The sequence below is a fragment of the Pelophylax lessonae genome, assembly GCF_965119305.1.
Source record: "Pelophylax lessonae genome assembly, chromosome: 1".
Taxonomy (NCBI): Eukaryota; Metazoa; Chordata; class Amphibia; order Anura; family Ranidae; genus Pelophylax; species Pelophylax lessonae.
In genome coordinates this window covers 278,283,083-278,404,978 of record NC_138768.1, presented here as the reverse complement: position 1 = coordinate 278,404,978, position 121,896 = coordinate 278,283,083, and the positions used below count along the sequence as shown (strand labels likewise).

The window sequence follows — 121,896 nt, the reverse complement described above, 5'->3', positions numbered from 1 at the left end:
TACTAGAAGTGGCACGTCCATATACATGAGGATTGCAGAGTGTGTACCTAAGCCTCGCAGCAGATTGGAGATTGATCCAGAGGTTCCATAGGGTGATTCATTATACCCAAAACGCTCTATTGAGTGTTAATGGAGGTGAGCGGCTATTACACTTGATTGTAGATTCCAAGCTCACGAAAGATCGCACCGTGTTGTCACCGGAAGTGTCCTGTGTCACTCTTCACTTATGAGCTTTTCATCATCGTCTATTTTTACATTTCTGCACTTTTTGCACTTTTTTGGGACTTTGCGATTTTAATGTGATTAATTTTCATTAGTGTTTTACACTGTGTTCATCCAGTTCTTATTGGATATTATTAGACACTTGAAGTGCATGTCACCTTCACCTGATTCTTTTTGATATTTTCACCTGCACTTGATTCAGTTATCCAGATAACCACTGTGCAACCTGGGGTTGCAGTTGTTCACCCCTTCACAACACAGCAACTTGGAAGCTGTACTTCATCATTCTTCCCCTCATTAATTTTCTCTTAATTTTTATATTATATGGATCACTTTATTTCACTACCACTTTAAGAGTCTATATTGTGACAAAAGGATCATCACTTCTAGTATTATTCATATTTATTCTTATTCAGCACATGAGCACTTGATATATCACCTTGGCACTTTACACATTATTTATTGTACAACTTTTCATAGAAGATTATTATCATTCTTATCCATTTTGTGTATGTTTTTATTTATTCATCAGTGTTTTATGGTCCACCAATTCTAGGCATCTTGCGCTGATTCTTTCCTTTCTTAAAGTCCTATAATACGTGTACATTTTAGTTGTTTATCACAGCAGTGTTAAAAAAAAGTTTCCAGAACATCAGGGAAGTACGCCACACAGGATAGACAGCAATAGCTCTGTCCAAGATGAAACTGGTCTGCACTTGGCATCAAATAGCAATACCAGGTTTTAAGAGACAAGTCTAGAGATCTGCATTTCACTTCTCAGGAGTCACTATATGCAAGTCTTTGTTTCTGCCTTCTTTCACTAGCACCCTGGCTGCTGCTCCGTTGCTGATCAGGCATCAGCCGAGATGAGATCACTTCTCACTTGAATCCCAACTTGGGTTTCATAGCCGCCCCTCAGCCTCAAAGAAGACAGCTGAACCTTTCTGGATAGACCCCTTTCTGTGTACTGAATTTTCCATGTCTCAAACTCTTTCCAGTCCAGAAATCAAAAGGGCTTTAGAGGAGAGCCCAGGGACTAACATTGACAATGAATCCACGCCACCTCCCATGCCCAGCAGTTACCTGATCTTATCGATATTCGCCTGTTTCTGCCCTGCATATCCTGTAAACATTGTTGCATTCGTGTTCTCTATAATGGTAAGTACTAAACATTTACTTTCTTGATAATGGATGGTGTAGCAATTAAACGTACCGGACTTGATAATGGATGGTGTAGCAATTAAACGCACCGGACTGTTTGCTAAGGAGCGAATAGAGCGGTGATGATGTGCAAAGTGCAGTAACTCCTAGCAACCAATTAGATGCCACCTTCCATAAATTTAGGGCTGAAAAATAATTGCTTAATGGGTGATACGGATTGCGACAATTTGAACACTGCATTCATTTTAAAAATGTATATTTTATATATATATATATATATATATATATATATATATATATAATTTTATTTAGACAGTTTATATAAACTATTTGTTAAATAGGATTTAAAAACCAATACACTTGTAATTTAAAGCGATTTGTGATTTATGTCCTGTCCATTGACTCATTTTACAAATATAGAAGGTCCAGTATGTGACAGTAGAGAGTCCAAGCCAAAGCTAGCAGTAACACAGTGGAATATCAGTGTGCATAAATCATTGACTGGTATCACTATTTATTAGCTGATATACATACATTTTGTAGCTGCAGAATTTATGTGGATTTGATAATGGTATTCATGTAGCTGTAATATAATGAAATAATGCTAATATGATAACGCTTTGCTAATGACTTTCATATCCAATTCATGTGAATGGGAGTTAAAGCGCTTCTCAATATGCTTTATACTGATTGTAAAAATATTAAGTGGTGGCCATAAAATGAAGGCAAAGTGTCCTTGATATTAAAGTTATTAAAACCATCAATCTCCAGAAGAACATGTGTCCATTAGACAGGGCATGAGTCTTGGTGGTAAAGTAATGGGTAATCTTAAAGCCATTTACAATTCTACAAATGATTGTATATTATCTCTTTTCTGAAATACCAATTATACATTAAAAGTACATAATCTTGTGAGCAGCGGCTGTCATTAAGAAAATGACTGACCTGCAGTAACAACCGCTAGGTACTTTAATGAAAACTAAGGCAGAGGAAACATAAGATGGTTGCCGATAATAATTAGATGTATCCTTAAAGCCTATTTAAACCCAAACCCAAAAATGTAGCATTTTGCAGCTTACCAATCCCTAGATGTGGTGGCTGCATTAGTTTTCTGTTTTTATTTATTTTTTCCCTTTAATTTTACCTGGTGATCCAGCCAGTAAAACACTTCTTGTCTTTAGCTGGCCTTACAACTGCAGACTTTTGTTAGAAAATTGTTGTTTTCAGAACATTTGTTTGATTAACTAGGAGTTAAAATCTATTAAAAAGTAAAAGAATTGAAAGGCAAGGATAGAAAATTCTTATCCAATCTAATGGGAAGTTCTATTAGGAAATTCTAATCATTGATTTCCCTCCTGGCTGAGAAAAAAAACGTAACTATTCTTATCTGCATGCACTTGTCAAAGTTAATCCAGAAGTTGATAGTTCATTTTACAAAAATCAAGAAATTGACATGGTACTTGAATAAAAATTCATTTAAATTCAGTTGAGATCAGGAAGACAACATTAAATGGTTAACTTTTATAACATAATATATAACGTGATTACTTTCTCATCTGAATATTCAAACAAAATTCTACAGGTGTAGGCAACATTAGGATGTCTCCTTTATCTATGAAATAACACCCTTAGACAGCAGCATTGTCTGGAGAGGGTAGTGTTAGGTTGGCCATAGATGGTTTGAATCCTGGACAGTTCAGCAGGGACTGGCTGGTAATCGAACCATGTATGGGAATTCTGATTTTACTCAAGTTAATCGATCGATCAACTTAGGTACAACCAGCCCATCAGGGTTTTTCCTGTGATGATTGCCAGTGGTTATAGCCGCTGGCACTAATCACTGTGTGTTCTCCTGGCCAGAATGGGACAAGCTGCTGACTACTACTAGGCCCGTTCTTTGAATTCACACAGGAAGGAATGCCATTGAAGGTCCAGTTCACTTCTAATTTGTTTACTTTGTTGCCGGTCAAGCCCTGATGAAGGGGGCACTTAGACCCCCAAAATGCATTGACTACTTTTCTAATTGTGCCCCTAACCTTTAATGGAATAAAGTTGTATCTGGACCTCTTAGCAATGGTGTGGCGCTTCAATTTCAACTCTTTTTAAATCACCTTATCTGAAAAAGATAAGGAAAGTGGAAAGATGGCGCTGGACCCGCAGATTTATTTTACTGGTAATGTTATCTTAAGGTATTACTGTTGGTATAAATGATCTGGTTCCTGGGCAGGCGGCTTCTACACCCCAGAAGATTGTGGAGATCCTCTGGGATGTAGAAGCCGCCTGCCCAGGAACCAGATCATTTATACCAACAGTAATACCTTAAGATAACATTACCAGTAAAATAAATCTGCGGGTCCAGCGCCATCTTTCCACTTTCCTTATCTTTTTCAGTTTCACCCTAAGCCTTTATGTATCTAGCAGTGCAGAGGTGTGGGTGCATTGGCTTTCCTAATAATGCAGTTACACTAATGATTGGGATATTTTTCTTTATATTGATGTCCTGCTGTATGGTTCTGGAATAGGGTTGAACTTTACAACACACTAAATTACTTTTTAGCAAATCATCTTCACTGCTTAGATGGGAGAGGGAACTCCAAACTTCATTTATTGATGTATAATGGTAGAAGGACATTCTTTATAGCCACATATATATTCAAAATGTCTAAAAACAAATACACTTGAGATGGTATATAACCCCCTATACAGTGGCCAAATTGACAACACCACCGGACAACTCTTGTTGGAAGGGATGTGGCTTTTGTTATGGTCCTGTCCTTATGCACACAGCTTTTGGGGGGGCGGTATTAATACTGCTTTCATCAATTACAGGGCTGATCTTAAAACCTATTCCAGAACTTGCCCTTCTTAGTATTGGAGTAGAAAAAATACCCGCTGACCTAAGGCCTATTACTATGCGTGTCTTATTTGCTGCTAGGCTCTCAATAACTAAACGATGGAAAACTTATCAGACTCCAAGTATCATGGAAGTGAAAAGACAAATAGCTTTGAGCTATTAATATGAAGAACATATACAGTAGTATATATACTTTTTCAAGCTGATATGTTTTACAAATCTTGGGCCATGTGGGAAACATATTTAAACTGAACATAGCTAATGGGAGAGTTTCATAGCTCTTGTTAACATTGCTGAATATACTGTATTTACCTCTATGCAGTACAGTTTTACTGTTTTTGATGATTTGTCTTTGTTGTTTTTAAGGTTTTTTTTTTTTTTTTGTTAGTCCTATTTCATGTCATGATGACTTATCAGTGCTTGTGTTAGAAGAAGTATGCCAATTGTTGTTAAAAAGGCATATAGCCTACATTAACCGGTTGCCGACCGCCGCACGACTACATACTGCGGCGGTCAGCCCCGGCCAGGCAGAGTGACGTATGGATACGTCACTCGCTTGTCACTGACTTGGGAGCCAATTGCGGGCGGGCGCGGCTCGTTCACTGACAAGTCAGTGCGTGTGACCGGCGGACCCGATGTATTGATGCATGATCAAAAAATCGCACAGGTGATCAAATACCACCAAAAGAAAGCTCTGTTTGTGGGAAAAAAAGGACGTCAAATTCGTTTAGGTACAGCATCGCACGATTAACGCAATTGTCCGTTAAAATCACGCAGTAAAAAATCGCAAAAAAACCCCTGGTCTTTTAGCAGCCAAATCCTCCGGGGCTTAAGTGGTTAATAACAATATTAGTGCAACGCTAAAAGGTTTATAGCAAGATATAATACTGAGAGAGATAATATATCGCAGTCCCAAAAAGTGGTGGGTGGTGCTTCTAAATAACATTCCCAGGTGAAAGTAATGTGCAAGGGATCCTCCACCTAGCCAATAGCCCACATTGCTGTATTGCAAATAGTTATATTTACATTGTGCAATCAACTCAATTGTAAAATGAGCATTGCAACCTTTAGAATATACACTGTTATGAGTCATGCAACTATGTTACCTCTGTGCCTTAATGAAAACCAATACAAATCTATTGAATTTAGAATGGGGTTGAACTGTAGCTTGGTAGTACCAGTCTACATATGTGATCATTACCAAAGACTGGTGGAGGGAAAATATTTATCAAGCACAGGTAAGAAAAATACAATTCCTTATTCCCAAACTTCAATTAAATTTGTCTTTACTTTAATATGCCTTTTGGGTTTTTTTTCCAAAGTGTAGAGTTTAGGCCAACCAAGTTTTTTTTTTTTTTACAAAAGTCCAAAACGATAGAAAATTATATTTTGCATTGAATAAATACTACCCTAATTCTTCAAGGCCAATTACATATAAAGAGTCTAAACAGACAAGAGCAGTTCATATTAGTCCCTTGACTGTCAGGGACAATATACATGCCAGACTCCTGTCTGTAACCTCTCCATATGTCTTACACATCATGGCAACCAAAGGGTTAAACAAGCTCATAAATGCAGTGGCAACCGTGATCTTTTTTTAATCCATGGCATGGCCCTTACACTAAAGGTAGAAGCGATCTGAGCCATTGATTACTACTACCAACTAGAAGTCCTTCGCAGACTTTCACGTCTGTAATGTACATGCAGAAAATAGCAACGTTGGGTTTATAGTGCAAAACAGGAAGCAGTGCCCAACAGAGCAAGGGTTAAAGTAAATTCTAGTTTAAGCAGTTTTTCATCATATGCTCTGTCTAGGCTTGTAATAGGTTTAAAGGTATTATAGCAGATATAAAGGACTCAAACCAATGCAACACATCAATAAATTTATTTTTTAAAAGTTAGCAGTGTAAGTACCTGAATGATACAGCACACCCCATTCTGGGGGAAGCGGGGAATAACACACACACAGACAGTGGTGCTGAAATAGTTATATGCTAACAAGGAGCATACTGACAGGGAGAGAAAGCAGAGTGACAGTAAGATGAGCTCCTAATTGTGCTGCTTTTTCTTTTACTGTCCAAAAGTAGGGTGAGGGGGGACCTGAAAGTGTTACCTAACTGCAGCAAAGATATATCATGTCTCCTGCTGGACAGGAATGTGCTGTGTGGCAGAGCTATGTACATTTCGGAACTGGATGGATCGGCCTGAACACTGAACATGGGTCATGGATGGATCTTTCAGTATGACAATGACCCAAAACATACCGCAAAGACAATAAAGGAGTGGTTCGAAAAGAAGCACATTAAGGTCATGGAGTGGCTTAGCCATTCTTCAGACCTTAATCCTTTAGAAAATGTATGAAGGGAGCTGAAACTTTGAGTTGGCAAGCGACAGCCAAGAAACCTTAAGGATTTAGAGAAGATCTGTAAAGAAGAGTTGACCAAAATCCCAACTACAAGAAAGGTCTTACCTCTGTGCTTGCCAACAAGGGTTTCTCCACCAAGTACTCAGTTATGTTTTGCTTGGGGATCAAATACTTTTTTACTCGCTGAACTGCAACTCAATTTATAACATTTGTATCATGTGTTTTTTCTGTATTTTTGGTTGATATTCTGTTTCTATCATTTAAAAAATACACCTATGATAAAAAATGATAGACCCTTCATTTATTTTTAAGTGGGCAGACATACAAAATCTTCAGGGGATCAAATAATTATTTTCCCCACTGTAAGTGCTGTTTTCCTCCAGTTAAGCTTTATTTAAAGAATTACAGCTCCAGAAAATACCAGAAATAAATGGCTGCCAACCAAGGTTTCTGGTGTATAAAATCCTGTGTCTTCTTCATACTTACTGCCACTCCTCAGGTTAAATAAAGATTTCCCACAGCTGTAAAAAAAAAAAAAAATATGTATATATATATATATATATATATATATATATATATATATATATCTGTAGCACCCCCTAGCATTGCTAGAGTGGTATAATAGGATGTTTTTGTGTTAGTATAGGCAAAGTTTCAGGCTTGAATATCAAAGCAAATTCTTAAATACATGTGCACATAAATCCAGAAACATTTTTGAAAGTGAGAAGTCCATATGAAAAGTCCATGAATAGGAGAAAATCCAAATGGTAAAAAAAAAAACTTTGGGCTGTATAGAAGAACCACAAGTCCCAGCATGCAGGTGGAGACGGCGCTCCTCTCACGACAGAGAAAACAAATAGAAGCCCCCAGTGAAGCAAAGAGACAAATGGCTTCTTACCAGATGATGTTGGCTTCCAAACTAATGGGCTTGTTTTTTATTTATTTACATATTTTTGATTCACCACTTTGTTCATTTCATCAGTAATAGTGCATAATTTTCTCTGTTTATGTAAATTTTCAGGCTTAGCTGGCAGCCAAGCCTATGTGTTTTTTTTCTGGGTCAGGTGGGTGACTCAGCGGCAGCCTCTCTGGCAACTCCTCCCTTCTTGCTGCAAACTTGGAGAAGGTTTCAGAAGCAGTAAGGAAGAGTCTAGGAAGAGTTTGATGGAGTATTCTGAGGGTCCTGACCAATCGCCAACAGATGGGGTGGCAGGAGGCAGGCCCCTTCAAATACTCAGGGTCACCCCAGCGGGGCAGTGTGAGTTCTGGTGGGAGATGGAGATGGATTGTTAGGCTGTTGGAGGCCTTTGAGGGTAGCCCCCTACACTGGGGGAGTGAACTCAGGCCTGGGCTCGGGTGCGGAAGGAACCCCTCTTCATGACACACAGAGGGATCCTGACCAGGAGGCACAGGAGCAAGGAGGGGACAGCAGGAGAACACTGCCTGGCAAATCTCTAGGGAGGAAGACAGCCACGTGGGCTGGTGGGTGATGCAGTCAGAAGACTGGGAGGCATGCCCTAAGGGACTGGGTGCAAGCAGTCTGGGATAGATGTAGAGTCAGTCTGGGAAGTCAGGAGGGCTAGTAAAAGGGGTATCTGCAGCCAGGCGGGCTGGCAGTGCCTGATGAGGTGGTACTGGAAGCAGTAGCCACAGGAAAAGGACAGCCAGCACCAAAGACCTCTATTTTTGCTGCACTGCTAAAGGGGTCAGCGGTCCCGGCCTGCAAAGGGCTTTCACAGGGCTCTAACTGAGTGCGTTTTGGATCAAATAATCAGTGCTAGCTGGTCCTGGGAGTTGTAATTCTACAAGAAAGTCTGTGCTTGAGGTAGAAGAGGAGAAGTGTGTATATACCGGGTGTATTGGTTCAGGTTGTGTCCCTGAAGAGTTTGTTGCTGATCAAGTGGGCAACCCATAAGAACCCCTACCCCATCCAAGTTGAATCCCCCTAAATTAAAAAAAAAGCTGTAAGGGCAGATTCTTGTCTCACGTGTGAAGGGAAAATTCATGTGCTTGGCTGTGCAGGGTGGGATATACCCATATTCACCTCTACAGGGGTAGCGCTATATATATATATATATATATACGCTATATATATATATATATATATATATATATATATATATATATATATATATATATATATATGATGGCCTGGCAATTATACTGTACAATGTATGACTGTGGCTAGCACTGTGAAGTTCATACATTATAATTAATGTAAAGAACTTTACAACTGAGCAATATCATTAAGCCACTAGGTAATTAAAAATTTCCTGTGTGGCAGGTCAACAAGATTTCATTTTTAAGATTAATATCCTAATAATGTGCAATTAAAACTCACTCTCATTACCACAAGTCAAACAGAATTCCCCTCCTCTCCTGTTTCAGTGACTTTTTTTCTATTGGTGGGCATAGACTTGCATTCTATATGAACTTTAACAAATGGTTCATCCATCAAAATATTAATTTATCCAACAAGCAAAAGCTATTTTGTGTAATAGAGAGTCCCTTGTACTGAAAAAAATGTGCTGCACCCATATACCATTTAATTTATCTCTGTTACATAATATCATTCAACCAGAAAACAAACTCCCTTTGCATTCAAACCCAACCGGACAGAATTCTCTCTTACAATGACCTATTGGAGCGCTTACTGTTCACTTTACTAGAGAGTTTTTCACTGAAATGGGTTTTGCTAAGCTGCATTATCATTGCAATACCCAATACACATAGTTAGGCACATATTAAACCTTTTGATCTCCTCTAGATGTTAACAGTGACAGTTAACAGTTAACAGTGACAGTTTTAAGTACTATCACCGATCACTGTATTAATGTCACTGATGATGTCAGTGGCAGTCCCCCCCCCCCCCTTCCAGCGCCAGTTAGTGTCAGATTGCCGCTGCAGTATAGCTGTTATAAGTCACTGATCGCTGCCATTAGTAGTATAAAAACAATTAATTCCAGTATATATATATATATATATATATATATATATATATATATATATATATATATATATATACCATCGTTTGTATAACTTCCATTCAAATCAATTATTAAACACTTATTGGGATTTTTTTTATTCAAACACATGTAGCAGAATACATTTTGGCCAAAGTTTATGAAGACATTTTTTTTTTATGCATATGTTTTTTAGCAAAAAGTAACAAAATATTTATTTTTCCAAAATTGTAGGTCTTTTTTCGTTACATAGTTACATAGTTACACAGTAGTTGAGGTTGAATAAAGACAATAGTCCATCCAGTTCAACCTGTGTAGGTGTGTGTGGCCGTAATAATTTCTGAATGATCTGAAGGTTTTGATCCTTGAAATGTACGTTCAAGAGTCTCTTAAACGTAGCCATACTCCCCCCAGTTACTACCATTTGTGGCAGAGAATTCCACAGTCTTGTAGCCCTTACTGTGAAGAACCCCCTGCGTAGCCTGAGGTTAAAATTCTTCTCCTCTAATCTCATTGTATGGCCTCGTGTACTCATGCATTCCTTGCGACTGAATCATTTTTTTTCTATGCTGAGATCACCATTGAGGTATTTGTAAATTGCTATCAGGTGTCTCTTCTCTAAGGAAAATAAATCAAGTGCTTGTAAACGCTCCTCATAATTTAGGTCCTCCAATCCCCTAATTAGTTTAGTAGCCCTTCTCTGGACTCTCTCCAGCTCCATCACATCCCTTCTGAGGACTGGTGACCAGAACTGGACAGAATACTCTACAAACCCAATTCCAAAAAAGTTGGGACACTGTACAAATTGTGAATAAAAACAAAATGCAATGATGTGGAAGTTTCCAATTTCAATATTTTATTCAGAATACAACATAGATGACATATCAAATGTTTAAACTGAGAAAATGTATCATTTTAAGGGAAAAATAAGTTGATTTTAAATTTCATGGCATCAACACATCTCAAAAAAGTTGGGACAAGGCCATGTTTACCACTGTGTGGCATCCCCTCTTCTTTTTATAACAGTCTGCAAATGTCTGGGGACTGAGGAAACAAGTTGCTCGAGTTTAGGAATAGGAATGTTGTCCCATTCTTGTCTAATTCAGGCTTCTAGTTGCTCAACTGTCTTAGGTCTTCTTTGTCGCATCTTCCTCTTTATGATGCGCCAAATGTTTTCTATGGGTGAAAGATCTGGCCTGCAGGCTGGCCATTTCAGTACCCGGATCCTTCTTCTACGCAGCCATGATGTTGTAATTGATGGAGTATGTGGTCTGGCATTGTCATGTTGGAAAATGCAAGGTCTTTCCTGAAAGAAATGACGTCTGGATGAGAGCATATGTTGTTCTAGAACTTGGATATACCTTTCAGCATTGATGGTGCCTTTCCAGATGTGTAAGCTGCCCATGCCATACGCACTCATGCAACCCCATACCATCAGAGATGCAGGCTTCTGAATTGAGCGCTGATAACAACTTGGGTTGTCCTTGTCCTCTTTAGTCCGGATGACATGGCATTCCAGTTTTCCAAAAAGAACTTCAAATTTTGATTTGTCTGACCACAGAACAGTTTTCCACTTTGCCACAGTCAATTTTAAATGTGCCTTGGCCCAGAGAAAACGCCTGCTCTTCTGGATTATGTTTAGATATGGCTTCTTTTTTGGCCTATAGAGTTTTAGCTGGCAGCGGCAAATGGCACGGTGGATTGTGTTCACCGACAATGTTTTCTGGAAGTATTCCTGAGCCCATGTTGTGATTTCCATTACAGTAGCATTCCTGTATGTGATGCAGTGCCGTCTAAGGGCCTGAAGATCACCACCATCCAGTATGGTTTTCTGGCCTTGACCCTTACGCGCAGAGATTGTTCCAGATTCTCTGAATCTTTGGATGATATTATGCACTGTAGATGATGAGAACTTAAAACTTTTTGTAATTTTTCTCTGAGAAACTCCTTTCTGATATTGCTCCACTATTTTTCGCCGCAGCATTGGGGGAATTGTTGATCCTCTGCCCATCTTGACTTCTGAGAGACACTGTCACTCTGAGAGGCTCTTTTTTATACCCAATCGTGTTGCCAATTGACCTAATAAGTTGCAAATTGGTCCTCCAGCTGTTCCTTATATGTACATTTAACTTTTCCGGCCTCTTATTGCTACCTATCCCAACTTTTTTGGAATGTGTAGCTCTCATGAAATCCAAAATGAGCCAATATATGGCATGACATTTCAAAATGTCTCAAGGCCCGTACACACGTACCGATCGTCGGCATACAAACGTCGGTGGACGAAGGATCTGCCGATTGTACGCGTGTTAGTATGGTGCCTCCGACAGATGTCTGCGCACAATCCGCGGACAAAAGTCTTTCGTGCAAACATGAAAATATTTGTATGCCGACACCAGAACGGACGATTGTTCGCCTGTCAGTACACAATTCGGCCGACAGACCGCAGATTTGCAAGACTGGGCATGCTCAGAAAATAGAAAACACAGGGAAAGTTAACCATTACATGACATCACTTCTGCAGTCGGCGGACAAAATTCTTGTGCTGTCCTTGTGCTGTCTTTGCACTTTTCAGCAGACACCGACATCCCGGGGAGAAAAGAGGAACATTTGTAAGCCGACCATCGGTACGTGTGTACGGGGCTTTACTTTCAACATTTGATATGTTATCTATATTATATTGTGAATAAAATATAAGTTTATGAGATTTGTAAATTAGTCCATTCCTTTTTTACTCACAATTTGTACAGTGTCCCAACTTTTTTGGATTTGGGTTTGTAGATGCGGTCAGACCAGTGTTTTTTAAAGTGGTAGGATTATATTTTTATTTCTGGAATACATCCCCTTCCTTATGCATGCTAATATTCTGCCAGCCTTGGCAGCTGCAGCTTGACATTGCATGCTATTGCTAAGTCTATCTTCTACTAAGACTCCCAGATCTTTCTCCATTTTTTATTCCCCCAGAGGTCCCCCCCCCCCTAAAGTGTATTGGGCGTTTATGTTTTTAGTCCCCAAGTGCAATACCTTATACTTCTCCACATTAAACCTCATTTGCCATGTATTTGCCCACTCTGTTATTTTGTTCAGGTCATTCTGTAATATTTCTGCCTCACGATGTGAAGTTATTGCCCTGCCCAATTTTGTGTCATCTGTAAAAACTGATATAGAACTAATGATCCTGTCCTCAGTGCTATTTATGAATAAATTGAACAGGGTTGGTCCCAGGACTGAGCCTTGGGGGACCCCACTTACCACCCCACCCCAGAGTATGCGCCATTCACCATCACCCTTTGGACATGCCCTTTTACCAGTTCCATATCCAAGAGCAAACCTTGTGGTTGATGCCTGCATACCTTGTTTTATAAATTATGCGTTTATGGGGAGCTGGATCAAAAGCCTTAGAAAAATCCAGGTATACCACATCCACAGGTTTCCCCCTGTCTAGCTCACAGCTCACCCCCTCATAGAATGTTAACAGGTTGGTTTGACGAGAACGCCTTTTTGTAAACCTGTGCTGATTACTGCTGATGATGTTGTTGTCTTTAGCAAACTCTACGATATAGTCCATTATCATCCCTTCCAGAAGTTTACATGCTATTGACGTCAGGCTGACCGGCCAATAATTTCCCGGGATATGCCTCTGCCCTTTTTTGAATATCGGTATCACGTTAGCTTTCTTCCAGTCACCTGGTACATTTCCTGTCATAATACTGTCAGCAAAGATCAGGAACAGTGGTCTAGATATAACATTACTGAGTTCTTTGAGTATTCTCATTTATATTGCAAAAAATAAAAAAATCAGCGTTGATCAAATACCACCAAAAGAAAGCTCTACACCTCATGTAACCACTTGCCGACCGGCCACCATGATATTACTGTGGCAGGGCGGTTTGGCTGCGGTCAGTCACATAGTACTACGTGACTGGAGTGCATGTTGTTTCGGTGGTGCGCATGCGCCGCCAGAGCCGCGCTCCCACTGTGTTTAGGCACAGCGGGAGGAGCGTCGGCGATTGCCGCTGCTCTACCGCGATCACCCGGGAAACCGAAAGAAGACCTGCCTGCTTATGTAAACAAAGCAGGTGGATCTTGTCTCAGACACGCAGGGACAGATCAGCAGTTTCAGCTAAGCTAAAACTGCGATCTGTCTGTGCCTGTCACAGAACCCATCCCCCCCCCCCCCCCCCCACACACACACACACACACAGTCAGTAAGCATACAGGCATACATTTAACCCTTTTGATCAACCCCAGTATTAACCCCTTCTCTACCAGTGTCATATATACAGTAACAGTGCATATTATTTAGCACTGATTACTGTATTAGTGTCACTGGTCCCCAAAAAGTGTCAAAAATGTCAGTTAGGGGTCCGATCTGTCCGCCGCAATTTCGCAGTCCCGCTAAAAATCGCAGATCGTCGCCATTAATAACTAAAAAATAAATAAATAAAAAGTCCAAAAATCTATCCCGTAGTTTGTAAACTCTATAACTGTTGTGCAAACCAATTAAAATACGCTTTTTGGGATTTTTGTTTTACCAAAAATATGTAGCAGAATACAAATTGACCTAAACTGATATATAGCGCAAAATCTAAAAACCGCAGAGGTGACATCAGTTGTATTTGGGTACAGCATCGCACGACAGTGCAATTTTCCGTTAAAGTAACGCAGTGCCGAATCGCAAAAAATGGCCTGGTCATTAAGGGAATAAAATCTTCCGGGGCTGAAGTGGTTAATTGTCTTTCCTTCCAAACATAATGTTTCAGGGCTCGTTTACACTATGTGGGGAGACCTACATTTTTCTGCACTTGAAAAGCACAGGTCTCCGCAGAAAATATGCGCAAACAGCAAAACATATGCATCCCATTCACACTACGATGAAGAGGGTTGCCGAGTGGAAAGGTGCAGGAAAATGCAGAATGTCTGCATTTTTACACCTCGCATTGGAACTTCTCTGAAGTCTCCATCCTTTCATGCTTTTATTTGCCAATTTGTGAAACTTCAAAGTAAACCTTATAGTAAAAAAAAACAAAAAACATAGAGAAAAAAAAGGTAAACATTGCTTTGCACTGTAAAATGCAGGGCACCCAATCCCCCCACCCCACTGCTTGTACAGTATGGATACCATCAAGCACAGGAAAATGGTTCATTTTTCTTTGCAGGTAGGTATCAACAAGTCCTAATCTACAGGTGGAGTCTAGTGGTCAGTTGCTGTTATGATTCATTTTGCTTCCTACATTAGATTCTCTGTCCTCTGGGTTGTGCAGCAGGAGAAGTGTGAACACTTAAGTGTCTATTTAAAAATGTTTCCACACACAAATCACAAAACTTTCAGCTAGGATTTACATCAGAAATCTTAAAAGGAAGTTGTGTGAATCTTGGGCAAAACATTTATAAATAAACCCTTAAAGCGGTAGTAAATCACAAAAAAAGAAAACAAAAAATCTCCCTGCAAGATAAGAGCAAAATGTGCTAGTATGCATTGCATACTAGCACATTATGAAAGGCTTACCTAATAACAAAGCCCTCCAGCAGAGCGCTGTCACAGATTCCCCAGGTTTCCATCTTCATCCATTCTTCCTTCCAGGTTCGTGGGCTAGCATCACCAGCACTGCTAAAGTAAATATCTTCTAAACGATGTACCTTATTATAGGCTTGTATATTAAAAAAGAATAGCGCGCAAATGCAAAAGAAATAACTACCAAATCTGAAGACAATCCATAAATAAAAATGGGGGTTTGGTCCCACCATATGGCCATATCGTGCTCAAGCCCACTACTGCGTCAAAGTACCCCATTATCAGTGGGTCCTACACTATCCATGAAAAAGAGATGAATCCAGCCTTTCTAACCCTTGGAGATAATACTCCTTGCTGGGAAGGATGTGCAAATGCACTACAGGGGACTCCTCCTATATCCAATTGATGGTGGACACTGATTGAGTACAGGTGTGTATGGGGGGGTGGGGAGGGTTGCTCAACCTCGACAGTCTGGTCAGACCGAATACATAATAAACAGGCAAAAAATTTGGGGGAGCATACCCATGTATTTCTAAAGCTGCTGCAGCTATGAACCAAAAGACATGTATATTAAAAAAGAATAGCGCGCAAATGCAAAAGAAATAACTACCAAATCTGAAGACACTCCATAAATAAAAATGGGGGTTTGGTCCCACCATATGGCCATATCGTGCTCAAGCCCACTTTTTTGCCTTATTATAGGCTTACCTGTAGGTATAAATCAGATAAAGGTCTATACTACCACTTTAAGTGTTCTCAATTCTCCTGCGACATAATCCATTATATATAATCCAACAGGAAGGGTCATTTCCTCGTATTCCCCTATTCCAATGGCATGTGTGCAATACTCAAACACACCTATCACAAGTCCATTTACACCCACTTGTCCATAGGTAAGTGTAGCACCCTCTAGTGTGTGCTAGAAGTAAAACAGGCAAACTATACTCTGATTCATGCTGCAAATTTGTATGTCTGCAAATGGGTAAGGGTTATTAGAGTTTAGGGCTGGATGATTCATCTCAGCAGCTCTCAAGTGCCTCCCCCTGTTTCCAGAGTGTTGGAGAACTTTCTGGAAGATAGTGGGTGGAGACTAGGTGGGGCTGCTCAGCATATTTGGAGGTCTTTGGCCAATCCCCGGGAGTGGGCCTGGCAGGGAGCTATTAAATAACGATGAGTCATGCCAGCAGGGGCAGTCGGGTGGAAGATGGAGATGCTGTGTTGAGGAGGCTGTCTGGGGGGGTGTCCTGCCTTGGGCCAGGGCTTGGGCTTGGGCACTGGAAAGATTCTGCCAAAAACACAAGGGAGGAGGCTTTTCTGGAGGCACAGGAGCAAGAGAGGACAGAGTGAGTAATTCAACACTGATGGGGACTAACAAAGGCGGGAGACTGCCACATGTAGCCAGTCTCCCTTAAAGACTACAGTGGCCTTAGGTCTTCTACCTTTTCCCTGGAAGATCTCCAAAGAGTTAGTCAGGTGGGCTGGTGGAGAGTCACCAGGTGAGCTGGGGCAGAGGCAGCTGCAGCTAGGTGGGCTAGCACTACCTGAAGAAGTGGTGCTGGGATCAGTGACCACAGAGGAAGCAGAAGGATGTGCTACTTTAAGGGACTGTTAGTTCCTGCCTGTAAATGGCTGTTACTGAACTGACAAGGGATATGTCAGTTCCATCAGAAGAGAATAAGCAGAAGTTGTGCAAGAGAGGAAAAAAGTGTGTGCAGGAGGAAAGCTGAAGAGAAGTCTGTATATAGGAAGTTGTCTCTGAAGTTTTGGTTAAAGTTTAGTGGGCATCCCATAAATTCCCTATCCCCATTTAGGGTGATATACCCCTGATAAAACAACAAAATCAAAAGCTATGGACTGTTTTCTGACTTTGTGTGCATGTGAAGATTTGGTATGCCAGGCCTGCAGGAGAGGGTGATCCCTGTTCATCTGCAGATCCTACGTTGGGTGTGCTACATATGCATTGACCTTCCCATCAGGTCTGCCTGAAAAACTGATAGGTGGACCTGATCGGAATGTACTGTGTGAAAGGGGCCTTACTGTTACTGTATCAGAAGCCACATGACCTAGAACATTTCATAATAGAAATGCTAACGTTGTACAATCAACCATAATTAAGGCTTGCCTCTTCTGCACCACACTACTGGTCAGTGGTGAAACGGTTGAACACAAATTTAGCTTCAAGACCTAAGATCGGTATTTGCATAAAAAAATGGATTTCAGGGCTTCTGAGGTGCTCCTTAGATAATTAAAGGCATGTGCAGGCACCTCAAGATGTCTGGAACTAAATATTGGTGTCAATTTAGTCATTTTAAAATGATTCTGTGTCAAGGCTGTGAGCATTTAAGTTTTTACATATTCTTAATGTAGCACTGTCCCTGTAGGGCTTGGTGTGTAATGACTTCTTAGGCCTCCCTTTGATTACCTGCAGACAGTTGCTGGGGATTTTTTACACATCCCTCCTTACTCCCGTTTGATCGTTACTCAATAAACTGTCCAGGGTATTTGGCTTTGTATTTATTGTGGAACTTGGATGGCAGAAGAGAATATTGGGATACTCCAATTGAACTTTTCACTGTAGATAAGGACAACTCTCACTTGGCCTCACCAGATTACTTTTTGAAGCAGACACACTGCTTTAACCTTACTGTCACTTATATGGAAGAATTAATTATTCTTGTTCTCTCTAGCAGCAGACTTGATGCACTACTTTATCTTCAGGACACTCTCTAGCATCCCCTTGACTCACACCCATCCACTTACTCTTATACCTAAAGGGATGGCCCTCACAGGACAGGCCCCATGACACATATATGTACTCACAGTAGGCAGAATCAGATGCTTCCTGGTGTCTCCCTTCTAGACGGCTCTGCAGGACCTCTAGGTTCAGCTTCTCTATGACTTTCAGGCCCTCAGGTTGACTACCCAAGGCTGCATGGCAACTTCTACAGAGAAGGGGCAGCCACCCCCTCCCTCCAGGCCCCCGCTCTCCAGCCAAAGCCCCAAGTACATGTCCCCCTGGCATTTATGCAGACACCCAGCATGCATTGAGGCATTTTCCTATGCCAATCGCCGGGGGTGTAACAATGCCTGTGCCCTCACTTGTCAGGTTTCCTCCCACTGTCCAATATGTCTCCATATTGGACCAGTGTGAAACATTCAGACAAGCTGAGCTGCACCTGAGCATCATAAGCAGACCCCACAAATAGATAATGGTCCCTAGTAGGCAAAGAGCACTCTAAATTTACCTGGCAATCTTCCTGTTAAGCAGAATCACCCAAAACCTATACTCTCTTTTAGGGTCCTACATCCACCCCCCTCCACCAAACAAGCCATGTCCTCACTGGCTTCGGGCATCTGCCTCTATAAAAATGCCTATACAAAACTTTACAAGGAGTATCCCACAAACTTTGAAAAGGGGGAAAACGGAAGTAACATATGTACAAGGCCGTGGGGCATACTCCATATGTGGCCAGTAGGCACAATAATTTAAGTGAAATAAATATAGACATCTGCTGTACAAGAAATTTACAAGTCTTCAAAGGAGTATCCACCATGTGCACTATATCAGTGCATCCCTCCCTCCCCCCCCCCCCCTCCTTGACAAACAAAACCTGCTTGACAGGGAAAATGGTTAAACACCCTGACTAACTATATTACAAATAACATTTTTACACATATACAAATGTGGGTTATGGACAACCTCCACCGGGGCATGAAGACTCCTTGCTGGCCTGCAAAGAAAAACACAAAATAGCAACTATACATTCCATATACTTACAGTGAGACTGTCCTCTCCACAGAGGTAACCTTCCCACCTGAACAATCCCTATCACTAGCATTCATGTAGAGATAGCTGATGCATCCAGCCTTCTAAGGGCAACTCTTGACTCGTCGTCCTGTTGTGTTCCTGTAATAGATAAACAAAACAACCTACCATTCTGACTGACTAAATATACTCTATACTTGTTCTGTTCGGGAACCACATGACTAGTAATGGGCAAAGTCCCTTTCAATTACCAGGGTACTGACTCTTTCCTATTCTAGCCAGACCCACAAGTTGGGATAAAGAGGTGCGGAGTCCATCCAACTGATGCTTGCAGTGTCCTTTCCTCTGCAGCACCCAGGCAACACATCTTCTCCTGGTGGCGTGCTGTCATTGCTGGAGCCTTAGCAATAGCTGGCCTACTTGTTAATGTTGGTAAGAACTCTTTAAGGGAGCCCTTTCTCCCTGGCACCCCCGTCTTTGAAGAGACAATGAGCCACTACCTTTTTCTCACAAGGCAGCAACTCACACAAATTTTCCTTCAACAATACACTGGCCCAAAGGAATCTCTTGCAAAGTGTCCCTAAATTAAGTATCTTCGCAAAGTGTCTTTAATAAAGTATCTTCGCAAAGTGTCCTTAATGAAGTATCTTCGCAAAGTGTCTTTGACAAAGTGTCTCTGTGAACTAGGGGTTTACCCCCTACAGGTAGCAGCCCCTGGCTTTACCAGGAGAAGTCCTCCATGGCAGAAGTTCTTTTCTCCCAGGTGATGAAACAATATTAGTTTCAGTGATACACTCCTCTTCATTTACAAGGATAGAAAGGAAGGGGATTTGGGAAAAGGCCCTTCAGCGCCCTAATAGCAACATATCAACAGTGGTAATACTTCGGGCTCAACAGCCACTTTGTAACATGCAGCCCTCTGAACAGACCAAGAACTTGGTGTACTTCAGTATTAATGGTCAGGATGAGTTAGTATACGAACCATCTTGCCTTCGGGACTCAACATGCTGATGGCCCAAGCTTGGCCTTTTCTGTCTGGACAGTTGACTTTTCCTCGATCAATATATATTGACCGCCCCAGATTCCTATTTTATTTAATAGAGGAAGGACAAAGAAACTTTTAAGACTGTAGATGCAGTCATTGGCCAAAGAAACTTAATGCAGCAGTTGAAAGACACATCATGCTTACTTTTTTCTACATCAGACGATGATCAGCAGTGCCATCAGCACAGAACTGTCGGAAACCAGTAGGACCCAGGAACAACCATCTACTGTCCGAGAAGTCTGATGATGAGTGGCCTACTTGCAAGAATTGCAGCCAAAAACCTCAGACGTGGAAATAAGGCTTAGTGACTCAACTATGCACTAAAACATAGGAACTGGGGTGCAACGGCAGCAGGTGCTCTAAACTGATGATTAAAAATTTGAAATATTTGGCTGTAGCAGGAAGCAGTTTGTTTGCCGAAGGGATAGAGAGCCATACAATGATGAGTGTCTGCAGGCAACAAGGAAGCATGGTGGAGGTTCCTTACAAGTTTGTGGCTGCCTTTCTACAAATGGAGTTGGAGATTTGGTCAGGATCAATGGTTTCCTCAAAGCGGAGAAGTACAGGCAGTTACTTATCTATCATGCCATACCATCAGGGAGGTGTGTGATTGGCCCCAAATTTATTCTGTAGCAGGACAACAACCCCAAACATACAGCCAATGTCATTAAGAATTATCTTCAGCGTAAAGAGGAACAAGGAGTCCTGGAAGTGATGGTTTGGCTCTCACAGAGCCCTGATCTCAACATCATCAAGCCTGTCTGGTATTACATGAAGACAGAGAAGGATTTGAGGAAGCCTACATCCACAGAAGATCTGTGGTTAGTTCTTCAAGATATGTGTAATTGTGTAAAACCTTCCACGCTTATCAAAAATGTCCACACCACCTCACTAATAATCAGAAAAAAGAACTGCTATGCTAAAAATGTACAAACCCTCAAACAACAGAAAGCAGCTGACAAAAAAAAATGCAAACACCCACCTGTGCAAAATGCTAATTTAAATAAAACTCTAATAGTGAAGCGCTATTCTTCAAAGACATATATCTTACATATATGTATATATAAACTGATCAGTGCATAAATAATATGTGGTAAAAAAACACTTGTGAAAATTAATAAATCTCATAAAAATCAATACATAGGTAGAAATGAGTGAAATGTAGTAAAATCAAATATATCACAAGTCCATATTTCATAAAAATCCATCCAAAAAAAGTCCAACTTCCAGTGAATGTCTGTTCCCACACCATAGATTCTTCACTTATCCACCTTAGTGCCCTCTGGCAAGATCAAAATGAGCATTTTCTGTGCCCGCTAAAAATCGTATTCACCGGAAAAAGAAAAGTGACACAACTGCCACATCTGAGAACCAGTAGGCTGCAATATATTGCAATTCTTGGATTTAGTTACCCTTCAAGTTTAATACATGTTTACTTTATGGTTTTGTGAACCAATTTTCTCCAATTTTGTAAACCAATTTTTCTCCCATTTTCTATTATTATATTTTTTTAATAAAGTAAAGGTAAACTGTATACTACCTGATCTAATCTAATCACTTGAAATTTATTTAGCTCTGACAATTTGAGATATTTTCCAACTGTGCACATCACCATGCTACTAGGCAATTTTTTTTCTCTACTGCACAGCTTAAAGCAGTATTAAATCCAAAACCAAAAATGTAATATATTACAGCTTACCAGTCATTAGAAGTGGTGACCGCATAAGTGTTTTTTAGGCTCTTTCACCTCTGTTTTCCCCTTGTGATCCGGCCAGTAACACATCTCCTGTAGAGGCTACTCCACTCTGGATGAAGGAGCACAGGGCCACCTTTGGACAGCAGCATTGCCACACTGGGGGAAGGGGAGTGTTAGATGTACTAGTAGAGTGACATACAAATTGAAGCCAAACTTTAGCTCACACTGCAGTTACAGAAGCAGTTACAGCAACATTTTTTTTCTCTTTCGTAATAAAAGGGTTTACAGAAATAAAAAATGGTGATAATTTTAAACATTCCTGTCAATGGAAATTGGTTTGTCTCCACACTCTAACTGATACATTTGCAGGAGAGCGTATTCTTTTAAAAACAACAGACTTACTGGCCAGATCACTAGATGAAAATAGGAAAAAAGGAAAGGAAGCTTAACCACTTGCCGACCGCTCACATGGGCACTACTGCGGCAAAGTGGTTTGTTATCTTCCAGCGACGTAGACCTATGTCGCTGGACTCCTCCCCTTGTGGGCAGCACGCTCGCCGCCGGAGGCTCGCTCCCGCTGTATTCAGTTACAGTGGGAGTCGGGCCAGGGGAGGAGCGGCGGTAATCACCGCCGCTCTTTCCCGATCGTCGGGATCGAGTGTGGAGATCCGCCCGCTTGTGTAAACAAAGCGGGCGGATCTCCTATGTGACAGACAGTCACAGATTACAGGATTCAGCATAGCTGAACCTGCGATCTGTGCCTGTGTCACATAGTCCCCTCCCCCCACACAAGTTAGTAAGCACCAGGCATACATTAACCCCTTGATCACCAATAAAAGTTAACCCCTTTCCTGCCAGTGTCATTTTTACAGTAACAGTGCATATTTATAGCACTGATTACTGTAGTAATGTCACTGGTACCCCAAAATTGTCAAAAATGTCAGTCAAGGGTCCGATCTGTCTGCCGCAATGTTGCAGTCCCGCAAAAAAAAACGCAGATCGCCGCCAGATCGCCACCATTACTAGTAAAAAAAAAACAATAAAACTGACATAAATTTCCCATAGTTAGTAGCTGCGATAACTTTTGCGCAAACCAATCAAAATACGCTTATTGCGATTTTTTTTTTTACCAAAAATATGTAGCAGAAAACAAATTGGCCTAAGATGTTAAAAAATTTAGATTTTTACATTTTTTGGGGGGGGGGGGATTTCATATAAAAAAATTTGAAAAATATTGTTATTTTTTCAAAATTGTCGCTTTTTTTTGTTTATAGCGCAAAAAGTAAAAATCCCACCAAAGAAAGCTCTATTTGTAGGATAAAAAGGACATAAATGTAATTTGGGTACAGCATCGCACGACCGTGCAATTTTCCGTTAAAATAACGCAGTGCCGAATCGCAAAATATGGCCTGGTCAGGAATGGGGTAAAATCTTCCGGTCTTAAAGTGTTTAAAAATACGCTCATTGAGAATTTTTTTGTCAACGACATGTAGCTTAATACATTTGGCCTAAATATATGACAAAAATTGAATATATTGGATATTTTTTAACTGTCAAAGTAGAAAAATATTGTTATTTTTTCAAAATTGTCGCTTTTTTTTATTAATATCGCAAAAAATGAAAATCGCACAGGTGATCAAATACCACCAAAAGAAAGCTCTGTTTGTGGGAAAAAAAGGACGTAAATTTAGTTTGGGTACAGCGCAATTGTCAGTTAAAGTCGCACAGTGCCGAATCGCAAAAAGTGGCCTGGACGTAAGACAGCAAAATCCTCCGGTGGTAAAGTGGTTAAACAAAATAATACAGCCATCACATCTAAGAATTAGTAAGCTGCAATATATGATAAATGTTATCTTTAGGGTTTATTACCGCTTTAATTTACAACCTCATAACTCTGGTTTTTCAAATGGCAGATCAGTGCTCCATTAACAGTTCTTATGAATACCTTCCATGCCTGTTCTAGGTGTCATGAGCACCTTTGACCTCTTCTTCAAGCCCCATATCCAATTGCTAATTGTGGTTTGAGACCCGGTTCACACTTCTGCGTGTGCCGGGTTCGCATGTCATGTCGGAGCGCACTGCTCCGACATGACATGCGATCAGCTGTGCGGTGCGAGTTTAGCCATACAGTTTGTATGGCTAAATTCGCACCGCACCCGCAGCAAAGACGCACAGGAGGCATTTTTGCTGCCGCATCAGGATCGGATCGCACAGCGGTTCACACTTGTGCGATCCGATCCTGTGCGAACTGCACGATCGCACTGCGATATGCGATCAAACTGGGGGTGTCGTTAAGATTACATTGACACCCCCAGCGGATCGCATATGGCAGTGTGAACTGCCGGGGGTGCGTGTGCGATGCGGGAACAGGCTGCGAATTCGCAGCCTTCCCGCATCGCAATAGTGTGAACCGAGCCTGAAGCTTTACTTTTTTTAAATGTAATCTTTTTAACATAACTTTTTTTTTTAACTGTTAACTTTTTAACCTTTTACTCTGCCCACTATTCTTTAACTACTTAAAAAACAAGTCTATTTCTGACACTTGTTGTTTACAAGTTAAAATCTGTATTTTTTTTCTAGAAAATTACTTAGAACCCCTAAACATTATATATATAATTTTAGCAAAGACTCTGGAGAATAAAATGGCGGTTTTTGCCATATTTTATGTCATACGGTATATATGCAATTTTTTTGGGAATAATACACTTCACTGAATTTAAAAAAAACTAAACAGTAAAGTTAGGCAATGTTTTTGTAAAATGTGAAAGATGATGTCATGCCGAGTAAAAAGATACCTAACATGTTACGGTTTAAAATTGTGCAAACTCGTGGAATGACAACAAACTGCAGTACTTAAAAATCTCCATAGGCCATGCTTTAAAAAATTTTAACGGTTACCAGTTTAGAGTTAAAGAGGAGGTATTTTGCTAGAATTATTTCTCTTGCTCTGACAATTGCAGTGATATCTCACATGTGTGACTTCAACACCATTTACATTTGTGGGCGCGACTTACATATGCGTTTTAGTTGGTGTGCGAGCACACAAGGACAGGGGCGCTTTAAAAAAAAAAAAATCCTATTTATTTTATTTATTTATTTATTTATTTTAACTGTACCTTAAAAAAAAAAATATGATCACTTTTATTGCTGTCACAAGGAATGTAAACATCCCTTGTGACAGTAATAAGCAGTGACAGGTGCTCTTTATGGGAGTATATGGGGTCTAAAAGACCCCAAATCGTCCCTTGCACCTAAAAGTATTCAAAACACCAAAATCTGCATTTTTGAATACTGACAATTTTAAAAAATCGGTGAGTCTTCAGTGGTCAACACCTCAGGCGTTTCCCCTCTGTGCTTTGTGCTTCAAACCACTATTCCCAACGTCACTATAAGACACACTGGAGACAAAGAGGGTGGGGTGGATCAAGCCACATGGGGGACCACACATTGGAAGACCCAAATATAGCTCCTCAAGACAGTAAAGATGAGTGGGACAGGAGGCAGGACTGGTAAGATATTAGTTCTTTTTTTTTAAAAGCAGCACTTTAAAAAAAACATTTCTAGAACAACTTAAATTAATTTGTTTCCTGTCTTTCAATGCATAAGTGTGTGTGTTCCTCAAAATCTCTGTTTCTTTTACATTGGAACTAAAAAGGTTTATTTGAGTCAGACAACTTAATAAACACAACTGGCCATTGAATTGATATCTGCACATTGAACTGCCTGTTTGGTGTTGACAGGTTCTGATGTTGGATATCCAAGAAAGCACATCACTTCCTCCCCAAATACTTGGGAACATAGTGAACAAGAAGCCATCATGGCCATTTTCAAAAGATGAGAGCTGGGCGCTTTACCTGTATAACCATAGAATCATATATTATGCTTTTCCCCTTTAACCACTTGCCGACCGCTCACTGAGCTGGTACTGCGGCAAAGTGGCTCGTTATCGTCCAGCGACATAGACCTACGTTGCTGGATCCCACTCCCTCTCGGCGGCGTTTGTTTGTTGGAAAAAAAGGATGTAAATTTTGTTTGGGTAAGGTGTTGCATGACCGCGCAATTGTCAGTTAAAGTCGCGCAGTGCCAAGTTGCAAAAGTGGCCTGGACGTAAAGCAGGAAAATCCTCCGGTGGTAAAGTGGTTAAAGCAGTTTACAACTTTCCAGGATTCTGCTTATTCTTATGTGAAAGTTACAATTAAAACCTGTTACCACTCCAATATTTTTAAATTAAAAATTGCACATTTTTGCAAAACTACCACATTCATATTTTGTTTCTATGGGAATTGGGGGTCTGTGCAGCTTTTGCACCCATAAAGTTGTTTTGACCCTTGGATTGCCATGATGTCATGTATGCATATGTCATTAGCTACCTAAAATGAGTACAGGCAAAAGGTCTGGAACATGTATTTGACAGTCATAAGTTAATGCTAGACTTCAGACAAACAGTTAAACTACCTACATATCAGCAGAAATACCTGCCAAAAGTTTTGTAATTTTGTCCAACCAGTCCTGCGATTTAAACAGCTCTGCCATACAGCAAAGCCAGGTTGTTGACCTTGTTTTTTTACCCAGCCTGTATGTGACTGGGCAATGAGAGGCAAGAGGTAATCTATCTTCTTCTGTTAGCACGTTCCTTATCAACATGTGACCTGCAGCAAAGTCTCAAAGGCTCTTACAATTGGTCCCACTTTTCACAGAACAGAGTTCTAATTCAAAGGTGATTACAGGAAACAGATTTAGTTACTTACACTAATTGTATTCAAAATATATATTTCATTCTTTTTAATAAAGATTTAAATTACAATACACTGTTTTTATATTTACTTGCCATTTAGCTTTATTATCCCTACTATTTTAATCTCTTTTTTTTAGAGAGGATTATGCAACACACTCTCCTCCTTAATGATCTTACCACTATATCCAACCTGCTCACATATCACCACATCGTATGACAACTTATGCCCTTAAGACTGTAAGCTTGAATAAGCAAGTTCATTGCTTTAAAAATAGCACCATGCCAATTACTGGTGATTTATAAATACTGAATAATAACATATAATAATAATAATGTATTTAATTATTTCAGGAAAATGTTGAAACAATTTCTTTTTTTTTTTTTTGGGGGGGGTGGGTTAGGCAAATCTATTTTTCCTGCTAAATTTCAAACGTTATTTTCAAACAAATCATTGTACAAAAAACACTAGACAGTGGACATTAATAGAATATTTCCAGTTTCTCCTGCAGCCAATTCAGGTTTTCAATTATTTTAATATGCATTCATATGTTACAAATTTGCCATAATTTACATAGAAAGCATACACATTTTCTCTATAAACCAGTTTAATTAGACTAAGTAATAAATTGCAATTTGATCTTTGCAAATATTCATTCAATATTCATTCAACTTTTAAAGCATTTCTATATCCAAGAGCAAAAATTGAATATACTGCAACTTATCAGTCCTTAGATGTCATGGATGCATTCATTTTAATATTTCAGGTTATTAACATTTATAGAAAATACCTGTTGATATTGCAATGTCCTTGTCATTTCATGAAAGCATAAACAATGTTATCTTCTTTCTGTACACCACTAAACCCACTCCCTATGTAATGGAGATAAATAGAGGAAAATAAGTTTGAAGTCCAACCTGGAAGACAACCATGGCTCCTTACATTTATAGAGTACAGTGAGTCAGCACAGCCATCCTAGGACAAGAAATGTGCTTATTTAAAGGTTGTGCAAAATAAAATAATAGAAATGCTTGAAACAAATGAAAACTACTTCAGTCACCATTTCTAAGAAGTGGTAAACAGAAATCTGTTCCAGGATAAGGTCATCCAGTACCCAGGGCGAAGATGGCAAGTTACGCCCGGGCTCCCCCTGTTGTGGGAGCCCCTGGTCATTTTTTACCATGGGGATCTATGATACTAGCACTATAGCGCCACCTATATCTGTCTAACAGTTGCAAGGTGCAATAAAAAAATTGTTGGATGGCCAGAAGTTCACCATTCCCAGAGTGCCGGTATCTAGTGTGGACAGCACCCCCATAAATACACCATTGGTGCAGACAAAGGCCATCATCACCGGAGACATTGCTGCTCCTCTGTTCAGGTTCCTTCTGTTAGGTAGAGCAGCCCCCAGAGTACAGGGCAGGTAGGTAAAAGATGAACCGGGTGAGCATGGGCCCTGTTGAATGTACTCTACAGGCTGCTCCCTTTAAAGCATGCGCATTCCCAACACATAAAGACACTGCACCCAGGGCAGCTTCCCCTCCCTAATTTTAGCCCTGACACAGCAATATATTATAAATCCTTATATATATATATATATATATATATATATATATATATATTACATTACACATATTTTTGGGGAAAGTTTAGATACACTTAAATATATGGTAGAATTCCACTGTTCTTCTTTGATATGCATGAATATACATACTGTAGTTACATAGTTATTCAATCGAGTTCAACCAATAAAATAAATAAATAAATAAATAAAACAACCATACAATCCCATATACACAATCCTATGCCCACAGTTGATCCAGAGAAAGTGAAAAACCCCAGCAAAGCATGATGCAATTTGCTCTGGCAGGGGAAAAAATTAATTTATGATCCCTCAAGAGGCAATGGGATATTCCCCGGATCAACTTTACCTATAAATGTGAGTACCCAGTTATATATGTGAGTACCCAGTTATATTATGTTTATTTAGGAAAGAATCCAGGTTATTTTTAAAGCAATCTACTGAGCTGGCCAGAACCACCTCTGGAGAGAGTCTATTCCACATTTTCACAGCTCTTACTGTGAAGAAACCTTTCCATATTTGGAGATTAAATCTCTTTTCTTTTAGACGTAAAGAGTGCCCTCTTGTCCTCTGTGATGACCTTAAAGTGAATAACAACATTAATTTCACTATATGGACCCCTTTTGCATTTGTACATGTTAATCATACCCCCCCCCCCCTTAATCCCCTCTTCTCTAGAGAGAAAAAAATTCAGTTCCCCTAATCTATCCACATAGTTGAGGTCATCCATGTCTCATCAGTTTGGTTGTCCTTCTCTGCACTTTCTCCAGTTCCCCTATATACTTTTTGACAACTGGTGCCCAAAATTGAACTGCATATTGCAGATGAGGTCTTACTAATGATTTGCACAGGGGCAAAATGATACCTTTCTCTCTGGAGTCCATGTCTCTGTTAATACAAGAAAGGATTTTGCTTGCTTTGGAAACAGCAGCTTGGCATTGCATGCTATTATTAAAGTGGTAGTATACAGATTTTTGTGACTTTTAGCCTATAATAAGGCTTACCTGTAGGTACAATTAATATCTCCTAAACCTGCACGGTTTAGGAGATATTTTCACTGCATACAGCCGCTGACACGAGCGGCGCATGCGCTCTGAAGGTCCGGCGGACCTTCAGAGTTCCTTGCCGGGAAGTTTCCGGAAAGTTAATCCCCAGCACGCATGCGTGGGAGTGACGTCATCGCGACTCCAGCCACTCACAGCGCCGGAGTCGCTGAACCCGGAAGAGACGCCGAGGGATCATGTCCGCTCCCACAGCGGTGTCCGGGGGTCCGTGTCGGGGCTTCGTTCTAAGGTAAGTATTTCATAATGAGCTAGTATGCGATGCATACTAGCTCATTATGCCGTTGTCTTGCAGGGTTTTTTTTTTTTAGTATACTACCGCTTTAAGCCTATGATCTACCAAAACCCCCAGATCCTTCTCCACCATTAATTCCCCCAGTTGTACTCCCCCTGGTATGTATATGCATGCATATTCTTTGCCCCCAAGTGCAAGACTTTACATTTATAAACATTAAACATAATTTGCCACCTAGTTGCCCAATTAAACGTGCATTGAGATCAGCTTTTAAGTTGGAGACATCCTGTAAGGACATTATTGCACTGCAAAGCTTGGTGTCATCTGCAAAGACTGAAATGGTACTTTTATTCCCAGACCCTATATCATTTATAAAGATAATAAAAAGTAATGAGATCGCCAGCAGGAGAAAGAAGGTCCTGATTTCATTATATAGAACTTTAATCAGACCTCCAGAATACTATGGCCAGTTTTCAAACATTACTTAAAAAACAGATATAAAATAAATAGATTCTGTATATAAAATGAGCCCAGAGATGGGCAATAAAGATGGTGTAAAGTCTAAGAGATAAGACATATCAGGAGAGACTGCAGTAACCTAATATGTACTATGTGGAGAAATGAAAGAAAAAAAGGGGCACATGAGAAGCCTTTACATAAAATGTAAATCAAGCTAAGGAGGGTGGTATTTTAAATATATAGCTTATGAACGGGGGGGGGGGGGCATAACCATAAACTAGCAGAAGGAAAGTTCAAAGGTAATGTTAGAAAGTATTATTTTACTGAAAGAATATTGGATGCTTGGAACAGACTTCTAGCAGATCTAGTGAATCAGTCAAAGTGAATCAGTAAGTGATGTAAACATAGGTTTATATTCAGGAAATGTCTAAAAAAAAAAAAAGGGTAGACTAATTGGACTACATAGGGGTGTATTTAGAAAACAAAAATGCGGGGAGCAATTTGCCCAGTAAAAATGCATGTATATTCATTCTTTGCAAATTGATCAAAAAGCGAATGTTTTTGGGTTATTTCCTGTGCTGAACAAATGTACTACATAGAGGCGTATTTATAAAAGAAATGTGCATAGCAATTTGCCCAGTAAAAATGCATGTACATTCATTCTTTGCAAGTTGGTCAAAAAGCAAATGTTACTGGGCTATTTCCTGTGCTGGACAAATGGGGAATTATACCTAGCACCATTTAGTGGCCGATTGCAGTATTTTTCATTTTAAATCATGTGTCCATCACAGGAAATAGCCTAATAACATTTCTGTTGCCCCACTCACACTGAACAAATGTTCATGCACTTTTTTGGGTAAACTGCTTTGCAAATATATATATATATTTTTTTTATACATACACCCTTTAGTCTTTTTCTGTTTTAGCTGTCACTTGAATTCCAACCTTCTGGAATAACTTTTTCTCCCCACACAAATGAATGTATTTAACATGCCCCACGGTGATCTATTCTATTTGCTGTTCAATAAATTTAAACTATACTCCATTTCACAGCTATAAAATTAGAAACCCTGTCTAAGCCTAGGTTCACACATATTTGAACAAACATAATAATAAAAACACTGTGGCCTAAACCCACAATGGCATTGTGGGATGGATTGGAATAGTAGATTATTTCACTGATTCATCCAGTTTGGATGGGGTACCTCCACAACGAAGTAATAGCTAACCAACAGAGAAAAGGGAAAACCAACAGGTCACTCTGAAAAAGAAGTTGTATACGAAGAACCAACAATGTTATCTTTAATCCCAAAAATATAGCTTCATTGAAAAATAAGCAATCAAAAATACTATAAATCAAAGACCCCAAGAAACCTTAACAAAAACCAAGTGGACAATGTTGTCACACTACACACAACAGATACGGGCCCCACATTTACACACCCATCACCAGCATGCAGCCAATAAGCTCAAACTAGGTCAAGGCAATCTTGCTTGAGAGCAGTGAGTCTAGGATTCCAAATCAGGGCAAATCTCCCTGACACAGTATTTCCGAATAACTCTGACTTAGTTATGCTGCTCCCAAGTGCCTAATATCATAAATCAGTGGGCAGAGGCTTATATAATTCCAGTCCCGGGCCAGGGATAGCAAGGGAGCACATAACCTCCTATGAAGGTATTAGTCTCTTGGCGCCCACGAGTGTACGCTATGACACACACAGCTGTACTGAGATGATTGGTGAACAGCTCATATAATGAACGTTAGCTGATCAAGGAAAAACTCCTAATTGTTTTAAGGCTAAACAGCCTAGTGATAAATGCAGCCAAAGTTCTATGGAAACAGCGGAGTTTAACACAGGCACTTGACACACTAAGCAGTCTCAGCAATCAGAATTGCAGCCAATATGCCATATGCATAGGGGATGGAGGTACAAAGGTGCACAGAAGCTCTCACCACTTTGTCACACCAGTCAATATAGTCCTCCTTCTCCTCCCTATGAGTCGGTGAGGAATGCAGTCTGTTAGTGTAGCAGCTGAGAACTTTTTCCTTGTCAGGCGTTCCTCGTGTTGGGTACTATGCCGTGGTTGTACAGGCATTGGAACTGGCGTCATAAAGCTGATGGAGCGCATGATGGACTACAGGGCCCTCTGTGAAGCTTACGTCAACGCGTTTCGCTTACATCACATATGCTTCATCAGGACGTACCAATGCTCCATCTTCTCATCTATTTAAGTGGGTAACTGCCGTTCAATCCAATTACATTTAAAGCGTCTACTTAAAGCCATCTAGTGGTTGTTGCAGAAGCGGATCATTGGGTGCAGCGGAGTCTATTCAGATCAGACATTGTGGGGTAACAGGAACTGGCTTCTTTATTGGAACATTACCATAGATAGCAAAGATATCACCTTCTCATTGTAAGAAAAACACAGACAGGAAGAGGTAACCAATGAGTACAGTACAATGTACAGGAAATTACAACACATCATACATAATGCATAGCATATCACTGAGCATTAGCGAAATCTAGTGTCCTATTTGTGAACTGCAGTTAATAGGCTAAACTTTAAAGTTGTTGTATCTCCAACACCCCTTCTCAACAGCTAAGGCTTAGTCTATTAAACCCATCTTCTTTGTAAGCCTTGAGTGTCTTTCAGCGGTCAGAGGCTTTGTAAGGATATCTGCTGTCATATCCTCAGTTGGGCAATACAGTAACTCAAGAAGACCTTGCTCTTGAAGATCCCTAAGAAAGTGGAACTTCACGTTAATGTGCTTGATTCTTGAATTAACTCCTTCCATGTGCGCAAGTGCAAGGCATCCTTGATTGTCCTCATACATTTCTGTTGGTCCCAACTGTGGTTGACCCAAGTCTGTTAATAGCTGTCTCAGCCATAGAACTTCTTGGCTTGCCTGCGCTGCAGTAACGTATTCTGCTTCAGTAGACGACAGTGAAACAGAGAGTTGCTTTTTACTAGTCCAACTGATGGCCCCTCCTGACAGAAAAAATAAGTAGCCACTGGTAGATTTCCTGTCGCTGGTGTCTCCTGCCCAGTCAGCATCCACATATCCTGTTAAGGTACTTTCATCACTTGCTGGTAACTTTAACTTGTAGTGCGAAGTCCCTTTAAGATAGCGAATGATTCGCTTTACAGCATTTCAGTCCTTTTGACTTGGCATCGAAACCTTTCTGCATAGGATTCCAACAGTTGCTGCAATGTCCGGCCTTGTAGCAGTGGTAAGATACAGCAATTTCCCTATTGCCTTCCTGTATTGAGTATTAGTAGGTAATGGGTTATCTTGGCAATTCATCTCCTTTAGGTAGTTGGTTTCCATAGGAGACTTTACTGGTTTGGCGTCTTCCATTCCAAATGTTTCAATTATTTCTTGTATTTTGTGTCTTTGGTTCAGAAGAAAGCTGCCATCTTCCTCTCTCAATCTGGATGCCGAGGTAATTCTTTATGTTGCCAAGATCTTTGGTGTTGAAGTTCTGATTTAATTTTTCTAGTATTTCTGCTTCATCCCCTTCTTGCTCAAAGCAAATCAGGATACCATCCACATAAATAAGCATATAGACCCATCTGTCTGACAATTTCTTTGTGTATAAGCAGGGGTCTGCTTTACTCCTCAGAAAGTTTTGATGTGTAAGCACTTCATTTATTTTTATATTCCACGCTCTGGCTGCTTGCTTTAGAGTTTAGACCATATATACTCTTGCGAAGTTTGCACACTAAGTCTGGCCTTTGTTCATCTTTGAACCCTGGCGGCTGTTCCATGTAAATTTCTTCTGTTAGCTCGCCATGAAGAAACGCGGTTTTCACATCAAAATGTTTCACTTGCATTTTCCTTGTGACGGCTACTGTCAGTAAAGTCTGTATTGTAGTGTGCTTGACTACTGGTGCAAATGTCTCGTCATAGTCCTCTCCATATTTTTGAGAATAGCCCTTTGCTACTTGCCTTGCTTTGTATCGCTCAATTGTGCCATCTGCATTGTATTTCACTTTAAAAGTCCATTTACAGCCTATGGCTTTCCTTCTCGGGTGGTAGTTCTGTAAGTGTCCATGTTTTAGTGTCATGCAAGGATTTTACCTCTTCCTCAGCAGCCTTTATCCATTTACTTGCTTCTGAAAGCTGAGATATTTCTTCCCAGGTTGCAGGTTCATTAATACTGGCAGTACTTGCTTTGTATGAGAGACGTACAGGTGGTTTACCCTTGTTTTCTCTTGTTGAACGTCTCGGTTTTGTGTCTGAGCCTTCTTGTGTCTGCTCTTCAGTACTGGTAGAGTCTGCACTCACTTCAACTGTTTGTTCAGAAGTTACAGAGATGGGCTGGTCAATGTCAGTTTTCTCTTCTATTCTTGCTTCTACTGTTGTCATTACCTTGTCTCTTAAATCTTCAACAAAAGTTATGCTGTTGCTAATAGTAACCTTGTCTGTTTTGGGATTAAGGATTCTGTAACCTTTGACATTGTCACTATATCCAACAAAGATACCTTCAAATGTTCTGTTTTGGAGTTTGGTGCGTATGTAGGTATCAGGTATGTAGATGAAGATGAATGCTTTGCATCCAAAAACTCTTAGGTGTTTTACATTTGGCTTCTCATTGTGCCATGGTTCATATGGAGTTTTCTCTACTGTTCTGGAAAGAAGTCTGTTCTGCAAATCTGTAGCTGTCATAGCTGCTTCACCCCAGTATTTTTGTGGTAGTCCAGAGTCTTTCAGCATACATCTGATCATTTCAGTCAGAGTTCTGTTCTTTCTTTCAGCTACTCCATTTTGTTCTGGTGTATATGGGACTGTCTTTTGATGTTCTATTCCATTCTTTTTTAAGTACTCTTGTATCTTATATCCTGTGAATTCACCTCCATTATCGCTCCGAAGTATGAGAGGCTTCCTCTGAAACTTGTTACTGCTCTTTTTTATATAGCCTTGTAATTTGTCAACAACTTCACTCTTGTGTTGCTTTAGGTAGGTGACTGTGTATCTTGAATAGTCGTCTATGAAAGTCACTATGTACCTTTTGCCTCCAGGTGTAGGTGGGTTTAGGGGACCACACACGTCACTGTGAACTAAGTCAAGTGGCCTTGAAGCTCTCTTCTGACTGACTTTTGGAAGTGTTGCTCTTGTAGCTTTGGATTTAATGCAACATTCACACTTAACAGTACCTGGACAAGGGGATATTGTTAGATCCCTTGTCAGATTCCTCCTCTGTAGTTCCTGTATGCATTCTGGGTGTCTGTGACCTAGACGTCTGTGCCATATATGTATACAGTCATTGTGCTTGTGTGTACATAGGCTCACCTTTTCCTTCACTGTGTCGAGGTGATATAGATGATCATCCAGCTTGGCACTTGCTATTGTCTGTTTTCCGTTTAGAATAGAACACTTGTCACCTTGGAATTTCACAGTGAGTCCTCTGGCTGTTAGACGCTTCACAGATAAGAGTCCTCCTTCTAGATTAGGAACATAAAGCACATCTTTCACTGGTATGGCTAGATTGTGTCCCGCTTTAAATGTGGCATTCCAGTTTCCTTCCCATGGATCATTGATTATGGCTTTGACCTTTTGTTTAGCCGAAGATGGACGTTGTCTTATTTGCTCTGCTTTCCATATAGTACAGTCTTTCTTTATGTGTCCCTGTTTATGACATCTGAAACACACTCTGGTCTCTTTCCTGTGTAACCTTGCAACTGTAGCTTTAAGAGCGGTTCTGGTGTCAGTTTCTGTGGAGTCATGCACTAATTTCTTTCTTCTCTGATACTCATCTTTTTACAAATGCTAGTGTCAGATCAGAGGCGTAACTAGAACCTTCTGGGCCCGGGTGCAAGACACCATAAAGGGCCCCCTGACCCCCAGCCGGTGGCGAAACTCTAGGGCCCGGTCACAAGTGCAACTTTTGGGACCCTGGTAGTTCAGCCACTGGTGTCAGTATTTTTTTATTTTAGTTATTTTTTCACAAATGTATTTTTTTATTATTTTTTTTACATTTTTTTTGGAGCCCCTTGGTGGTGAGATATCATATGTAGATATTCCCCAGCACACCAAGGATCGTCAATTTCGTCCAAATAAAGGCCTGACAAAGGGGTCCTGCGCGGCTTCGAAACTTTGCTCTACACTGCTTTGTGATGTGATCTTTCTTGAATAAAAAAACGCTTGGACAAAATTGATGATCCTGGTGTGCTGGCGAATAGCTACATATCATGCAGGTTCTAGTACCCAGCTGGCAGTCGCTACAGCACCCAGTACCTTAAGAGCTCATTCCATGTACATTTTTGATGGGAATATGGACTGTGGGTGAGATATCAGGGTGGGATGGGATGAGTGCCAGTGCTAGGGGGGTGGAATGAGTGCCAGTGATAGTGGGGGTGGGAGGAGTGGCAGTGCTGATGGGAGGTGGGATGAGTGGCAGTGCAGGGGGTGGGATGAGTGGAAGTGCTATGCGGGATGGGATAAGTGGAGTGGCTGTTCTTGGGGGGCTGGGATGAGTGGCAGTGCTGGGGGGGGGGGTGGGATGAGTGGCAGTGCAGGGGGTGGGATGAGTGGAAGTGCAATGCGGGATGGGATAAGTGGAGTGGCAGTGCTTGGGGGGCTGGGATGAGTGGCAGTGCTGGGAGGGGAGGTGGGATGAGTGGCTGTGCTGGGGGGGATGAGTGGCAGTGCTAGAAGAGGGGGGCGGGATGAGTGGCATTGGTAGGGGAGAGGTGGGATGAGTGGCAGTGCTAGGAAGGGATGGGAGGAGTGTCAGTGCTGGGGGGGTTGGGATGAGTGGCAGTGCTAGGGAGGGATGGGATGAGTGGCAGTATTGGGAGTGGGATGAGTGGCAGTGCTGGGGGAGGGGGGATGAATGGCAGTGCTAGGGAGGGATGGGAGGAGTGTCAGTGCTGGGGGAGGGGGTGAGAGTGGGAGAAGTGTCAGTGCTAGGGGAGGGAAGGAGTGTCAGTGCTAGGGAAGGGATGGGATGAGTGTCAGTGCTGGGGGAGTGGGATGAGTGGCAGCGCTAGGGAAGGATGGGAGGAGTGCCAGTGCTGGGGGAGAGGGGTGGGAGGAGTCTCAGTGCTGGAGGTGGGAGGAGTGTCAGTGCTGGGGGAGGGGGGTGGAATGGGTGGCAGTGCTAGGGTAGGATGGGAGGAGTGCCAGTGCTGGGGGTGGGAAGAGTTTCAGTGCTGGGGGGGTGGGAGGGGTGTCAGTGCTAGGGATGGGTAGGGTGAGTGTCAGTGCTGGGGGGGTAGGATGAGTGTCAGTGCTAGGAATGGATGGGATGTGTGTCAGTGCTGGGGGGGAGTGTCAGTGCTAGGGATGGATGGGAAGAGTGGCAATGCTGTGGGGGTGGGAGGAGTGTCAGTGCTAGCAGGGATGGATGGGATGAGTGGCAGTGCTGGGGGGGTGTCAGTGCCTGCAGGGATGGATGGGATGAGTGGCAGTGCTGGGGGACGTCAGTGCTAGCAGGGATGGATGGGATGAGTGGCAGTGCTGGGGGGGGGTGTCAGTGCCTGCAGGGATGGATGGGATGAGTGGCAGTGCTGGGGAGGAGTGGCAGTGCTAGGGAGGGAATCGGAAGTGGTGGTGGGGAATAGATTCAGTGACACTTACTTGCTGTCAGTGTGCACTCGATTCCCCCTGCACTGTCTCTCTCGGCTCCCTCCGCTCCACGTGTCTCCAGTAACATCCATCCTCATTCAGCATCACAATCTCCTGCAGCTCCTCCCCCATCACTGTACAGGCCGAGTCAGCAGATTCGGCTCTCAGAAAGAATGCCTCTTCATTAGCCTGCAACTTCACGGACTCGGCAGAGACTGTGTGGGCGGTCCGCTGTGCTCTGCAGAAAGTGTCCCTGTTCAGTCTGGAGTGTATCCAGAGAAGTCAGCGGGCCCCCCCACAGTGGCGGAACACCAGGGCCCGGTCACAAGTGCGACTGCTGCAACCCTGGTAGTTCCGCCACTGTGTCAGATCTGTCTCAGGTCGTGTCTCCAGTGCATTGATCAGTGCAGTATATGTATCTGGCAAACTGCATAACAACATGGCTGCAGCGTGGCTGTCTGTTATATTCTCCCCAATTGATCTGAGTTGCGCAATCACTTCCTGCATTGCATTTATATGCTCTTGCATGTCCTGTTCTCTGCTAAGTCTAATTTTGTAAAGATTCTGCAGTAGAAACAGCTTGCTGTTTAAACTGGATCTTTCATGCAGTCATCTCAGTACATCCCACATGCCTTTCGCTGTGTCCTCATGGCGTATATGAATGAGCTGATCATCCTCCACTAGTTAGCTTTTGGTGGCCCATGCCTGTCTGTTTTTCTTGTCCAAGTCCTGATTACTGTCCTGTGGCCTCTCTGTGGTGGTAACCTCCCACAAGTCGTCTCTAGATAACAGCATTTCCACTTCCATAGCTTATAATTGTCATTGTTCAGCTTGGCCACTGAGAGTTTAAGTTCTGAGTTTCCGGCCATTTTTCCCTCCTTTATATATGAACAGTCTTACTTGTCTATAGGAGATGTCACTGGAAACGTTCCTTATGTCGATCTCCGCATCAGTCACACTGTCTCCCGTTTGAGGCTTTTTTCTGCCTGGGCCGCACCTGGTCATAAGACTTTATCCGGATCCTGGGCCCATAACCTGTTGCAGAGTGCGATCACTGGGTGCAGCGGAGTCTATTCAAATCAGACATTGTGGAGTAACAAGAACTGGCTTCTTTATTGGAACATTACCATAGATAGCAAAGATATCACCTTCTCATTGTAAGAAAAACACAGACAGGAATAGGTAACCAACAAGTGCAGTACAATTTACAGGAAATTACAACACATCATAGATAATGCATAGCATATCACTAAGCATTAGCGACATATAGTGTCCTATTTGTGAATTGCAGTTAATAGGCTAAGCTTTAAAGTTGTTGTATCTCCAACAGTGGTAAGGTATAAAAATGACATTTACATGTTCCTTGAGGGTATAGATGTACAGTCTCTCTATATGTCTATTCCCCATGAATGGGGCATAGCATCAGTATACCACTTCCTGGAAGCCAAATTTCCAAGGCTGGGGGCTCAAAATAAGTTTGTGATTGAGCTCCTGGAAATGGCACTTAAAAACAATTTTTTCCAATTCTTCTGTATTAATTACCAACCGATAAAGTGCACCGGGATGGGGGCCCCCTGAGAGCCTGCATACGCAAGTTTACACTTAGGATGGTGGGAAGAGGAGGTTGTGTATGGCTTGTCGATGTACCTTGGCCATGCTAAGCTTTGGCTAAGGTACATTGATGATGTTTTGATGCTCTGGGATGGCTCTGTGGATGAGCTAGGGCAATTCATGAATGAACTAAACCAGAACACACGAAATATCCATCTAACCTATGTAGTGGATTCACAGGAAATCTCCTTCCTGGACCTGTATATAAGGTTGGCAGAGGGTAAAGTTATGTCTGGGACCTTTAGGAAGAAAACAGCTGCTAATACTTTGCTGTATGCCAGTAGCCATCATCCGAAATCCCTAGTTCGGGTGATTCCAGTTGGACAGTTCCTCAGGATTAAAAGGAACTGTTCGAATGATGATGACTACCGACGCGAAGCAGATGACCTCTATAGAAGGGCTAAGCGTAAGTGATGTATGCAAAATGCATTAAGCCACACAGAGGGCCCTGCGGTCCATCTTGTGCTCCACCAGCTCTATGACACCCGTGCCGATGCCTGTACAGATTAGATTACCACAGTGTTATGGACAGTGAGAGCACCCAACCACCTGCATAGTGCCCAACACAAGGAACACTTGACAAGGAAAAAGTTCTCAGCTGCTACACTAAAAGACTGCACTCCCCACCGACACATAGGGAGGATAAGGAGAACTATATCGACTGGTATAACGGAGTGGTGAGAGCCTCTGGGAACCTTTGTACCTCCATCCCCTATGCATATGGCATATTGGCTGCAATTCTGATTGCTGAGACTGCTTAGTGTGTCAAGTGCCTGTGTTAAACTCCGCTGAACCCATAGAACTTTGACTGCATTTATCACTAGGTTGGCTGGCCTTAAAACAATTTGGAGTCTTTCCTTGATCTGCAGACGTTCATTATATGGGCTGTTCACCAATCATCTCAGTACAGCTGTGTGGGTCATAGCGTACACTCATGGGCGCCAAGAGACTAATACCTTCATGGGAGGTTATGTGCTCCCTTGCTTTCCTTGGCCCAGGACTGGAATTATATGAAGTCATACAGCCTCTGCCCACTGATTTATGATATTGGGCACTTGTGAGCAACATAACTAAGTCAGAGTTGTTCCGAAATACTGTGTCAGGGAGATTTGCCCTGATTCGGAATCCTAGACTCACTGCTCTCAAGCCAGATTGCCTTGACCTAGTTTGAGCTTATTGGTTGCATGCTGGTGATGCGTGTGTGAATGTGGGGCCCGCATCTGTTGTGTGTTGTGTGACAACGTTATCCACTTGTTTTTTTTTTTAAGGATTCTGGGGGTCTTAGATTTTTAGTATTTGTGATTGGCCATTTTTCAATGAAACTATATTTTTGAGATTAAAGATACTGTTGTTGGTTAACCATATGCAACTCCTTTTTCAGGGTGACCTGTTGGTTTTTCCCTTTTTCTGTTGGTTCACACATATTTGGTTGGTGCGTGTAAAAATAAGGTCCTGCACCTTTTTAAAATCACAGCCGCCCAGAAAACACATGGTGTTTTTGCATCATGCAGTTTCCAGCACCCGAAAATGTGCTGTGTTTTTAGGATGAGTGGGGGGTGTCATTAAGAATTATCAACAACCCCTCGTGACTGCTAAAAAGAAGCATGTTTTGCCTTCAGGTGCTGGAATATGTGAGACTGGTATGCATTCCTGCACATATCTATTAAGGAACAGCATTGTTACCCACAGTCAGGAAGTGTGTTAGAACTACAGCAGAACACCACACCCTTTCCTCTTTCCCATAACATAAGTGGGTGTTCTGCAGAGAGCTTATAACACTGTTCGAGACTTCAGTGCAGCACAGACACTAGGGAGAATTCAATAACACACCACCAACAGTTTTCTAGCACTATGGCCATTTAAAAATTGCCTGTGCTGGGTTTAAAAATCCCTGCCGACCATTTCAGTAACTTTACCAGCACTAATATTGCACAATTGTGCACATGCAAATAAAAAAAAAAATAGATAACACTACTTGAGGTAATTAAGACCTACTCTAGCAGAGTGCCTGTTCCTGTATGCAGCACAGCAGAGCCGCATATTTGCTGCTGCTACCCTCTCCCTGCCATTGGCTTCACAGCCAACAGCTTCCTAGCAACTAGTGATGCTGCAGTGGGCAGAACCTGATGGGGAAGTTGAGACACTGATTCCCCATCAGTTCTGTCCTTGCCTTTGACAGCAGGCAGTGGACTGGTTCCATAGCCAATAGCCTGCTGTCAGTCACAAGAGGAGTGGACCTGATGGAGAACTCGAATCTCTAAATCCCATCAGGCTCTGCCCCAAGGTACAAAACTCCATGCCACTGCAATGTCTGACAGGTGAATCGGCGGAGAGGACAGAAAGTTGCACTGAGAGCAGAGTGTCTGTATAGGGTAGAGTGCCCTACTATCATGTACCAATCTGTTGCCAACTCGTAATTCTAAAAAATATCTTAGGCACTTTTTATTAAGTCCCCAGTCAGTGTTGTCAGTTTACAGGAAGTCAGGAGTTTCCCCACTAAACCATTTACAAATGTGGTCTGTAAACACAAGATCCCACTTCAAGAATTAGTAGTCTATATCCCTTGAAATAAATAAGAAAAGTAGCCAGCTTATAGCAATTCATCTCTCCTGGCAAAAAGACTTGAAGAGTGTACATAGCTTTACATAGTATTTTACAACTATTGTTACAAAAGATATAACCAGACTCTAGAGTAAACTAATAAAGATAGATATAGGTCAATGTGGAAAAGCTGTTTATGTGAATGTATAACAAACTGTTCAGCCCATTCGTAATGTTAAATGTCAAATGCTGCAGATAGAACAGTAGCTTGTAAAGTTCAATTAACCATTTACTGTATATGTATAGCAGTCAGAAATTATGGTTGGTCCTTATGTAATACACTCCCAATGCTTCTATCGTTCTCCAACTCTCAAAGGCTGTGCCAGCATTTCACCAGTCATCGAGCTATCAGATTAGTTCATAGTCTTTCTGATACCGTATGCTGTATTGGCTCAGACAGTCACATATAACTGAGTCAATAAATTCTTTCATGCCGCCTCCAGGTCATTCAATGCTTAGAACATCATTGATAAACTCCAGGCGTACAACGTAGTCCATAAAAGCATAGGTACAGCCCAAGAGGTAAAGAGTGCAAACAGGTGGTCTACTGTATGTTCAGTTAGCACTTGGCTGCCCATGTCACGGGGAAGGAGTTAATGTTTCTTGCTCCCTTCCTTCCATGTGTTATAAAAGAGAAGAGGTTCAGGTCCTAGGGGGATCAGGGTTAGAGAAAGAACGGAAAATACACGCAGAGGCTTACTGGGACCTGTGTTCAACCCACAGAGCACCGATTCACCCAAGAGCATGGACATTTCATTTTGAGTTTTGCCAAGTATGGATCTTTCCCAAAGAGCCATCACCTGTGCAGGCACCCTGGAGCAGCCACAGTTTGGTGTAGTTAGGACAAGGACGTTTATTCATGTTATATGTGTTATACATGTTCTGTTAAATTCTCAATAAAAGTTGTTCCAACTGCTGTGAGCCTGGTCTAAAGTTATTCAACGGGGGACATGTTGGGTTTTGGCGTATTCCTAAGAGCCTTGAGTCTGTAATAGCACTATAGAGTGTGTGCAACACTACCACAAGAGGCTGACCTTAAAATCAGAGAAGATGAGTTAGTTGCCATGTGTAACCACAAGGAAGAACAGATTCAGCAACCAGTCGTTTGGCATGATACCTGGTTAGGTGACAGGTCCACTGGCAGTGATGGAGTCAGTGTTCTGACTCCCTCCCTAGATGTCCGTCTCCTCCAGTCACCAGGAGAAAACTAGCATTACTCTTTAATGACTGGAATAGTAGCACTGGATTGGCCTAAGGCCACTGTGGCGCCTATATTTAATAAGGGTTAAAGTCTTTACCAAGTAACTACAGACCAGTTAGTTTAACTTCTAGTTGGGAAGATACTGGAGAGTTTAATAAAACACCACATAGACGAGTAATTGCTGGAAAAAATATCTTAAGTAACAGACAGCATCTGAAGAATTTTAGATAAAGGAGTGGCTGTGGACGTAGTATAGTTGGATTTTGCAAAAGCATTTGACACAGTTCCTCACACATGGCTAATCTGTAAGGTAAAGTCTATAGGCCTAGAAAAATAAGTATGTAAGTCAATAGAAAACTGGCTAAAAGACAGAATTCAGAGAATAGTGGTTGATTCTTACTCTGAATGGTCTAAGGTTATCAGTGGTGTACCCCAAGGTTCAGTGTTGGGACCCTTACTTTTTAATATACGTATTTATAAATGTTATAGAGTCTGGGATTAAAAGTACCATTTCAGCCTTTGCAGATAACACCAAGCTGTGCAGTGTAACAATATCCTTACTGGATGTCTCCAATTTACAAGCCAACCTCAATACACTGTTTAACCACTTAAGCCCCGGAGGATTTGGCTGCTAAAAGACCAGGGGGTTTTTTGCGATTTTTTACTGCGTGACTTTAACGGACAATTGCGCGGTCGTGCGACGTTGTACCTAAACGAATTTGACGTCCTTTTTTTCCCACAAACAGAGTTTTCTTTTGGTGGTATTTGATCACCTGTGCGATTTTTTGATCATGCGCTATAAACAAAAAAAGAGTGTCAATTTTGCAAAAATAACAATATTTTTCTCATTTTTTTATATGAAATTCCACAAAAAAAAATTTAAAAATCAAAATTTTTTAACATTTTCGGCCAATTTGTTTTATGCTACATATGTTTGGTAAAAAAAATCGCAAAAAGCGTATTTTGATTGGTTTGCGCAAAAGTTATCGCGTTTACTAACAAAGGGAAAGATTTTTGTCATTTTTGGTGCTTTTATTTTAACGCGTAATGGTGGCGATCTGCGATTTTTTTTTTGGTACTGAGACATTGCGGCGGACAGATCGGACCCTTGACTGACATTTTTAACACTTTTGGGGTTACCAGTGACATTACTGCAGTAATCAGTGCTATACATATGCACTGTTACTGCAAAAATGACACTGGCAGGGAAGGGGTTAACTTTATTGGAGAGGGAGGGGTTAAGTGTGTCCTAGGGGCGTGATTCTAACTGTATAGGGACATTGCTATTGGTGTAAAAACAAAGATCAACGGTCCTACATAGTAGAACCGTTTGATCTTCATTTTTACACCAGGGAGAATGACGGGCGGCTTGTTTACATAAGCAGCTCCGCCTTTCTCCCTTCACCGGAGCGATCGTAGTGTGACCGGCGGACATCGAGTCCGCCGGTCACATGCACTGACTTGTCTGTGAGTCACACATTTATTCAAAACATTTATTCAAACTGGATTATCCATACGTCACTCTGCCTGGCCGGGGCTGACCGCCGCAGTATATAGTCGTGCGGCGGTCGGCAACCGGTTAATTGAGCAACTTTGTGGAAAATTAGGTTTAATGTTGATAAATGTAGTTATGCACTTGGGGACTAAGAATATGAATGCATCATACATATTAGGAGGAGAACAGCTGGACAAGTCAATGGTGTAGAAGGATATGGGTGGTCTGGTAGATCATAAGCTTAAAAATGATATGCAATGCCAAGCTGCTTGTATTTAAGAGGTATAGACTGCAGAGAGAAAGATAAATCATTTTGCCCCTGTACAAATCATTAGTAAGGCCTCATCTGGAATATGCAGTTCAGTTTTGGGCACCAATTCACAAAAAGCATATCAGGGAACTGGAGAAAGTGCAGAGAAGGGCAACCAAACTGATAAGAGGCATGGAGGAACACCGCTACGAGGAAATATTAGAGGAACTGAATTTATGCTCTCTTGAGAAGAGGAGATTCAGGGGGATTAGATCAACATGTATAAATTCATAAGGGGTCTATATAGTGGATTTGGTGTTAAGTTATTCACTTTAAGGTCATTACAGAGGACAAGGGGGCACTATTTACGTCTGGAGGAAAAGAGAATTAATCTCCAAATACAGAAAGGTTTCTTCACAGTAAGAACTGTGAATATGTGTAATAGACTCCCTCAAAAGCCGATTCTTGCCAGCTCAGTAAATTGCTTTAAAAAAAGGCCTGGAATTTTTTCCTAAATGTACATAATATAACTGGGTACTCACATTTATAGTTAAAGTTGATCAAGGGAATATCCGATTGTCTCTTGGGGGATCAGGAATTATTTTTTTCCCCTGCTGGAACAATTTGGATTATGCTTTGCTGGGGTTTTTTGTCTTCCTCTGGATCAACTGTGGGTATAGGATTGTGTATATGGGATTGTATAATTTTTTTTAATTGATTTTTTCCCCCCTTTTATTGGTTGAACTGGATGGACTGGATGTGTTTTTTCAACCAGAATAACTATGTAATTATGTTACAAAGATCTTAGACCTGATCACTAGATACAGGGAATGGAAGAGTTAATGTGAGACACATATGAGAACCACAGTATGTGTCCAGTGGTGTTTCGTGTTGTTACTGGGAGTGAGGTAGCGGAGGTAAGCTGGACTGGTGGAGAGGTCAAAGGCTCTGCATGTCCCTCCAAATGCATCACATACATCAATGCAAGAGTGTAGTTACTTGGGACAAACATCTTAAGGAAGGCCTCCCTACATTATGCTGCACACAAGTGGCTTACCTTTGAGGTAGGGATTGCTTTGATTCCTCACATGACCATAGCCTCTGCCTGGTCCCAGGCATTGGTGGAAATACCTTCAGGCAGGTTGTTACCTCATATGCAGGAGCGCAGCTAGATCTCACCCACAAGAGCAGAGCAACACATTTATTCAAACTGGATTTGTACATCATCAGGATGTTACTTTTATGTATACATACGTATTTAGAATTAAAATACATATTTTATTTTTTCTTGCTTTTTATTTAAACTAGTTTCTTAGTATACAGCCAATGCCTGTATATCCATCAACTGAACTGCTTCAAATGAGCAAAGAAGGATAGAAGACAAATGCCATGTTTCTGTGTTTTCTACACCTACCAAGCAGATTCATAAAGTTAACTTTTTGCATACTTACTTTATTTACCCAGATCTTTATAATTTATCATATTAGTGCTTTAAAATCTATCTCTATTTTCTCGAATATTCTAAATTGCTATTCAGTAGGTTTTTTTCTTAAGTGGTATCTCAGAGCCTGCAACATAGCTCAACATAGGTGCCATATATTATCCTTGTAGTTTATTATGCATTCACTCTAATGACACCCCTTTAACTTTTTTTTTTAATATTCACCTGTTTGTAAATGCTAGTTTTATAAAGTATATACTGTAAGTATGTTTTTTGGTTTCCAAAGCTCCGTGAATTAGCAAAAGTGACAGTACAGCAGTCTCATTTCCAGCTGGTCCCTTCTAATTGAAATTAGTTTCAGGACTCATTGGGATTGATTTAGGCTAGGTTTACACTTATGCAGTTCCTCTGCGGCCGTGTTTGCATGGGCACAGCAACTCATTCATGTGTAAGGAAATGCATGGAGGAGGTCCCTAAACCGTCCATTTCTAAAACTGCAATTACGTGGAGCTACATGTTTTCGCACATTGAAAAATGAGCTGTGATTTCCAAAATTGAATGGCACCCCCGTTTGCTTTGTGAAAGTAGGGTAAGGCTGAAGCCCTGTAATATTATTATTGTTTTCTGTGCCCCTGTTGAAGTTTTTCTCTTCTCTTATCTGATGAAACCTTGTAGGACAACAAGACAAGAAGTAAGGGGAAATTTTGTTATTTGAGCCCCAGATAGCAGTAAAAACCTGACAGGGGCTCCATTCCTTTCACGTGCTACCCAAACCTGTCCAAAATAAAGTTTTTGGCTTGACATTCACTTTGAAAATGTGAAGCCGTGTTCACTTTGTATACCCACTCAAGTGCGAGGGAAAGTTAAAAAAATTGTTGCTTGCACCTAATTGGATGATTTAAGTGAATATATTTTCACCATGTTCACTAAGCTAAATAAACATTCACAGTGTCTCCTCAACAGTATGCATTTTACAACACTCTGAATATGAGAATGAGGGGTAGATTTACTAAAGGCAAATAGACTGTGTACTTTGCAAAGTGTAGTTGCCCTCTGCAGGAGCAGTTGCTCCAGAGCTCAGCAAATGAACAGAAGCTCTGCTGACTTCCATCATCCAATCATGTGCAAGAAAAAATGCTGTTTTTCTTATTTTCCTTGCACATGATTGGTTATTCTTTGCAAAGTGAAGCCTTTCCTCTCTTACTAAGATCTGGAGCAATTGCACTTTCCAAAGTGCACAGTCTATTTGCATTTAGTAAATCACCCCCACTGCCCGGTATGTGAAAACGAGCCTGGGTATTACCTGCTGGCTAGATACAAGACCATATTATATTTTTATACAAACAGTACCCAACCTAAAAATGCATTTTCCTAACCCTAAAAAACTAACAAAAATATGAATTCTTTACATTCTGTTATCATTTAACTTAACATATACAAGGAATCAAAGGAAGTAAATGTGTGGTATTCTTCACAAAGTAAGTTTACAAACTTCAAGATCATTTAGATTAATAGGCCTCGACTAAAAATAAGTGGAAAAACAATGTGGAAATTATTGTATGATTTTACATTTTGAACATAGATACACTTTATTTTGTTTGAAAGTAGTTGTATCCTTTAAAGACTGTGTGCAACTGAAATATGCTTTCTATTTTCTTTTCTGTATTAACATAATAAAATGATAACCTAGTTATTAAGAAAAAAACTTTTGGTTTAAAAAGATGAATTAATTTTGTATTTTTACTACTGCAGGCCTTAAACAGCTATAATGATGGAGATATCGAAGGATCGAAGAGGTTGGGACGTAATGCCTTGTATGTTGCGATTGCGTCAATATTCATTGGTCTAGCGGTTATTACAACGTACTGTGTTGTTCATTTTACAACGGTATGCATTACTTTTATTGTAATCTGTAGATAAAATGACATTCAATTCCTTCTATTATTTATTGGTGTGAGGATTAAATTAATGAACATTGCTGATTCTGTCTATGTGTTTCAGACTATGCTGCCTGCTAAGACCGCAAAGGCTAAGTGCTGGTTCACACATATGCACTGCTCTGCAAATCACATGCGATGTCTGTGCGATGCGAATCGCTAAATTCGCATCGCATTCAGACCAAAGTCGTACAGGACCCTTTTTTTGGTCCGCACCAGAATAGAATCCCATGGGTGTTAATTCCTATGCGATACGATTCCTGTCCGAACTGACAGTTAGCACTTCGATATGCAAACTAATCTGGGGGTGTCACTAACTTTGTATTAAAACCACCCCAGCAGTTTGCATATGGCAGTGTGAACTGCCTGCGAGTCAGGTACCATGCGGGACCCTGCAGTGGATTCACAGGGCACTAAAAGTTAGAGAATGACTTGCATGAAGAGAGAGTGGTAACAATTACAAATATGTGCTATGGTGCAGGGTGTTCCTTCCATTATAAATCCTTCATTCTGAAGACGGTTGACTGATTGTGACTTTCAAATGAATTTTATATATGAAGCAGGCTTGGTAATGGATTGGTACAGCATTTAGAAACATAGAAACATAGAATGTGTCAGCAGATAAGAACCATTTGGCCCATCTAGTCTGCCCAATATATCTGAATCCTATGAATAGTCCCTGGCCCTATCTTATATGAAGGATAGCCTTATGCCTATCCCATGCATGCTTAAACTTCTTCACTGTATTTGCAGCTACCACTTCTGCAGGAAGGTTATTCCATGCATCCACTACTCTCTCAGTAAAGTAATACTTCCTCATATTACTTTTAAACCTTTGCCCCTCTAATTTAAAACTGTGTCCTCTTGTGGTAGTTTTTCTTCTTTTAAATATGCTCTCCTCCTTTACTGAGTTGATTCCCTTTATGTATTTAAAAGTTTCTATCATATCCCCTCTGTCTCTTCTTTCTTCCAAGCTATACATGTTAAGGTCCTTTAACCTTTCCTGGTAAGTTTTTTCCTGCAGTCCATGTACTAGTTTAGTAGCTCTTCTCTGAACTCTCTCTAGAGTATGTATATCCTTCTGGAGATATGGCCTCCAGTACTGCGCACAATACTCCAAGTGAGGTCTCACCAGTGTTCTGAACAGCGGCATAAGCACTTCTCTCTTTCTACTGCTTATACCTCTCCCTATACATCCAAGCATTCTGCTGGCATTTTGTGCTGCTCTATTACATTGTCCTCCCACCTTTAAGTCTTCTGAAATAATTACTCCTAAATCCCTTTCCTCAGATACTGAAGTCAGGACTGTGTCAAATATTCTATATTCTGCCCTTGGGTTTTTACGTCCCAGGTGCATTATCTTGCACTTATCCACATTAAATTTCAGTTGCCAGAGTTCTGACCATTCTTCTAGTTTTCCTAAATCCTTTTCCATTTGGCGTTTCCCTCCAGGAACATCAACCTTGTTACATATCTTTGTGTCATCAGCAAAAAGACAAACCTTACCATCGAGGCCTTTTGCAATATCACTTATGAAGATATTAAACAAAATTGGTCCCAGTACAGATCCCTGAGGTACCCCACTGGTAACATGACCTTGTTCTGAATGTTAATATTTAATATACCTTTCAGGGTATACTCCCACTCATGGATTAACAGCAGTATATCTTGGGGTCACCATCAGTGGCGGCTGGTGCTCAAAATTTTTGGGGGGGGGGGGGCAAAAAGAAAATGTAATAGGTATTGATTCGCGGCAAACAACTCGGAAAAAAATTGTGTGACTTTGACGTCATACAAGTGTGAAAGGGGCCTTCGGTAATCAAGGAACAGTGCCTTGAAAAAGTATTCATAGTTACCCCTTGACAGGCAGGGAGGGGGGTTTGTTTAGAGTGGAGAGGCAGGGGGTGGGTTTGTTTAGGGTGGAGAGGCAGGGAAGGGAGGTTGTTTAGGGTGGAGAACAGGGAGAGGGGTTTGTTTATGGTGGAGAGGCAGGGAGGGGGGTTGTTTAGGGTGGAGAGGCAGGGAGAGGGGTTTGTTTAGGGTGGAGAGGCAGGGAGGTGGGTTTGTTTAGAGTGGAGAGGCAGGGAGGTGGGTTTGTTTATGGTGGGGAGGCAGGGAAGGGGGGTTGTTTAGGGTGGAGAGGCAGGGGGTGGGTTTGTTTAGAGTGGAGAGGCAGGGAGGTGGGTTTTTTTTAGAGTGGAGAGGCAAGGAGGTGGGTTTGTTTATGGTGGAGAGGCAGGGAAGGGGGGTTGTTTAGGGTGGAGAGGCAGGGAGAGGGTTTTTTTATGGTGGAGAGGCAGGGAGGGGGGTTGTTTAAGGTGGAGAGGCAGGGAGAGGGGTTTGTTTAGGGTGGAGAGGCAGGGAAGGGGGTTTGTTTAGGGTGGAGAGGCAGGGAAGGGGGTTTGTTTAGAGTGGAGAGGCAGGGGGGTGGGTTTGTTTAGGGTGGAGAGGCAGGGAGGTGGGTTTGTTTATGGTGGAGAGGCAGGGAAGGGGGGTTGTTTAGGGTGGAGAGGCAGGGAGGTGGGTTTGTTTATGATGGAGAGGCAGGGAAGGGGGGTTGTTTAGGGTGGAGAGGCAGGGGGTGGGTTTGTTTAGAGTGGAGAGGCAGGGAGGTGGGTTTGTTTAGAGTGGAGAGGCAAGGAGGTGGGTTTGTTTATGGTGGAGAGGCAGGGAAGGGGGGTTGTTTAGGGTGGAGAGGCAGGGAGAGGGGTTTGTTTATGGTGGAGAGGCAGGGAGGGTGGTTGTTTAGGGTGGAGAGGCAGGGGGGTGGGTTTGTTTAGGGTGGAGAGGCAGGGAGGTGGGTTTGTTTATGGTGGAGAGGCAGGGAAGGGGGTTGTTTAGGGTGGAGAGGCAGGGAGAGGGGTTTGTTTATGGTGGAGAGGCAGGGAGAGGGGTTTGTTTAGGATGGAGAGGCAGGGAGAGGGGTTTGTTTAGGGTGGAGAGGCAGGGAAGGGGGGTTGTTTAGGGTGTGCCCCCCCCCCTGCGCCCCCTATAAACTGGCCGCGACTGGTCACCATACAAATCTGACCGTACTGTATATAATCACTGTACGATCAACTTTAGATTCACCAAAACTATATAATATGATCACTTACCTAAACCATCTAATCAATCTGTATCCAATCATCCAGGACCTTGCATTACATTGCTAGTAAATCTAAAGAAGATCATACAATCAGATTGTAATGTGTGTGGTGCTAGTTGTAAGAAGTCTGTATTATAAAGAAATACCACTGTTAAAGACAACAACAAACCTTTCATCAAACTACTACATCAAACATGCATGGCACAACACAACACAGCACATGGTATAACTGCACTGCACTGCATCTGTCATTATGATATTATAAGTATAAAGAATTTAATAGGTGTTCTGTGCATGGCCACACATAAAATGAACAATCTAAGTACAAATGACACAGCTCATGCCCCATTCAGTCATACAGCTTAACATAGGTTCACACTAGCAAACGCTCTGAAAAGTGTTCTGCGGTGAAACACTTTAAAATTGTGGCTAAGCAGCAACCTTAAATTAAGCAGTAACCCTGTCATCTCCTGAACGCCTGTGTTTGTTTTTTTTTTTCATTGTTCTTTTTTCCAAAAGGCAATTTATAATGAGAAATACGGTAAAACATTGCCGCGCTAAAATCATGAATTATGGTTAGATTGATCCAGCATATAAAGTGCCATATATAAGCATTGACAAATTGATATCACCTAAAGTGTGTAGTGCAAAATAAAGTAAAATTTATTCAGTGTATACTTCCTTCAAAGTGCAAAATCAACAAATAAAAAAAAATAAAAAATAAATAAGTAAATATTAAGATAATGTCCAAAACGGGAATGAAATTAGTATCCACAGTGCAATATCATCTAAAGTGCATAGTATAACACTATGCAAATAGCAAAGTCAATTCTGTCAATTCCTTAAAAAATGTAAAGTCCACACATTAAAAATATAAATAATATCCAAATCAAGGAGTGAATGGTGTCCACAAAAGATAGTCTGTGTTCCAAAAGAAATGAAGGAAATCACCACTAGTGCTTCAATCACCAAGGGGAGAAGTCAGGGGCACTTACCAGAAGTTGTGGACTCTACTGCCGATAGCAAAAAGTCTTAAGGGCGCTAGGCTTAAAGCCTTAGTGCGACCCCTGGTTGTCAATTTCTAATGAGACTATGCGGCAAAACTGCAAAACCAAGCAATTGGCAGTGCTGCCTGTCAACTCAGCATGTTGCGATAAATTTACCGCTGCATGTGAACCGCCTCCTCTGACTGTATTTTACACCTTAGGTGAGCAGATGATTTTTCCTGCCGCCCATATGCAAAAGGCCTATCTCTATAGGATCAGTTATCTCAAAAATGTGTCGTTTTTGGATTGTCTCAAAAGAGATAACTGTCCCAGACTACAGCTGAGACCTTTTTTTTTTTAAGCAAACTGTGAATTAGACAGTATATTTATAAATGGACATACTGTTCTGAGCGGCTGTCTTCCAGCACTTTAAGGGTTAACAGCAGCAGTTGCTACTAAGAAAAGTTGTCCCACTCGCCCGCCTCTTTCAACTCTCTCCACCATTCATATTTCTCATATTACTCCACTGCCACAATGTATCACATTCTGTAAATAGGCGATGGAGATTCTGCCATTTATCCCATTCTCCTCCATTCACAGAAAGTAATGTTTGGTGGGAGAATATTTGTATGAGTTTTGCAAATGGCAGAAAGGGGCAGACAAGTGGCGCAGCTTCTCAGTATTAGCCACTGCTGTTAACCCTCAGAGTACCAGAAGATAGACATTCAAGGCAGTGTTCAGCAGCTGTGAAAGAGGCACTGCAGGGATGATTTTTAGCAGAAGCAGATGCCTGTAGGTAATTGGATATACACTTGTAGCACTTTCCTAGTGTAGGTGCAAGGCAAATTTAACTTTTGCCTCCTTTGTAATCAAAAGGAGCAGTAATTGTTTGATCTGGCCTGTTCGGGGTCTCACCAGCTTTGAGGTTAATTTCTTCCCCCTGTCTCTGGAAGAAGCTTCCAGAGCATAGGCTGGGAGATTGAAATCACCCGACAGGGCTCCGACTGGGAGGTGCAGTGAGGTCAGTGGCTGGTGAGGCACTGGTTAGTATCAGAGCCAGAATCAAACCTCACATGTGAGGTATTGCCTCGAACGTTAGAACGAGAGCAATAATTGCTGGAACTCCTCTGTAATTCTAAATATGTAAACTGTAAACATTTTTAAAGTGTTGCCTATGGAGATTTTTAAGTACTGAAGTTTGGCGCCATTCCACAAGTGTGCACAATTTTAAAGCATGACATGTTAGGTATCTATTTACTCAGCAAAACATCATCTTTCACATTATACAAAAAAATCTTGCTAACTTCAGTGTTCTTTTTTGTTTTCATTCATGAAAGTTTTTCTCAAAAAAAAGTATTTGAAAAATTGCTGCGCAAATAACATGTGACATAAAAAGTTGCACTGACCACCATTTTATTCCGTAGGGTGCTAAATTCCATCTGCTAAATCTATAATAATAAAATCAAAGTGTCTCTGCATCCTGTCCCTGTGATTACACTACTGCGCATGTGCCCTACAGACAGCTGTTGGGAGTGCAGAGACTTCACCCCACCCTACTTCAGTCAGTTAGGGCAGATCTTCCCAAACTGTGGATGACAACCCACAGCCATATCTGAGTGAATAGCCTGTAGTCACTGCTGCCACCCCATAACAACTGCCTTTACATTACGGAGATGAATTCTGTCATGAATAACAAAAGCCATTTAAATGTTGTATTCAATGTACTTCATAAAGCACATATATATTAAAGACTTTGCATTTCATGCTGCACAATATATTTATATATATATATATTAGAAAAGAATAAATACAGCATAGCACTTCAGCATGTGATCAGCTCTGCAGTTCTGTGGGTAATTTGCATAAACCACTCCCACCTACCAATCAGACAGTAGAAGTTATTTGCTCAGCAGCACACATAGGCTCTGTGTACACCATCGGGGTTACATAGCAGATAAGTAGAGAGAGAGAGAGAGTAGGAGGAGTCTCATTACTCTGTGAAGCTGACATTTTGTACTGTGTATATTATATATATATATATATATATATATATATATATATATATATATATATATATATATGGGAAACATTAAAGGGGGACTCTGACGGCAAAATTAAGGGGGGACTCCAACAGCATTATTAAAGGGGGACTCCGACCGTATTATTAAAGGGGGACTCCGACCACATTATTAAAGGGGGACTCTGACGGCATTATTAAGGGGGACTCTGACGGCATTATTAAGGGGGACTCTGACGGCATTATTAAGGGGAACTCCGACCGCATTATTAAGGGGGACTCCGACCGCATTATTAAAGCGGAGTTCCGGGTACAAAATCGACCTAATCGATTTTGTGCCCATCCGCTTGCTTTGCTGCACCTGAAAAGGAATTGGATAGTTAGGATTAGTTTTTTTTTTTTACTTACCTTGTAATTGTAGAAAGAAATACTCACCTTTCCTCACTTCCTCCCTCTGCGGCCTCGGCCCGCGCCGTCTCTTCCGGCTTGCAATGATTCCTGGGAGCTGAACGTCATCGCTCCCAGGAATCAATGCGCCTGCACCGGCCCCGCTCGTCACTTCCGGTGCGACGCCGCATTCCCTGCTAAACAGCTTCTGGGCATGCCCAGAAGCTGTGTAGGAATGCGGCGCCGCGCCGGAAGTGACGAGAGGGGCCGGTGAAGGCACATTCTGGGAGAAGAAGACGTGGAAGAGGACGCAGAAGAGGATCGCGCTGGCTTCAGCTGCCCACAACAGAAATGGCAACCCTGTGGAAGAAATTTTATAAGTGAGTATTTCTTCTTGCAGGTAAGTGCGAACCGGGACAGATCAGAGGCTAGCCATTGTGGAATGTACTAGCCCTGACTGTCCCGGGGGTATGTTCACTGAAAAAATGTTTCTGTACCCGGAATTCCGCTTTAAGGGGGACTCTGACCGCATTATTAAGGGGGACTCCGACCGCATGATTAAGGGGGACTCTGACCGCATTATTAAGGGGGACTCCAACCGCATTATTAAGGGGGACTCTGACCGCATTATTAAGGGGGACTCCGACTGCATTATTAAGGGGGACTCCGACTGCATTATTAAAGGGGGACTCTGACCGCATTATTAAGGGGGACTCTGACGGCATTATTAAGGGGGACTCTGACAGCATTATTAAGGGGGACTCCGACTGCATTATTAAGGGGGACTCCGACCGCATTATTAAAGGGGGACTCTGACTGCATTATTAAAGGGGAACTCTGACCAGGGGCACTTTAACCGGGGCTCATACAGGGGAACTCTGACCCGGACACATAAAGGGACACTAATGTAAGGAGGCACTCCGATGGGGACACTGATGTAAGGAGACACTCCGATGGGGACACTGATGTAAGGGAGCACTTCGATGGGGACACTGATGTAAGGGAGCACTCTCCAGTGGGGACACTGATGTAAGGAGGCACTCCGATGGGGACACTGATGTAAGGAGGCACTCCGATGGGGACACTGATGTAAGGGAGCACTCCGATGGGGACACTGATGTAAGGGAGCACTCTGATGGGGACACTGATGTAAGGGAGCACTCCGATGGGGACACTGATGTAAGGGAGCACTCTCCAGTGGGGACACTGATGTAAGGAGGCAGTCCGATGGGGACACTGATGTAAGGGAGAACTCTCCAGTGGGGACACTGATGTAAGGAGGCACTCCGATGGGGACACTGATGTAAGGGAGCACTCCGATGGGGACACTGATGTAAGGGTGCACTCTCCAGTGGGGATACTGATGTAAGGGAGCACTCCGATGGGGACACTAATGTAAGGAGGCACCCCGATGGGGACACTGATGTAAGGAGGCACTCCGAATAGGACACTGATGTAAGGGAGCACTCTCCAGTGGGGACACTGATGTAAGGAGGCACTCCGATGGGGACACTGATGTAAGGAGGCACTCCGATGGGGACACGGATGTAAGGGAGCACTCTCCAGTGGGGACACTGATGTAAGGAGGCACTCCGATGGGGACACTGATGTAAGGGAGCACTCTCCAGTGGGGACACTGATGTAAGGAGGCACTCCGATGGGGACACTGATGTAAGGAAGCACTCCGATGGGGACACTGATGTAAGGGAGCACTCTCCAGTGGGGACACCGATGTAAGGGAGCACTCTCCAGTGGGGACACCGATGTAAGGAGGCACTCTGATGGGGACACTGATGTAAGGAGGCACTCCGATGGGGGCACTAATGTAAGGGAGCACTCCGATGGGGACACTGATGTAAGGAGGCACTCCGATGGGGACACTGATGTAAGGAGGCACTCCGATGGGGACACTGATGTAAGGGAGCACTCCGATGGGGACACTAATGTAAGGCGGCACTCCGATGGGGACACTAGATTGGATTGCTAGATGGCTAGAGCAACAGGGACGCAGTGCACAGTGCATGACAGGTCGGACAAGGGGGCTGATTAGGGAGAGACTTAAAGATATTAAAAGGACATTGTATGAGGAAACTTATACTTGGCAAACCCTTTGACTGTAATTATTGTGGTGAAAAAAGCGAATAAAGCCATGATTAATTTTTAAAGGAAAAAAGCTGTTGCTGTCAGGAAAAGGATCATTTAAACAGAGGAAAAAACCTGTTACACTCAGCAAAGCAAATCTGCGACTGTAGAAACGCTGTTAAAGGGACATGGCCTGATTGAAATCTACCACTGTAAGTGCATTACTGTAAAAAAAAAAAACGCAAAACATAGACACGCTATTAAAGGGACATTTATAAGCAAACTGACTTTAGTAGCAAAGTACGCCTACAGAAAATCTGCGAGTGTGATTGCGAAACCTTACAAAAAAATGGAAAGTAAAGACACGTTTTGAACGGGACATTTGCAAATAGAAAGACTGCAGATGTAAAACATGCCTGAATGAAATATGTGACTGTAAGTGCATTACTTTAAAAATCGCAGAACATAGACACGCTATTAAAGGGACATTTATAAGCAAACTGACTTTAGTAGCAAAGTACGCCTTACTGGAACAGGTCTGTTTTTACAAATGTTTGACCACATATGTTCTAGCGCCCGTTAATTTAACGGGCTTAATGTCTAGTATATATATAATGTTTTGGGGTTCTGAGTAATTATCTAGCAAAAAAATAATGATTTTTGCATGTAGGAGAGAAGTGTCAGAATTGGCCTGGGTGGCAAGTGGTTAAGTACCATAAGTAAGTAATATGCAAATAATTATTATATATTGTTTTTAAGGTAATTTACTATATTTTCATAAACTACTCAAGCAGGTGGCTTAATGGACAAATTATTGAAGTTTGAAGTTATAACTTCAAATCAGTAATTTCACAGTAAATAAATAATAAATGATTATGTTATAACACATAGCATAATAATATATTATTTTGCTTGATTAAAAAAGTACCTTTTCAGAAGCAGCAGTTTCTCCCTCTTAACTGCGTGAGAAAAACATGGAATTATGGGTGAACCTTATACCCATAAACCTATGTAGTTAAGAGGGCTGGGCTGGAAGGGAGCATTTGTCTTTGGCAACCCTGGTTATATTATACGCTTCCTATTAGCATTCACTGTACCGTCTATCAATATTAAAAGAAGATGGTTGAATTCTATATAACATTTTTTGATATTGATGTTTTTTACAGTTGTATATTTTATTGTAGCCTACTAGGTAACAAAGCTTGCTGACCTCTGGCCTACAAGTATATAAGAAAATTATATATTAACAGCACTAAAACTACATATAGTAAGTTGAGAAGTTTGCAGATAACAAGTGTTCCTGCGGAAATAGGAAATTAACAGTTTGTTTGTAACTGTAATTAGAGAAAACGTGTTACTTTCCCCATTTTCTAATTTGTTGTATACTTAAAATGGAACCACTGCATCTGAGTACCACAAACCAAAAACACTACTTAATTAATTTTCTAATATTCAAGCAAACTCACCAATTTATCAATTTTTCCATGCTTTAGTTTGCTGATCAATATCTTTGAAAGTACACCCTAGCATTTCATGTAGCATTTATTCCTGGAATCCATATGCCCTTAGCTTAGGCATACAGGCAGGAGGATGTGCTTAGCTAAGAAAATCCCTCCTCCCCTCCTGAAGACTCCTGGAGGCCTGGCTGGAAGCAAGGAAGTAACAGACGAAGTGTAAAAAAGTTTATAACTAGTAAATATCATATACTTTCCTATCTATTTACTAATGCTGGCATAGAGATTAAAATACCCAGAGATAATTCAGAGAGTGAAGATCCACTTTAATATGACATCACGACTCTCACTGTGTCCTGTAAAAGTTAGGGGACTCAAAATAGATGTTCCACATCTAGATACAGGCTCATTGGATTACACGGCATGCTTAAACAGGAACAGAGCCATAAATAAAAACATTATATGACTCCAGTCAGAATCTGTGACAGTAGTGAATATGAATAATTTGTTGTAGTAAAGATCGTTAGGTCTGGTATTTTCTCTGCTGTAACTGTGATTATTTTACCAGACCAGGCAAGTTTTGTAATAGGTATATCAGCTGCTTAATTACAATTAATGGAGACACAAGGGCATTTTCTGATTTGCTGTATACCTTGCAACTTGGCTAATGATTAAAACAAACGTCGGAGTCTCCGCCCCCTATACGCGTGGCGTCATACGCTTGCGTGTCACGACTTCGTCAGATCCCTACTGACAAAGTCGTGACGCGCAAGCGTATGATGCCACGCGTATAGGGGGCGGAGACTCCGACGGACGAGCGGCGACTACACAGCAAGGCTCCTCACAGCTCATTTGAAACTGCCCGCACTGTATGTGAGTGATTTTTTTACATTTTTCAATAAAGGGTTATGTAGCAGTGAGTACTTAGATCTATTGCATTTTTTTCATGTCCTACCTGCATACTGAGCCCAAGAGAATATTAGTCCAGCAAGTGGTATCCATCGACCCCGATTCACCTATATTGAGGATTCATTGCTTCCTTACTATCTTATTGAGGTGAGAGGCCATCTTGTGGCTAGTCGGTGGTGGTGTTTTGAGCACGCCTTTTATTGAGACATCTAGCAAGCACTTTTTATATAAGGCTCCTTTCACACTTGTGCGACTTCAAAGTCGTGCGATTTTACAGCGATTTTGACGCAACTTTTTGCCGCGATTTTGATGCGAGTTTAACTGGGTTTATAATGTCTTTTACTCAAAACGAATCAAAATCATGCCAAAAGTAGTGCAGGGACTACTTTGAAGTCGTGGGACTTCAAGTCGCACAGATATGAATGGGGGTCATTGTAAATCATGGAGAACGACTTGTCATGCGATTTTGCAGTCCGAAATCGCATGACAAGTCGCACAAGTGTGAAAGGGGCCTTAGTCTCACACTTGGCAATTTCCTGGATTGGATTCCACTTTTTCAACTGCACTTTATTTGTTGAATGCACTTTGTGGACACTTTTTATATGCACCTTTAAGATATATTTTGTATGTTTTTATATATCTTAATAAGCACATTGTCACTTTAGTGTTTATGAAGCACCTTCATGATTGTTTTTTATATAACGCTGTATTTCTTACATCTGTAATGAGAAGGCCCGGCATGCAATGCTTTCTCATTGCATTAACTGACGTGCAACATGCCAGGCCATGAAAAAGAGAGCATTTCTGCACCCAGCAATGTAACAGGTTACAGGCAGCGGTGTGTTCTCCTTTCAGCTGGTGGATGTATAGTTGCAGCCAGGCCATCACTGAGAGGTGCGCCATGGGATATGGTGCTAGACATGGATGCGAGAACCACTGAGCATCAATGAAGAGGCATTTTTTTCCCATTGACATATGGGAGCCAGTGTTACAGAGGCATCATTTCCATCATCCAGTGAAACAGAGACACTGTTTCTATTGACTAGTGACACAGGAGCACCGTTTTCTCTGATTACAGAAACATGAGCAACATTTCTATTAACCACTTAATAATTTAATACTGCCCCCGCCGGGTAAACTGGTGTTAACTATATTGCCAGTTTTTTTTGGGGGAGATTTTTTGGGGTGTCTGACCCTCTTGTCCTGTGGACAAGGGCCCGGACCTAGGGGATTAGGGGGACTAGGGGATCACACCAAGAGAGAGAGAAATATATGAGTATTGCTCATTGCCGATGCAGGAGGTTGGAGATCCACTATTAAGGGAGATTGCTGGGAATAGTCCTCCCTGACAATACCATCCATGGACTCAACAAGAATGGACTCTTTCCTATGCAGGTATGCTGGGGCAGTCGCAAGCCTGACGTGAGGGACTAGGGGGTGTTAGGAAAAGACTGCATTTAATGTTGAACTGTTATGTTAATTTATTCTTCAGTAAAAGCTTTGAAACTTTTACTTTGCTTGGTCTGAAGTTAGTCAAGGGGTGTAATGCAAGTAACTTGGACATATAGCCTACAGCTCGGGTCCCTAGGCACAGTGGAGTATGAAGACAACAGTACCATAGTTAACAAAGTGTGAAGATACAGTGGCTACCAAGGGTAACAAAGGTGAATCTAGCAGCCTGTCGTAAGCATGTACATATGACAGGTGGGACAGCTTTTTGCAGGAGTTGTTGTTGGCACTCCCTCCATGAGCAGGTCTATCTCCCATAGCTACGGGAGCAGATCAGCACAACACAAGTCCCCAGCCTGTACACAGCTACAGAAGAGGAAGAGTTAAGTGAAGTGCACATATGGAGTCGGCACTAGGTGCACGGCAGGGCTCCATATAGATACTGGGAGTGAGGTAGTGGTGATATGCTGGACAGGCGGAGAGGGCAGGGGCTCTGCCTGTCCCTTCTAAATGGACAAGTGATTGTGAATAATGAACAGTAACAACAAGAGAGTATAATAGAGTTCAGTCATCTGTTTAAATTAGGGTACTCCATGTGTGAAGCAGTGACCCTTTTCAAAGTGCCGAACATAGCCCAGAAGAACCCACCCCGTGGTAGGTCTCTCATGTAACCCTTGCTTGGCGTCTAACGTGGGGCTACACCTACTGCATACACCTGAAGACCACCTCTGACTGGGTAATAGTTAGCTATGTACAGCAGAACTTGCCCAGGCTTGCCCAGTGAACTACACATTTCTGCTTCCTGATTGGCTCCTGCATGAGGTTCCAGCACCTGATAAGGGGCTTGGATAGCAACCAGACTCATAAAAGAAGCTCAGATTCTCTGCGTGCATTTCTACCAGCCACTAAGGCCAGCCACCAGCGTCCGTGAAAACCAATTCTTCCATTCTGCAATACCAGGGATTTTCCCTCTGATGTTTGAGCACCGGGGAAGAATTCCAAGTCCTCTGCCTAACTTGCAAGAGGCGCCTGGCAACACTTATCCCTCAGGCTTGCTGTCAATGTGCAACATGTCGCTTTTCCAGAGTGTCCACCATTGTGGGAATCCACCATTGTGATTGGCCTTGATGGCTTGCCCAAGGCTACCCCTGCTGCCAGAGATGTTACGTCAGCCGAACCTCAGACAAAGATCTTCAAGCTGTGCCTGAAAGCCATCTCTCTGGGGTGGCCTCCCCCACTGCTCTCGAGCTGCCATCCTGCTACAGCAGCATGGAGTCTACGTCCCTTCAGGAAGAAGTACCGACTCCACCTATCCTGGAATCTCCAACAAAAGACTGTCTGGACACCCCCAGCCTTTCCTGAGTAGCCAGTATCGACCGATGTCCAAGAGAATTATGCTCAACTTTCCTCTGCAGAATGAAAAGTCAAAAAAAGGTGAGCAAATCAGTAAGTAGAAGCAGCACTAGAGAAATATGTAGAAGAAGTGAAAGTGGATAATAATGCGCTTCAATAGTAAACCAACAATATTGATGTGTAAAACAGTCAAATCTTGTAGGTGCAAAAATAGTGCACAAAATTGGAGGACTTCAGAATAATGTGTAAACAAAATATAGCTCATCAATAAAGTCCATAATCAAACATGTGCAAGTAATATGTTCAGTGGTGAGTCCACACTTAAATGGTGACTGTGTTCAAATTCCAACATAGTGAATGGCCTCTTACCATGTGTTAGACAAAACAGAGCCTCCAAATTAACTTGACAATGTGATAATACAATAACGCCCAGTGATAAAGATGGACTCTTACCAGAGATGATGGAGGTAAAAACTTCAAGCAAAGTAGGTAGATGATCCCGTGTCAGCAGGACTGAAGAAGTGGAGCACTCTCCTTGAGGATCCTCCAGATCACATCCACCCACAGCATCCAAAAAAACACTTGGTGCGGCTCAAGATGAAATGGCCCAAAGATGCATTCCCAAAAGAAAGAAAGAGACTAATAGTGCATTATAAAACCAAATTTAATAAAGGCAAATACACTTACAGCAATCCAAGTTAAAAAGATGCAACAAGCTGAAGAACGTCACGGCCGCCTGCAGAACGGTAACGTGACAAAATGACAGCGCGACCAGCTCCTTCCGACGCGTTTCCACACAAGGGGTTGTCTACTGAAGAAAAAATGATTTTCTGCTGCGAGCTTCCAGCTTCCCCTTCACCTTGGAATTTACTGGTCTCCCGTACCGGTGGAGCTTCTGCCAGAAAAATGAGTATAATGAGGTAGAGTTCCACCGCCTGTACAGGTTTTATAATATGGGAAGACATGACTTCATGGACCAGGTAGAGATAGTTAAACTGGATGGTCGCTTCCCAGTAGCTTGCCACATCCAAGGCACTCACCCAATAATGGGAAGGTCCATATTTCTACTGGACCCTGAATTTTATTGTTTAAAGAACTGCATGGGTGTTACACTGTTACAGTTGTGTTGAATACTGTTGTGCCTGTCATTTATTATTGCACTGTTACATATCATGCCCTGAACCTTGTTGCTCATGCCTTGTATATGTGAAATGTTTATTGTGTTATGCAGCCTAGACGGCTTGCGTTTTAGGGGGGAGATGTGTAGGCAGGTGGAGTTTAATGCTGCCCAGCCAGGAAAAATAGTGTAAACTATGTTCCCCAGTTGATTTTTTTTTTTGGGGGTATGACCCTGCGGTCCTGTGTGCTATAAAATAGGACAAGGGCACAGCAACAGGAGATTCACGCTCACACCGAGAGAAAGAGAAATACTGTATGTGAGAATTGCTCATTGCCACTGCTGGAGCCTGGATCGCCAGAGACATGCCGAGTTTGCAGTCTTTTTCTAACATCCCTAGTCAGAGCTAGGGACTAGGGATGTTAGGATAGGACTGCATTTTATGTTGAACTGTTATGTTAATTTATTTCTCAGTAAAAACTTTAAAACTTTTCCTTTGCCTGATCTGAACTTACTCAAGGGGTATAATGCAAGTAGCAGGCACATATACTGTAGCCTACAGCTCGAGTCACTAGGCAAGGTAGAGTATGAAGACAATGGTACCAGTGCATTGTGAAGAAACAGTGGTTACCAAGGGCAGTGGCATAGCGTGGGTTGTCAGCACCCGGGGCAAGGCAAGTAATTTGCGCCCCCTAACCCATGGGATTTTAGCACTCGAGTCTCTTCCACTAGATTAGTTAAAGAAACCCTTACCCCCTAAGCACATGTATTGTTTGTTATGAAAATACTGATGTAATTAAAGTAAAATGCATCTAAATACAAGTTTGAATGACCAGCGTGCCCCCATTCAATGCAGAGAGAACAGCGTGCCCCCTTTCAATGCAGAGAGACCAGCGTGCCCCCTTTCAATGCAGAGTGACCAGCGTGTCCCCTTTCAATGCAGAATGACCAGCATGCCCCTTTCAATGCAGAGTGACCAGTATGCCCCCTTTAAATGCAGAGTGACCAGTGTGCCCCCTTTCAATGCAGAATGACCAGCGTACCCCCTTTCAATGCAGAGAGACCAGCGTGCCCCCTTTCAATGCAGAGAGACCAGCGTGCCCCCTTTCAATGCATAGAGACCAACGTGCCCCCTTTCAGTGCAGAGTGACCAGCGCGCCCCCTTTCAATGCAGAATGATCAGCGTGCCCCTTTCAATGCAGAATGACCAGCGCGCCCCCTTTCAATACAGAATGACCAGCGCGCCCCCTTTCAATGAAGAGAGACCAGCATGCCCCCTTCCAATGCAGAGAGACCAGCGTGCCCCCTTTCAATGCAGAGAGACCAGTGTGTCCCCTTCAATGCAGAGAGACTTACCTGCAGTGGCGACTTCTCCTCAGTTCCCCGCATCTCCTCGAGTCCTCCCGCCTCTTCCTCGGCCAATGGCATGCGTTTGCCTTTCGGCCAATCAGAAAGCGGGTCTCGGACCCGCTTCCTGATTGGCCAGGAGAAGGATCCGTGTCACAATAGCGAATTTTCATTCGCTATTGTCACACAATGGGTGAGCTCGGGGCGCACTGCTTTGTGCCCCGGGTCCACCCTTTTTTGAAGCCTATTAGAGCCTCTGGCTCTAATCAGGTGATTAAAAAAAAAACCCACTCTGACAGCGCCAGGCTGCTGACTCACTCGCTGCTAAACTGACTGAGCAGTGAGGAGAGGCGGCATAGGCAGGGCTTGGCTTGCAACGCCCCCCCACCCTACATCAATGGACAGGTGAGGCACAGTCCAGCCCCGCCCCGCCATTTTCAGCCATAGGGCGGCCGCGCTGGATATCTCCCAGCCTAAAGATGGAGGCAGCCGCAGACAGTGTGTGAACTGTGTATGTCAGAGTCAGACAGAAAGAGTGACACTGTGGATGCGCTCCCCCAGATGCTGCGCCCGGTGCGTCCGGCCCCCTCTGCACCCCCCACGCTATGCCACTGACCAAGGGTAACAAAGATTTCTCTAGCAGCCTGTTGCGAGGGTGTACATGTGACGGGTGAGACAGCTTCTTGTAGGAGGAGTTGTTGGCGGCAATATTTTCATGGGCAGGTCCATCTCCCATAGCAACTGCAGCCAATCAACATTGCAGAGGTCTCCAGCCTGTACACAGGTACAAAAGAGGAAGAGTTAAGTGAAATGCTCACATGAAGTCAGCGCTAGGCGCGAGGCGGGGCTCCATACTGTTACTGGGAGTGAGGTAGAGAGTGCAAGGGCTCTGCATACTCCTCTTAAATGCACAAGAGACCATGGTGATGTACAGTAACAACAAGAGAGTATTTTAGCATTCACAGGGGTACCATTCTGACCACTAATATAGGGACATATATCACTCCCACTGACGCAGGGGCCATTATTATTCTCACTGTTCACTGATGCAGGGGTATTTTTACTTCTTTGGATGCATTTTTTACTCTCACTGATCATCCTTGCAGAGACATTTATTACTCCTACTGATGACTGATGCAGAGACATTTATTACTCCTGTTGATCATTGACACAGAGACATACTCTATATTGCTTCTAATAACCCTCAATGCGGGGACATTTACTATTCCTACTGACTACTACTATTGACTGCCAATACAAGGACATTTTTGACTTCTACTGACTACTGATGTAGGGACATTTATTATTCCCATTGATCACTGATGCAGGGGCATTTTTAGTTTTAAAAAGAAAATTAAAGCCATTTACCTTGCAGTGTTGTAATTGTATAATGATGAAAACATCTAACAGTATCAATTTTGTAAATGTTGTGACCTTAGTTAATATATTCATGCTGTAAATGTCTCTTAATGATTTATTTTTAATTGTTTTTTTCAGGAAACAGTCTGAAGGCCAAACAAGAGATCATGCTTGCATTAGTCATGCATTAGGCTATTCAGATCTGCACATGGGAAGAGGCAAGGTCTTGCATTTGAGAGTCTTCACCTTCAAAGCAGCCACAATGGAAGCAGATGATTTGTATACATCTATAAGTGTGTGCACGCATATATTCTGTATATATACATACGTGGCTTTAGACATAAAAACCATTGAGATTTTTCACATCGAGAATTTTTTTTTTTATTTATTTTGTTTATTTTTCCCTATATTGGCATAGCCAGGGAAGTTCGGAACACATAAGTACTAAGCAATCCAAGTTATACAAACATACCTTTTGATTTCCTGCAATGGAAATATGACACTCACAATGACCCATGGCCAACCTTGTGAAGTGTTCTCTAGACTTCCTGCACTATAAAATATTTATAAGTGGTATGCCTACTGCCTGGCTTCGTAAAACCTAGACTGGTGCTCTCATCAAATCCAAACAAATGGAATACTCTTAATTTTTGTAATATGAAAACATTTCATGTTTACCTGTGACATTTGTCTAGAATAGCACAGTCAACTACACCATATCAAAATAATATTTTTCATACCACTATTCTTCCTTATCATTATTAATCACCAATTGAATCAACCCCCATAGAAAATACAACCTTTTCCTGCTAACATGAATCAAAATAATCATAACAATAAAACATGAACTAAAAAAATGTACATGAAATGGGATATGTCACGATGGCACATTTTGTGTGTATATGTGTTGACCTGAAGATTATATTCATTTTGATAACTATGCTATATTTATAAATGTTGGTTTGTAGATTTTCTTAACTTTGTACTTGAGTAAATTAAATGTTTATTCTATATTTTGGCTGTGACACTTGAACTATGTATTATTTAAGAGCAAGCAGGGACTGACATGTCCATATTATTGATAGCCCTTTGTATAAAGTATATTTTCCAAAGATATAAAAGATCTTCAATGTACACTGAGATTTATGTTTATATAAACGCAGGATTTACCATGGCTTCATCCAGAACCATTTTTAAGTTCCAAACTATTCAAGGAGAAGTGAACATTTAAAACTGACTTTCAGGCAAACAACTAATTGCAATGGTGAAATACATTCATGAGAGCTGTTTTCCTGGCCAAAAGATTTGCATATCTATTCATCCAAATCTGAGATTCACACTGTCTGGCAAGGGAGAGGACAAGATTTCTCTTTGCTGCAGTTCCAATAAAAAGTACAGGTCTCTTCCCCATAACCACTCTGTGACTGGTGACAGGAGGAGCATCAGACATATGAGGCTGTCTCTCTGGACTCTGCTCTATCCACATTGTGCTGCTCCTCCCTTCCCTTTTCTGAGTTCTACTGTACAGGGACCACAAACAGTTGATATCAAATAAAATTCATCTATTTTCACTGCTTAAATTTAAAAAAAATACCTTTAACCACTTAAGCCCCAGCCCTATTTCGGACACTTTTTGTTCACAAGTAAAAATCAGTATTTTTTCCTAAAAAACTACTTAGAACCCCCAAACATTATATATATTTTTTTAACAAAGACTGTGGAGAATAAAATGTCGGTCATTGCAATATTTTTTGTCACGCGGTATTTGCGCAGCGGTCTTTAAAACGCCATTTTTTTGGAAACATTTTGAAAAATCACATTTCACTGCATTTAAAAAATACTATACAGTAAAGTTAGCCCATTTTTTTGTATATTGTGAAAGATGATGTCACGCCGAGTAAATAGATATCCAACATGTTACGGTTTAAAATTGCGCCCCCCCGTGGGATGGCGACAAACTACGGTCATTAAAGATCTCAATAGGCGACGCTTTAAATTTATTTAACGGTTACCAGTTTAGACATAGAATGTAGCTCTTTTTTTTTTATTGCTCACACTCTGGCGATCGCGGCGATACCTCACATGTGTCGTTTGAACAGTGATTTCAGTTGCGGCTCGACTTCCGTTTACGTTTTTTTTTTGTGCACGAACTAACGGTGATGGGGGCAGCTAAATTTTTTTTTTTTTCCTATTTATTTTATTTATTTTTTTAACTTTATTACAGTTTTTAAAAAAAAAAAAAATCTGATCACTTTTATTGATGTCACAAGCAATGTAAACATCCCTTGTGACACCAATATGCAGTGACAGGTACACTTTATGGAGGGATCGAGGGTCTAAAAGACCCTAGACCCCTCCACTACACTTCCCTGTATGCAAAACGCCGAAAACAGCATTTTTGCATACAGCCGTTTTTCAAATCTGCCGCCTTTTGCAGCACAGTAACCCGGAAGTGACGTCATGGACGCCGCCTCCGGGTTACGTCATCGGAGACCCGATCGAAGCCATTTCCGGCTTTGATCGGGACTCCATCCAGCCGGCGGACGTGCCGGCTGGGTGCTCGGGGCTCCTGGTGGGACGGGAGCCCCGGTAAAAGCCACAGAAGGCGGAGGGAGGGGGGGGACGTCCTCTCCCGCCCCCCCCGGGTAACGATCGAGCGGCTCCCGAGCCACATCGGTCACTACTGACGGAATGCCAACCGTCAGCTCTAAACCACGGTACCGGGATGATGCCTCTAGCTAGAGGCATCATCCCGGTACACTACCGCAAAGTTTACCGACGTACCCATACGTTATTATGCGGTAAGTGGTTAATGATGTAATAATAATTACAGAGCTTCGTTGATTTCCATTTTATGTATCTGCCTGAAGGTTTTACTTTTAGCATCATGTAGGCCCTATGAGGAGCCTTGACCAGTCTTTTGATGGCCATAGATGAGTCTTTTTTTTTTTGTTCAGCCAGTGACAAGGTGTATGAGGGAATCTGCCCCTCTGAGATGTTGTATTTTGACAGTGGGACTCTCCACAAGGCTCTGTACTAGGTCCTGTACTACTTAACTATATGTAAGTGATCAAACTAAAGATTTGTTGGGCAAGGTATGTCTTTTTGCTGATGATAAAAAGGTGTGGGATAGGGTTGATATCCATAGAAGTCTCTATAACATGGAACATGGTTTGGCTTTGCTGAAAGATTGGTCAAAGCTGTAAAAACTGCAGCTCAATGTTTCTAAATGTAAAATAATGCACCTATGGAAAAATAATCCCTGGAGAGAGTACAACATTGGGGATACACTGTTGCCCAGCACTACAGAGAAAAAACATTTGGGGGTGCTTATTTCAGATTTTTGCAAAATGAGAAAACAGTGTGACCAGGCAGTGGGAAAAGTGAATAGAATTCTAGGATGCATCACTAGAGGGGTCACCAGAAGGAGGAAGGAGGTCCCCATTCCCCTATATAGATCTTTATATCACTAGAGGGATTACCAGCAGGAGAAAGGAAGTCCCCATTCCCCTATATAGATCTTTATATCAATAGAGCAGGGGTTTCAAACTCAATTTCATCGGGGGCCGCATCAGCATTATGGTAGCCCTCAAAGGGCCGTTTATATCTGTAAGATTAGATGTCCAGAGCACCCTACGCCCCCATACACCCTTACATGACATGTCAAGAGCCCCCCACCATCATAGGTCAAGAGTCACCCACCCTTCCCTACATCACAATGCACCCCCTTACCTTGTGCTACATCCAGGGAGAAGATGCGGGTGGATATGGGAAGAAGAAAGTGCAAGGACCAGAGGAGGGCTGGAGTCAGCTTACAGAGTCTGCTGAATGCTGAGACCAGGGGAGGCAGAGACAAGGTGGTTTTGTGGCCGCATTCAGCCCACGGGCCTTGTGTTTGACACCTGTGCACTAGAGGGTTAACCAGCAGGAGGAAAGAGTTTCTGATTCCTCTAGATAGATCTTTAATGAGACCTCATTTAGAATAATGTGTCCAGTTCTGGAGACCTCACTTACAGAAAGATATTGTCCAGAGACGGGTAACAAAATTGTGAAAGGTCTAGGCGATAAAACATATTGAGAGCAACTTCAGGAACTTTAAATTTACAGTTTGGAGGAAAGAAGGGAAAGGGGAGACATGATTGACACCTTTAAATACATCAAGAGAGTGAATAAGGTTTAGGAGGTCAGGCTTTTCATTATGAAACCAAAATCAAGAACATGGGGACGTGACCTCAAATTAACTGGAGGAAAGTTCAAAACTAATTTTAGAAAGTATTATTTTACTGAAAGGGTAGTTGATTCTTGGAATAAACTTTCAGCAGAGGTAGAGAGACAGTAAACAGTAAATGGCTTCAAACATTCTTGGGATAAACATAGACAAAAAAGTTAACGAAAAATTAAACAAAAAAAAAGGCAGACTCGATGGACTACTCTGTCTTTTTTTTCTGCTGTCACTTTTCTATATTTCTGTGTACACTCATATTGTCTTTTGGGGTGGAGGTCCGCTTTAAATACTTTCTGTGTCACTGACCCCTGAACAAGTCTGTATAATATGAAAGTCAAAGAAATGTCATAAGTTCCAGTCTGCATTGGCTTTTGAGTTCATGGCTAAATGGCTTTTAGAGTATGGAAGCATGAGGATAATCATGACAACCAGGAGGCTAGCATTTTCAACAAGTGCGTTCAGCAATAGCAGGCTCCATATTTTTTTTCTCATTACAGGTTTCCTTTAAGACCCCATTCACAATAGCGCGACTTGTCAGGCAACTTGGTCGCCTGACAAGTCACGGTGGGTCGCTCGCCATTGAATAGTACAGGACCCGTTCTAATAGGAGCGACACAAGTCGCTCCGACTTAGAAAAAGGGTCCTGTACTACTTTGGGGCGACCTGCATTGACTTCAATTATATGCACCGCGACTTCACAGGTCGCCCCACCAAGTCGTGTCGCCCCTGTCTGAACGGGGTCTTATGGTTCAAACATCACAGTACATTATGGCTAAAATGTACAAAGGTAGTTACAGCTTTGCAAAACTGTTTCTTTTTCATTATATCTCAAAGGTCTAGCTGTGTTCTAAGAATTATAACTTAATTATTTGTTTTTTATTTTTAACAAGGTTCAATGCTTATTGCTTTTCTATGCCTGTAGCACAAAAGTAAAGTAAAATATTCGGAATTCAAAACTAGACACTGAGCTCCCTGATTATCACAAAATAACTAATGGGTTCTAATTTCTCATGCTAGTTGAACAGTGTTATATAATAGTAAAATCTAATGTGTCGTTGTAAGATAATATTATTGGCTACCCAGAAGGGACTCTCCAGACCCAGATCTGCAATTGCTGCTTGCCAAGAAACCCTGTAAATGGCGCTGGGGGAGGGGGGGGGCTGTCATTTAATTGTTGCAGATCTGGCATATTATTATTACATGTAATAATAATCGTACAAATAAAATAATATAACCTAGATTAAGGTAGATATACTTCCATTGCCACAAAAGCAATCCCCCATGATGCTAACAGTATTCTATATCTGGAAAAGGTTTGTTTACAAGCTGGGATTGGTATAGCTCCAGTTGTACTTCTGGCCCAATTTATTGTAAGCGCTGTAGGTCTCATAGACTAAAATGCTATGGTCATGTCTCTACCTCCTTTTCCTTCTGGCAATTTACAAAATGCACTACCCCATGCTTTGTTTTTGTGAATGGCCACAAGGCAGAGACGTTTCTTTGGGTTTCTTTTGTGGAAAAGGAATGTATAACTGCATTAACCTGGGTAAGTTCACTGTTCCCAGAGTTGGGCTTTAAAGGGAAACTGTGAGCAAACCTGAACAAAAAAAAAAATTACAATTTAATCATGGTAGGTTTTTTTATATCTAATGCTAGAACAAATTACATAAATCTGTACCATGACCCCCTAAAATCAGAGTGCCATTTACTGAGAAATTAAGCAACTGACCCAAGCTGATCTTCAGGTCCCAGATGCTGGCATCTTTAGTGTAGGATGCCGGCTGAAACTCTTTGCAGCTTCACAGCCACCCTCCCACTGCGCAAGTGCAATTGGCGCACAGCCTTCTGGGACCTGTGCCATGTCCCAAAAGGCTGTGGGCAAAGGGGGGGGGGGGGTTCTGCTCAAATCGCCTAGTTGGTCTGAGCAGAAAACCAATAAAAATTATTCAAACAAGCGGCTGCTATAAAACTGTGATTCCAGTCAATCAAAATGTAAACAAAAAAGCAGCGCTAATAACAAATAATTACCCAAAAAAAAATAGAAAATAAGAAAATCAAAACACGTGAGAAATCAAGTGAAGTACAAAGGGAAATATAAATCCCCCTACAATCAAGTAATCAGATACATACACAAAGAATGTTGCTATGTAACAATAGATTGAAAAGTCAATTTAAATGTGAACAAAATAAAGAAAATAATAAATAATAAAGTCTATCTTTAACACTTGTTCTTCCATGTGGAATCAATCCCATAAAGGGTGAGTAAAGATCAAGTCTCATCAATTAATGTGATATAGTCCACCAACCATAGAGGAGATTCCACTACCCTGTGACACGGTTAAGTACATTTAAGAACCCTCTTGGAGTGGGACTATGTAGGCATAGGCTTAAAAAAACTGTTACAATGAAAAAATTGTATTTATACGAAATAATTTTAAAAGGAAGTAGCAATTCATAGACGGCGGCTATACATTAACCAATGGAACATCTCACAATGGTGAAAATCCAAATGGGAAACCCAAAATAGCCAAACGATAGACCCCTGAAGCGTTTTGAGATAAGATTTTAGTTCTCTTCTTCAGAGGTGCCTAAATATAAATCGGGACCCATTTGTGAGACATTGGTGAAAAAAAGAAGGAAAGAAGAAACAAAGTTTCCACTGTTGCCTGTCAGTCTCCTCCAACACAGAAAAATGGGTGGTTAAAATGAAACACAGGTCACGGCCATTGGGGTCACCAAGGAAGGCAACAAAGCTGGGATTCATCAAGAATCACGCAAGTGTTGTGATGGGGGCGTATGCATTGCAGAGGCATTTCACATTAGGTATACTTGAAGAAGGAGGTTGTATACGCCCTCATCACGTTCCCATACTTGCCATGGTCGCCAAGGCTGGCCGTTGGTGCCGCCGCTGTTTACATCTTCTGGGCTGTCCGGCTCCCGGGTCTTGGACAGCTGCTGCCACTCTGCAGACTCTGGCTTTCACCCCATTGACATTGGGTTCCCTCCACGATCCAGCAGCACTTCTCCTGCTTTAATGTAAGTGAGCTATTATTGTTTTTAAGAAATGATATGATGGATTCACTAAGGCTGGGTTCACACTGATGCGGCCGTGTCTCACAGCCAGGGGTTCGGTGCATCCCTATTCACCGATTCAGGTGCATATCAGGCCTGAATTTTTCCCTTAATTCGCACCTAAAAATGAGCCAAAAACGCACAGGACCCTTTTCCAATGCAGACCATGGCCGCCCCGGAGCTGTGTGAACGGACTCCATTGAGAGCCGGTCACACTCTCATGTTATGAGAATTATATTCAGGGAAACCCACATCAAATTTGCATCAGTTGGAACCCAGCCTTACTCCTGCGCTTTGGCTATTTATGTTCCTTAAACAAGTGAAGAGTTTACCTGAAAAACAAAACAGCAATATTGGATATACAGGTGGTTGTCTGAAAGGTTCTATTTCTTTTTAATGTGCCTTTAGCCTAAAATTTTTCAGGCACTGGGGAATGAAATAAAAACTATTTCTGTTAGCTTTCTTTAAAGGAGAGAGCACAGTCCAATGTAGGTAGGGAGGTGATCCAGGAAGCTGCATATCTATAATTTTGAATGGTGACATCACACAAATTTGACTCTAATCTGGTGGGACAGAGCTGTGTGAATCACTAGACTGAATAAACAGATTAAATATTGAGCAAATAAAACATTTCAAATATAGTATTATAATAGATATATTTTATGTAATATAAATATGGTATATATTTAGCTGCTGCCTGCCTACAATCCTATTTTAGAGAAAAGAATACTGATGGTAAATCCCATTGCACCATACAAGTGGACTCAGAGTAAATTATGATGCCTTTATATTATTTCCCCTATTCTTAGTGGTTTACCATTTTTATATTTGACATTTAAATGAAAAAAGGTTTTTATGCTGATTTTAAGTAAATTGCAGTTATCACAGGCAAGATTTGCATTTGGAAACAATTTTAATAAATAATGCCTTTTTTACATTTCTTTCAATTGGCATGTTAAAATTATTAGTGTGCTAAAATGATGTTCTATACTCTATTTTCCTTTTTACTCAAAATGGAAATCACAGTAATTAACTAACTAAATGCAGACACATGAAAATGCCTTCAGGTGTCTTTGCAGGTGTATTATTGCAGACTAAAAATAAACGTTACAAGGGAATAGATTTTATGCAATAGAAAAGACAGTTCTCAGACAGTTAGATATAAAACAATCAATAGGTCGCTGATATTGCACAACATAAGGAAAATAGGTACATATCATATTTAGTCATAGATATACAATTTCCTATTGATTTGAATATTTATTCAATTAATGGATTTAGATCATGGTTTAACCATAATTATGTGTAGTAAAATGAGGAAAGCAGACATAGAAGGTGTAAAATCATATTTTTATTGAATCCCTCATCTGCATCCTGCTTTGTGTTTCTCTGTAGGTTGGGGCATCGCTTGTGCTTTGACTTTGTTCAAGTCAGAATTTGAATATGCAAATTGCTAAAAAAAATGAAGGGATCACGTTTTAATCAAAGTACAGCATGAAGTCAAATAAACTCCTGGGATATTGATCTGGTCAGTTAAGTAGCAGAGGGGGTTGTTAATCAGTTTCAGCTGCTTTGGTGTTAATGAAATTAAAATAGGTGCATTAGGTGGGCAACAATGAGACAACCTCCAAAACAGGAATTGTTTTATAGGTAGATGTCACTTAAATTTTTCCTACCTACTCATTTTTTCTGAATGTTTTTCACTAGTTTTGCATTTGGTTAGCAAGAAGGTTTGCTGTGTCTCCCAGCGCAGTCTCAAGACCATGGAGGATATTCCAGGAGACAGGCAGTTACTCCAGGAGAGCTGGACAGGGCCATAGAAGGTCCTTAACCCATCAGGAGGACCGGTATCTGCTCCTTTGTGCAAGGAGGTACAAAATGCGCACAGCCAGAGCCGTACAAAATTACCTTCAGAAAGGCCACTGGTGTAAATGTCTCTGATCAAACAATCGGAAACAGACTTCATGAGGGTGGCCTGAGGTCCCAACATCCTCTAGTGGGCCCTGTGCTCACTGTCCGGCACCATGGAGCTTGATTGGCATTTGCCATTGAACACCACAATCGGCAGATCCTCCACTGGCGCCCTGTGCTTTTCACAGATGAGAGCAGGTTCACCCTGAGCACATGTGACAGATGTGAAAGGGTCTGGAGAAGCTGCAGAGAACATTATGCTGCCTGTAACATTGTTCAGCACAACTGGTTTGGTGGTGGGCCAGTGATGGTCTGAGGAGGCATATCCTTGGAAGGACGTACAGACCTCTACAGGCTAGATAATGGCACCCTGACTGCCATTAGGAATCAAGATGAAATTCTTGGACCCATTGTCAAACCCTACACTGGTGCAGTGGGCCCGGGGTTCCTCCTAGTGCACGACAATGTCCAGCCTTATGTGGTGAGAGTATGCAGCCACTTCCTGAAGAATGAAGGAATGATACCATTGAATGGCCCCCACGCTCACCTGACCTAAATCCAATAGAATACCTCTAGGACATTATGTTTTCGGTCCATCCAACGCCGCCAGGTTGCACCTCAGTCTGTTTAGGAGGTCAGTATTGCCCCGGTCCAGATCTGGGAGAAAATACCCCAGGACACTGTCTGTCGTCTCATTAGGAGCATGCCGTAACATTTTAAGGCCTGCATACAAGTATGTGGGGGCCATACAAACTACTCACTACCATTTTGAGTTGCTGCAATGAAATTTCAGCAAAATGGACTAGCCTACTGCATAATTTTTTCACTTTTATTTTTGGGGTGTCTTTGAATTCAGCCCTCTGTAGGTTGATAATTTTAATTTCCATTAAATGATGTGGTATTCTTACGCTCTAACACATTACCCAGTCCATATCAGTATAGATATCCAGCATGACATTTTTCCCCATTGAGATCTGATGTGTTTTCAAAGTGTTCCTTTCATTTAATTGAGCAGTGTATATTTGAGGGGCTCCAGGTGAGAATTTTCATATGTATGGCTCCAGGGCATTCTTGGTAGTGAACCATATGATATGGCAATCTGTGGCCACTTATATTTTATTCTGAAGCTCATTTAAATTTTTTTTCCTTGCAGGTAGACTTTCCTGATTTCAGAATCCATACCTGTCTAAACCCCAAAAAATTGATCACAAATAAATCAAAAAATGACTCATTTATTTTCTGCAGTATTCTTGGTCCAGAAGCAATGGCGGTCCCACAAATACAAATGCTAGTTTAATTTATCATCTATTCAAACTGACTTGCATTTTTAGGCGATTAACCAAAAAAGCTTCAGTCCTACAGTAATACAATTTTAAAAAGGTCTTCCGACATGAAGTATAAGTTATTGTTTTTGAATCACATCAGATTCAAGTTCCAGATAAGGCGAGACACTACCAGTAGTAGCTGGAAGCTACCTGACCCACTTGCACACTTGAGAACATTAAAGTCTCACTTAAGGCTTGTGTTACATTACATGATGTTTAAGAAGGTCATAATGATCCCTCAAGAAAAATGTAGCTCTGACACTTTTCCTGTCTCAAAAAGAAACCTTCAGCTGTGGTAGTGCTGCTGATGGCCCTTTGGCACTTCACAGCTTAAGAACAACAAATTCTTCACAGCAGGAAAACACAAAATCTCCTGTGACACAACTAAAACACCAACATAAAACAAGAACCTCAGAGAATGTTCCATTTGTAGTCCTACAATCTGTAAGTGGAGGTTAGAAGATGTTTAATTGTAAAGACCTTTTTCATTTTTTTTTTTTTTTTGGGAGCTCATTAAAGGCCTTTTAAACTTAGAACATAAAACCATATCTTAAAACAGTACGACATTTTAGAATAAATAAAATAATAATATATTCACAAAACTTTAGACATTTGTATTTGCCTAAGTAGCCTCTAAACCACAGGTGTCAAACACAAGGCCCGCGGGCCAAATGTGGCCCCCCAGGCCATTTCATGTGGCCCTCGCACCTCTTCTGTAGCTGGGGCACCCCCCTTGTCTCTGCCCCCACCTTGTCTCGGTAGTCGACAGCAGAGAGGACAGAACTCCTTTGCCAGATCCTGTGCTTCTCTGTGCTGCTGCAGAAAGGCTCGTCTTTGCCCACCCCCCTTCTCAGCAGTCTGCAGCAGAGAGGAGTTCAGAACTCTTCCTACAGATCTTGCACCTCTCTGTGCAGCCACAACACCACCTTGTCTCTGCCTCCTCTAGTCTCAGCATTCAGCAGACTCTGTAAGCTGACTTCAGCCCTCTTCTAGTCCTCCTCCAGAATCTGCACTTTCTTCTTCCCAGATCCACCCGCATCTTCTTCCTGGAAGTAGCACAAGGTAAAGGGGTGCATTGCGATATAAGGAAGAATGGGTGACTCTTGACTTATGATGGTGGGGGGCTCTTGACATTTCTTGTAAGGGGGTGTGGGATGCTCTGGACATCTAATCTTACAGATATAACCGGCCCTTTGAGGGAAACCATAATGCTGATGTGGCCCGCAATGAAATTGTGTTTGACACCCCTGCTCTAAACAATACCAATATAATGTTTATTAAATTAAAACAAAACACGCACTGTTTGATTTACATTGTTCCTTCTATTTCTGTATGTAGATCATTTTACTTTAATCATTTTAATTAAAAAAAAAAAAAAAAAATCTAAGTGCCTTTTTCCTATTTGATATACAGCTGTCACATGACCCAGATCTTTCCCAGCCTTTCTGAAGGGATACGTAAGCAGGAGGACCCTCTAGTGCTGCTGGACACATGGAATACAGAGTAAAAATAAATAAATAATATAAATAAACTGTTTAAAATTTGTATACAAATAAAAATATATATTTAATATCAAATCTGTATTATTTTTTGGAAATAATACAGTGTAGCAGATTTCTGCCAGTCACAGGCTGTATCATGCCCCTACAGCCTGTGTCTTAGAAAGAGGCAGGTGAACCCTCAATTATTCTACATGTAATATCTCACCCCTATTGTGTTTAGCTGGTTAGTGGGCATGGAAGAGGAGGGAGGGAGTGGGCTGTCATTTTCTACTGTGTACACACCTACATGTGTGACTCTATAGTCACATGGGCTGCTCAGATGTGATGGGGAGGAAGTACTCAGCATAGAAACTCACTGACAACTGAGCATGTGCAGAGTTGCCACCACAGCTGCAAAATCCCTAGCTGAATTGGGGACATGGACAAAAGGTAGAGATCTAGAGCAGCAGGATCAACCAGTTTTTTTTTGCAGAATACAGAAAACAAATCTCATAGTGATTGAGTGAATATGAACAGCATGTAATACCGAATTTATTGATAGTTTTTTTAAGATGTAGGTTTATTGACACTTCAAAGATAAGTCCTGTTTCCAGCAATACTGTTTAGCTCTGAGTACTTCCTACTGTGCACAAAAAAAAAAAATCTAGTCCTTGTACATACAGTAGATTGCTATCCTCCCAGTAGAGCAGTCTCTAGCAGTGGCCAGGACATGCTTGTTCACATCAAAGATGGAAACAAACACTAGGCCAGGTCATACTATGGAAGCAGGACTGATATTTGATAAAGGTAACCCATCATATTGGCATTTTTTATTGGCCTAAACTGATAAAAAATACAATTTTAAAAAAATTTTTATTGGGAATGTTTTATAACAGAGAGTAAAAAATATGGCATTTTTTTCAAAATTATTTATAGTGCAAAATCTAAATCAAAATCTAAAAACCACAGAGGTGATCAAATACCACCAAAAGAAAGCACTATTTGTGGGAATAAAAGGACATCAATTGTATTTGGGTACAGCGTCGCATGACGCAAATTTCTGTTAAAGTAACGCAGTGCCGAATTGCAAACAATGGCCTGGTCATTAAGGGGGTAAAACCTTCCGGAGTGGTTAATGATGAATATGCCACTAAACTTTATCTTAATCCGGACATAAAGTATAACTAAGTGAACCAGAAGAGGGGGCCCCACAGGGACCTTAAATAGCAATAGCCAACCAGCTAACAGCAGTACAAAAAAGGTAAAACGTATCTAAAAATCAACAAATTTTATTTAATGCATAATAAAATGGTGAATGCTAACACCAAGTATAAAGTTAAGAGCAAAGGTATGACATACAGACATGATACCATTATTCACAAAAGAATGCTCATGGCCTGGAACATATGGCTGGTCTCATATAGTAAGAGGCCAGACCGAAAAAACGTTGGGGAAACTTCTGTGAACATTTTTTCGGTCTGGCCTCTTACTTCATGAGACCGGCCATATGTTCCAGGCCATGAGCATTCTTTTGTAATTTATGGTATTATGTCTGTATGTCATACCTTTGCTCTTAACTTTAGTACTTGGTGTTAGCATTCACCATTTTATTATGCTTAGACTAAAATGTGTTGATTTTGGATATTTTCACCTTTTTTGTACTGCTGTTACATGGTTGGCTATTGCCTTTAATGTCCTCATGGGGCCCTCTCTTTCGGTTCACTTGTTATTTGGGATGTAGTAATTAGCCTACGGTCCTACACAACACTCATCTAGCTCTATTGTTATATAAAGTATACCTAAAAGCAATTTTTTTTTTTTTTAGTTTGAAAAGAGTGGAGAGGAATTATATCACCTGTCAGTTTTATTGCTGTCTGTGCCCCAATTAGGGAGATCTATTTGTCCTGTTTACCATTATTATTGAAAGTGAAAGTAAAAGAAAATGCCACATTTTGGGTTGTCCCCAGAAAATAATTAGAGAGGAAATCTAATGGGGACACCAGTTCTGGTGACCTGGGCGTCCCCAAGAGATTCCCTTAATTTGCAGGGATTTCCTCTAACTTCCTGTTTTGGCCATGGGACAAGAAGTGTGATAAATCTCCTTATTGAGACAAAGAGAGCAAAAAAAAAACTTTACAGGGGTTACAATCCTAAATTGTGTATGTGTGTCACCGGCGCAGACTACACCTATAGTTGATAGCCAATATATGGTTTGCTGCAACTAAAAGGACTCCCTAAAGAAGTGTGTACAAATGAACAGAATTTGATAGTAGCTGCACTAACCAATCTGTAAATAATTATTAACCACTTTAGCCCCGGAGGATTTGGCTGCTAAAAGACCAGGGGGTATTTTGCGATTCGGCACTGCGTGATTTTAACGGACAATTGCGCGGTCGTGCGACGCTGTACCTAAACTAATTTGACGTCCTTTTTTTCCCACAAACAGAGCTTTCTTTTGGTGGTATTTGATCAGCTGTGCCATTTTTAGTTTTTGCGCTATAAACAAAAAAAGAGCGTCAATTTTGCAAAAATAACAATATTTTTCACATTTTTTTATATGAAATTCTCCCCCAAAAAAATGTAAAAATCAATTTTTTTTAACATTTTGGCCGATTTGTTTTATGCTACATATGTTTGGTAAAAAAAATTGCAAAAAGCGTATTTTGATTGGTTTGCGCAAAAGTTATCGCGTTTACTAACAAAGGGAAAGATTTTTGTCATTTTTTTTAACGAGTAATGGCGGCGATCTGCGATTTTTTTTGCGGTACTGCCACATTGCGGCGGACAGATCTGACCCTTGACTGACATTTTTGACACTTTTGGGGTTACCAGTGACATTTCTAAAGTAAATAGTGCTATACATATGCACTGTTACTGTAAAAATACACTGGCAGTGAAGGGGTTAACTTTATTTGAGAGGGAAGGGCTGTGTGTGTCCCTAGGGGCGTGATTCTAACTGTGATTGGCTGTGGCTAGAGCTGTAGGACCAATGATCAACGGTCCTACATAGTAGAACCGTATGATCAGTGTTCCTACACAGGGGAGAATGACAGGCAGCTTGTTTACACAAGCCGCCTGCCTTTCTCCCTCTCCCCCGACGATCGCTGAGTGAGCGGCGGACATCGGGTCTGCCGGTCACAAGCGCGGGGGGGGGTCCGTGACCACGTGGGAGTGGGAGCGGGAGCGCGCCTCCGGCGGCGCACGCTCGCTCGCTCCCCAGAGCCTCACAGGCTAGTGACGTACCGGTACGTCACTCTGCCTGTGAGGGGCTGACCGCCGCAGTATATGTACTTGCGGCGGTCGGCAAGTGGTTAAAGTCAACAACAACAAAAAACTTTCACAGGTAAAAATTATACAATATATGTGTTCTATAACCACTGCCCAACAAATTGTGATGAAATAAAAATATTTGTGTGTATTAAACTAAACATCAAAAAATAAAAATAAATTGAAAAAATGTCCATTAACCACTTTAGCCTCGGAAGGATTTGCCTCTTTCTGACCAGGCTCTACTTTGCGATTCGGCACTGCGTTATTTTAACGGACAATTGACCGGTCGTGCGACGCTGTACCCAACTGAAATGTATGTCCTTTCTTTCCCACAAATAGAGCTTTCTTTTGGTGGTATTTGATCACCTGTGCGATTTTTAATTTTTGCGCTATAAACAAAAAAAAGCGACAATTTTGAAAAAAAAACTATATTTTTCACATCCTGCTATATGACATTCCCAAAAAAAAAATTTAAAAATCAAAATTTTTTAACAGTTTAGGCCAATTTGTTTTCTGCTACATATTTTTGGTAAAAATAAAATTGCAATAAGCGTATTTTGATTGGTTTGCGCAAAAGTTATTGCGTCTACTAACTACGGGAAAGATTTATGTCATTTTTATTGTTTTTTTTTTTTTTACTAGTAATGGCGGCGATCTGCGATTTTTTGGCGAGACTGTGACATTGTGGCAGACAGATCGGACCCCTAACTGACATTTTTGACACTTTTGGGGGCCAATGACATTACTACAGTAATCAGTGCTAAAAATATGCACTGTTACTGTTATAATGACACTGGCAGGGAAGGGGTTAATACTGTGGGTGATCAAGGGGTTAAATGTATGCCTCATGCTTACTGATGTGTGTGTGTGTGGGGGGGGGTTCTGTAACAGACACAGAAATCGCAGTTTCAGCTATGCTGAATCTGCTGATCTCTTCCTGTCTGTCAGTGAGAAGATCCGCCTGTTTTGTTTGCATAAGCAGGCTGGTCTTCTCTCCATTTCCCTGATGATCAGGGGAGGGCAGCGGCAATCAGAGCCGCTCCTCCTGCGACCTGACTCCTGCTGTGTCTAAACAGAGCGGGAGCGCGGCTCCGGGGGCACACGCACGCCGCAGGAATCACTAGCAGTCCAGTGACGTAGGTCTACGTGGCTGGACCCAGGGGAGCCGCACTGCCGCAGTAATAGTACTGTGAGCAGTCGGCAAGTGGTTAATCCATTCCATGCCAAATGTGTAAAGCTGCTCATACGGTGATACACCAGTCCAGTGCGTGCTATTATCCACCACCTTCCAAAATTCACACTCACTAGATGGCAGTACAATATGTGCCTGATCAATATAAACGTCTCCCAGATATATGCCACGACATTCCACTGACACAGTTCCAGTTTAGAGCGATCCCGGGTCTATCCACTGATTTCTTATTTGGTTCAATTGGCTCATGTATTTAAACAAAAGCCATCATTGCGCAATATCCCATTTGTTTTATTTAAACTAATGATAACATTTGTTGTTTTACACATTAAAATTTTGTTGTTGTTTTGCTGTTGTTTTATGTTGACATAAAAAAGAGAGAAGTCCTAGTTCTGGGGCTGGGGGGCTGGAGTTCTTTCTTGTCTCACTCCTGACTGCAGCCGACATGGGATACCAAGAAGGGGCTGCTGCACCCAGTAGTCCTTTGGAACACTGGAAGATTGGAGAAACTGCCAAGCTTTGGAGGATGCCTGTAATGGACTATCACTTTTGTCAAGGTATGCCTGGGCAGCTTCAGTTTAGATATTTAGGGATGAAATTGTGGTACACTGAAATGTAGTGTTTGAACTTTGCCACAATAAGCTTTCAGTAAAGTTTGGAAACATTCTAAGCTTGGTCTGAAGTTATTCAAAGGGGTGCATGGTAGAATATGGCGATCAGAAAAACAAAGCCTGTAAAGCACACATGGTATATGAAGCAAGGCCATTACAAAAGGGCGGAGGAAAGCAGTTGCTATGGTTAACCAGTATCTAGTGCAAAGTACATGGCAGCCAGTCATGAAGCATGGTACTTGGCGAAGGTTACAGGTCCTCCAGTAGCGAGAAAGGTCAGTGATCTGGCTCCCTTCCTAGCGGTCGGTTCCCCAAAGAAACCGGGACTGAACCTGTGGTAAAGGGACCCCATATACCTAGCCGCATGGTACGGTAGAGTGAAGGAGCTAAGTGAGATCATGCATGAGGCCCATGGTAGGTTCTCGGCGGATCCACATTTTGTCACTGGGAGTGAGTTGGACTGGTGGAGTGGGCATAGGCTCAGCAATGTCCCTCCTAAATGCTACATGCTACTACAAGGAAGGTGTGTAGTGTTACAGGACAGTATGTTTTCAGAGGAACTCTATGTTTTTCTACTGCACAGTGCACACAGTGTACGGCTCATCTCTAAGTCGGGGAACCAATATAATGTTTGGCTTTCCTCATGAACACAGCCCCGCCTGGTCCCAGGCATTGGTGTGCACATTCACGGTGAAAGATAGACAAGTAGGCCCAAGCCCAAGCTCTGACACCAATCGACACTGGAGCTTTCACAGGCAGGGAAGAAACAAGGCCTTGACTGGGCAAAGTGACAGTGTCTCCTTACACTTTACACAGATTACCACAAAACTTAGCACTTCATAAAATAAAACTAGGCTAGGCTACGCTTTACACAGGGATAAAATTTTAAAGCAGCATTTAGCATGCATTACTGTGCCTACAGCATTAATGCACATTTCAAATGCGTTGCACAGGCATCCAAGTCACATCAAGGGATGCTTTTTTTTTTTACAATGCTAGAATTTTGAATGTTTTGCAACCCCATCGTAAATTTGAATGTTTACGATGTGTTTGTGCCTTGTTTTAATAGAAGTTAATAGAGATGGCTGCAAAGTGTCAACACCTGCCAAAGGGCTCTTTCACGCAGACATACAAAATAGGTGGTTGGGTCATGTTTTTACCATTTTCAACTGTCTATCAATGCTTGTTAACAAACAGGGAGTGAATGGAGGTGTACACATAGCAGCAAGCATTGCTTGTTGCAATGAGGCAAAAATAATGCTGTCTGCAGAGTTCGGCAGACAGTGAAACTTGCATCTGCCTCTATTCAGTTCTATGCACCACATGTGGGTAGGTGCAGCGTGATGCCGTGTGCAGAAAACACTTGAAGTCCAAGTGCTGTAACAAAAATATGCTGTAATAGAATACCATCAATACACAACAGACTCGGCGGGAAGGCAACCCAACACTCACAAGCTGTAAAAGCTATGTGACAGCAGGTTGGTGACACAGAGACGCAGACAACATCTGTCTCAAGGAGCGCAATGGAGTATGGCCAGTCCATATTCAAATTGGGAGGCTTCCAGGAAGGATGGCACGTCCTTGCACTTTCCTTACTCTTCCAGAACCTTTTCCTGATGCTAAACACTGTCCCTGACAGACAGGTGACCTGTCCATAATCTAGCCACTCGCAAAATACCCACAAAACGTGGGAGCCAGGGTTCTAAATAGACTCTGCCTTACCCAAGATGGCTGCCAAAGTCAACTGGGGTGCTTGCATTCAATCAGATAGCTGCCTCCCTATGATCAAGGAAACCATAGAGGTTCCACTAGACTTGCTCCCTTATCTGCATTGCTGCTGCGGACAGCTCTACCTGCAGTGGAGAAAATAGACTGCACCTGCTCACACACAAGTGTACTGTAAACACACTGTACACAGGTCTATGGGCTCATTTACTCTTGTGGTTGAGGGTGGTAAAAAAAAATGGGTTAAGCAGAGTTTTTACCGCCTCCCAACTGCTCTCCCACAAAGGTAATGGCCAGGAGTGTACATGTGCAGCAGCTGTGATGCTCTGTTTCACATCTGTGGCAGGAATTATACTACTGCCTGCCAAACATGACCCGTTCAAGTGAAGGGGGCCACACTGAAACCGTCCCAGCACCATAGTGCAGCATTTAGGAGGTTAAAACAGATGGTGAAGAGGTAACATATCCCCTCCTCACTGCCTTTCAAACACTTCTGAAAATAAATCTGAATGTGGATTGCTTTTACAGAGTGACAGCAGTGATAAATAAGCTCTTAACCACTTGCCGTCGCTGCACTGCCTTTTTACGTCGGCAGTGTGGCTCTCCCAGGCAAAATCACGTTAATAGGCGTCATCTGCCTGGAAGGCCACTAGGGGGCGAGTGCACGCCACCGGAGGCATGCTCCCGTCCCCGATCGTCAGCGGGGAAGCCAGTGCGGCTGCCAGGCGGCTCCAATGACCGCCTGACACTGGCGATCTCCCCCCGCTGACAGAGAAGGACGGACGGCTGATGTAAACACAGCCGTCCGTCCTTCTCCCTGACATGATCACAGAGACCATGTGATCCTTCTATATAGGATTGCATGTCTCTATGATCATTTCAAAAGCCCAACCCCCCCCCCCCCCCACAGTTATAATCACTCCCCTAGGCTTACATTTAACCCCTTGATCACCCACAGGGTGAACCCCCTCCCTGCCAATGGCATTATTACAGTAACAGTGCATATTTTTAGCACTGATTACTGTAGTAATGTCACTGGTCCCCCCAAAAGTGTCAAAAATGTCAGTTAGGGGTCCGATCTGTCCGCCGCAATGTCGCAGTCCCGCAAAAAATCACAGATCGCTGCCATTACTAGTACAAAAAAAAAAAATGACAAATCTTTCCCGTTGTTAGTAAACACAATAACTTTTGCGCAAACCAATCAAAATACGCTTATTGCAATTTTTTTTACCAAAAATATGTAGCAGAAACCAAATTGGCCTAAAATGTTAAAAAATTTTGATTTTTTAATTTTTTTTGGGGAATGTTATATAACAGAATGTGAAATATATATATATATTTTTTTCAAAATTGTCGCTCTTTTTTTGTTTATAGCGCAAAAATAAAAATCACACAGGTGGTCAAATACCACCAAAATAAAAAAAGGGCGTCAATTTTATTTGGGTACAGCGTCGCACGACAATTGTCTGTTAAAGTAACGCAGTGCTGAATCGCAAAATAGAGCCTGGTCATTAAGCAGCAAAATCTTCCGGTCTTAAAGTGGTTAAAGAGGAGCTCCAGTCTGAGCAAAAAAAAAATAAATAAAAGTTTTATTATAAGGACTTTTAATATATGGACACCTACCTGTCTAGGGATCCAGCGATGTCAGCACCCGAGCCGATTTGCCAATCGGCTTCAGTGCAGGCGCCGGAATCTTCACTAAGGGATACAGGCAGTGAAGCCTTCAGGCTTCACAGTCAGTTTTCTACTGCGCATGCGTGAGTCACGCTGCACTTTCTGAATGGTCCTGCCATTTTCTGGGACCTATGTGTGCCCAGAAGGCAGTGGGGGGAAGGAGGAGGGGCCAGAAATACAATTATACCTGGAAGTGGGAGGGGTACCTGTCAAAACCAGGTACCCACTCCCCCCCAAAAAATGCCAAATGTGGCAGTGGAGAGGGGGAGGGTGCGAACAAGCCGAGCTTCCCCTTTTGGGTGGAGCTCCACTTAAGGTGCAGTTGCAAAGCATCAAAAGTGATCATTTGCCATTTTTTCCTTGTAAAAAATATATAAACACATCTCCCGGGGCCTTTCAGGAGTGTTGGCTGAAAGAGCTTGCACACCTATGCAGAATCCAAAACTCTCATTAACGCTGTAGGTAGGAATATTGTGCATTATAGGCTGCTTTAGAATTCAACACCTGTATGAAAGAGCCCAACTTCTGCAGGCAGCATTGTTTTTACCTCTCCACAATACAAGGCATTGGTTTTACAATGATCCATTTTTTAAGCCTTTTGGGGGTAAAAAAGCTGAAGAAAAAATCATGAAAAGTGTATGCCTTTAAATCCTAAGAAACTCTTCACACCAGTGCGCTGCGGGTGCTGTGCATTTTTAAACGTCCTGCATGCTGCATCTATGTTGTTTCTAAAGAGCACCTAAAATGCATCTCCCTTTGGTTTTTATAGAAAACACACCAAAAACGCACCTCGTTGCATTTTTTGGAGTCACATGTCCAAGTTTCATAGGTGCATAATTGGAATCAGGAGTCCAGAAAACGTGTCAAAAACGCATATTCTTTTGTACCATGTTTTTTTCAATGGAGCAGTATGTAGGCAACCTAAAGCCTCGTAAACATCTTTCGATTATTGGATGAATTTTCGTCCTTTTTTGTTGCATGCATTGCATTTTCAGACGAAAAATGTACTAATTACAGTATCTCACAAAAGTGAGTACACCCCTCACATTTCTGTAAATATTTTATTATAACTTTTCATGTGACAACACTGAAGAAATATTACACTTTGCTACAATGTAAAGTAGTAAGTGTACAGCTTGTATAACTGTAAATTTGCTGTCCCCTCAAAATACCTTAACACAAAACCATTAATGTCTAAACCGCTGGCAACAAAAGTTAGTACACCTCTAAGTGAAAATATCAGAATTGGGCCCAATTAGCCATTTTCTCTCCTCGATGTCATGTGACTCGTTAGTGTTACAAGGTCTCAGGTGTGAATGGGGAGCAGGTGTGTCAGGTGTGTTAAATTTGGTGTTATCGCTCTCACTCTCTCATACTGTTCACTGGGGGTTCAACATGGCACCTCATGGCAAAGAACTCTCTGAAAATCTGAAAAAAAGAATTGTGGCTCTACATAAAGATGGCTTAGGCTATAAGAAGATTGCCAAGACCCTGAAACTGAACTGTAGCACAGTGACCAAGACCATGCAGCGGTCTAACAGGACAGGTTCCACTCAGAACAGGCCTCGCCATGGTCGACCAAAGAAGTGGAGTACATGTGCTCAGCGTCATATCCAGAGGTTGTCTTTGGGAAATAGATGTATTAGTGCTGCCAGCATTGCTGCAGAGGTTGAAGAGATGGGGGGGGGGGGGGGTCAGCCTGTCAGTGCTTAGACCAGACGCCGCACACTGCATCAAATTGGCTGTCCTGCCAGAAAGAAGCCTCTTCTAAAGATGATGCACAATAAAGCCCACAAACAGTTTGCTGAAGACAAGCTGACTAAGGACATGGATTACTGGAACCATGTCTTGTGGTCTGATGAGACCAAAATAAACTTATTTGGTTCAGATGGTGTCAAGCGTGTGTGGCCGCAACCAGGTGAGGATTACAAAGACAAGTGTGTCTTGCCTACAGTTAAGCATGATAGTGGGACTGTCATGGTCTGGGGCTGCATGAGTGCAGCCGGCACTGGGGAACTGCAGTTCATTGAGGGAACCATGAATGCCAACATGTACTGTAACATACTGAAGCAGAGCGTGATCCCCTCGCTTCAGAGACTGGGCCGCAGGGCAGTATTACAACATGATAATGACCCCAAACACACCTCCAAGACGACCACTGCCTTGCTAAAAAAGCTGAGGGTAAAGGTGTTGGACTGGCCAAGCATGTCTCCAGACCTAAACCCTATTTAGCATCTGTGGGGCATCCCCAAATGGAAGGTGGAGGAGTGCAAGGTCTCTAACATCCACCAGCTCCGTGATGTCGTCATGGAGGAGTGGAAGAGAACTCCAGGGGCAACCTGTGAAGCTCTGGTGAACTTTATGCCGAAGAGGGTTAAGGCAGTACTGGAAAATAATGGTGGCCACACAAAATATTGACACTTTGGGCCCAATTTGGGCATTTTAACTTAGGGGTGTACTCACTTTTGTTGCCAGTGGTTTAGACATTAATGGCTTTGTGTTGAGTTATTTTGAGGGGACAACACATTTACACTGTTATACAAGCTGTACGCTCACTACTTTACATTGTAGCAAAGTGTCATTTCTTCAGTGTTGTCACATGAAAAGATATAATAAAATATTTACAAAAATGTGAGGGGTGTACTCACTTTTATGAGATACTGTTTACCGAAAATCGGATGTTGTGTTCACGTACGATAAAAATTTTATAACCTGCACATTCAGCTTTTGTCGTACGAAAATTTGGAATTGGCTATCGGAAGCACCATAGTAAAAATTGGCAGATCGTTCGTTGAACGAAATTTTACTTCAAAATTTCTTATCGTGTGTATTCTTATCGGGCCTTTATTCTGTTCCCATCTGCTCCCTGTTTTAACAATTGGGCATTTAGGAAGAGGTTAAAAATGCACCTATTTTCAACAGCTGTGTGAACGAGGCCTAATTCAGGTTTACAAGTCCTTAACCACTTGCTGACCGCCCACTGCAGATATACTGCGGCAGGCTCGCTCAGCTGCGCAAACCGACGTATGGGTATGTTGGTTCGCGGGACCGCTCCTGGGGGGCTAGAACGTGCCACCAGAGGCTCACGCCCGTCCCCACTAGGCAACGTGGATGCCAATCCAGTGATCATCCCCCGCTGAGAGAGAAGGAAAGTCTGCTGTTGTAAACACAGCTGACCATTGTTCTCTCTGAAATTATCACAGAGCGCCTGTGATCCTTCTATTTGGGATCAGAGGTCTCTGTGTTGATTCCACAAGTCCCTCCCCACTACAGTTAGAAAACACTCCCCTAGGCTCACAATTAACCCTTTGATCACCCCCTAGGTTAACCCCTTCCCTGCCAGTGCCATTAGTACAGTAACAGTGCATATTTTTAGCATTGATTACTGTAGTAATGTCACTGGTCCCTCCAAAAGTGTCAAAAATGTCAGTTAGCGGTCCAATCTGACCGCCACAGTGTTACAGTCCTGCTAAAAATTGAAGATCACCGCCATTACTAGTAAAAAAAAAAAAAAAATAAAGTAAAATAAAAATGACATAAATCTTTCCCCTAGTTTAAAGACGCGATAACTATTGCGCAAACCAATCAAAATAAGCTTATTGGGATTTTTTTTACCAAAAATACTGCATGTAGCAGAATACAAATTGGCCTAAAAGGATGAAAAAATTTGATTTAAATTTTTTTTTTATTGGTAATGTTATATAGCAGAAAGTGAAAAATATTGTTTTTTGTTTTTTTTTCAGAATTGTCGCTATTTTTTTGTTTATAGCACAAAAAATAAAAATCGCACAGGTGATCAAATACCACCAAAAGAAAGATCTATTTGTGGGGAAAAAAAGGACATCAATTTTATTTAGGTACAGCGTCGCATGACTGCGCAATTGTCCCTTAAAATAAGGCAGTGCCGAATCGCAAAAAATGTCCTGGTCATTAAGGGGGCAAATACTTCCTCTCCAGAAGTGGTTAATGATAGAAAAGTATGGTAACCACTGGGTTGTAGATCCCATACGTTTCCTATGGAAAGATCTTAATCCATCAAACTGTGCAGATTTCAGTTTTCATACAAGTTACTTGTGTAGGCTTTAGAGAAACACTCTCTCATATGTTCTCCTGCTTGTTATAAACGTGGACAGATGGTCAGGTTAAAGTGCTGGCCTCAGCTCCTGTACTTAGATTAGCACCTGCCACTTCGTGTAGGACAGCTGCATTTTGCAAGACTGCAGTGTATCTGTATTCTGATATGTAACTCTAGAGCGGGGACTTCTAAATATATTTTTTTCAATTTTCACTTGTAAAAATGTTTTCACGTAAATCATTTATGGGGTTCATGCAGAAAGCATCACTATGTTCAAGTAGAGGCTGCTATTTATTTCCCATTTGACGTAATCACCAACACCTTGTATACATTAGATTATGGAATATTATACAACAAAGGCAGGGGGATTTGTTCATCTGATTTCTTTCATCCAGCTGTGCCTCTGATATTTCCTTGCTATGTACAGAAACCTCCTGCTCAGACAAAGGATTCCTGTAGAAGGAGCCAATGGTACAAATCTGAATAACACAGCCCCACTATGTACTGTATATTAGCTCATTCTAATAAGTGTCTGAAATAATCACATACATATCTGAGTAGATGAAGACAGGTTGTAATTTAAAGATGTTGGTGGTAAAGGGCATAAAGGAACAAAGATTAAAAAAAAAAATTGAACTGATTGAACGAGCTAATAATTTAGTTAGAGAAAAAAATATTGTGCTTGGTGCATTAAAGATCGGCAAAGTGCAGTGTACTTAGAATGAAACGATTGTACTGATTACTATTTGATTCTAGGGCTAAGTTTAGTTTGTCTCTGAACCACCGCACCTCTGAAACAGGATCTGCCTTTGGATTGCTTTTCAACCATCCAGGGAAGAGGTGAATTCTCATCCCCTGTTTTCACCCTATAAATGCCACTCCAATGCACACAGACTGTACCAGAAGTTATAGTTTTACCGTAGACGCAAAGCATTGCAACAGCGATATGTGAGTACCCACATCTGCTGCCTTTGCAGCTTAAAGTGATTGTAAAGTCTCTTTTTTTTTTTTTTAAATAATAAACATGGTATACTTACCTGCTCCATGCAGTGGGTTTTGCACAGAGTGGCCCAGATCCTCCTCATCTCAGGTCCCACTTCTGTGATCCTCCCTCCTGTTGAGTGCCCCACAGCAACCAGCTTGCTGTGGGGGCACCTGAGCCAAGTCACAGCTCTCTGTGTCCATTCAGACACGGAGCCGCAACTTGGACCCACCCCCTCTCTCTCCTGGTTGGCTGACTGATTTTGATTGACAGCAGCAGGAGCCAAACACACCCGCTGCTGTCTCAGACAATGAGAAGGGAAGTCCCGGACAGCTGAGAAACTCTTGCAACATTTCTGGACAAAGATGGGCTCAAGTAGATATAAGGGGGGCTCCTGCACATAGAAGGTTTTTTTTTTTTATCTTAATGCATAGAATGCACTAAGATAAAAAAAAAACCTTCTGACTTTACAATCCCTTTAAGGGGCGGGGGGCAGTTGGGGGGTGCTAAAAATTAAATTCAACAGCCAGCACCAGTACAGTGTATTAATACCTATGCCAGTCAGCATCAGTGTCCTGATCACCAGTAAGCACCAGTACAGTGTCCTAATACCAGTGCCAACCAGCATTAGTGTCTTGATCGCTAGTAAGCACCAGCACAGAGTTCTAATACTGGTGTCAGCCAGCATCAGTTTTCTAATCACCAGTCAGCACCAGTACAGTGCTCTAATGCCAATACCAGCTGGCACCAGTGTCCTGATCGCCAGTAAGTACCAGTACAGTATCCTAATACAAGTGTGAGCTGGCGTCAGTGTCTTGATTGCCATTAAGAACCAGTACAGAATTCTAATGCCAGCGCTAGCCAGTGCCAGTGTCCTGATCACCAGCTGGAACCAATAAAGTGTTCTAATACCAGTACCAGCCAGTGATAGTGCACTGATCACCAGCCAGTACCAGTACAGTATATAAATACCTGTGTCAGTCAGCACTAATATCCAGAGCACAAGCCAGCACCAGTACAGTGCTCTAATACTGGTGCCAGCCAGCACAAGTGTCCTGATCACCAGTAAGCACCGGTACGGTATCCTAATACCAGTGGCAGGTAGCGCTGGTGTCTTGATCGCTAATAAGCACCAGTACAGAGTTCTAACACCAGTGCCAGACAACGCCAGTGCCCCGATCACCAGTAAGCACCAGTACTTTATTATTATTATTATTATACAGAATTTATATAGTGCCAAAAGTTTGCACATCGCTTAACAAAATGAAGGCAGACATTACAGTTACAATACAATTTGGTACAAAAGGAATCAGAGGGCCCTGCTCATTAGAGCTTACAATCTAAAAGGGAGGGTCAGATGATACAAAAGGTAATAGCTGTGGGGGATGAGCTTATGGAGAAAGTGAAACAGTGTATAAGTAGCCAGATAGGCTTCTTTAAAGAGAAGGGTTTTCAGGGATCGTCTAAAGATGGATAGATTAGGGGACAGTCGGACAGATTGGGGTAGAGAGTTCCAAAGAATGGAAGAAGCTTTGGAGAAATCCTGGAGGCAAGCATGGGAGGAGATGACAAGAGAGCTAGAGAGCAGGAGGCCTTGGGAGGGCCAAAGAGAGCGGCTTGGTTGATATTTTGAGATCAGGTTAGTGATGTAGCTGGAGGCAGAGTTGTGGATGGCATTGTAAACTATTGTTAGTACTTTGAATTTTATTTGTTGGATGAGTGGAAGCCAGTGAAGGGATTGGTAGAGAGGGGTGGAGGACACTAAACGGTTGGTAAGGTGGAGTCTTGCAGCAGCATTCATTATGGACTGAAGGGGGAATAGTCTATGTAAAGGTAGTCCAATGAGGAGGGAGTTGTAGTAGTCAAGGCAAGAGATAACCTGGGAGCAAATTAGAAGCTTAGTGGTGTTGTTGGTTAACCACTTACCTACAGTGCACTTTCACCCCCTTCCTGCCCAGACCGATTTTCAGCTTTCAGCGCTCTCACACTTTGACTAAGAATTACTCAGTCATGCAACACTGTACCCATTCAAAAATTGTGTCCTTTTTTTCACACAAATAGAGCTTTCTTTTGATGGTATTTAATCACTACTGGGTTTTTTATTTTTTGTGCTATAAATAAAAAAAGACTGAAAATATTGTGAAAAAACGCATTTTTCTTTGTTTCTGTCATAAAATTTTGCAAATTAGTAATTTTTCTTCACAAATTTTGGCCAAAATTTATACTGCTACTTATCTTTGGTAAAAATAACCCAAGTAAGTGTATATTATTTGGTCTTTGTGAAAGTTATAGAGTCCACAAGCTATGGTGCGAATCATTGAAAATTGATCACACTTGATCACACCTGATGTACTGAAGGCCTATCTCATTTCTTGAGACACTAAAAAGTCAGGAAAGTACAAATACCCCCCAAATGACCCCTTTTTGGAAAGTAGACATTCCAAGGTATTTAATAAGGGGCATGGTGAGTTTTTTGAAGTTGTAATTTTTTCCCACAATGCTTTGCAAAATGAAGATTTTTTTTTTTTTTTTTTTTTTTTTTTACAAATTGCCGTATTAACAGGTTATTTCTCTCACACAGCACATGTATACTTGCAACTACACCCCAAAACACATTCTACTACTCCTTCTGAGTATGGCGATACCACATGTGTGAGACTTTTTCACAGCCTGGCCACATACAGAGGCCTAACATCCAACCAGCACCGTCCGGCATTCTAGGAGCACAAATTTCACATATAATTTCCTGACAACCTATCGTACTTTTGAAGGCCCTGGAGCACCAGGACAATGGAAACCCCTATAAAACGACCCCATTTTGGAAAGCAAACACCCCAACGTATAATTTTTGAGGCATAATGAGTCTTTTGAATATGTCATTTTTTTCCACAAGTTTTTGGAAAATGTGGAAAGAAAATGAAAACACATTTTTTTTTACACAAAGCTGTCCATTTATGCAATATTTCTAACACATAGCATGTACATAGCAAAAATTGCACCCCAAAATACATTCTGCTATTCCTCCTGAGTATGGCGATACCACATGTGTAACACTTTTTCACAGCCTGGCCACATACATAGGCCTAACATCCAAGTAGCGCTTTACACAAAGTTGTCCATTTATCCACTTTAAGACTGGGCCTATTTTTGACACTTGGTGTTTACAAGCTAAAATCATTTTTTTGCTAGAAAACTACTTGGAACCCCCAAACATTATATATTTTTTTTTAGCAGAGACCCTAGAGAATAAAATGGAGATCGTTGCAATATTTTTTATCACACCATATTTGCGCAGCAGTCTTCCAAATGCGATTTTTTGGAAAAAAAATCACTTTTTTGATCTAAAAAATAAGAAACCAGTAAATTTAGCAAATTTTTTTTCCATAATGTGAACGATAATGTTACGCCGAGTAATTAGATACCCAACATGTCATGCTTCAAAATTGCGCATGCTCACAGAATGGCGCCAAACATTGGTACTTAAAAATCCCCATAGGCAACATTTTAAAAATTTCTGCAGGTTACTAGCTTAGAGTTACAGAAGAGGTCTAGGGCTTAAATTATTGCTCTCGCTCTAACGATCGCGGCGATACCTCACATGTATGGTTTGAACACCGTTTACATATGTGGGCGGGACTTGCGTATGCGTTTGCTTCTGCGCGCGAGCTAACGGGGACAGGGCGCTTTAATTTTTTTTTTTTTTTTTTTCCTATTTATTTTATTTATTATTTTTTTATTTTTACACAGTTTAAAAAAAAAAAATGTTTTGATAATTTTTATTCCTATTACAAGGAATGTAAACATCCCTTGTAATAGAAATAGGCATGACAGGTCCTCTTTATTGTGAGATCTGGGGTCAAAAAGACCTCACACCTCACAACTACACTAAAAAAGAAAAAAAAAAAAAAAAATTGTTGAAAGAGGAAAAAAAAAAAAAGCAAAAAAAAAAAGCGGCCCTTTAAACCGGTTGCTAGGCAACGTCTTTTGACGTAGCTCCGGTCCTCCAAGACCATAGAGTTGAGTGAGGGCCATCTTGCCCTCACTTGACTTCCTGTCTCTGAGGATCCGGGACCGGATAGTTTTCCCCGCTGCCGGCGGGTCCGGTAAGCTGGGAAAACGTCTGGGACGCGGCAGGAGGGGGGGGGGCACCTCTTCCCCTGCACCGTAAGGGTAATTCCGCGGCGAATCCGCCACTGGGACCACCCTTATCTGAAAGCCGACCGCCCGCCGTTTCAAAAAATACCGGGGTTATGGGGGCTATCTTCTGCCATAACCCCAGTATTTAGCTTTTAATGGCCGACGCATATAGTCGTTAGGCGGTCAGTAAGTGATTGCATGTATATGGCAAACAGGTGACGATGACTGATGGGGTGACAGGTGACGATGACTGATGGGGTGACAGGTGACGATGACGGATGGGGTGACAGGTGATGATGACTGATGGGGTGACAGGTGATGATGATTGATGAGGTGACAGGTGACGATGATTGATGAGGTGACAGATGACAATCACTGACCGGGTGACATGTGACGATGATTGATGGGGTGACAAGTGACGATCACTGATGGGGTGTCAAGTGACGATGATTGATAGGGTGACAGATGACGGTGACTGATGGGGTGACAGGTGACTATGACTGATGGGGTGACAGGTGACGGTGACTGATGGGGTGACAGGTTACGATGACTGATGGGGTGACAGATGACGATGACTGATGGGGTGACAGGTGACGGTGATTGATGGGGTGACAGGTGACGGGCGATGGTCACTGATGGGTGACAGGTGACGGGCGATGGTGCACGGCGGTACTGATGGCAGTCTCTGGTGACCGGTGAACTTTAGGCTACATTCACATGTGAGCGTAGCGATCGCGGGCAGAATCACTGCGATTCTGCCCGCGATCCAGAAATCATTGCAAATGGCGGGACGCCTGTGCGTTGCCCGCTGTGCGATGTTGCTGCGATTTCCGCCTGCCGAATCGCGGTAACATCACGCAAACAACGCATGACGCCCCAAAGAAACTCTTGTACTTTTTTGGGCGTCATGCGATGTTTGCGCGATGTTACTGCGATTCGGCAGGCGGAAATGGCGGCAACATCGCACAGAGTTTGGGGTGCTATTGCAAATCACGGGCAACGCACAGGCGTCCCGCAATTTGCAATGATTTCCGGATCGCGGGCAGAATCGCAGTGATTTTGCCCGCGATCGCTGCGCTCACATGTGAACGTTATGGGTGTCAATTTCTGGGCACTGATGAGGTGACTGTTGGGTGACAGGTGACATTGGGGGGGGGGGCTGGGGACTGTGTGGGGACCTTTATTACTGTGATTTTAGTGTGATTTTACTTTTTACATGTGTACAGAGCAGTAACTCACTATTTCTAGCTCTTCTCCCCTCATACTGGAAACTGTATGAGGGGAGAAGAGCTAGTAACAGTCAGTTACTGCTCTTTGTTTACATTTTGTGATCGGCTGTGAATGGATTCACAGCCGATCACATAGTAAACAGTCACTGTCAGTGACTGTTTACTACCGCCGGTGACAGCTGTGTTCCTACGGAACACAGTGCCACCGACATGACCGCGCTGCGCGCTCCCGATCGCGCATGCGCGGTCATCTCCCGGCCGCCTCCATTGTGATCGGCTGTGTCATTGGAACACAGCCGATCACGTGGGAAACAGCCATGCCTATTGGCTGTTTCCCCCCTGCCGGTGACCGGCTGTGTCCCGGGGACACACCGACACCGGCAGTGCACGGCGGCGCGCCCGCGATCGCGCGCCTGCCGTGCTTGAATGGGCGGACGTCATATGACGTCCGCCCAGGATAATAGCCGCACCGTCCCGCCGTCATATGACGGCGGGCGGGCGGTAAGTGGTTAAAAAGGGGCGTATTTTAGAGATGTTGCGGAGGTTAAGGCGGCATGATTTGGACAGGGATTGGATGTGGGCCTGAAAGGACAGTGCAGAGTCCAGGGTTACCCCTAGCACCCTGGCATGTGTGGAAGGACTAATAGTTGTTTCATTGATCTTGACAGAGAATTCAGGGGAAGGGGCACGTGGGGGGAGGAAATATTATGAGCTCAGTTTTAGATAGATTCAATTTGAGGAAGTGGTGTGACATCAAGGCTGATATGTCTTTTAGTAAATCAGTAATGTGGGAAGAGACTGATGGGGTGAGCTGAGGGGTAGAGAGATAGATTTGGGTGTCATCAACATAGAAATGGTAGTGGAAACCATGGAAGGCTATTAGCTGACCAAGGGAGGAGGTGTAGATTGAGAATAGTAGCGGTCCAAGGACAGAACCTTGGGGGACCCCAACGGTAAGAGGAGTAACAGAGGAGTAGATGGAAATGTAAGTGACACTGAAGGTGCAGTGAGAAAGGTAAGATTCGAACCAATGGAGAGCACAATCACGGAGACCAATCAAATTGAGTTTTGTGAGGAGGAGGGGGTAGTCAACTGTGTTAAAGGCAGCAGAGAGGTCCAAGAGTAAGAGTACAGAGTAGTGCCCATTGGTTCTAGCTGTTAGTAAGTCATTTGTGAGTTTTAGGAGAGAAGTTTCTGTGGAGTGCTGCCAGCAAAATCCAGACTGAAGGGGATCAAGCACGTTATTCTCAATGAGGTGCTTGCTCAGTCGGTTGTAGACTAGACGTTCAAGGAGTTTGGAGGCAAAAGAGAGTAAGGAGATAGGTCCTAGGTTGTTAAGATTGGTGGGGTCTAGTAAGGCTTTATTTGGTATGGGAGTGACTAGTGCATGTTTTAGAGGGTTGGGGAAGATGTCAATGGAGAGGGAGAGGTTGAAGATATGAGTTAAAGAGTGTAGGATAGAGCCAGAGGGTGACCATAGTATATGAGAAGGTACAGGGTCCAGGGGGCAGGAAGTTAGTACTGTAGAGGAAGTTTAGTGACTTCCTCTACAGTAGTTGGGTTAAACAAGGGAAGTATTGATTGTGCAGGAGGACAAGGAGTGTAAGGTGAGGGAGATATCTGCAGAGTAAAGATCTCTTCACCAATTGTATCAATCTTATTTTTGAAGTGGTTGGCAATCTCTTGGGCAGTGAGTAACTTAGTGGGTGGAGGTAATTGAGGACTAAGTAGAGCGTTGAAGGTAGAATATAGTTGATGGGGACTGTGTGAGAGGGCGTTAATTACAGTGATAAAATAGGTTTGTTTGGCAGTGGAGGCAGGAATTGCATTTTTGGAGGGCAGATTTATATTGGCTGAAATCTTGCTGTGACTTAGTCTTACACCACAGATGCTCAAGAGAGCGGCTACGTTTTTTTGAGGGTTCTGGTATTGTCTGTCTGCCAGGGTTTTAGCGGACGGGCCTGATTCTGTGTGTAGTGAGGGGGGCAAGGTATCCAGGGTAGATGACAGTGAACTGTTGTAGACAGAAGTGGCCAGGTTGGGGCAGGACAGGAATGAGATTGTGTTGTAGAGACAATCTGTAGCAGAAAAAAAGAAGTGAAGGGTTAAGATGGCGAAGGTTTTTACGGGTAATTGTTCAGTAGTTGGAAGGTAAGGAGGAGGACAAGGAGTGAGTGAAACGAATAAGGTGGTGATCAGAGTGATGGAATGGAATGTTGGAGAGGTTGCGAGGAGTGCATAGGTAGGAGAACATGAGGTCAAGGAAGTTGCCATTAGAGTGAGTAGAAGCGTGTGTCCATTGTTTTAGGTCAAAAGAGGAGGTTAGGCTCAGAAGTTTAGAAGTAGCAGGAGTGTTATGATAAACATGGATGTTGAAGTCGCCAAGAATGATTGTGGGAATTTCAGAAGAGAGAAAGTAGGGTAGCCAGGCAGAGAAGTCATCATGGAAGCCTGATACCGATCCAGGAGGCCGGTAGATCACAGCAATTCTCAACGAAACTGGAGAAAATAGACGAATACAGTGAGCTTCAAATGAGGAGAGGGACAGAGAGGGTGGAGGATGAAAAACCTGAAAAGTGCTTTGATGGGAAAGGAGGATTCTAACCCCACCTCCGTTCTGTCCACTAGGCCTGGGAGAGTCCACAGGAGACCACCATGGGAGAGAGCAGCAGGAGAAGGAGAGTCAGATTCTTGAAGCCAGGACTGTGTTCTAACACCAGTACCAGCCAGCAACAGTGTTCTGATCAACAGTAGACACTCGTACAAATGTTCTAATACCAATGCGAGCCAGCACAATTACAGTGTTTTAATACTAATACCTGTGCCAGCTAGTGCTAGTGTCTAGATTGCCAGTAAATACAGGTACAGAAATCTAACAACAGTGCCAGCCAGCACCAGTGTCTTGATCACCAGTCAGTACAGTCTATGTTCTAATACCAGTGCCAGCCAGTGCCCGTGTCCTGGTGGCCAGCCAGCATCAGTGCTGTGTTCTGATACTAATGCCAGAAATTACCAGTGCCCTGATCACTATTACGCACAGTACTCTGTTCTAATACCAGTTTCCAGCCAGTGCCAGTGTCCTGATCGGCAGCCAGCATCAGTACAGTCAGTGACAGCTAGCTCCATTGCTCTGATCACCAGTAGAGTGATCCAATACCATTACCAGGTAGTAGATAGTGCACTGATTATTATTCGCAATGAGTACAGTGTATAATACCAATACCAATATGCACTAGTGTCTTGATTGCCGGCAGCCAGTACCAGTAGAGTGATCTAATACCAGAGCCAGCCAGTGATAGTGTCCTTATCACCAGCCAGCACCAGTAGAGTGTTCTAATACCAGTGCCAGCCAGCACCAATGTCAAATTAATATATAGCTAAGTAAAAATAAATAAATATATACCTGTGTGTATATATATATATATATATATATATATATATATATACACTAAATTACCTTAAGTATTGGGACACCGAGGGGGTTTTTTGGTGTCTCAAGCCAAAGTGGTGGGACTTTGTGGGCAAGTGTATAAGAATTCAAGAATTCTTGAATTAATATACACTTGCCCACAAAGTCCCACCACTTTGGCTTGAGACACCAAAAAAAACCCTCTTTCTTCCAAGACACAGGGACGGAGGCAAAACCTACTTACACTACCCTAAGATCAAAAACCCCCACCCCCAAGTATGGGGACCCCTGCCTTTACACACACATGAACATTAATGGCATCCCAGTCTTAGTCTGTTGGGTTCAATAGTGAGTTGGCCCATCCTTTGCAGCTATAACAACTTAAATTCTTCTGGGAAGGCTGTCCACAAGGTTTAGTTGGTGTGTCTATGGAAATGTTTGACCATTCCTCCAGAAGTGCATTTGAGGCTGTTATAGCTGCAAAGAGTGTGCCAACTCAATATTGAACCCTATGGACTAAGATTGGGAAGCTATCAAGTTCAAAAGGCAGTTTGTAAGTGCGTTTAAAGTAGTGATTGACCGATATCGTTTTTTAATGCGGATATTTTGGTGATCGGATATCGGTATCGGCCGATATCTGCCGATATTTTCGGACATGTAAAAAAAATTGTTTTTTTTTTTTAATTTTTCAGTACTCTTGTGGAGGTATCTGGGGGTCTAAAGGACCCCAAATTCCTCCTCGGCACCGAAAAGCATTCAAAACGCCAAGTTTGGGTGTTTTGAATGCTGTACATTTTTTGAATTAGGCGCAGAATACCCGGAAGTGATGTCATGACATCACTTCCGTTTTTTTTACATGGAGACGCAGTACACCAGGTCTTCTCTTCGGCAGCGGCGGCGGTGGAGGTAGCATGCCCGGATCTCCCGGTGGGACGGGAGACCCGGGCGAGCAACGGAAGGCGGCGGGAGGGGGGGGGGGCATCCCCTCCCGCTCCTTGTAATGACAACCGAGCGGCTTCTTAGCCGCATCGGTTGTCATTACAAGTCAGCCGACTGTCGGCTATGGACACCGGTACTGGGGTGATGCCTCTAGCTGCAGGCATCACCCCAGTACAAGCACTTTCCCGAAATATCGGCAATATCGGTAAATCCAAAGGCCGATTCCGATATATCGGGGAAAGTGCATATCAGCCCCCGATATATCGGTGTTGCCGATAATCGGTCGATCCCTAGTTTAAAGGCAGGCACCATATATATATATACATATATATATATATATATATACAGTCAGGTCCATAAATATTGGGACATCAACACAATTCTAATCTTTTTGGCTCTATACACCACCACAATGGATTTGAAACAAACAAGATTTGCTTTAACTGCAGACGTTCAGGTTTAATTTGAGGGTATTTACATCCAAATCAGGTGAAAGGTGTAGGAATTACAACAGTTTGTATATGTGCCTCTCACTTTTTAAGGGACCAAAAGTAATGGGACGGATTAACAATCATAAATCAAACTTTCAATTTTTAATACTTGGTTGCAAATCATTTGCAGTCAATTACAGCCTGAAGTCTGGAACCCATAGACATCACCAGATGCTGGGTTTCATCCCTGGTGATGCTCTGCCAGGCCTCTACTGCAACTGTCTTCAGTTCCTGCTTGTTCTTGGGGCATTTTCCCTTAAGTTTTGTCTTCAGCAAGTGAATGCTAAATCAGATTCAGGTCAGGTGATTGACTTGGCCATTGCATAACATTCCACTTCTTTCCCTTAAAAAACTCTTTGGTTGCTTTCGCAGTATGCTTCGGGTCATTGTCCATCTGCACTGTGAAGCGCCATCCAATGAGTTCTGAAGCATTTGGCTGAATATGAGCAGATAATATTGCCCGAAACACTTCAGAATTCATCCTGCTGCTTTTGTCAGCAGTCACATCATCAATAAATACAAGAGAACCAGTTCAATTCGCAGCCATACATGCCCACGCCATGACACTACCACCACCATGCTTCACTGATGAGGTGGTATGCTTTGGATCATGAGCAGTTCCATTCCTTCTCCATACTCTCCTCTTCCCATCACTCTGGTACAAGTTGATCTTGGTCTCATCTGTCCATAGGATGTTGTCCCAGAACTGTGAAGGCTTTTTTAGATGTTGTTTGGCAAACTCTAATCTGGCCTTCCTGCTTTTGAGGCTCACCAATGGTTTACATCTTGTGGTGAACCCTTTGTATTCAAGTCTTCTCTTGATTGTTGACTTTGACACACATACACCTATCTCCGGGAGAGTGTTTTTGATCTGGCCAACTGTTGTGAAGGGTGTTTTCTTCACCAGGGAAAGAATTCTTCGGTCATCTACCACACTTGTTTTCCGTGGTCTTCCGGGCCTTTTGGTGTTGCTGAGCTCCCCGTTGCATTCTTTCTTTTTAAGGATGTTCCAAACAGTGTTTACATTGTAGCAAAGTGTAATTTCTTCAGTGTTGTCACATGAAAAGATATAATAAAATATTTACAAAATTGTGAGGGGTGTACTCACTTTTATGAGATACTGTATGTATATATATATATATATATATATATATATATATATATATATATACACACACAGGTATATATCTATAGCACCCTCTAAAATAAAATGAAAGTATGCAAACTTTAGTCTGGCCCAGGGATAAACCTAAGTCACTGAATCTGGGTCAGGGAAATTAGAGGCCAGGGCTGGATGACTCATCCAGGCAGCTCTCTGGTGAATCCCCCTATCTCTAGAAGGTTGGAGAACATTGTGGATGGAAGCTAGGAGGGGTTGACTGGAATATTTAAAAAAAAAAATTAGATTGTAAGCTCTTCTGAGAGGGGCCCTCTTAATCCTCTTGTATTTTATTGTATTGTATATGTACTGTCTCCCTCTAATATTGTAAAGCGCTGCATAAACTGCTGCCGCTATAGAAATCCTTAATAATAATAATAATAATATTTAGGGTAATATATTTTGGTTAATCCCAAGGTTGGGGGTTTGGCAGGGAACTAAGGAGCCCTTAAATAGTCATGAGCAATGCTAGGAGAGAGTAGTGTGGAAGATGGAGAAGCAGTGCTGAGGAGAGTCTGCAGTGGCCCTTGAGGGACCCCTGCCAGGGAGGGGTTTTACCTCAGGCTAGAGCTCGGGAGGCTGGCCTGAAAGAATCCCACCACAGGAGGCAGCTGGAGGGACCCTAACCAGAGAGGCAGTAGGAGCAAGGAGAGACAGTAAGCAGATCAGCACAGTGCAGGGACAGACAAGGGGAGAGGCTGCCTGCTATAGCAGGTCTCTCTTGAAGACAGCAGTGTGCCAAGTCTTAATCCAACCTTGTCCTGGGGAGTATCCATGTGTATGTCAGTCGGAAGGACTGGGAAGAGAAAGCAGCCAGGTGGGCTAGTGGCAGCCAGGTGGGCTAGCATTTCTGCAAGCAGTAGAACTGGGATCAGTGTCCACAGTTTGCAGAGGGTTTTGCGAGATACTGTTCACTCTACATGTGCTACTTTACCAAGAGACTGGGAGTTCGAGCCTGTAATGGGCTGTTGGTTCCTCCAGGAGTGATGCAGCAGGAGCTGTACAAAAAGGAAACACCTTTGTGCAGGAGGAAGGAAAAAGAGGAATCTGTAAATAGGTAGGAAGTTGCCCCTGGTTCTGTTTACTAAACATTTTAAAATTTTACGTTTGATGGGTCCTCCTTGCTACGCAGATCATGTGATTATGATCATTGTAACCTGAGTTAAGTTACTTTTAAGCGTATTTCCACGTTTAACAGATCATAGTTTCTGCCTATTTGCTAGGCATTTTGCTAGGTATAATAACCACTTTAGCCCCGGAGGATTTGGCTGCTCAAAGACCAGGCCCTATTTTGCGATTCGGCACCGCGTTATTTTAACAGACAATTGCGCGGCCATGCGACGCTGTACCCAAACGAAATTGATGTCCTTTTTCCCACAAATAGAGCTTTCTTTTGGTGGTATTTGATCGTATGTGCGATTTAAATTTTTTGCGCTATAAACAAAAAAATAGCGACAAATTTGAAAAAAATAACAATATTTTTCACATTCTTTTATATGAAATTCTCAAAAAAAAATAAAGTAAAAATCTAATTTTTTTTACATTTTAGGCCAATTTGTTTTCTGCTACATATTTTTTATTAAAAAGTAATCGCAATAAGAGTTATTTGATTGGGTTGCGCAAAAGTTATTGCGTTTACTAACTACGGGAAAAATGTATGTCATTTGCATTGTTTTTTTTTAAACTAGTAATGGCGGCGATCTGCATTTTTTTTGCGTGACTGCGACATTACGGTGGACAGATCGGACCCCTAACTGACATTTTTGACACTTTTGGGGGTACCAGTGACATTACTAGAGTAATCAGTGCTATAAATATGCACTGTTACTGTAAAAATGACACTGGCAGGGAAGGGGTTAACTGTATTGGTGAACAAGGGGTTAAATGTGACCCTAGGGGCATGATTCTAACTGTCAGGGGGCGTGGCTTGTTAGATCATTACAGAGACATGCGATCCTATATAGCACGATCACTTAGCCTCTGTGATCATCTAAGGGAGAATGACAGATGGCTGTGTTTACATCATCCGTCTGTCTTTCTCCCTCAGCTGCGCGAGATCGCGAGTGGCCGGCGGCCATCGGAGCCACCGGTCACACGCACTGGCTCCCCAGCTGACGAGCGCGCTTGCCCCCTAGAGTCTCCTGAGCGAGCAACATAACATAACGTGGCTTTGCCCAGGAGCGGCTGCCTGCCGCAGTAAAACTGCGGCGGGCGGTCGTTATGTGGTTAATATTTGTCAGTCTTGTATTGTATTCCTAGTAGTGTAATGGGTTTGTGTGTACAGCATTTTTTTTAATAGTAAAAGCACATTTATACACTGTAGAGGTCTGTGCTTTCTTACTAGATAGATGCAAGCAAAACAAAATGCCATAATCCCTTACCCCATCCAAGTTATCATCCCCTAATAAAACAACAGAAACAAGCCAAAAGACTAATTTCTGTCTCTGGATAAGAGAAGGAAATGCTATGTGACTGGCTGTGTAGCAGTGGGGAACCCTGACATCAGCAACTCCTACGGGGGGTTATGCTACATTTGGGGGCTCGTCTCAGGCATTTTCCCTTGGTACCCTGCATGACCAATGCCCCTAGCAACCGAAGATCATCGAGCCAGGGACTGTACTTTGCTGTTTGAAAATCTTTTGGGGGAATAATGGCCAGGAAGCTAGGATTGTGTACTGTTGAACTGTGAGTGTTGAGATGGTATTCCTGTGCCATCGTCCATGGCAACCATGGTAAGGTTGCTGCAACCACCTATACTGTATACCCAGTTGCCCTAACCATGGCTGGGACGGCTGCTTGTGCTACAGCAGAGCCTGCCAAGTCCTGCAAATATCAGTGCATTTGAAGTGACTGTACGGACAGTATCAGTACCTGCTAGTTCAGTCCAGAAATGAAGGAGTTATGAAACACATGGGAGTGGGCCTGCTTATCAGAACTGCCGGCCCAACTAGTCTGGAAGCTTGGGGTGGAGCCAGTCTGCAAGGAAAACCCAGATTGTTCAACACGGAAGAGCCAAGGAGGAGAGCATCATAGCAGGTTACCTACAGCCTTTCGGCCCCTTCGTGAGCCTTCCTGACATGCAAGTACCAGACAGTAGATACCAGATGCTGGATACCAGGGTGCAGCTAGAGCACCGAGAGGGATTCGCTCTTGGCATGTTCACCAGTATGGAGAAACTGTGCCTGTTGTGCCCTGGGTAGCAGTCGGAGCCTAGCTGAAGTGTGGGCACTGTAAAGAACCTTTAATCATGCTGATGCCCAGCGACCTGCCACAAGCGACTTATGCTGTGGACCTGTCATCAGGTATATGCATTGGGTGGAGAGTGGAATCCCGGCTGGCCGAGATAATAGGAGGGTTAGGTGTCCACCACTACTCCTGTGGGAGAGGCCGGAGAGTAGCAGTGGTCCCGGGTTATATATGCTGTGCATATATATCTATATATATAAATATATAGATATATATACTGTATATACATACACACTTCAAGCGGTATTAAAATATTAAAACCAAAAATTTATTACATTGCAACTTACCAATCCTTAGATGAGGTGGCTGCATCAGTTTTCTTTTCTTTGGCTTTTTCCCTCTGTTTCCACCTGGTGATTTGGCCAGTAATCGTGTTAGGGAAACACATCTCAGAATGATTGAGCACAGAAGGCACAGCAGACAGCAGCATTGCCAATCTGCAGAGTATTGATACTAAAGTATCAACTGAAAAACAATGCAGTTGGGGATTTTGTAGTGCAGTGTTGGCAGCTACTGCACATGTTTAATTTTCAGTGAGTTTCTATGCTGAGAATATCCTCCCTCTCACATATGTGCAGCCCATGTGACTATAGGGTCACACATGTGAGCGTATACACAGTGATAAACAACAACCCACTCCCTCCCTCCTCCTCCATGCCCACTAACCAGCTAAACACAATGGGGGTGGGATATTACATGTAGATTAATGGAGGCTTCACCTCCCTCTTATTCTAGGACAGGTTGCAGGGGTAGCTTAGGGAAGTTAACAAGTGGCTGAGGAATTGGTGTAGGAAGGAGGGGTTTGGGTTCCTGGAGAACTGGGCTGACTTCTCAGTCGGCTACCGGCTCTTTAGTAAGGATGGGCTGCACCTTAATGGGGACGGTACAGCTCTTTTGGGGAGAAAGATGGCCACCGAGTTGGAGGGGCTTTTAAACTAGGAGACGGGGGGGAGGGCTCAGAAATAGAATCAGTCAGGAGGGAGCAGAGGACTGAAGGCAGTTGTAGGGTCAATAGCGACAGTAGGTCAACAACATCAATTGGCGGGTCTGTGCGGGAGAACAGCAGACCAAACAGAAATAAACAAAACCGCCAATCACGTTTAACTTCCGTAAAACTAAGAGGGGTATATGCTAATGCCAGGAGCCTAGCTAATAAGATGGATGAGTTGGACATGTTAGTACATGAGGAGGACATAGACCTTGTGGGAATAACGGAGACTTGGTTCGACCCCTCACATGACTGGCTGGCCAATATCCAAGGGTATTCGGTGTACCGGAAGGACAGGGTTGGTAAAAGAGGGGGAGGGGTATGTCTCTATGTCAAGAACAATATAAAGGTGCTAGAAAGGAGTGACATTACGGATGGGATGAGCATGGATTTAGAATCTGTGTGGGTTGAACTCGATAGGGAAGAAGATAAGGGAAAAGTAGTTGTGGGGGTTTGCTATAGGCCACCTAACCAAGGGGAGGAGGTAGAGCTGGAATTTTTAGCACTAATAGGTAAAGCGGCAAAACTAGGATCAGTCATCATATTGGGGGACTTCAATTATCCCGACATTGACTGGGAAGAGGGGACTGCACACTCGCATAAGGCCCGGCTATTCACGGAAACCTTACAGGATAACTACATGTCGCAGTTGGTGGATTCCCCTACTAGAGAGAATGCTATCCTGGATCTATTGATCACTAATGACCCAGACATAATCTCGGAGGTAGGAGTCCAGGACAACCTGGGCTCTAGCGATCACAGGATGATCACATTTAGTATAAATAACAATATAAAAAGGCAAGTGGGGAACATAAGAACCCTAAACTTCAGAAGGGCAGACTTTCCAAAATTGTACTCATTGATGGAAAGGGTAAACTGGGACCAAACCCTGGGATCACTGACCACAGAGGAAAAATGGGAATGCTTTAGAACAATATTAAGCAAAGGCATCTTGCAGTGCATTCCTATGGGGAATAAATTTAGAAGAGACAAAGCCAAACCTGGCTGGCTAAACCGTAGCGTTAAAAAACTTATTAGGGGAAAAAAATTGGCCTTCAAGAAATATAAATCAGAGGGCACCGTATCGGCCTTCCAGCAATACAAGGAGGAAAATAAGAAGTGTAAACACGAAATCAAGATGGCTAAAATCAACTTTGAGAGACAAATAGCGGAGGATAGTAAAAAAAACCCAAAGAAATTCTTTAAATATATCAACAGCAAAAAACTAGGGCAGAGCATATTGCACACATAATTAGCGATGATGGGAGGATGGTTACAGAGGACACTGAAAAAGCAACCGTGCTGAATTCTTTTTTCTCGTCAGTCTTTACGCAGGAAAAGGAAGGGTACACTGACCATGACTGTATGGTTAGTAGTAATACACAGGACTTGCCACTATGGCTAACAGAGGGGGAAATCAGGGAAAGACTGGATAAACTTAACACAAACAAATCACCAGGCCCGGATGGCGTACATCCGAGAGTGCTCAAGGAACTCAGTATGGTTATATCTAGACCACTGTTCCTGATCTTTGCTGACAGTATTAGGACAGGAGATGTACCAGGGGATTGGAGGAAGGCTAACGTGATTCCGATATTCAAAAAGGGCCAGAGACATATCCCGGGAAATTATAGGCCTGTCAGTCTGACATCAATAATATGTAAACTTTTGGAGGGGATGATAAGGGACTATATCGTAGAGTATGCTAAAGACAACAACATCATCAGCAGTAATCAGCACGGGTTTACAAATGGGCGATCTTGTCAAACCAATCTCTTAGCATTCTACGAGGAGGTGAGCTGTGAGCTAGATAGGGGGAGACCAGTGGATGTGGTGTACTTGGATTTCGCTAAGGCGTTTGATACAGTTCCCCACAAGCGCTTAATTTATAAAATAAGGTCTGCAGGTATCGACAGCAGGGTTTGCTCTTGGATACGGAATTGGCTAAAAGGCCGTGTCCAAAGGGTAGTAATAAACAGCGCATACTCAGACTGGTCTGAGGTAGTAAGCGGGGTGCCCCAGGGCTCAGTCCTGGGACCAACCTTGTTCAATTTATTCATAAACAGCATTGAGGAAGGGATCAGTAGTTCGTTATCAGTTTTTGCAGATGACACAAAATTGGCCAGGGCAATAACTGCACAGCATGAAGCAGATATCCTACAGAATGACCTGGACAAAATTACGGAGTGGGCAACGACATGGCAAATGAGGTTTAATGTGGAGAAGTGTAAGGTTTTGCACTTGGGGACCAAAAACATAAAAACACAATACACGTTAGGAGGGGAACCCTTGGGGGAATCAAAAATGGAGAAAGATCTGGGAGTCTTAGTTGATGATAGATTAGGCAACAGCATGCAATGCCAAGCGGCAGCTTCCAAAGCCAACAGAATATTAGCATGCATAAAGAAAGGGATGTATTCCAGAGATAAGACTATAATCCTTCCACTTTATAAAACTCTGGTCCGACCGCATCTGGAGTATTCTGTCCAGTTCTGGTCGCCAGTCCTCAGGAGGGATGTGTTGGAGCTGGAGAAAGTCCAGAGAAGGGCAACTAAACTGATTAGGGGGTTGGAGGACCTTACCTATGAAGAGCGGCTGCAATCGCTCGATTTATTTTCCCTGGAGAAAAGACGTCTGAGAGGGGACATGATAGCAATTTATAAATATCTTAATGGGGATCTCAGCTTAGAAGAAAAGCTGTTCATTCGAAGGAATTGCATGAGGACTCGAGGGCATACAATGCGATTAGAGGAGAAGCGTTTTAATCTCAGGCAACGTGGGGGGTTCTTTACTGTTAGGGCTAAAAGATTGTGGAATTGTCTACCACAAGAGGTGGTTTCTGCGGGTAGTATGGTGACTTTCAAAAGACTCTTAGACTTACATCTCAAGGATCAGGAGATTGAGGGCTATGTTAGATGATTACAGTCACACACACCTACACAGGTTGAACTGGATGGACTATTGTCTTTATTCAACCTCACCTACTATGTAACTATGTAACTATGTCTGTGACAGGCAGAAATCTGCCCACATCATGTTTTTGCCAAAAATAATAAAGATTTTATTTCAAATATATATTTGTATGATGATTTAAAACAGTGTGTTGATAATAATTATTTATTCTTACTCAGTATTCCAAAGGCTGTTTTCCTTTATTGTGAACAGAGGACTAGAAGCTCCTCCTGCCACTGTTTCCCTACAGACTGGCTGGAAAAGATCTGGGTCATGTGACAGCTGTATATCGATTAGGAAAAAGGTACTTAGATTTTTTTTTTTATTATTAAAATAGTTACAGTGACATCATCCACATACAGAAAGAGACAGGAACAATGTAAATAAAACAGTGTGTTTTAGTATATTTCAATACAAATTAAAGCCAAACTTCATCAGTTACATGAGCAAATAAAAGCTGATCATTTAAGCACCCCTGCCAGTGTTAAATAGTTTGTCTCATCCATGTAAACTGATACATTCTACTGGAGAGCTTGTTCTTTTGAAAAGTAACAGACTTACTATCTGGATCACCAGATGAAAAAAGAAGAAAGAACGACAAAAAATTGAAACTTATTCAGCCATCACGTCTAAGAATTGGTAAGCTGCAATATAATAAATGTTTGTTTTTGGGTTTAATATTGTTTTTAGGACTGATGGTCGTTGAAGAATTTATAAACTAATAATAAAAAAAAAAAAAAAAAAAAAGATACATTGACTAAAAGCATTTTACTCTCCATTTAATAAGACAAATACTTACAAAGCAAATCTAATTTAACTGCACGTGTTATTATTGATAAAAATGAACAGTATTAATATTTATTAATTTCACAGTTTTTAATTTACTGCTGTTTGTGCCACTCTAGGATAAAGACCAGCCACTTGCTTAATGTAAAAAAAGCAAGATTACAAATGAACTATGTCTAGTATGACAAGACTGCCTCTCTTAATTATTGATGCCAAGTATGCACTTCAGGGGAAGTGACATGGTGTCATTCACATGCTACAGAGACTTAAACCACCACTACAGCACAGCAGTGCCGGTATAATATGATATTAATCTCATGATTTGAAAGCACTATAATAACAATTTGAAAAGAACAAGCATGCGAGCAATAAACAATTTCCGCAATGAATATGGGCTCTATTTACAGAATGAACTCATATGAGATATTTAGGTGTCAGGACACATTTTGCCTAAATATCTCATGTGATCCTGAAACTGTCAATTAGCCCCGGTTCACACTACTGCGTGTGCGGGGTTCGCATGTCATGTCGGAGCGCACTGCTCCGACATGACATGCGATCAGCTGTGCGGTGCGAGTTTAGCCATACAGTTTGTATGGCTAAATTCGCATCGCACCCGCAGCAAACACGCACAGGAGGCATTTTTGCTGCCGCATCAGGATCGGATCGCACAGCGGTTCACACTTGTGCGATCCGATCCTGTGCGAACTGCACGATCGCACTGCGATATGCGATCAAACTGGGGGTGTCGTTAAGATTACATTGACACCCCCAGCGGATCGCATATGGCAGTGTGAACTGCCGGGGGTGCGTGTGCGATGCGGGAACAGGCTGCGAATTCGCAGCCTTCCCGCATCGCATCAGTGTGAACCGAGCCTGAAGGAGAGGTGAGGTATTTACCAAAAAACACTGAAACGCTCGATAAATACCACATGAACAGGTGTTAAAATCCATTCACAGAAGGAAATGAATAATTATAATTAATATACTTAAAATTAATATTATTAAATGCATGTGGAAATTAAGTAGTGGTTCAGGCATGTGGTATTTGTGGAATGTGTATGGTTGTTAACCACTTGCCTACAGTGCACTTTCACCCCCTTCCTGCCCAGACTGATTTTCAGCTTTCAGCGCTCTCACACTTTGAATGACAATTACTCAGTCATGCAACACTGTACCCATAAAAAATGTGTGTCCTTTTTTTCACACAAATAGAGCTTTCTTTTGATGGTATTTAATCACTACTGGGTTTTTTATTTTTTGTGCTATAAATAAAAAAAGACTGAAAATATTGTGAAAAAACGCATTTTTCTTTGTTTCTGTCATAAAATTTAGCAAATGAGTAATTTTTCTTCACAAATTTTGGCCAAAATTTATACTGCTACTTATCTTTGGTAAAAATAACCCAAATAAGTGTATATTATTTGGTCTTTGTGAAAGTTATAGAATCCACAAGTTATGGTGCTAATCATTGAAAATTGATCACACTTGACCACACCTGATGTACTGAAGGCACATTTCTTGAGACACTAAAAAGTCAGGAAAGTACAAATACCCCCCAAATGACCCCTTTTTGGAAAGTACACATTCCAAGGTATTTAATAAGGGGAATGGTGAGTTTTTTGAAGTTGTAATTTTTTCCCACAACTCTTTGCAAAATGAAGATTTTTTTTTTTTTTACAAATTGACGTATTTTTTTTACACCCCCCCATAAAATGACCCCATTTTAGAAAGCAAACAGCCTAACTTATAATTTTTGAGGCATAATGAGTCTTTTGAATATGTCATTTTTTTCCACAAGTTTTTGGAAAATGTGGAAAGAAAATGAAAACACATTTTTTTTACACAAAGCTGTCCATTTATGCAATATTTCTAACACATAGCATGTACATAGCAAAAATTGCACCCCAAAATACATTCTGCTATTCCTCCTGAGTATGGCGATACCACATGTGTAACACTTTTTCACAGCCTGGCCACATACATAGGCCTAACATCCAAGTAGCACTTTTCACAAAGTTGTCCATTTATCCACTTTAAGACTGGGCCTATTTTTGACACTTGGTGTTTACAAGCTAAAATCATTTTTTTTGCTAGAAAACTACTTAGAATCCCCAAACATTATATATATATATTTTTTTTAGCAGAGACCCTAGAGAATAAAATGGAGATCGTTGCAATATTTTTTATCACACCATATTTGCGCAGCAGTCTTCCAAATGCAATTTTTTTGAAAAAAATCACTTTTTTGAACTAGAAAATAAGAAAACAGTAAATTTAGCCCAATTTTTCTCCATAATGTGAAAGATAATGTTACGCCGAGTAATTAGATACCCAACATGTCATGCTTCAAAATTGCGCATGCTCACAGAATGGCGCCAAACATTGGTACTTAAAAATCCCCATAGGCAACATTTTAAAAATTTCTGCAGGTTACCAGCTTAGAGTTACAGAGGAGGTCTAGGGATCAAATTATTGCTCTCGCTCTAACGATCGCAGAGATACCTCACATGTATGGTTTGAACACCGTTTACATATGTGGGCGGGACTTGCGTATGCGTTTGCTTCTGCGCGCGAGCTAACGGGGACAGAGCGCTTTAATTTTTTTTTTTTCCTATTTATTTTATTTATTATTTTTTTATTTTTACACAGCTTTAAAAAAAAATGTTTTGATCATTTTTATTCCTATTACAAGGAATGTAAACATCACTTGTAATAGAAATAGGCATGACAGGTCCTCTTTATTGTGAGATCTGGGGTCAAAAAGACCTCACACCTCACAACTACACTAAAAAAGAAAAAAAAATTGTTGAAAAAGGAAAAAAAAAAAAGCGGCCCTTTAAACCGGTTGCTAGGCAACGTCTTTTGACATAGCTCCGGTCCTCCAAGACCATAGAGTCGAGTGAGGGCCATCTTGCCCTCACTCAACTTCCTGTCTCTGAGGATCCGGGACCGGATAGTTTTCCCCGCTGCCGGCGGGTCCGGAAAGCTGGGAAAACGTCTGGGACGCGGCAGGAGGGGGTCACCTCTTCCCCTGCACCGTAAGGGTAATTCCGCGGCGAATCCGCCACTGGGACCACCCTTATCTGAAAGCCGACCGCCCCGCCGTTTCAAGAAATACCGGGGTTATGGCAGCTATCTCTTCCTCTGACGAAACGCGTAGGGCGGGTCCATTGCGTCATAGCGTCACTTCCGGTTTCGGACTTCACAGCCGAAGCTTCCCGGCGTTTGCTACTGATCCGAGGCAGCTTTCACAGTGAGTGTATACTGCGTACTTCACAGCAATCCTTGCACATATTACTTCATGGGGCTCCCCTCTCTATTTTCCATGTGAAAAAACGCCAACTTGTGCCTTGTTGACCGCGGAGGGGAACCCTCGGAGATATACATCAGCCTGACCATTACATATCACAGGTTGTATATATAGCGCGACACCTAGTGGTCACACGGGTGATTGCAGCTGCCACCTCATCTTGAGGGAATTATTTCCTTGTTTTTTACCACTTTACCACCAGGATTTTTTTCTTTTATTGGCATGTTATGTCCACAGAATTAATTAAGCTATATTTATTATCCATTGCACTATTTATTTACCCTTTGCACTGTATTATCTATTTATTTATTTATCACTGAAATAAATTCACCAGTCTATGTAAGTTGGTTTAATTTATTGCACCTCAGCACTTTTTGGTTGAACCTACCACACACTAGGAGATTTAATCGGTTCTATTAAATCTACACAATACATTGTATTTTTATAATTTTATGGCATTATATTTATGGGTCTCACCCCTTTATTTATGATCTGTTTGCATATGATCGCACTTTAATTTGAACTTATCACATAAAGGTAGCGCCGTTTCAACCTTTCTTGCACTTTTTACCTATATCTTGACCCCTCGGTGTTTGGTTGTTGGCTGCTTACACCGAATAGCCATTCACGATTCACCGCACACTCCATGGTCACCTTTTTGCTTTTATCTATCTGCTGGTCACCTTTTGCTTTTATCTATCTGCTGCCATAACCCCAGCATTTAGCTTTTAATGGCCGACGCATATAGTCGTTAGGCGGTCGGTAAGTGATTGCATGTATATGGCAAACAGGTGACGATGACTGATGGGGTGACAGGTGACGATGACTGATGGGGTGACAGGTGACAATGACTGATGGGGTGACAGGTGACGATGACTGATGGGGTGACAGGTGACGATGACTGATGGGGTAAGAGGTGACAATGACTGATGGGGTGACAGGTGACGATGATTGATGAGATGACAGGTGACGATGATTGATGAGGTGACAAGTGACGATGATTGATGGGGTGACAGATGACAATCACTGACGGGGTGACAAGTGACGATGATTGATGGGGTGACAAGTGACGATCACTGATGGGGTGACAAGTGACGATGATTGATAGGGTGACAGATGACGATGACTGATGGGGTGACAGGTGACGGTGATTGATGGGGTGACAGGTGACGGGCGATGGTCACTGATGGGTGACAGGTGACGGGCGATGGTGCACGGCGGTACTGATGGCAGTCTCTGGTGACCGGTGAACTTTAGGCTATGTCCACATGTGAGCATAGCGATCGCGGGCAGAATCACTGCGATTTTGCCCGCGATCCAGAAATCATTGCAAATCGCGGGACGCCTGTGCGTTGCCCGTGATTTGCAATAGCACCCCAAACGCTGTGCGATGTTGCTGCGATTTCCGCCTGCCGAATCGAGGTAACATCACGCAAACAACGCATGACGCCCCAAAGAAGCTCTTGTACCTTTTTTGGGCGTCATGCGTTGTTTGTGCGATGTTACCGCGATTCAGCAGGTGGAAATCGCGGCATCGCACAGCGTTTGGGGTGCTATTGCAAATCACGGGCAACGCGATTTCCGGATCGCGGGCAGAATCGCTGTGATTCTGCCCGCGATCGCTACGCTCACATGTGAACGTAGCCTTATGGGTGTCAATTTCTGGGCACTGATGAGGTGACTGTTGGGTGACAGGCTGAGGACTGTGTGGGGACCTTTATTGGTGTGATTTTACATTTGACAGGTACACAGAGCAGTAACTCACTATTTCTAGCTCTGCTCTCCTCACACTGGAAACTGTGTGAGGGGAGAAGAGCTAGTAACAGTGAGTTACTGCTCTTTGTTTGAATTTTCTGATCGGCTGTGAATGGATTCACAGCCGATCACTTAGTAAACAGTCACTGTCAGTGACTGTTTACTACTGCCGGTGACAGCTGTGTTCCTATGGAACACAGCGCCACCGACATGACCGCGTTGCGCGCTCCCGATCGCGCATGCGCGGTCATCTTCCGGGCTCCTGTATTGTAATCGGCTGTGTCATTGGAACACAGCCGATCACGTGGGAAACAGCCATGCCCATTGGCTGTTTCCCCCCTGCCGGTGACGGGGGGTGTCCCGGGGACACCCCGACATCGGCAGTGCAGGGCGGCGCGCACACGATCGCGCGCCTGCCCTGCTTTTCTGGGATCACGTCATATGACGTCTTCCCAGAACAATGGCCGCACCGTCCCGCCGTCAATTGACGGCGGGCGGGCGGCAAGTGGTTAAGGAGCGGGCAGTCACCGCGTCCTTAACAACTGATGAGTCATCAGCTGTCAGCGGGATTGTCCACAGTGAAAAAAAATAGAAAAAAAGGCATGGGGCCCCCCTTGGGTCTGGTATGGATTTGGAAGGGAACCCCCATGCCAATTTTTTTTTTTTTAAATTACGTAGGGGCCCCCTCCAAAATCCATACTAGGCCCTTATCCAAGTATGCAGCCCAGCAGGTCAGGAAAGGGAGGAGATCCATACCAGGCCACATGCCTTCAACATGGGGAGGGTGATTTTGGGTGGGGGGGGCTCAGCCCCTCCCCCCCAGGAGCACCTTGTTAATAGGGACAAAAGTCTCTTTCCTACAATCCTGGCCGTTGGTCGTGGGGGGTCTGCGGGCGGAGGGCTTATCAGAATTTGAAAGCCCCCTTTAACAAGGAGGGCCCCAGATCCCGGCCCCTCTATGTACACAATACACAGTACCTCTACTCATGCACCCAAATAAAATGTGTAGTGTAAAAAAAGACATTAGAGAGTTTTTGACAAGTCCTTTGTTAAAAAAATAAATGCCCCCCCCCAATGAAGATCCAGCGTCCAGGATTTGTCTTTTGGGGGGGGGGGGGGGCACCGCCATTTAAAAAAAAAAAACTATTTGTGTGGAGTTCCCCTCAAAATCAATACCAGACCCAAAGGGCAGTTTTTTCATGATTTGTTTATTTCTGGCAATTTTTATTTTTTAGATTCAGCTGTCAGTGGGCAATCCCGCTGACAGCTGATGACTCATCAGTTGTTAAGGTTGCGACGGCCACCTGCTCCTTAACAACCATGTTGTTAATAAATATGCCAGCTAGTGTCAGGGGTTAAATTACTGCATGATTCACTCTCAAAATACTGCAAGACTTCATAAAATAACTAATGCGGTATTTTAGTAGCGTTTTTTGTAAATGCCAAAAAACATTTTGAAAAACGTTGAGCTGTATTTTACTGCATTTTTTAGAGGAACAATACCACTTTGTCAATGGAGCCCACTATTCTTTGTTCCAATCAACTACCTGATACAAACGAAGCACAAATACTGATTTAGCTTAAAGTGACTTTGTCACTTGAAAGGAAAAAATATAAACAAACAGACTAAAAAAGGAGGCCTTTAATGCCTACCGTACCAGTTGAAAGCAAGTTTTCACTTTGCTCTCTTCTAAAAAGGACAAGACCAGGTGGCACCGCCTGTCACATTTAACCATTCAAGTCAATGGGCTGTGCCAAATGTTTGGCTCACAGTTGTGGCACATTAGCTCCCTTGAAATTGCCATTCCGGAAAAAAAAGCATTTAGGAGATGGCATAATTGCATCCTGAACACTTGACTGCGACTGCTTAGCTGCACTCTAAATAGTGATCCACCACATATCGCTTTTTAGAGCATGGGGCTAGTGTTAACTTAACCTTAGTGTTCCACCATCCTTTTCGTCCATGAGAGTTTTACTTTTTCGAATCTGTGTTCTATAGCCTCAAAGCAAGGAACTTTTGGGAATTTAGGTATTGGGTTGCAGAGAACCTTTGTTAAAAATCTTTCAAATAGTGATTTATCCCATGAAGCATAGTTCCCAAGGCTGTTTCTTCTTTCCATCTAAATAAAGATTAGACTTTTTCTACCTTTTATGGCCTTGTAATACTTATCACCACGCAAAAGCTTTTAACTCCTAGTCCTACATCATTTTCAAGCAGCTTTTCTGGGCTGATGGCTTACTTCTTCTTAGGAGGAACAGAGTGCTCTCTACAAGGGGCATCCTGGACAGAATCTGTCAAAGTGTTTCCAGTATGCACAGCAGTGGACTGATCTACATGAATTCATTCCTGGCACATGTAGGTGGTGCCTATATTAGGTACCTTGTATTGGGCGGAAATACGTGCACACAATATATAGTGTACTGATGTATTTTATATAATTCTTGCACAGCTTGTTTGCAGCAACACATACTGTAAACTGATCTTCAGCACTGATATGAGCAATCTACAGACTAAAAAGTGTCAGTATTTACAGAATATAGCTTCCATTACCATGGGTAATATCCCTTCTTGGCATAGGAACGAGATGTTTCTACAGTCTGCACTGACTCCACATCTCTGCACTGCTTACCAGAGTGTATAAAGTGAAGAAGGAGCCTTCTTCACTCTATCCCTTCTCATCTGGAACATGACCTTGTGCTAATTACTGTCTCTCTCAAATGGGTTCCTTTCTCTACTACTCACTCACCAGAAGTGTGCCAAAATGACATGGGGAAACTGTAAAAGGCTCCCTCACCCAAGATGGCCACTGAACTCTCTTGAGAGTTCAGTGTCCAATCAGACCTCTTTCCTGTGTCGAGGTACTGGACAGAATCACTAAGGGATTAATTCCCTGATGGGGCTCCCCTGACCCCTTTCCATGCAATAATGGAAGACACACCTGCCTAAACACATTGCAGAGTCAACACAGGTATCCTTTGTTCAATGGGATTTAGAAGAAGTACAGTGCCTTGCGAAAGTATTCGGCCCCCTTGAACTTTGCGACCTTTTGCCACATTTCAGGCTTCAAACATAAAGATATAAAACTGTATTTTTTTTGTGAAGAATCAACAACAAGTGGGACACAATTATGAAGTGGAACGAAATTTATTGGATATTTGAAACTTTTTTAACAAATAAAAAACTGAAAAATTGGGCGTGCAAAATTATTCAGCCCCCTTAAGTTAATACTTTGTAGCGCCACCTTTTGCACATCGAGAGACTGAAATTTTTGCCCATTCCTCCTTGCAAAACAGCTCGAGCTCAGTGAGGTTGGATGGAGAGCATTTGTGAACAGCAGTTTTCAGTTCTTTCCACAGATTCTCGATTGGATTCAGGTCTGGACTTTGACTTGGCCATTCTAACACCTGGATATGTTTATTAGTGAACCATTCCATTGTAGATTTTGCTTTATGTTTTGGATCATTGTCTTGTTGGAAGACAAATCTCCGTCCCAGTCTCAGGTCTTTTGCAGACTCCATCAGGTTTTCTTACAGAATGGTCCTCTATTTGGATCCATCCATCCTCCCATCAAGCCGGAAGTGAGTTGGTTTTGTTTGCTCCGCGAGGAGGGCGAGCAACTCGCACCGCTAGACCACCAGTGATGCTGTACTACTTTTAACCTACCTGAATTATGGAGAAATAAAGACATTTATAAACCCTACTACACTATTTGGAGCTTTTCCTTTCTCCCCCATATGGTATTTGGGATTGAGTACCCCGGAGCATAGAGGCATCCCAGGATTGCGGAGGACCACATAGAGGGGAAACATCCTTTAAGCCCAGTGGGCTTTACAAGCCTGAAAGGTTCTGGTGCCATAGGGCATACAGAACCCACCCTATCTGGTAAGTGATTTACTTCACCCATTTGCAAGGGATATTTTTTGTCATGGCTAGAGTATTTACACCTTGGAACTGAGGATTTATCTGCCATTAAGGACATTCTACCCTTATCAATTCAGAGCACAGAAGTCACTTTAATATATTGGATAATCCTTCCTGATATATTTTATTAATTTGGAGCACAGCAGTCACTTTATATATGTTTGGACTTTTTTTCCATGGTTATATATACATTTTACTTTTATCAATTTGAAGCACAGAAGTCACTTTAATATTTTGGATAACCCTTCTTGGTTATGTGTATATATATATTTTATTAATCGGGAGCACAGCAGTCACTTTATATATTTCGGACAATTTTTTCTTGGCTATTTATATATTTATATAGAGACCTTTAGTGTATCTCTAGTGTATTTTTTTACCTATTGAATTGGCTTTGTATTTATATATTTATGCTGCGTCACTTTGCACTGATTTGCACAATGTAAGATTCTGGTACCTTTGGTACCCTTATTTCCCATTTCTACCTTAATATTGCGTCCCACCTTGCTAACTAGGTGGAACGCATACACCTTTAAGAACGATGACATCATCGCCGAGCGCCGCTATGAGCGGCTATTTCAATCGCCGGTTTTCTCTCACTCATTGCTCGTTCAAACCGCATGCTTGACCAGTCTTGTCCTATGCTGCCGGAGCTTCTAGCTATTCCTTTGCCTGAACAAAACCGGAACCTCGCTACCGATCCCGTATCTCGCTACCGGATCACTCTCTTGCTACTGGACCATGCTACTACTAACCCAACTTGTGATAAGTACCCCACAGGGTATTTCTTCCTAACTAACTTACACTATCTACCTCTGCATACTAAGGACTGTTACTATGTAAGCACTATTCCTATCATCTGCATAACTTCATAGATTGCTAGCTCTTGAGCCTACCATCATCTACATCATTGCACTAGGTTACTCTCTCTTGTATACTTCATCTGCTGTCCCCTACCACCTGTTACTATACATGATTGCTAAACCTATCTGCATACTACCTATCATCACCTACCACTGAATATTACTACTGAGTGCTCACCATTTCTAACGCCTGTCTCTCACCTCTATACTATCATATACATCCTATCACTCCAGGAACATCATATTGAGTGTATGTATATTTGCATAAAACAGGCTGTGCACGGTGATGAGTCCTGAGAGTTGGATATGTTTGTTCAACACATCTCTACATGACTACTGAGTGTAATAATTCTGCAGCTGCAAATCCATTCACTAACAAAAAACGCAAGAGCGTTACACACAACCAATTAACTAGTGGAATTTATTCTGATGCTTTGTGATAATCTGATATTTATTATACACTGGCAATATACACACCAGATATAGAGTATAGAGATATTGTTACCTATAGTTTCAAGCAAGCGCTGTATTTGATCTTCCTTGAGATCATACATATCACATTGTAGATTTTGCTTTATGTTTTGGATCATTGTCTTGTTGGAAGACAAATCTCCGTCCCAGTCTCAGGTCTTTTGCAGACTCCATCAGGTTTTCTTCCACAATGGTCCTGTATTTGGCTCCATCCATCTTCCCATCAATTTTAACCATCTTCCCTGTCCCTGCTGAAGAAAAGCAGGCCCAAACCATGATGCTGCCACCACCATGTTTGACAGTGGGGATGGTGTGTTCAGGGTGATGAGCTGTGTTGCTTTTACGCCAAACATCACGTTTTGTATTGTTGCCAAAAAGTTTGATTTTGGTTTCATCTGACCAGAGCCCCTTCTTCCACATGTTTGGTGTGTCTCCCAGGTAGCTTGTGGCAAACTTTAAACGACACTTTTTATGGATATCTTTAAGAAATGGCTTTCTTCTTGCCACTCTTCCATAAAGGCCAGATTTGTGCAGTATACGACTGATTGTTGTCCTATGGACAGAGTCTCCCACCTCAGCTGTAGATCTCTGCAGTTCATCCAGAGTGATCATGGGCCTCTTGGCTGCATCTCTGATCAGTCTTCTCCTTGTATGAGCTGAAAGTTTAGAGGGACGGCCAGGTCTTCGTAGATTTGCAGTGGTCTGATACTCCTTCCATTTCAATATTATCGCTTGCACAGTGCTTCTTGGGATGTTTAAAGCTTGGGAAATCTTTTTGTATCCAAATCCGGCTTTAAACTTCTCCACAACAGTATCTCGGACCTGCCTGGTGTGTTCCTTGTTCTTCATGATGCGCTCTGCGCTTTAAACGGACCTCTGAGACTATCACAGTGCAGGTGCATTTATACGGAGACTTGATTACACACAGGTGGATTCTATTTATCATCATTAGTCATTTAGGTCAACATTGGATCATTCAGAGATCCTCACTGAACTTCTGGAGAGAGTTTGCTGCACTGAAAGTAAAGGGGCTGAATAATTTTGCACGCCCAATTTTTTAGTTTTTTATTTAACAAAAATTGAAATATCCAATAAATTCTGTTCCACTTCATGATTGTGTCCCACTTGTTATTGATTCGTCACAAAAAATTACAGTTTTATATCTTTATGTTTGAAGCCTGAAATGTGGCAAAAGGTCGCAAAGTTCAAGGGGGGCGAATACTTTCGCAAGGCACTGTAAATAGGGATTTTGGTTTGTGGTGCACAGATAGTAAAGATCTGCTTTAACCACTTCTGGACTGGAAGGCTTTACCCCCTTAATGACCAGGCCATTTTTTTGCGATACGGCACTGCCTTACTTTAACTGACAATTGCGCGGTCTTGTG

At 42.3% G+C, this 121,896-nt stretch overlaps 1 protein-coding gene across 1 annotated transcript; it reads left to right on the top strand.

The window, feature by feature from the left end:
- The first annotated feature begins 958 nt into the window (after window positions 1-958).
- On the top strand, window positions 959-66,583 carry TMEM233 (transmembrane protein 233). The gene is made up of 3 exons (XM_082259060.1): window positions 959-1,380; window positions 47,579-47,713; window positions 65,447-66,583. Exons 1-3 carry the CDS (start codon window positions 1,201-1,203, stop codon window positions 65,456-65,458), a joined length of 327 nt encoding a protein of 108 aa, XP_082115186.1. The 5' UTR covers window positions 959-1,200; the 3' UTR covers window positions 65,459-66,583.
- The last annotated feature ends 55,313 nt before the right edge of the window (window positions 66,584-121,896 follow it).

Bases quoted from the DNA above. Each gene is read 5' to 3' on its own strand.
- TMEM233 (XM_082259060.1), top strand. From the start codon at position 1,201: ATGTCTCAAACTCTTTCCAGTCCAGAAATCAAAAGGGCTTTAGAGGAG. The intron at 1,381-47,578 runs GTAAGTACTAAA...TTACTACTGCAG, and splicing joins CATTCGTGTTCTCTATAATG to GCCTTAAACAGCTATAATGA.